A 144,179-nucleotide genomic window follows, 5' to 3' on the forward strand; every position below is an offset into this window, starting at 1 on the left:
ATGAGTCAATAGGAAACATACTAAAGTACATTTTACCCGACAAATCACATCAACGAAAATACTTTTTCTGAAACTCAATACTCACACTAACATGAGTAATGATATTCCATAAATCAACACACACACGTTATGTGTCTACATTTAAACGATTATCGCGTCTTGTCCCTTTTAATGACAGCAGGCATTTTTCCCCGCTTGCAAATGTGGCAATTTGTAAGAGTAACAAGCACTTATTGATGGTGGCAGACACATGTTGCACAAGCTTGTTCTTTTGAAGCTACGCCACCCCTTATTCAGGATTATTCACATGATCCAATGCAGTAACATTAAAAACATGATTATTCTTCATAAAACTGACCTGATGCAACATGCTTGGACTGTTGCCAAGCCTGTTTGGCAGAGTAAAAGAGTGGGCAGTTCAAATAACCACCTTAATAAAAAAGGTGCATTGGATGTGTGTTTCATAGAGTAGAGTGATTTATATGTGCAAGCGAAGCCAGCCTGATCTAATGTTAGCTAGCTGGCTTCACTCCATTCACAGTGTCTACACCAAGCAGGGTTCTTATCAGGGCCGTGACCTGATAAATAATATAGGACACCTGACCAAATGCCCTTGTTTTAATACAACTCTTGCCAACTGGCAAGTAGTCTCTACTGGCAGGAAAGCATATGTGGATATCATTCAGAGAAAGGTAGAGGCTTAATGCAAATATCAAGGGTAAGCTCAAGTGATTCCTTTTTGGCCCCTTTGCTGGAAAAAAAATCAAAAATCCATGTGCCACCTCTTATGTTTATTCATCCCTTCCTTGCACAAACACGAGCTGTCAAAGACCCTTAACTCCAATTACTCTGTGGTGTGTGCTTACTCTAACCACTGCAATCACTTCTCAGTGAGAGACAAGTTGATATGTTACAGTGCAACACTATCCAGTTGCTTGACTCTGTTGGAGACGCTGTGGTAGAGCTGGAACGCTCATTAGGTGCTGAATGCACTCATTTCACTGTCCTGCTCAACTCTCAAACTGTTGAGAGTTGTGTTCGTTTTTCGCTATTGTATGTGATACTGTCCTGTGCTAATAGTCACTGTACTGTTGGAAAGTGAAAACAAAACAAAGGAGTTGGGTTTCAAGGAAAACATTGGCCAAATCTGCAGAAGCACAAAGCTTTCTAGTCTTCTATCTACATCTCGTGTTTTCAAGAGCATTGCTGTGACCTAGTCTAAACATAGAAAATGTCAACAGTTGTTTATGGAAAGTTTTACTGCAGTGCAGGAAAACAAAGTATTCTCTATTCGTTAAACAAAGCACCAGGATGTGTCGTGCGAGAGATGACCAAAAGATGACCAGCGCATACCATCGCTCTCTGGAGACATTATCAAGCCCCCCCACCTATTCCCTACACAATTCAGGCAAGGGCAGATGCCAAATCACTCACTGTGCGTCTGTAAAAGTAGTGTTAGCTCTTGATTTTTATAGGAAGGAAAAAAAGAGGACACAATAACAGGACTTCCAGTGTAACAAGAGGAAAGGGAAGTACAAGTGAACTTGAGGCCCCAGCTGTTTCTCTCTTCTTTTGCTTCTTCTTCTCCTCTCTCATGTCCCTTGGAGGTCATTTTTCCTGTCTAACGTAACATCACACACAGATGCTGCTGCAGAGGCACAGATCCTCGTCATCTGTTTCGTCAGTGTGTGCTTATGTTGGTGTACATGACATCAATTAAAGGCTATATCTGCCCCACAGCTGACCATGACACTGTGTGTAAGATGTTGTGTTGTGGTTCCCTTGATACCAGCCAGCTGTGCTGAAGGTCACTGTTTATTGGACTCTACTACAGAGAGAGAGGGCAACAGAGAGGACGAATGGGGGTCACATTTATCTTCTTATATCTCATGCTGTTTTGAACAGATCTGTGTATGTCATGAAGTGTCATGGGATGGTCTCAAAACATGTCTGTGGTGCTGCCTTTTAAGGACATGCAATGGGACAGACTCCATATCAGGTTCAAAAGTCACACACCTTGGATTTAATATCAAACAGGACATTCGTCACAGGATTCATGACAATATAGCCAAACATCTGGAGGCAGGGAACATCTTTTACCAAAGCAACAAACCATTCTTGATTACCAAAACCTGTTTCCTGCCACTTGAAAGTTAGAAACAGATGTAAAAGTAATTGATGAAAGTACCTTTGAAAGCATCTCTTTAAAAGGACTGGACTTTTACAATCAATCAACCAGTCCAGTAAATGTTACTGAAGCTTGATAGACCAGCAAAGTCCCAGAATGGTCTTTAAAAGCCTTGAGTGTACAGATACTTTCCTGCTCATTGTTATGGGAACAGATTTTCTAATAAAAGAGATTCTTAAATGCTTTTGGCATTGCTTGCATATATGTGTTTGTGTGTGCATGTCTGTGTGTATGTATGCATATTGCAGAGCCTCCGCAGAGCTTTGGAGGGCTTTGTGCATAGTCTCCCTCGCCAGAAAAACAAACAGTGCCTTTTATTACAGTAATGAATATGCTTTGGGAAGCAAATAATATAATTTTCCATTAACTCTAACTTTAAAATGCCAAGAAGGGCTCAGGGAAACCTGTGACATTTGACTTTGTTGGCACCGAACACTGCAGCTTCCCACTCTTGCTCAACCCCTGACCCTTCACCTCTGGAAACTCATAAAAGCTACATCACTCACTGCATCACTCAAAGATGCTCCCACTAACAGCCATCTGAATACAACAGTCTGATAAACACTTCGGTCTACATTGCAACTTTAAAGGGGAGCTATAGGGCGCCCCAGGAATGAGTTCTTTAACCTTGAAGTGACTTAGCATTTTAGCACCCTGGGGTCTCTCCTCTCAAACTCAATGAGGATTTTGAATGTTTTTTTGTTTAGAAGCCTGAAATAAGGTCTGTGGTTTACACAAGCTGAAGAGATGTTTGTGTTTTGTTGTATACCATTAGCTTTTTAATTTTGTCGGCTGCATTAACACTAAATATCATGAAAGTGTAGTTCATTTGTGAACACAGTTGCCCTCTTTTATCAAACGAGCGTAGAAACCAGCGCAGATATGATGGTATATTTCGTCTTACGACAGGGTTCACGTGTGATTTATCAAACGATCGTATCTCTCCAATCACAGCGTAAAAATGATCGGCTTTTGATAAATGTGGCGGCTTGAAACAAGTGTCATTTAAATGTCACGTCCTAATATATACCCGATTCAGATGGCTCGCCTCGAGAGTTTACGACACCGAAGGACGCAATACGGCCAAAAAGAGGACTTTCCCCCCCCTAAAGTCAGCTTTATTTGCAACATGCACCGTTACAAATAACAACAGTAGCTGTTAGTAGAACAGTAGATATAGACATATTACAGAAAAATGCAGCAACAGAGGTTTATGAATTAAAAGTACTTATAGTTATAAAGTCAAACAAGTTCGGTGAATATTTTCCATTTGGAGCACAGACTTAAAGGTTTTCACAGCTTTTTGGTTGAAGGAGGTAAACAATGTTTTAAAGTAAGTTTTAATACAAAAAGAAGAGGAATTTCTCAGAGGCAGAAAGTGAAACACTGACGTCCAACAGCTGCAACACAACAAACTGGTTTTGTTTGGCAGCATAAAAAGTGAAAAGAAAGGAAATCAGTCAGCAGAGTAGCGGACCATTCAACTCCCGGTGTATAAATTTCATTTATACATTGTGATATATAAAGGCTTATTCATTCATTCATTCATTCATTCATTCATTACAATTAACCGCTTATCCGCAATTGGGTCGCGGGGGGCTGGAGCCTATCCCAGCTGCACTTGGGCGAGAGGCGGGGTAAACCCTGGACAGGACGCCAGACTATCGCAGGGCTAACACATAGAGACAGACAATCACACTCTCATTCACACCTACGGGCAATTTAGAGTCACCAATTAAACCTAAGTGCATATAAAGGCTTATATATATATATATATATATATATATATATATATATATATATATAATATCCAAATATTGTTATTATTATGATGGAGAGATATTTTTCACTTCTTTACATTTACTAAGAGATATGTGCAGTCAGAGGAGCGTGTGGCAGCGCTGATTGGAAATATTTCTATTCGGGCACCACCGCTGGTGAAGAAGACGCTGGCGCTCCGTTGTCCAGCAGGATAACAGTAAACAGCAGAAGACAACAACATTTAATAGCCTCGGGTAGTATTCTGATTAAAGAATTTCATGGTCGCAGGGTGTATTTATTTTAAATCATGTTTTAATGATAAATGATCGTCTAAACATGTTTTGCTTTGTCACAATTAAAAATCAAAACACCACAGAGTTTTTATCAGCTCCAGGCATCGATACAATAGTCTAAGATCAATTCTCCCACTCAGACTTGTGGACTTCACGCTGACTTAAATTTGCGTACACGAGCTGAGAGCAGAGGTGAGATCTGATCGTACCCTCTGCTCATGTCCAAATTTATAAATGCCGAGCCTTGCATAGATTTGATCTTACGCCCACTTTACGCTCACTTTCTGACGTACACTCGTTTGATAAATGAGAGCAAGTGTGTTTGCCACAGAGCTTATTTTCGGCCATCATCCAAAATCCAACGCAAAAATCTCAATAGGCCTCTGGTGATGCTTCTTCTGGGTTGACCTACAAAAATACGTCCTTTCTTTTGCATTACATTATGCTTAATTTTTATTTTTATTTTAAATTTAACGTTTACATACCTTAATGTCAAAAAACATTGCCCTCTATTCACCCTCTGAGACCCGCCGTTGGTGCTACTGTCTCTTTAGGACCCCCTCCTGAAAAAGCCCAGTCAGTACTGATTGGTCAGTGTTTCCAGAACTTCCACTTTTGCCATCTCTGTACTGTCCATCATAGCAGCACTTTTGACCTTGAAAAATCACCAAAGTAACAACACTGGCAACCAAGATTACAGGTGAACGTGATGTTAACACTGCAGTAACATGCCTTAAGCAATGACCATATATAGTAGCGTAACACACACTGACATCAGTTTGAGCTGAGAGTAGAAAAACTGAGTTTTCAGAATATTCGGAAACTTGAGGTCTTTGCTCACACGGATTGCTTTTACATATATTTATCACCTTTTTTTAAAAACTTTTTCAATGTTTTATATGAACATTGTAACATTATATGTATGACACAAAAAAGGCAAAGCATTATAGGTCCCCTTTAAATTCAGGTCTTATAGATCATCATCAGTGAAGCCAGTGGAGGATTTATGCATATACAGTACAGACACACACAGCTGCAGAGATCCTTCTTCCCAAGACTGATACTAAGACATCAGGAGCAGCGCAGGTGCTTTTTGTCCCTATACAGTACACATCGAGCTAAGCCCATTACTCTGTGCTCCCATTCACTCACAATGGCAAGCCGCAACACTCATTCAGAAAAGAGACCTATAGGGCAACATAATGAGGATACAAACAGAGGTTAAAAACTCATGATGACTGCTGTGCAGTTTTAAATCAGTCATTGTCGAGTCAGCGCAGCCATACATTATTCAGCCTGGTCTGACAAGGTCCGATCTCTGCACAGTAAATGCCTCATCACAGAACTAGAACAGAGGATGAGAGCGCAGACACTCCTGTCATGTAGGTCAGAGTCTTGGCCTGTGACTACAGTCTCTATCTCAGGTGAAGCACAGGTGAAACAATGGCCTCAGTGTTTTGCTCTCATCCCATGGACTCATCCACATGGAGACGGAGTGCAGCACTGGCTGGCAGTCTGACAGTATATATTTGCATAGTAGAGGTCAGGTACAACACAAGGCTCCCTGTGTTCTACTCTGCAATAAAGGAGCTCTGAGACAAGCAGGCTGACAGACAGGTAGATATTAGAAAAACAGCAGGCTAAGCCCCCTACTTTGAAGCAACAAAAGGTAGGAGACAGCAGCTTGTTTGGATACAGTTTTTGTAGCTGATGTCACATGCACAACTTTTAATTTTTTTTTGATGGCTTCACACAAACAAAATATACAGCAGATTGAAGAACTATCATGGCAAGCTGCTTTTTCATGAAACAAACTTTATGACAATGCCATTACTGGCTCCACCGAGGAGGCGGGCTGGGATATGAAATATAAACAGATCCATATGTTTGTGAGCTGGTCAGCTGGCTGAACATTAAATCCTCCTGGGTCTAATTTACGTGTAATGATATGATGTAACTTATAAACTCACTCTTCCTGTGTTCATACAAGTGAGTACACATCATATCAGGACAATGCTCCACTCCTTTTAAGGACTGAAACATTTGCAAAGTCGTGCATGCTATAGCGAGCTGCTTTGACTCGTGATTGATAAGTATTTCTATGGAAATCAAGGGAGTTGTTCTTTGACTGAGCTGCAGAGGTGATAACCCCTTAAAGGGAACCGTTGAGTATTGCTCTAACACATGTGGTAGCTTAACAAGGATAACTCTGACACGTGCTCACACTTCTCACCCAAACACACACTCACTGCCAGACTCATGCTATCATCGTCCGTCAACGTCTGTTGTCTGTCCCTGTTTTGCCTTTCCCTTACTCTATTAGGTTATACTCTGTGTTTACGCTGGAGTCAAATTATATTTTTTTTGTAGATGCTGATGGGATCAAAGTGCTCCCGACTCGAATACAAACAATGACTGTGTCATTTCTTGTTTCCTCTGAATTTATGTGTGACTGCAGCACAATTTGGAGCAGGCCTATTTATAGCCGACTACCGCCACCACTACCCTGCAGCCTGAAAGTCACACCAGGAGATTTTGGGAGGGGAGTCCTTGAGCTCTTCTGTCAATGCGAAGCATTGCAGTGACAAGTTTGCAGATGAGGTTGGTCACCGTGAAGTCGCACTGCACCGTCACCTACCCTAGGCACAAGGCTACATCCTTCAAAGACACACAGTGTAAGTACATACTCTCAGTAAGCTCATGCATGTATACATCTAAGTGCATGTATGCCCATGCTTGTGTACATAAACACAAACACTATTGCACATGTGGACACAGTTGCACACGCACGCACACAACTTCTAATTTCAGAAAAGTAGGTAAGAGTTTATGGTTGTCTTTGTGTGTATTTAATATCATTGTGTAAAATGTGTGATGTATTCTTTTTGTGATGTGTTACTTTCGCTCCAATAGTAAGCCCATAACAAGAAGAGCTGCGGTTACATTTATTGCCATAGAGGAGTAACAGGGAGGAAAAGAGAGTAATATAAAAACTTACTTGATTTGTTTTTGAGAAAGTTCCAGAAAGAGGTTATTTATCCACTCCTGGCTACCGCACAGTGTCTTCTGTTTGCTCTCTGAGAGTTCCAATCAGATAAACCAAAACAAACAAAAGTATCTGGTGTGCATCTCTAACACAGCAAGTCCCACTCTGCTGCTCTCTGATGCTCTCTGGAATAAGGAGGGAACTCTGCTCACGGCTCCCAGACTCACAACCAATCATGTCAGAGAGGTTCCTGCCTATCGGCCAATCCCGTGCCTCTCATGCTCCGGCCTCCCACCCCTCCTCCTCCTGCTGGAAGTTCCCATGGTTGTGGACAATTTGGAAAAGAGAGGAGAGGAGAGGGAAGAGGTTTATGAAAGGGTGTGGAGGGGAAAGAAGTCAAACAGAGTGGGAAGAACTGATGTATTGTAGTGGATTTAGAAGTGGGCAGTTGTGAAAACATTTCCTTTAGGAAAAAGTCATGTCAGATAGAGAGACAAAACTCTGGAATTTTTTGTGTAATCTACCAGTGGTTTTGCAAAAGATTCATTAACCTGCTAAGACATCTTTACACAATATTTATTGTACCCTGAGTTTTTCTTTGCTTTAACTACCTTTTTTTATTTGTTTTGCTTTGGTTTGAAATGGTAAAACTGTGCTTTTTACTCCTTTCTTTCAGTTGGCAGAGGGGGGCTGATATGTCGAGATTTACCCTGTTTCACTACTGCCTACTGTAGTCACAGTGGAGAACTCAGGCTGTCGGAAAAAAAAGGTCAGCCTATATGGCATCGCATCACATCTCCTTAATTTTAAGGAAAACTTCAATTTTTTTCCAATTTCTGGATTTCGTAACTTTTGTACAGAGCTAGAATTGTTGATTTCACTCTTTATGCTAAGCTAACTGTCTCTTGGATCCATCTTGCACTGAGCATGGATATGAGAGTGGTATTAATCTACTCAACTTACTCTCAACAAGAAAGCAAATAAGCATATTTCCTCCATTCCTTTTGGAGATGCCCAAAAAACAGAGACAAATGACAAGTCAATGAAATCTCAATTAAATCCTAGTCCGACTTTTTAGGATATTTTTGCAAGACAAAAACTATGAAACAAAAACTGTGACACTGAAAAATAAAGCTTGAATCTGTTTTGACATATTAAACTACGTAACACACTCACAGAGACTTGCTATTCCCAGAGGTGATGTGACTCTCTTATGCTTCATCGACCGTGGGGAATACAGCGTACTCTGACAGAGACATGAATTGCAAATGTTCTTTGTATGTAACAACACATTGACAAGACAGATATGGCTTGTGTTGCAGAGCCAATGAACGTCTGCTCTGTCATATTTATTTAGGCTCCAAAGCTATCAGTGACACACACTGACGCACACATTCACACACACTCAGACACCTTTGTCTTTGCCCTGGAGGGACTAGAGCCATGGTGTTTGGTCAAGAGACATTCTCACCTCAGTTAAGAGGTGATTCCGTCAGGCAGGACTTTGAGCTGTTGCCTGGTTATCTACAACATTTGGATAAGGATCTGAGATAAAAACGATTGTGCGTAAAGCTTTGTGTGCTTTTTTTTGTTTGGACAGTAATGGTGATGCCATGATGATGCGAGTACACGGATACAAAGTAGGTCTAATTGTGTTGTAATAGTGAGCCCTAGAGGTGCAGGTGGATGGAGTTCGTCACCATTTATCTGGGCCAGGCTAGCTGTTACCCTCTGTTTATGCTGAACAGACATTTGTGATAATGGTATCAATATTCTCAGCTAGAAAAGAAAGCGAATATGAACCGTATATTTTCCAAAATGCCAAATGTATGCTTTAACTTTAGACCCACTTCTCTGGTGAATGTTTTCCCTTGGGAATCTCCCTCAGAGGATGGAGAATGCAAGATGCAATTGAACACTCTGGAAAAAAGCAGTTGAGTGGACCTTGAGTAAAGATGTTTAAACAGTTATTAGGGCCCGAGCAGGCAACGACCTGCGAGGTCCCTATTGTATTTCGAATGATTTTTTTTTCTTCTTCTTCCCAAATGATCGCATTTTTCACTGCCTGAACATACCCCAAAACTCATGAAACATTAAATATAAGTCACACCTGGCGAAAAATTTTATAATCTGTTGTCATCCTGAATTTCCACCACTAGGTGGCGCTATAATAAAGGAAAGTGCGTTTTGGCTAATAACTCCCACATACTTTATCACACATTCAAAAACCTTATATCCACGCGTTCGCTGAGTTACTGAATCTCGTGATATAGGCCACGCCCATTTTCGCCCAGAGTTTTTTTTTTTCCGCAAATTCGCGAAATGTCGTAAACCTACTTTTTCGAACTCCTCCTAGGAAATTTCATCGTTTTTCACCAAACTTTGCACACAGCATCTATGGACCCTCATAACAAAAAGTTATTAAAATAATTTTGATAACCCAAAGAATACTCAAGTTATTAAATAACTTCCTGCAGGTGGCGCTATTTTCAACACAAAACACGAAGTGTTGCATATGTCCACATTGGTGTGTCTGAATGACATGAAACTCAAGATCCTACTTCCCCATGAGCCCCTGAGGCTCTGTGCAAAATTTTGGCCGATGACCACTAGGTGGCGATCTTTAAATTGAAGTATTTTATATCTCCAAATCTGTTGGTCGTATTAACACCAAACTTGGTATACTTATTGTCAATGCCCTCCTGAATTGAACCAGTAATGCGCTGTAATTGTTTTGTGTACAAGGTCTCCACGTTGAGCTGTGGCTCACCAATCAGTCTGCTAGACCACTTTACTATTTGGTTGACTGAGTTTTTATTTTTCAATGAGAGGTTGCCTTCGGGGTGTGTGCGTTACAGGGGCCAGTCTATACCACCTCTATGAATTTCATTGCCTTAAGTGTTATAGTGTGGCCACGGTACCAAATATGAAATTAGACTGCCACCACAGTGCCACCTAGGGGCCGATCAATAAAACCTTAAAGGGTTATCCTCAGGAGGACATTGACAATAATTGTACCAAGTTTTGTATAATAATGCACAAACTATCCCTTTAATCCTCATACAGTGTCTGAAGGAGGACTCTTAACTGATATGTATACGTTAGAAGAGGCAGGTAGCAATGGTGGAAAGTAACTAGGTGGCACTGTGGTGGCAGTCTAATTTCATATTTGGTACCGTGGCCACACCCCGACACGAGTGTACTGCGAGGGCCCGTTCAGTACTGCTTGCAGTCCTAGTTTAATAACTGAGTCTGAAGCAGCCAATCTTGAAATGACTCTGGTGATGTCATGGTGTCAACAGGTTTATCTCAGCTTGACTTTTAATTTAAACCAGAAAGTCTCCTGTTTTGCAAACTCAGGGCGTTAGTGGAAAATCTTGCTAAGTTTAGGCAACAGAACTACTCGATTAGGTTTTGGAAAAGACCACAGTTTCTCTTAAAATAGACTTTTTCTGGCAGAAAACCCTGAACGATAATGTTTCCCATGTGCTATTGCAGCTTGACCCATTCATGGTGCTACAAATTGGAATATCGAGCATCTGCAGCTTTGCTTTTGACAATGCTTTTTTTATGTTTCTTTGATGTCTCAGAGTAATAAATTGTTGGAGCACTGCTTTATTAAATAGGACCAATAAGACCTTTTCATCCACAGGAGCATTTAAAATAGTGCCCTTACTGGTGGCAGGAGATCAACACGTCCTGGGTAACGTTGTGAATAAGTTGAAGTTTGGTTAGGCTTAGGCAACAAAACTACTTGGGTTTAGGAAACATTTTTAGTTTTGGTTGAGTCATCTTACCACACCAACCTCCTCCCTTGTCACTTTTCTGTTACACACCTGACTTCCTTCTTTGCTTTACTACAGATGTCACCGCCTAACAAAACCAAAAAATATGGGTTATAATAAACTGCTTCTACAAACACCCTGTGGTTTTGATTTTTCAGAAGAGAATAGTCTCTGCAGGTCCAAGTTAAATTCAGTCAGAGCACATGTGATCTCTTCAGATAATGAGCACTCTCACCCATGAACAGCTTGAAGGGTAGCACAGAGTACAAAGCAGCACCTATGTAACATCACTATGTATGGCAAACATCAAGACTAATCAAATCAAATTAAAGTGTGTACCTTATGAGAGGCCCCTCTGGACAACTGTTGCCTAATCTTCCTCCCGTCCATTCTTACATGTCTGGAACATGTTCAGCTTACGGCTCTCATCCAGACAAACAGCTCAAAACATCATATTACTCACACAGCATTTGTATTGCTGATTCCTGTGGTTGTACATTTTCCAGCATTCTGTCAATGTTAAGACTGTGAAACTAAAAATTATGGCAACTACAATAACAAGAGTGAACAAAGCTCAGAGAGTCCATAAAGCCACAAAAACATGTCGAGGGATGAGATAATAGGAAATAGCACCCAGCAAATATGACTGCACTGTTGTTACTTTTGAGCATTTCTGAGAACACATTTTGAGGTAATGTTCCCAATGTTCCCCGAGTGAAGAGACTCGCTCGTACAAATACATGCTGAAGGTAATGTACCTCTTCTCTCATCCAAATATTGACTGGGAGCATGAACAGCTGTAACAGCTAGACATTTTTCACACAGTGGATAATGGTGATGATATTTGAATCAGACTAGCTTTTCAGTCTGTCTCATCCATCTCCGGTGTAAAACAGAATGCAGGATCTTCATTTGAAGTCACAGGTTTTAGGTTCAAGCAGTTAAAGGAAGGGTTTAAAATTTCCGGAAACATGCCTATTTGCTTTCATGTCAAGAGTTAGATTAGAATATCGATATCACTCTCAAAAGAAGATCATTATCTCCTGTTTTAACTGGTTTGGAGCAAACAAAGTAGGCTGCAGACTTATCAATCACATGGTAGCCACACCCTAAACTATACCCTACTTTATTGTCTATTTTGCTGTAAATGGGACCATAATTAAAATGCTGCAATGAAGAACAATTGAAACTAGCAATTGAGACCATAAACTCATTATTAAAAAGTTCACAGAGGTAATATATCAAGTGAGAAGTAGAATCATTTTCTCATAGACTTCTGTGCATCTGACTTCCTTTTGCAGCCCGTGGAGTCGCCCCATGCTGGCCATTAGAAAGAATGCAATAACTATTTTGACCTAGAGGCTATATGGGCTTCTTTTATACAGCATATGCTTGCAATTAATATCTAAATGGTAAATTCACTTTTATGACAAGAGGATAAGCTTGTACGAAGCAAGACAGGCAGACAGAAATACAAAGAATAGAGTAGGCAGGCCCTCAGGGAACAGCCAGACAAACAGGCATGCAGCCTGGGATTCAGCACAGCAAGCAAAGCAGAGTGTTACAGTACAGCGCTGCCTGGCCCCAAGGCTCTTCATACTCACAGGAGTGGAAGGGTTATGCTAATACTATGCAAAGGGTGTACGCTTTGTTCCTCTTTCGTACTGTTGCATCAAAACATCATACACTGAGTAAACAACAGGAAGATGAGTGCAAATTTACATCTGTAATTTGTCAGAGCAAAGGGGAATAGTTTAGTCTTTAATCTGTACACCCTGAAGGATGTAAGGCTGAAAGTTCCTTGAACACATAAAAAATCTGAAAGCAGGCTACATAAATAGCCTTTCTCTGCTGCCCGTCCTTAAGCAGATATGACAGCTCACAGCCATGGAGGCAGCAGCTGACACACACAGCCGACCAGACTCACTCTGCTGAGGCCTTATTGGAAGCCAAAGCAGTGATCGATAAGTCAGCTTTGGGACAAATTATATACTGCAGCGGGGTAGATAAGTACCTGGAAAACATCCTGTCTTTTGTTCCACTGCCGAGCACCCAAAGTTACTGCAAAAGCTGTTGACAGTAACCATCACAGTGGGGGGAAGAGATGCTCTAATGGTGTGAGGTGTGGGGACTCAGTGCTCTGCAAAAAGGCCCGGAGGGACAAACACACAGATGAAAACATGTGTCTGGAAGTGTAAAGGTGCAGGTGCACAGGAAAATCTGCAGTTTAAGGCAAACCAAATGTGATTGTTCATTAAAAAATGGTTTAAAATTCTTAAATGTGAGGATTTTCATAAATCAAAATGGGCCTGTATGAGCCCTAATTATTGCCAAAGTGTTCCCTCTCACATGGTCCTGACACTGAGATCTGGATCTGTTCAGCCTCAAGACCAGTATGACATCAGAACTACCAGCTTATGCAGTACTGTCGGACTCTGAAGAGACAACACAACATGACAGATTATCACAGAAAACAAACACAGAAATATAATGACAACATACAGACCTGTCCTTCTGTAGAGCATCAGTTCTCTCAGCTGCACCAGTGATAAAAACATGGAGAGCAAGCTTCACTTAAAATGATCTAAAAACAACTTACTTTTAAAATGAACATATTACTGAATACATGCCCTAAAATGTCATTTGTAATGTATACATTCATTATAATTGAACGTTTATCCAAATTGGGGTCGCAGGACTGGAGATGATCCCAGCTGACATTGAGCGAGAGGCGGGGTACACCCTGGACAGGTTGCAACCATTCATGCTCTTATTTACACATACGGGCAATTTAGAGTCACCAGTGAAACCTAAGCTGCATGTTTTTGGACTGTGGGAGGAAGCCAGAGTACAGGGAGAACATGCAAACTCCACACAGAAGAGCTGTAAGCCGGATTCGAACCCATGACCCTCTTGCTGTGAGATGAAAGTGCTAACAACGATACCACCATATAGCCCATTTGTAATATATTCCAATAGATTATTCAATTAAAGAAACATAATTCAAAAACATTGGATTTCTTTTGGAATACTTCAAAATCCTGTTTAGCTCATTTGTCTGGGTCGTATATGTCCAATGCAAAAACACATTCCAGGCAGTGTCCTGGCTGGTACAGTTCATGAGAAGTGCGAGCCTAATATGTACTTTACAGCAAATAAACCAAACTAGAATGGCACTTGGAGTGCAGACCTCCACCAAGGCCATGCCCTGTCTCGCAACGTTGACAAAAGCGATAAATAATTTGCGTATCCACCCCATGATTTGAATCTGCTCCAAAATGTAATGGCTTCTTCCTTCACTCTCCCACCAAGTTTCAGGAAAATCAGGCCATTATTATTTTTTCTGTTATCATGCTGACTAACACCAAACAAACTAACAAAGAAACCAAACCAAAAACATGACCTACATGGTGGAGGTAATGAAGTAATAACTTCAAGTAATACTTAGTTGTATTCCATTGTTCCCCAACTCTAATCAGCTTCACACACACACAGACACATCTTCAATTTGATGACATTACAAATGAAAGCAGAGTCTGGTGAGAGTAGAGCATGGCCTCTTACTTAGATTTTAATAGGCCAAATCATACTTATCCTTTTTTCTTTGCTTTTTTTTTGCTAGAGAAAATATCTTAAACAGAGGAGAAAAACAGACAGAGAAAGGGACAGGGGAAGATTAGGTTATCATTAGGGCAATCAAATACCCACAATTAGCTAAAATAAGCAATCGCAGGGAGCCATCTGCTCTCTGCTGACAGACAAACACGCACGCACGCACACACACACACACACACACACACACACACACACAACACACACACACAAACACACCGTACCCTGCTCTGCTTTGCTCTTGTAAATATCAAGGCCTTTATACACTACATAGACAACACTTTTCTCACTGAAAGCTTAGGCAAAATTTACCCTGCATAATCACCATTGCCATCACCATCTGCTGCATATATCCACAAATGGACACTTGTCAGGTCACAGAGTTTTATAACATCTCAAGAGTGAAGAAGAAAGCATCCTCTCTTTTTCTCTGTACTTTTTCAGGTCACTCTTCCCTCCAGCACCCTCTGTTCTTTCCCATACAGTGAGCACTTGTCTTTCTTCATTACAGTCCTTCATGAGAAACAAGGTGCTGCCACCCATCTGCATGATGGACAGCAGGAGAAACAACAAGAATGTCCTTTTTAACTGTTGTCGCAAGTCACGACTAGTATTGTTTAGAAAAGCAGGCATGCTCAGTTGATGGTGCCACTGCCTGGAAGGGGCGTGATCTGACAAATTACAGTGTCCACAAAGAAAAGAAAATTACCACCCAGCTTTGTACTTTCTCTTATCTGCAAAGGGCTCCTCCTGTGTGTCATGATGCTGCCATTTCAAAAAGACTCACGAGTCCTCCTGACAGTCACCGCTGAGTTAGACGGCAACACATTTCATTTCATATTTATGTCACCTTTGATTGTGGCATAATGTGACAAGCATGGAGAGTCACCATGAAGCCCCTGAAGACTTGCTTTAAGTATATGTCCCTATAACATTAAAGCAGGTGTAATCATTATTTTCATATTAACAATTGATCACACGACTACTTTAGTGTGAAATATGCAAATATATGAACTCACACATTACTATGACTAGACTGTAGAGTCCCTCTTAGCTGTACGGATGGTTTGAGCCTCTGTTAGTTCATTGTTTTGGTTTTGCAGCACACAGCTTCATTGTTTGGTTCAGTTCCACTGCTCTTAGTTTCATTTCCAACTTCACTGTTTTCAGCAAGAAGCAGTACAACTGCACACTACCTGCCCAGTACCAAACAAAAGACAGATAAAATTAACAGCCTGCTAGGGAACATAGTGGAACATTCAGCGTCTAAAGAGCCACATATTTCCCTTATGAGTCAGTGGAGACCAAAAACAGAGCTTAAAGGAAGAGTGTGAAACGTAGACACAGGTATGACAGGGTGCTGTAAACTTGACTCCACATGGATGGTAACATGTTCCATATCTACTGGATGCCTCATCAAACCACTGAGAAAAGCAATTGCAAAAACAAACACATAAATAAAAATGTTTTACTCTGAAAAAAAAACAAAAAACTTTCATTTTAGAGAATGAGACTTTTGATAAAATTCAAAAATATCTTCATTTAAGTTATTTATTTCGTTTAACCCTTGTGCATCCCTTTGAAAAATTCCTATACTGCTATATATAATAATAATATTTAACACTATCACTGAGTTTAATCTTTTCACCAACTTTTGTCCAAATCAAAAGCACCGTAACTACAAGATATTTGTTGTTGCCGTGTCAGTAAATCATCAGAGGAACATTGTTTGGCATGTCTATCAAAACAGTTAAGTAGACTGCAAGCTACAACCTGATTTTCATCAATGTCATAAAATGGGCAATAACCACAATATTTAAGGGTTATGAGGTAGTAGCTACCACAACTTTTGTTTTGGGAAAATCTGCTTTCATGTATTTTATGGGAATTAGACTTCTGGAGGAAAATTAAGTTGTAGCTTGCAGTTTACTTTACTGAACTCAAAAACTTTATTCTCCGCATTTCAACTTTTTTTTCCCTCAACATTGTATTTCAACTTTATTGTTAGTTGTTACCTTAGAATAAATGTTAATGTCCTTCTTAAAACAGCGAAAAATATGATATAACATTTTCCACTTTCATGGAGATACCATTAAAACCAACATCAGTCCTGATGATAATTAACAAATATTCATTAATTTTCAGAGTTTTAAGCCTTTAAATGCTCATTCATTTACACAATTCCACTGTTATGAAGCACATTTTTAAAGTATTTTCTGCATACAAATTCCAGGAGGAAATTATATTTCTTTTTTCACAGTTTTGAATATGTCTGAGATTAGAAACACCATGATTTTGATGTAGTTCATCTAACACAGAAGTGCTCCATAATAAAGCAGCAACAGCCCAAGTGGAAACTTGGAAAATAACATGTATTTTACCCATAGGGCAAACATGAGAAAATGACTCAATCTGGCGGAAAACAGTAATAACAGCAATTTGAAGTCAGGGCTCTATGAAGCCTGATATAATAGAATGCATGATTTACTGTATGTGTATGGCTGCTTCATCAAAATGTTTTCTTTTGATTGGTTCAATGGCAGCATTTTGTCCTTAAGGGTCTGAGTGTCTGTATCCATAAAAATAAGAAAAATATTTAAATTTAAAACATGTCCTTTAGTCTGCACAAGGGCTATTTTTATGGCCAGGGTATTTGTTACAAAGGGTTTCAGGGTGACTGATATGGATGAAATGCTGTAAATCAAATTAAAGTTTCTCTTTAACACCACTGTAAGTGGTACATTTACATTTTAAACAGATGAGAATGCAGAAAAAAGGCCACTGTAAAGATACAATGAAATAATAAATAAAGTTTTCCACCATCAGACCAACATATCTACGTAATTGATTAAGACTGATGCGAGGAAATAGTTGCACAACCCAGATGTTTTTGGACATATTGGAGATCATTTATTCTTACATACACAAGTCCCTAAAATGGGGCTGGTAGATGTTGACAGTAAGTCTGATCACTTTGCCACTTCTGCTGCACTTCATTAAGCAATTTTGAGTAAAATGTTGTGTGAAAGGCAAATATGAAAACACTGAACCTTTTAAAGGTTTCAAACAACAAAACATTTGAAATTCTTCAAGTCATTGAATATGTTGTGGTGAAAGGCAGGAATAAATCCTGCTCAGTGACTCACCTCATTTGTGTTACACATATTTGTAGTGATGAGCCGTCTCACACATTGAGCCCTATAATGACCTAGTTATCCTCTCCCACAGTGAGACCAGGGAAGGACCTGCGAGGGTGGCTCGGAGACAAACAGGGGTTGTTGAAACTCATCATGGAGGAGAGCGATCATCCATAGGCTCCGAGGGCTGGGCTGTCCTCTCATCTCTCCATTCAACCGCTTACTCACAGCGCTCATATACCACCGTATAGTATTCTCATATGGAAATCAAAACACACTTTAAATGACTTGTGTAATTTGTGGCTGTATCTGACATCAGCTTCCCTTTGATGTACAAAAAGCTCTCATATTTGCCATTACACGGCTGAATGTCGTTCAATAAAAAGCTCAGGGGCTGTTGTTTGGTGGCTCTATCATTATGTGCCACTTAAGCGCAGAAGGACACACTGATATCAAACAGACAGGTCAGTGTGCTCTCCTGCTGGCTGGGTGTGATGTGATGGAGAGGGGGACAGAAAGAAATGCATGTTTTCCTACTTATATAAATATCAGACATCTAACACATGTTTACATAGAAAAATGACTATAAGTACTGTACTTATGTACAATTTTCATGTGCTTGTGTTTTACTCGAGTATTTCCATTTTGTGCTACTTTATACTTCTACTCCATTACATCTCAGAGGGAAATATTATATATATATTATGTTTGAGTTTCTTTACAAATTACAAATATTGCATGAAAAATATGCAAGTCAAATTGTCAATTTGTCATGCAAGAACTTTGTAGCATACAAGCTTCTCAAATGTGAAGATTTGCTGCTTTTTCATCATTTTAATTGGTTTATTTTCCAGTTTTATTTGATTAAATATAATATATATATATATACAATAATACATATATACAATAAATAACACATCAACTGATACAAAAACAATACAAATAAACTATTTTGTTATAGAATAAGCTACCCAGCAGTATATATAGTATAAAATTAGACTTCACCTTCCATAATTATGTTATATTTTGTACAATATCCTTAAATAGGAGCAAACTCCTTAAAATACATACTTTTATTTTTGGTGCCATTTTGAATGCATGACACTTACTTGTTAAGTTGAGTATTTCTACACTATTGCTACTTTTGCTCTAGTAAAAGCTCTACATACTCACCTCCCCCCTCTTGGGCACCTCCAGCAGCAGTCTGTGTGGAAAGGTCACTATTTGGTCTTAACATCTGGACACTATGATTGTCCCAATTCTTTTGTAAAGAAAAGCTAAAGCTTTCTGGAGCAAAAGGTCTATTTCAAGTCCAGTCACTATTTAAAAAAAAAAAATTCAATTTAGAATCATGAGTTGTTCCAGAGACATTCTTTTGTGGTGTAGTGCTGAAAATACTTTTCATGTGATAAATGGTTACTAGGATAAAAACATGCGTCTTCTGAAATAGAGAATGACGTTAAACAGCAATATACCATTGATATTTCATTATCCTGCAGATACACAGAACCTCATGGAGGTGCAGTCAATGCTTATTAAAAATGGAGCGTTGCGCAATAACACATTCAACCAGATGACTTGTATACCACGGACACCATGCTTTTTCATGAATGTGAAAGTTTTTTTTTTTTTTTTTTTTTAAAAACATGTGGTGATCCATCTTACTAAAATGCACTAAAAACTCTGCAATGCAAATGTACTAGTCTGTTTAACAGCACCTCCTACTGCTGAAAATGGCTTATTACAGCCAAGTTAAAGCATCATGTCAATGGATGTATGGATTTCAGAAAACCAGTTTAGCATCTGAAACTGCATGAGCTCATTTCACTTTCCACCTGGTCATTTCTTAAGCTTGTTTATAGGGGTTCAGTTTAAATCTAGTTTCTTCAATAATCTGCCAGCTCAGCTGTTTTTTGCAATTTGTCCAAGTGAAATCAGCTTTCAAATTATTAAAAAAAAAAAAAAAAAAAAAAATTCACAGCTGAAATAATTTGTTGATGGATTTTCATAGGTTTAAATGCACACTTTAAAGCTATAGTACTGTTAAACTGTTATGGGCGTGATAATTTAAGAGTTTAGACCAATCAGCATTTTCCTTACACAAGATAGTCTTTAAGCACAAATGTTTTAAAATAAAGAAATAAAGCAGAGACAATATTCAAAGTACAATGATCATTTATTTTTGTATAAATACATATAAAATACAATATAAACATAATTTCACATCATTTCTTACAGGTTTAACTATTTGTATAATAAGGGATCAGACAAGGAACTGGGAAAAATAAAGTTTAACCCCCATTTATATATGCAATGTGTATCTGCATGTCTGTAGTGTTAACATGGGCTTGCACCTGAATAAAACAGTGTAACTCTTTCCACGTCAAGCTCGATCCTGTGTTCTCCGTCACCAAAAGGAGCAGAGTGTTACATTCACTTTAGTTTTAAGATCATCATAACTTGATATAAAACTACTCCAGAGCTCAGTCTAAAAAGGCACTACCTGAAGACCTCATTAGTCACAGAACTTCAACACATGAAGCAAAATACTTAAAAGAAAGCAGGCAAGCAAGACTGCTCGTGTTTTTCTGACTGGTCGGCTGAATTAATGTAACTGTGCAGTCCTGAAATACAGTTCTTTTGTAGTAATGAAGTAGTCAAACTCTAGCTCATGCTCTGGATCCTACAAGAACCACAGAGGTCCATCTGCCTGTCTCCCTGGCATCTTTGTCACACCATTGCTTCATAAGATAATAACTGATTCTAATGTATAAAAGACAGCTCTTTTCAATGAAAATCTGTACCATCAGCAGCAGTTGTGACTCAAACCATAGAGAAGTGGCCATGTATGTGATCAAACTAAAAACACCCTGTTGCATTTAACCATTTAACAATGACCTGAACAGGACATGTGTAGCCTGAACACCATTTATAAAAATAAAAAAAATTGACCTCGAAACAGCCAGGTGAAATAAACAACTTTTCAGTGCACAACTTTAAAAACCCAAAGCTGGATTTCCTAAAAAAAGAGTCTTCAGAGAAGTAACGTTAAGTCACACAATCTCTGCATCAGAACCTCTTTAAGGGAACCCAGTTTGACTGTATAGCAGAGGGTCCCACAGTCCTACAATAGGTGAAGCCCTATAGTCGTGTGAATAGTGTAGTTGATTTTAGACGCTTGAAATTCTTTTTTTTTAAACCATACTGTAGTAGAAGGAGGGGTATTTGGAAACTTCCATAGCAGAACTTGGGCGCTACCTTCATTGTAAACAAAAAAAAACAAACAAGATAAAACCCTTCAACTTGAGTAAATAAACTTCTTAAATAAAGCTTTGGTCAAAGTTTAAAGATTGTCTTTTGCAGTTTCAAGTAGAAAACCAATCAGAAAATGCAGTCCAAACTAATTTGGGGTAGAATCTCAGACTGCAGTGGTTTGTTTACATAAATGACGTCAACCCCCAAACCCCCCCGACAAGCCGAGTCCTGCCTCACTCGTCTTTGTCATGATTGGCGTTTCCGTTCATAACTCCGTTGCTGTGGTGTGCCCACGACTGATTCTGCAGTACTTTAGGCAGCCTCTTGCCCTTGGTGTAGGCGTGGTACCAGAAGTTGAGGAACAGGAACAGGAAAATCAGGCCGTACGAGCCGATGATGTAGATAAAGATGGGGAACTGGTAGGGGCAGTCCTTTATGAAGAAATACTGGGAGATGTGGCTTGTCACCATTACAAACTGGATCTGGGGAGCGACAAAGAAAAGAAGGGTCGAGTCTATTGGCACTATTCCCCATAGGGCTTAAAGTACAATAAAAGAGCTTTTTTTAAAAAAAAAAAAAAAAAAAGCAGTGTTGTGCAAGATTGCCCTACTTACCAGCTGAATGGAAGTGAGGTATTTCTTCCACCACAGGTACTTCTGATAGTTGGGTCCCAGAGCAGTCAGGCCGTAGTACGAGTACATGATAACATGGACGATACAGTTGAGCAAGGCGTGAAATGTCCCCATCCCACCTGAAAATAAGAATGTAAAAAGGAATGTTACAAAATGTCAAACAAATTGAACATAATGTCATGAAAAAATTTAAGAAAAGAAACCCTACCTGCAGAAAACTTGACTCCAAACCACCAGGTGAAGGGCATGATTGAGTGATGGTAGACATGAAGAAATGTCACCTGGCTATTCTTCTTCCTCAGCACAAAGAAGACCTGAAAAAATAAAAAGACAAGTATAGTTGTCAAAAAAAACAAATTATAAATTTACTGTGCGACTCAAATGCCTGACAGTGATCTTGTAACTTACCGTGTCCAACATCTCAATGAACTTTGAGAAGTAGTAAAGCCAGCATGTTGCCGCCATCTAAAGGACAGTAAAGAATATTTCAGTTTGGGGTCTTTAGGAATCCAGCTGTTATACTACACGTTCTGTGCCAAATGCAATCAGATGCTCAATCAGCAAAAGAGCAGCTTACCCGGACGCCCTGTGGTGATTCGTAGTCGACCAGGTCGCAGCGAAAAGAGTATCCGGTTCCCCATCCTGACATCACAAACTGAAGAGAACAGTGCAACATGCGGTTAATCACAAGCAACTGGCTGTGAAAGAAAACTACCTCAGAAACTCTTTAGATTTTATGCTCAATCTTTAGTCTAGCTTTACTGAATTGCAGTCAACGTTAAATTAACTGCTACATTTATATAGTGTGTCGGGATGGTTTTTCATAAGTAGGAGTACAGACCTCTGCCAACGCCATGCCCCATTATGGAATGTTTACAAAAGCAAAAAAAAAAAATCATATACGCCCTGTGATATGGATCTGCTCCAAAATTGTAATTGGTTCTCCCTTGGCCCGTGCTACACCTTTACACAGATACCGCTTTCCCAACCACATGGGACAGGTTCTGTTCTGATTTGCGCACCTTAGTTTCTAACTGTTTGGAGCAATTAACCAAAATTAGTTTGGAACCTGATAAGTTGGTTCCTATCTGGAACTTTTTTTAATGCAGGTTTTCCTTGACGGAAAAGTTGGGAGGGGGAAGGACATAATGAAGTTTTATTAAAAAAAAAAAAAAAAAAAAAAAAAAAAAAAAAAAGGGGGGGGGGGGGGGGGGGGTGTAGTGGTCTCAATAGATAGTGCATACATGTTTTTGGTTCTCTTTTAAGTAAAAACAAAAAACATCCATAATAAGGGAACAAAAGCTCCCAGATAATCAATGTGTCCACCATCTTGCCGATACGCTTTACTTAAGTTTTGTGAAACACCCTCTATTGATGAAAAATCCTTGTTTACAATGATTTTGGATTTTGTTCAAGAATCATGAACAGATGCAGAAGAACCAGAGATAGTTTGTTGAAAATGGGTACAGGTTTATACGCAGTGTACTGATAAAAATCAAGCTTTCCTCAAGAAAGACGCAGGACAAAGTCAAATCATGCTGAAGTCATCTTAGGCAACATTTGTAGAATACAGTGCATGGAAAGAATACACCTGCAGATCTGGTTCAACTTCACATAGTCAAGTAAAAAGAAAGAAAAAAAAAAAAACACGGCATGAGTCATGGCTCAGTACTTTGTGTTGTCAAATTCAAGAACAAACGCCACTGTGACCCTGCAGTATGCATGCCTGTGTTAAAAAGGTTTTTGGCTACCAAGTCAGGTCAACTAAATAACATGACTCACCTCATAGCACATGTAGAGCGAGAGAGCCACCACGCTGAAGTTGTAGACTATGAGAACTCCTTTGAGGTCGAAGGCTTTGCGATTCTCCATTATCCGTGGCCCCAGCGATGTGACAAAGTAAACGTAGGCTACGATGATGAGCCCCTGGGGGAAAGGGGACGACATAAACAACCAGGTACCCGTCCGTTTGTCTGTAACAGAAAAATGTTGACAGGTTTATTTACAAGGTTCAGATACAGATGTAAGTGCACACTCACAAAAAAGTGATAATTTAAGATTTTAAATCAAATGTAACAGTCATCTTGATTGCTTTGAGACTCACCTGCATTTTGGAGGAACTCATCATAAATTTGTGCAGCTGAGGACTTTATATAATTCAGTTCCATTTTCAGACAAGATCCTTGCAGTTCACCTGGAAGAGCAATGGCAAAGGTTAGTAAGTCCAGATATGAGGTCACTGATAAAAATGCCCAGTACATAATCAGTCGGTGATATTTTTGTCCAGAAACAGAAAGGAAAAAGAAAAATTCTTGTTCAGTGAAACGTTTGGATATATTCAAAAGCCAAATACACAGAAAACAGTGCATTCAATTCAATGCACAATAAAGGCTGACATCGGGGAATTACCCAGGTTAATAATGGTTCCTAGTTCCACCACCATTATAAACTATGAGGTCCTAACAGGAAGTAAGCCTCTCCCAACAAACTGCTGCCAGACTCACTGAAACCAAAACACGGTATCAATTCCTCCCCATGCAACTTTTTTCCCCCATTTGGGAGGATGAAATGTTTACATATGACCCACGTTCAATCCAATATGTTGCAGTAACCATTGATAGTTATTCTTAATTGTACACTGCCATGGCTGAAAGACTGGACTGTACAGGAAAAAGGGCCACTCAGCCATTCTTTGCTGCCCCTCTGAGACGGACAAAGCCAACAGTGTACGGGGAGTACAATGAGGGGCAGTCAGCGACAGTGTAACTAGAATTGATTAAAGACCAAAAAAAAAAAAAAAATGCATGGCTGATGAATATAAAAAATGTTTCCAGTTACAATACAGTTCATGTTTTAGGACTTGTGTATGTTGGAATCACCATGAAAGATGCCCTGCAAGAGTCAAGGCAGCATTGTTTTGTTGACATACAAGTGAAACTTGGCCTTGAGGTTTTCTCAATGGGAAACTCTTAACAAGAGTTAGCAGGGAGCAATGCAAGTAGAGCTGCCAAGGTTAGTCAACTTACAGAAAAATTGTTGCCAACCATTTTGATAATCAATTCAACGTTGGGCATCATTTCATGCGAAAATCATGCAGTTTTCAGCCTCTCAAACATGGATATGCCCTGCTTTTCCTTCTTTAAGGTTGTATTAAACTGAAGGTCTTTTGGCTTTGGAGTGACAAAAGACATTTAAAATGGCCTTCCCAGTTTGACATTTTTTACCAAATGATTAAATCAAGAAAATTGGCAGATTAAACAAATAATGAAATGGTTGCATTTCTCTAGTCAGTGGTAGATCTTAAAAAGGAAACTACACACAATGTGACAATAACAGGGTTAAATTAAAAAAAAAAAAAAAAAAAAAAAAAAAAAAAAAATCATAATTCCAAGCTACACAATATTGTTGGAAAGAAGCAGAGCTTAAACTGGCCAATTTTCCAAACTGAAGGTAAATTGGATGACGTTTTCCAAATGACCATGGCTGCAGCCACTGATCATGACCCAACATTAGTAGAGTCAAATCAACAGTTGTCTAAAACTGTAACGGTTTGTGGACATGGGGTGGCGTCAGGCAGAGTTTCAGGGTCATCTGGTCTATGAAACATATCTGCAGTAGGGAACTATGACAGGGGTAACTTCCCCTCATATCACTTCATGACAAACTAGAATAAAACACTTTTCAGGTCAATATACACCTGTTAGATTATTTGTTTCCAGAAAAATCGTTGTGCCATTTGTGAATAATATCCCTAGTCTGCAAAGTATAGATAGGACAATACCCTACATGACAGGTTTTCAAGGTGTGTCTACCTGACTGCAACAGGAACGTCAACTGAGCATGAGTAAGTTATTAGGTGAATGGTGAAAAAAGGCATGGCTGTCTGCAGTTTCTACACTAATGAAGGCATGGCAAGCCATGACATGCCAGTTTTACATTATAGTCAGGGTTCATGATGTAAAGGCTGCTACTCCCATTGTACACATCCTCATTTTGTGTACTTAAAATGTCTGCAATGACAACTCCCTCTTACATAAAAGATGCAATTCATGTTTGTGTGAAATACAGCATCTTTATCTGGTCACGTTCAGAGATTTAATAACAGGCAGAATTCTTGATGTGATAAATACAGCTTAGTCGTTAAGTTTTCGCAAGACTAAGTACACCCATTTGGTGGGGATTTTAGGTGTCCTCCCAAGAACATTTAAAGTTGTTTGACAATCTTGACATCATTTTAGACTATGAGCCTATCATATCTATCTGGAAAAGCTAGAACAGATAACCCCCAAAAGGTTGAAGTTGCTACAGAAATCCACTGAGGACCCATGCATGCATTTCAAAAGGTTAAAAACACATCTTAACATTAAAACAGCAATATTAACTAAATGTTTAACTCTGTGTTTAAAAGACATTCAAGTTAAGGGTCGTGTTAAGAAACAATTATTTCAGTTCAGTCAAGTTAAAGCATCAAAATGAAGAATGTATAATATTCTTAACCCATGTTAGATCCATTTCCACGCCAGTATGGCTGTAATCCTCAACAGGTAGCAGAGTTGATGAGGACCAGGTGACACAATTGAAGAAAAACAGGTCCAACAGCTACCGTCCAACTCAGTGACAGGAAGTGTTTCAGTAATCACGGGCACGTTTTCACGTCGACGCGCCGGTGTTGTCAGATTTAAATTTATCTCACCTTGAGTAGTATTTTTCAGTTCTATAATTTTTCTCAGACTTAGGTGAGAAAAAGTTAAATTACTAACCTTTAGCTACCGCTCCTGCTCGGTGAAAATCCGTTTGGTCTGCCAAATTGTGTGTATCCAAACTCCCCGCTCACCTGCAACAGCTCACCAGGTGTGCCCTCCTGCTCTACTCACGAGCTGACACAGCGCGCTCTCTTCCTTCTTATGGGAGACCCCGGGGGGCGGGGCCTGCTCTCCAGCAACGCTTACGCTTTCGCTGATTGGCCGATTCGTGGTCCAACATTGTCAGTTCATTCTTGAGCGATGCCTCACTGAAAGCTATGTCAAGATTTCACCATTACAGCAGCTTCTCTTCTGACGTATTTAATAATTGGTTTCAGTACAAAAAAAAGATTAGCTACTTTACAGTAAGTAGGTTTCAGATAGAATATCAAGAGAATTCAAGCACTTTCATGGCACCTGAACAAAAATGTCTTTATTATCACAGATAAATAAGCTCCCCAAAAAGCCATGGTATATTTCATACTGTGACGATGAGATCATCGAGGTTATGAGTTTACATAGGTTTACACAGGTGATTGTGTAGATGAACACCAGATTATATTAAAAAAATTAAGCACTTTTCAAGTATATATTCAAATGTTAGCATATTCCTAACCTTGAAAACACAAGTTCATATTAAGCATTTTCCAAACTTTAAAGACTTAGTAGGCTACTTAGCCAGTGGTAGTGCTGTTTCTCCCCATAACCTCCCTAAAACCACAGTAAAATGACGGATGCAGGTGAACAAAACAGTAGCATTTTCAGTGCGTTTATTAAAAGACTTGTTAAAGGCTGTACAATTCAAGACACTTCAGGTAACTCTGAAAAAAAGAGCTGAGCAGCACAATGTATAGCAGAGACAGAAACAGTATGCTGGGCATAAATAGTGTTTACATTTTTAAAATCATTGGATTGATATGCAATGGCCTTTTTTGGTTCCCAGGTGTCCACATGGTAACCAAGCAATGTGTAAATGGAGGAGGGTGGGACAGAGAGAAAGGTTTCACTATCACTCCTCGTTGTGGGTTTCAGCAGGAGCTGAAAGCAGAGTTTACAAACAAATGCAAATTTTATGCCGATGACAATAAGACAAAGGTTGTTTTTGTATTTCTGGTAACTCCCATGTGAGGATTATGGGTAGTCTCTGCTCATGCTCACACACACGCTCACACACAAACACGCACGCGCACACGCACACGCACGCGCACACACACACACACAGAGTAATGTCCACTTTGAAACAATCTTAACATAGGTACATAAAAAATGTCTCAACCTCATATAGTGTCAGCATCATAATTCAAATAACAGCAAATATGCATTATGCTTATTTCAAAACTTCTAAACCTTTAAACAATAAATGGATAAGTTCAACAAACAATGGAAGATATCCTCAATTAATGCAATGCATTACTGAAAACATAAAATGGCTTTATATTCAAATAATTAAAAAAAATAGCAAAATATACAAAATGTAAAAAAACAAGAATTATTCATAACAGTATGCATATTCATAAAACCATACAATTATTTACAGCTTTCATTTTAATTTCAAGGCCTTCATCTTTGCAATGACGAAACAGGAGAAATTTCCCTAAACCCATAATCCACAGGTGCCCGTGGATCTGTCAGTTTTTCACAAGTTAATTGTGACAAATGTGTGCTCATTTCCATGGTGGCACACTGTGTATGTCCTCTTTGTCGACACATGCAAAACACCAGCATTAATCTTCGTCGCTGCTCCATGCGTCCTGAAAGGCAGGGTTCACTGCTGACTGACCAGCAGCAGCCTGCAAGGAATCAATCGACATTAAGCTCAATATCACATATTTATTAAGTCTCTAAATAGATCCACAATTAAAAAAAAAACATAATACACTTAGTTATGTAATGGCTTAACACTGTGGAAAAAAACAGGTAACAACATCCCTGTCAACTAATGACTGATGACAACTATTGTTTATCTGATAAATGTGCCAACTAGTTGAAATGCAAAAAGGCTGGTTTGTAATTCAAGAAGCATCACTAGAATGTAGAAATGGCTCGACAGAGCGGAGTGTTTTTGTTTTGGATGTGTCTCAGTATGTGCAGGGTAACACTGAGATGTCACAACCTAAATTCTTTCAGCTTATTTGTGATCTAATTTCTGCCGTGAAGCCATTAATCAGAAGATGTTTAGCAATCATGTTTACATAGAAGTTGTCATTAACAACATTGAATGAAATGAAACACTTGAAATTATAATATATTTTGGAGTATAAATTGTTCTATATTATTTATTTCCCATATCGTGTTTCCTGTTACTGGGACTTGTACCTGATTTGCACTTTTTGACTCTTCTTCCACATCAGAGGTACGAAGGACAGGAACCCACGCGAGGATGTTACAGTCTTTACCTCCACTATACAGCTCCTACATGTAAAGAAGAACAAGAACACCTCAGTTCTGACGCACTGGTTCACACACCTCCAAACATTGACATCAGCACCAGGGGAACACCAGTGTTAACAAGCAGGATTGGGACCAGGAGTGAAACAATTAATAAGCTCAAATCTGTCCACGCAACACAAGTTAACACGAGGGACTGGTTCTCTGTGCCAGGGGACTGATCGAAGTCATTTTATCAGACAAGAGGCATCTAGGGGCGGTAGCACATTTTCAGGACTACTTCCTCTCCAGGAACTCAGAGGTACAAGCTGCCGAGCTGCATTCCTACGTTACACATACAAAACAAGCATGTTACTCTGGAGATTGCTCAATGAGGGCGCTGGCTGGACATCCCACTATATTTAAGATGATAGTTGACATAACTAAATGTACCTTTGAATCACGAAACACTGCCTTGTTTTTTATTAAAGGACACTTGAATAGGACTACAGAACTGCACAAGCATACTGATGAATTTTAAACAGTGTTTGCTTTACACTGTAAGAAGAATGATATGATAAATAAATGCATACACCAGGGATTTACAGTATTGTTTGGAGACTCATGAATGAAAGCAAATATTGGTTTTAGTCAGATATTACTGTTATATCAATATGTGGGCATTTGTGGAATTAGCATATTTTTGTGTCCATTGTAAAAATCAGCATACACTAACATGTTTTTTTAAATAAAAAGTTGGTTTTTCCACTGTTTAGTTATTATCTGATGAAAGTCTGTGTATTGATATTGGAATCTTTAAATATTATCAATTAAGCCTAAAAAGAAGGGTTTATATAGGGATGCAAATGTGTCATCGTTTTGTGAAAATCATCTCTTTAAACGTGAAATAGATTATTTGTGTGGATACGTGTTTTTTAAATTTGGGTGTGTTAATGGGGGGAGTATTGGGTGTTAACATTATTTAAATGGAGTCTTACATTAGCTAGCATAGTTGTTATTCCAAATTCCACCTGTATAATTTACTAAAGGTTAGCTGTTGATGGCTCCATTGTCTTAATGCAAAGATAATATTAGGGAGGCAAATACTGTCACAACCACAACCTAATAAAAAACAGTCTGCATTTGGACTTGTTTTGGAACATGAGACTAATTCATTTATGGGACATCAGATCCTTAATAATAACAACCTTAAATCTGTTGTGTAGCAAGAAAAAGACTATTGAAGAGTTTGAAAGACTGAAAAAGACTAAAAAGTCTATTCATAGAACACACATTGATTAAATAGTTGTAACACTGCCACTTAATATCTCCACCTTCATTCCTTAAATGGCAGTAAGCACAAGCAGAGTGCAGTCACAGCAACATTTAGGCTGAGAGCACGAACGTGGGTAACATGCAGTATTTGCATTTATAGCAGCTTAGTATAGCTCAGGAAATGTTGACCTAACCATGTTATCTGTGCAAGTGGAAGTGGCTCCTTTGAGGCTGCCATGGTGATTGAAAATTTATAATAGCTCTTACTGCAGTGACAACACCACAGCAGTTCAAGAGATAAAATAAAACGGACAGAGAAAGTGACCTGAATTCTCTAAATGCACAAGATACCAGCTAGACATGACTGGCAGAACAAACAGAAATAGATAGATGGAAATACAAATATATGCACCACTACAGATAAAAGACTATAATGGCCAGATGCAGGGAATATTCACCACCTGGGACTCTGTCTCACCTGGTAGTCTGGGTGGAACTCGACGCAGTCAACGTTGTTGTAGTGACCCCTGAGCATAGTGACCAGCTCTCCTGTGTGGAGGGCATACACAGCTACGGAGCTGCCGCATGGCACAAACACAAACTCTGGGCTGCAGCCGCGTGACACTGTGAACTGTAGCCTTTTACGACTCTCGTTGCAGACCTTCCCGTAATTTACCTGAGGGACAAACAGTGAAGGCACACAAGGTTCAGGTCATGTGTGTGTGTGCATGCTGAAATATAAACTACTTTGAACAATAAACAATGTCAGAGGGTTTCCTGGATGAATATGAAGTTTTTTTTCTTTTTGAAACAAACAATATAGTGAGTCTTTTTGTTATGACAATATGTTGAGTTATTTGATACACAACACCAAAAAACATCTTTCAATGCTTCTTATAACTGAAAATAAGACATATTTCAAATGTAGGAAAAACATAATAAAATAACCTGTAGAACAACAATTACATTTTTAATAAAGGTTTAAATGTGCCTTTTGGAGGTTACAGGTTTGCAAACAAAAGTTATGTTTACATTCAGTGTCATCCACCAAAACTCATATGCATCCTTGAGGTCTAACATATATGTTGAATTCAATTATTTTCTCATAAACCATTTGCAAAGACAATCATCTACACTGCCATTCTGGCACACTGCTGCATTTATCAGCTTGTCACTGTCATCTGTAGATCAGAGGAATACTGTGTATCACGGCATGTGCGTCCTCAGGTGAGATAAACAAAACGGTGACACACTCCATGGCACTACTAAGAAACTATACAGGACACCTTTATTTTTTTAAAATCAGAAGTACAGCAAGAGACAAACATTTGAAAGCTTCTGAAATTAAAACATTTCATGGTATTCAAAAATCACAATCCAAAACTGTCAACTAGGATAACATAATTTCAGAACTTTTCCTACTTCCAGGACTTGCAAAGACCCTGAAAACAAGACCAACAGGAACAACCAAGCAAAGTACTTCACCTTGATGGTGTAGAATTACTAGGCTTCATTCATGCCTGTGAAACAGGTTTGAATTGTGTAATGCATTCCTTTTACACCCCCTGAAGTGCACCAGACATTCCCCTTGCCTCATCTATAATCCAACTCTGATCTTAGCCTGGGAGAGGTCATCTACCCTCTGAGTTACTAGGTGTCTAGTGCTGCCTGAAGACGGAAAAATGCCCACCATGGCAACTGCAGCATGAAGCAGCAGAGCAGAAAATTGGAACAGGAGACTGTGTGAGAGCCCAGGGCAAATAGCACAGCTTCTCTTAGCTTTAGGTTATGGTTACGTCTCCGTGGGGTGGGGCTGGATATAACAATTTTCCATTATTTTATGTAGACTCAAGGCTCTAAAGCGAAGTTTCTTGAGGACTGGCATTGTGTCATGCTATGTGTCAACCTTTCTATGCTTTAGTTTCCTGTCACCTCTTCTCTATTATCATGGCCAAAACTAAAATACAATTAGAGAGCTGTGATGTAAACAATACCGTCCAATTAAGTGGCAGATTGTTGCTTAGCGGTTGACGATTGCTAACCGAACATTCATTCCTGTTTATATGTTAACACCAAGTGACCATGCTCTCTCGGAACTTAACAATTTAAAGTTTGCCATTGTTTTTGTCAAATAATTAAAAACACCCCAGTTTGCAGCAAATTTTGACAGTAATCGACAGAACTTTCAATCTGGCTTTCATGTTCACCACTGCATTAAAATGACTTTTCAAGAGTTATGGACGACAAGAAACAGTATAAATCATGTCCAAAAGTCCCTGAAGGGCTGTGTCAAATATTCAAGTACATGTGTTTTGTGTTTTCCTGTCCTAGTTGCAGCAGCAATCTGTATTAGCTGCAGAAACTTCATTCTCTGGGTAGCCTCAGTAGGTAATTTGAAGCAACTTGTTGTTAAATTTTGGGTAGGGGTGGGGGTTGTGTCGTGCCTGTATTGGAATTGAGCAAGAAATAAAGAAGAGAAAAAGGAGAGACTGAACATGAGCACGTCAGGCAAAGGTTTCCCAAAATAAAAGGCTGCAAGAGAGACATGGAGCTGCCCTTATGACTTTTGAACTAGTAATTAATAATAGCTAGCTTGTGATGTCTTGTGTTGCTAAACTTGCTTGTTTGGCTTCCCTCATATGGAGCTCTGTGCCTCATATTGCTCATTGTTCCGGTTTTTTTTTGCCCCACAGGATGACGGTAAGGTTAGATCTAAACTAAACAAACTATTCTCAACTTACTATCTGTACATCATGGCCCACATATCAGCTTTAAACCATTGATATGGAGATAGCTCTGTGACATTTGCCTTCTACCTGGAGGTAAAAATTCTCCAGAATCCATGTCATCACAAGACACAGACATATGGAGTGACATGCCCTCTGCTTTATTATTGTAATTTATCTTGTGTGTCTACAGAACATCAACCAAGTGAAAACATGTATACACTTCAGCAAAACAGGACCAAACATTGTGCCTTCTGAAACTACAAATATAATACTGTCTTTGTCAGGAAAAAAGTTTTAAACTGAGACAAGACTGATATGCAGACACACCCTGAACCAGTGATAAGTAGCGCTATCAACTTAAAAACAGGTGTGAAAGGAAGTACTGAGTGACAGGGTAGATACCTGGACTGAACCTGTATGTCAGAAACTGCAGATGATAACATTGAGAAGAGTTTCTGCAGCTTCTAAAACCAGACTGGAGGGATCAAGCAGGACATTTGGAGGATTTATTAACACTTTCAATAATTTGTAGTTTGGCAAAGAAAATCAAATGGGTCTGCATCTTCATAATCTAAAGTGTTAACACAGGTAGCATTTTTTCTCTCACACACACACGCACGCACGCACACAACTCACCAGTGTGTTTTCCCCAGTGGCACTATTCCATAGTCGCATACGATCATCAGTTCCAGTGGTGAGGAGGTAGAGGCCATCGCCAGTAAAGCACAGGCCATTTACTCTGCCATTATGAGCTGTGTTCACTGTGAACACAGGTGAAACACGGTAACATGCATTTGTCACCTTCTTTATCAAGAACAAACTGTGCATATTTATTCTCAATGTTTACTCATCAACTAATGCTACACTTTCAGTATAATTGTTGTATGAATCTCTTGTCTATAATTACACAGAATAGCATAGAGAAACTGATTAAATCACAGACTGTTTTTCTCGAGACATCGATCTCTTTGATGCCAACACAAACAGGGCCTCAGGCAGGAAAAACGGCTTGTGTAAGAACGACTGTTTGTCAGGGAGACACAGTCAGTTGTGTTAATCTGAAGAATCTGAAAGTCAGAAGCCATCACAGCTAAGCGGAAAACGTTGCTGTTAAACTGCCCTAATTTTCTAATTCCAGCTTTTAAATGTCAGCATTAGTTTTCAGGAAGGTGTATTCTGTGGCTCTTGATGAATGTGTGTCCCCACGGTTTTTACTCCAACACACTTTTCTGGGGTTATATGCACTTCAGCTCCTGATGTATAAATCTAGTAAATTTGTGCAACAACACCACTATAATATATATATATGCCTTATCATGGGGCTGCTTAAAGGGCACATTGGACAGTGACTGGCAGAATGATATGGTTGAGGGAGAGGAAATGTATGACAGGATGATGCACTGCATCAGCATACAAGCAAAACCCAAAATGTTTGCACCAAACATGACACCCCAGGAGGCCGTTTGACAGTAATTTCTGTTGTGTCCTTCAATGCCTGTTATTTTCCTTCTGAAAATAAGGCTGAAACATTTGCCATGCCCACTCGATAAATGAAGAAAAACACATTGGAAAAGAAAAAAAAAAGTAGAGTTAACAGTACCTGCCTCAGAGGCGGCTTTTGATTTGTCTCCATTGTGCTGATCCAAAGTGAAGAGACTAGAAGAAGCCCGGCGCACATCCCATACTTTCACTTTGCTGTCTGCACTTAGAAGGAAAATGAAAGAATTATTTTTGTTTTATATTTTCCTGCTTAATTCATAAAAACATAGCCCTTTGAACTTTTTTTCCTATACTGCGTAATTGGACACAGTGGGTTCCTGGAGTCACATTTAGTTAATTTGCCTACCGAAGGTCAAACCCAGGTTGGCCACCAAGGGCGAGGTTTAGCTCTCTAACTCCAGATAACAAACTCTTTCTCATCTCCACTGACGGAGCAGACGGATGTTCCATATATTACACACTGATAGAGAGACACACTCACTGAAGATGAGATCATCTAAGAATGCATTCTGACACAGAGAGGAGCAAAAATTTACTAGCATGTGACCTGAGACCCCTACAATGTGATTTAGGTAAGCCTGAGGTTCTGGTCATTTCCAATAGTATTCTTACAAACACTTAACAAGATAAAGAATGCCCATACATGGTTATTTTTAATCATAAACAGCCAGCTACAGTACAGTGCAAAAGTTTTAGGCAAGTGTGAAAAAATGCTGTAAAATAAGAATGCTTTCAAAAATTGAAATATTAATAGTTTATGTTGATCAATTAACAACAAGAAGAAACATCTAAATCAAATCAATATTTGGTGTTCAAACCAGCATTACTTCTTCCACACCGGCCTAAGACTTTTGCACAGTGCTGTATATTTAAATATAATATGTTTTCCCCAGAAAACAGAATCTCCATATTTGGGTGGCATTACACAGTGACATGTACTGACTTGTACATCACTGTATTATCTCAATTCTCCTCAATTGAGCTTCATTCAATACTTCGGCTAAGACATAAAGTCCCCTGAATCTCTTTTTTCTCATCTCACTCAGTTTTTCAAGAATTTCTCCTCAGCCTCAGCCCACTAGGTCCAATACAGTGATTCTATGTACAATAAATGCGAAAGCTTCATATATAAGAGTTTTTTTTCCTTAAGTGAGTTTTCTGTTGGGAATTAACATGCTGCTCAATAACAGAATATCACACACTTGTCTGTGCCAGTTGTTTTCAAAATCACTTGCAGTCCACAGGGACAAGCAGCACTTGGATCCCCCTAGGTTAATTATAAGGTCTAATGTAGCATAAACAGGTGGGGACCGTATCTACCATATGCTATACTGACAGGCTCGGCTACTAGAGTTCCACAGTGCCTATCTGCTGCCGGTATGGTGGCATTATACTTGACTCGGGGCTGCAATGAGGCCAGATGGGCAGGAAGCTGAGATGACAAGAACTGCTGGGAAGCAGCATGGTGGGGATTGTCCTGGACCTGACATTGTTCTTTGATGTGTCTCTGAGGGTAAAGCAGGTAATGGTTTCAGAGGCTGGATGTCCACAGAAACACTGGCAGCTAACAGTGCCTACCTGGCAGTGGCTAAGATGTGCTCATATCTGGGGGACCAGCGCACAGACAGGACCTCTGCTCTGTGACCTGGAGGGGGAAAGTTATTGTTTATGTGTGTGAGGAAATACAGCAGGAACGTGTGTATATGTGTGTGTACTTGCAGTCTAGTTTACTAACCCTGAAGAACATGAATGTGTGAGCCAGACTTCAGGTCACACAGTTGGATTTTAGGATTTTTGGTGCCAACTGAAAACACAGAGAGACAAAAAGACAGTTGAAGAAGAGGACTCAAAGATTGCCATCATTTCTTTCTTGTTTGAATAAAAAAAAGGTTCTTACAAAGATGAGGGATGTCATGACATCTGATACTTTAGCTTAAATTCTAAAAAGGTTCTATGAATCGAAAAAAAATGAACAAAAGTTACAGTTGTAACTAATTAATATACAATAATAATAAACTGTTTGAGGTGTTGGAGATTAGAATCAGAAAAAAGTTGGGATGTTTCCTCAAACGTAAATAAAACAGAATGCAATAATTTTCTAATCGATTGTGACATACAGTACCAATCATTTTTTAAATTTTTAATTAAATCTTCTACATAGTAGATTCATATTAAAGACATCTAAATTATGATGGAACACATAAGGAATTATGTAGTAAACAAAAAAGTGTTAAACAAACCACCAGAATATGTTTTATATTTCAGATTCTTCAAAGTAGCCATGTTGAAAACATTAAAAATAAAAAAAACAACTGACCGAGAATGTGTGTCCAAACTCCTGACTCGTACTGTATATATTTAATAAAAAACTGTATAAAGACAGTATATTTTATGTTCAAACTGATGTTTGTTTGGGTAAATATACAGATTTTTTTTGCATTGTTTTTATTTATTGATTTATCGTTTTGCTTTTGTTTCACTGGTTTCGGTATCAACTACTGCATTTCTGGTAAAATGACATCCCTAACAGGGATAACTTAAAAGCATACAATCCCATTTAATCACATGGTTCTAATATTATATTCCTACTTATCAATATTGTCTCAGTTTACAGATTGTGATAAATGTGTGAGTATAATCAGTTACAACATGTGTAACAGGGAGAGATCCTTAAGAATGGTGAAAGCTGAAGTCCCCAATTCCAAAAGACAAGGTGTGGTAAATATGAAAACTCACTGATACACTCCTGATAAACATGAGCTAACACACCCATCCATACATGGGAGGAGGGCAAGATGGTTGGTGAAATGTAACAGAACAAAGAAGATGTTTGGGATGTCATTACAATCTAAAAACAGAGACGTAATCTTGTCATCTCCTGTTGCTTCTCAGTAACAGATTCTTTTAAAGACTTGACAGAGATGTTTGCAACTTGTTCGACAAGCATCTCTAACAGAGGGAAAGGACACATTGAGCAAAAAAAGAAACAGGCAGTGATTGTCTGTGGGTAAAAAACAGGCGTGTCAAAGAAACTGTACGTGTATGCACATTTATGAGCACATACTCAGGAGAAACCTGTTGGTCCTGTTGGGCGATGTGGTGAGGTGCCACCTAAATTCTTACATTTTTTCTCCCCCGGAAATCACTCTCTAAACCTGGAACCATGTGTAGCCAGTATCTGACCCACTTCTGTCTCCTCCGTGTACATGTAAATTTGTTACCTGGGGTGAAAATTGGGGTACGGGGCGGGGGGGGGTTAGGGTTAGGGGCAGTGGCTGTGGTGTGCTGTGTGGAGGCACATAGTACACTGCTTGAAGAAACAAGCTGATGACAGATTGGGAACTAATGAGACTGTTGTTTTAATGTCAATGCTTTTTAGCACGCAACTAGAGAAATGTCAACACATACTTCAGCTGGTTTGTTCTTTGCTACTGAGGACAGAAAAATCTGTGGCTGCATTGTCACACACACCTGCGATGAGACTGTGCTTCCTGGCAATGGGGGAAAGATGGTGGCTGTAGACATTGCCCTCAAACTCAAAGACTTCTGCAGGCTGAAGAATAAGAAAGAGAGAAAGAGTCAGACAGACGGAGAAGGTCAGTAAGCTCTGGTTTAGCAATTAGTGCTATGTACGGTAAATAAAAGTCTTATATTAATGATAAAAAAATATACAACCATCAAAAATTAGCTCAACACAACATGAAATGGGGAAAAAACTGGCTACACACAGCCTATCTGTCATAAATATAGTTCAGATTCAACATGTATCTAAATTGTTATGCCTATTTTAAAATAATTATTTTAATTTGTCTCGTTATTTTATTTATCTATTCCTCCTTTTTTTTCTTTTTTTTTTAAATTGTATTTATTTTTATCAGTGACAATGTACATTGATAAACATTACTGTAAATGCATCAGAATTAGCAATAGGCTTATTTTCATCCGTAATCTCTGGACAGATATCAAAAGCAACCTAAAAGCAGTATCTACCAAATTGTCTGTTTTTCATCCCTGTTGTAAAGTTATAATGTACTATATTGCCTTTATTAAAATAAAATAAAAATAAAAAATACATACAAGACTTGAAATAAAGCCATTTCCTTAAAATTTCACTGTAGAATAAGTTCACTTCAGTGCAGTGAAGTTCAGAGAATGAATTAGGTAAAAATGAAAGACTAAAGAGAGAGGACACCACAGCTCAGAGCTCAGCAGGCAGCTCACATAGCAGCAGTGGAGGTTACAATGCAAATTCTGCAGCAAATATATAAAGCCTCTCTGTGCCCCATCTGTCAGTGTGTACCAGCACCGGCCAATGGACACACACACACACACACACACACACACACACACACACACACACACAGAGGAGTCTCTGTTTGCATAAAAATACCACACATACACATGGACTATGTGCACAACAATGCAAAGCACACATTAATGTGTGTACACAAGCACAATAAATAATTTAATAGGCATGTGTGTTTGTGAGGTACACAGAGACAAAAACACAGAGAAACGCAAATGAAAGGTCGGTGGTTCTTTTCTGTCCCCTCCCTGACCTTTTGAGGTAACCGTGGTGCCAGTGTAACTCTAGCACAGCTCAGGGCCTGCCATATGGGACCATGGAAAGGTAGCAAGCATGAAGCAGAAAATAAGAAAGAGAGGAGATGGGATAGTGAAAAGAGCAAAAAGAGAGACAGGGTGCTTGAGCTGTAAGAAAACAAATGCCAGCTCGAGACCTAAGTGCAGTGTGTAAGTAGTTCTGCTGTTAGAGATCTCACAATGGAAAAACAAAAACAAAAGATGAACTTTGATGACTCTGTGAAGTAACGTGGGATCATGGTTGATGATCATGGTCATCTTGTTGTTTTCATTGTTAAACAACCACCACTACCAATAAAAAAATCTATTTGATGTGACTCAGCACATATAGTGTTAACAGTGTCAAAACAATCGTACTTAAAATAGCTTTATGAGCAGGTGGCTAACATAAACTACTTGTCATAGCAGCACCCTAGATCAAAGCTAGATCAAAAAATGACACTGTGTGGCTGAAAAAAATCTGTATTGCTGTTACTGAGTGTAATTCTGTAAATCTACATAGTATGATTTATGATTAATCCGACATTTCATCTGGTGCTTCCCCAAAAGTTACAGAACACAGAGAAAGCAAAGGTTATGTAACACCATTGACAGCTGATTAAATTAAAAAAGTTTGAACACTGTTGGAAACATATAGGATGATGCAAGTACACAACTCAACAAAATATATAGAACATAAGTCTAATTATCATAAGCATTTTAATGGGGAAATGTTACATAATTTACCTTGCTGTTCAATGTGGACATCCATGTAAGTTTGTTTGTTAATTCAGCTATATTGAAAGTTTATTGTTTTTTCTATCCCAATTTATACATGGCACAAGGGGAATCTTACTTTTCAGGTGTACCTAATAAACTGTTAACTCGATGTGCATCACATTTAACATGGAGTAGCCTAGACTGTGGGTGATATTTCTTACCTTCAGTGTCTCAGTGTCCCAGACTTTCATAGTCTTATCAAAGGAACTGGAGACAAACATGCCCGTGTCATAAGGATACCACTGGACTGTCTCTACACTGAATTTGTGGACATATCGACTGGACCTAAAAAACAAACAAACAAAAAAAAAACATAAAATGTGACCCGATTAATACTCTGGTGTTTTGTACCACTTGTGTTCTAAACACAAAAATACATTGTATACCAGCACATACAGTAGTGTAAATTAATCAGTCCTGTGCAGCCAATAAAGCTACACGCACATTGTACACATTATGCTACATTCTCCTGTAGCCTTGTTCAGTCATGTAGGTGCAGGCTGTCATTACTACAACAAAAAAAGATATGCATTGGAATTAGAGCCAAGTGTTGAAGTGTACAAAATAAGATTTAGTGACACTTTTCTGTTCACATTACCATTAAAAACAAACACATGCAACAAATAAGGGAGGGAACAATTAAGCTAATGCTGTGCTACCCTCTAGTGGATGGAATGAGTAAATGGTGTCACACTCACCTGCCTACTGTGCATACAGCCTTGCAGGTGTACTGAAGTTTCCCAGTGAAGTTTTCCAAGTCATAGATAACAATCACTCCATCTGCTCCGCCAGACAACATGCTGAACAACAAAGAGGGTTGACTTTAAAGATAATTCCTCTGAAAGTAGTTCTTAATGGAAATGTATCACAGAAAGGTCTGTGAAAGGTCTTGAGTTTTTCAAATGTTATTTCCCCATGCTTGGTGTAGCTAAAACGAATTCAGCACTATTACAGTAGGCTCTTTTTACAAAATGTTTTATAGGATAAACCTATGGCTGCCATTACACAAATTTTGCTGTTAAACGTATAACAGTTTCAGATCAGATCAGATAATTGTAATGCAGTAATTAAAAACATCTGTAAAAATAATGTAAGAATAAGTGGACTTACTATCTGCCCTCTACTGCATCAATGTCAATCGCATTGATGCCATTTCCGTGGATTCTATCCACGTCTCTGTCAGGATTCAACGTCAGACTCAGGACCCTTTGGACATATAGAAAGCAGAAGCTTTTACACACCATTAATTACCAGTGAGACCTGAACAAACAGATCATTAAATAAAATTAAAAGTGGAAAAGATACATCAAGGGAAATAAACAACAAACAGATGTGCTGCAAATTGACAAAAAATGGCACTGATGAAACCATTATTAGACTTATCACTGGGCCAATCCATTGAAAATTTACTGTTGACAAACTGACATTTGGATTATCGCAAGTTAGTGTTTACAAACATAAGATAGCAAACGCTTTCCAAATCTTAACACATGCCAACCGTTCTCTTTTCATATTTTAACAAAACCTCCAATAGAACAACTAAGTATGTGCTTAAATAAGAGTTTATATATTGAGACTTCAGGGTTTAAAAGCTCTCTGAGTAGATACCTATGAGTATATTTATGCTCCCTAGATGACAGTGTTTAGCCTATTTTCCTTCCTTGTTGAATTACTTTATTCTCTCTCACCTTCTCGTTGACTCTGCACGTCTCAGTCGCAGAGGGTCGTCCAGGCCAGCCTGTCTTGCTGCCAGAAACCCCAACATTTCTTTAATTTGAAGAGAAGCCGAGCAGCACTGGTATTCAATCTTTGCTAGCGTTGGCTAACCTAGCTAAAAGGCTAGCATGCTAACTAAAGTGAAGTAGTTTTTTTCTCCAAACAGAACGTTTGCGCGCCCAGCAAGGCATTGTATTAAATACAAACATCCGTTTTAGCTCAATACGCGGTGTAAATCGTATTAGGGTATTATGTTTAGATCATTTATTGCCTATTTTACATTGATTTCAACTAGCTTCGCAGCAGCTCAAAACAATGAACCGCCATATTGAAACGTAACGTCCTTTCTATGACGAATGATATGATTGGCTGTTCAAGTATAGCCGACCAATCACAAAGCAGCTTATTCATTCTCTTGCCAACCCACGAACTCTTGCATAAACAACCCAGAGAGAGGACAGACAGCTTACAAGGGACACAAAATAAGCCTCCAAACCTTCGGTTTTTCCTGTAAAGATGAGCAGGATTGCTGGAGTTTTACGGCGTACGTTTGGACTAGTACGCGAGCATGTCGGGACAGATACTTTGGGGAATAAATATTACTCTGTTCCAGAACAGAAGACATGGACAGGTAAGTTAACACCTTGTCTTGTCAACATAAACCAGCCGTAACTTAATTTACAATATTGATCCCTAAATAAGATAGCTTTAAAAACCATTGATTCAATTTCATTGAGTCTGTTCTTAAAATGTGTTGCTGTGGATATGACTTTACCTTTACCCTTTCACCCTTGTAGTGTAAAAAGCTTGCCACTAGATGGAGCAATCGCCTCAATGAGAGGACTCCCATTTTCAGTGTTTTTAATAAGGGTATTTTAGTCTGTATTTAAAGCAGTTGACTGCAGTTAAAATATTACTTATTTTGGAGGCCAAACGTATGGCAGCTCTAGTGTCACTGGCCTGCGAAGCAGGAGGAGTCTTCCACTGTCGCAGATGAAATGATTACTTGTCTGTGATGAGGATTTAGAAGGAGGTCATATATCCCTACTGAGACATGGCAGTGCTACAGTATGTAATGCTCAAGCCAACCAGTAGAACTGTGTCATCAGGCTAATCCATGGTGGGATGCCAATGGTGTCCTTCACGCTGTCTCTGACTGTGAGAAAGTCAAGGACACGCTCGTTGGCCTTGCAGACTCAATGCCAGGGATTACTGTACGTCCTTATCCAATTGTCCCGTCTTTCTCATAAAGGGTCTTTAAGAAGTGTGCCTAGGATAGGAAGATTAGAGAGGTGTAGGTCACCTTAGGAAAGGAGCAGCTGCTGACATAACTGACCGTCACTACAACATAACATCATTTTTGTTGTTTATGGCCTAATTAATGTGATGAAGAAGTGACATTATTAGTTTACTGGATTTTCTGTATGTAATATACATGTGAAATTTACCACAGCTGTAAGGTGCTGGAAAAGCTTGAAAATGCATGGTGAAAATGTGTGATATGTACACCTGCACATTAACTTGTTTAGGTGGTAACATAGTGATGCACTGCTAAGTGTATGCAAATCCTGTCATCCTAGTTTAATTCATTTGCAGAATCTGGGCTAATCCCACTTTCCTTTCCCTTTACCAATTTAAATTATCCTCAGATGGGGTCTTATCCAGACTATAGGCCACAGGTCAGGGGGTCACAGGTCAAAGGGCACACCCTTTGTCTGCTCCAGACATGATATTGCTGGTTAACCAGCCACGGTTCTGGATCTTTGGCTTATTAGGAGGGCTATGTCTCACGGTATTTGCCATTATTACAATGCCTGAGCAGAGACAGACACTGTTTTTCTCTAATATGGAAACTAAAATGCACAACAGTAATCGGGGAATAATCACATCCCACTGACACATGCTTGTGTTTGTCTCCCTCTCTTGGTGCAACATTACAACTTAGATAAAGCCTTTCTTTGACTAGCATGCAGTAAATAGACACAGTGCATGCATTCAGTGTTACTTTTCTCGGAGGGTAAAGCCAAGCTGTTTTGTTTTTCGTTTTGCTGGAGAGGGCAGGTTGCGAGCCTGATTTCTTTTTGACTGAACTTGACTTTGTGCTTCACCTTTTCTCAGCAGTTTGCGGGGGAAACTTGCGCCCACCTCGTATTTATAATTCATTACAAGGCTGCTCCTCCACCCCTGGCTGTCAGACTATTCAAATGAGACATCACAGAAGCCCATTTTCTAGCACGCTACAGGCTACCGTACTCGCTGCCCAATCACAATGACTGACACTGCAGAGGCTAGTTGGCCTGTAGAAAAACTGGTTTACAAACAAACAAACAAACAAACTCATAAGCGACAGACCTGCACATACACACTCATATATACGTTAATAATAAACAAATAGAAATATATGGCACACATATTTTCCTCTTTTTTTCTACCACTCACCCCGTCCAGCCTTGTGGAAATAAAGCAGATGCATTATTCAGTCCATATGTCTTGCTAAAGCGGGCTCTTTTTGATCTTAAACTGATAGGCCAAGCGTGGGCTCAGGGCCTTAAGGCATGGACCGCAGGGCTTTCCACTGCAGCACATGAGTACTGGTTGAAGTAGGTGAGGAGACTCTCTCCTCTTCCTCTCTCTCCTCTTCCTCTCTCTCTCTCTCTCTCTCTCTCAACCCTGCCTACTTCCTCTATTCATTTGTCCATCCCTAGTGTTCAGTCAATCCCTCTCTACCTTTATCCATGCTTTGCTGCTCCCATTTTCTACCTCTCTCAATCTGTTAACTTTAGAAAACTGGGGCGTAAGCAATTCCGTGTGTGGTAGGCTATGTACGATGACGTTAATGGCCGCTAAGACAGAAAAATAAAAGGAAGCAAGCTTGTTTTGTGGGACTCTGTCCTATCTGATCTCAACAACTGCCCAGATTTCTCCTTAGCTTGACCTCTTTATTTGCCTCCAGTCCTTCCCTCGCCCCTCCCCTTCATTGCTGCCCCTTGATTTTTTCTCCTTTGAAGCCAGCCCAGTGAAGATTTCTATTCACAACATTAGAGTAGTTCAGCAGTGTGGAGGGGCTGGACCCAGCAGAGAGCTTTCTATCCCCCTCTCCTCAGATGCTGCTGCACATCAAAATGAAAAGGCCTGAGTCTGAAGTACACGCCTAGAGAGGGAGAATGTCTGTCTCTGTCTCTGCCTTTAGAAAAGGTCCAGCTAAAGAGGCCTACTGTGTGCTTCTGCCCCATAGAGAGAACTATGCTATAGGCTGTGAAGCCCCAGTGATTGTTGTCTATGGCAGGGCTACAAGAGAAAGCCACTGGCAATCTGGCCACTGGTCTTTAGAAGGTCTTTGCCTTGGTGTTGGCTCCATAGAGCTGAATAGAGAATCTATATTCTTCTCTGTTTCTGTGTGCGTCTGTCCCACAGGCCCAGCTCTGCCTCACACTGCATGGGGCGCCATGTCATGCTGCCCAGATGAAAGCAAAGCATTCTGCGGATGGGCTCATTCGTCTTGAGCAGTGGGCCCGCAGCTTTGACGCCTGCCTTCCCTCCCTTTATTTAGGAAGAGAGGCGCACTGACATTATCGGCCGCTGCAGGCACATTTGAAAATAATTGCCTGTATGATTGCTATTTTTCTTACCTCTTTGAGGAGGTGTAGCCTTTGTCTTGGAATCAATGGCTGCTCAATACTGGACAGGGGAAAGGCAGTTTCCTTTCATGTCTTGGTGAAAAGGATGTATTTTTAGCGCTATTCATTTTAGCAGTGTGTGCCATGCAGTTTTAATCTATTGGTCCTCTCCACTGCGTGGAGAATGGAAGGGATTCAGAGGTTCTTCAGAGGTGCGCCACGCTGTTGCAGAGAAAAGATGCATTGACTTATCGTCCTATCACTATCCCTCTCTCTTTGTCTATTATTTATTTGATTCCCCAGCCCTGTTCTATGAAGTGAAAAACTGAAAAGGCCTCAGTTCTGCTATTTCAGGATGGGTGACTCTGGGGACCGAGGGAGGAGGTGTGTGTGTGTGTGTGCGTGTGTGTGTGTGTGTGTGTGTGTGTGTGTGTGTGTGTGTGTGTGTGTGTGTGTGTGTTGTTGTATTAATGTGTGCATCTGTGATTGTGTACATGTGTTTGTGTGGCATAATAACTACACACTGTGTGTGCGCGTTTGTATCCTCTTTGTATTTAAAAAAAAAAAAAAGGGAAAAAAATTCTGCGATTGTGTGTTTTCTCTCCACTTCATGCCCAAACACACTTAACACAACAACAGATGGCTGTGTGTCATCAGAGCGTTGATTCAAGCCGCATATTTCCATGGAAAGAGTCACAGCGGAGAGAGACGAGGGTCCAAATGGCTGTTTATTCTACCACAAGTCATCCCCAGGGTGTGATGAAGGAAGGTCTATCCTACAGTAGGACACCAAGTCGGTGTTTACTATGGAGCGGCTCTGTCCAGAGCTGCTACAGTAAATCATGTTAATTGATCAGCAGCTTTGCAATGCATGGGGTTTAAATGAAGGTTGTTTAATCATTATAGGGAAACCAAGTGGGTTTAGCTCATCTTGCTTTATACTGTTTGCCAAGTGTGTATTTGTATGTGTATGTGGTGGAACATCATGGAGTGGCTTAACTACTTCATTAAAAAGGCATTTGAAGAGATAGAGGCTGAAAATGAGAAACAGGCACATTTATTTCTTATGGTAGAGCATTACAAACAGGCCTGGCTCCAATATCAGTACTTTAAGCATCTTGCAGGTCTAGGTAACATTGAATATCAACAGTTGACCTATGTCTGTATACATTTCACACCCCAACTGTCTCACTACCATAAACCAGACATGTGAACTTGAGTCATTGTGACAATGACTTACAACTTGACTTTACAGAAAATAAATTACTTGAAACTTGACTTGGAAGTTAAAGATTTGCCTTGTCTTAGCTAAGGGCTCGACTTGACTTGACATAACCTATGACTTGACTTGACTTGCATAAGACAAAATAACTTGAGAGTACACCAAATGACTTGAGTTGAATGTCTGCCATAGACTGTACACAGTCACCATGACATAACCCATTGCTTTGAGCCTTGAGATTGGCATTTTGGCTGTTGCATCTTGAGTTTTTGCAAACATTTTTGTACAGAATGCATCTGGACCCAACATTATCAGCTAACACTAGCTAGCTAGCTAGCTTGGTTAGCATCGGGCATCTGAAATGAACAGCTGACTCATTAGAGTGTATTTTAGTCCAACCAAACCCTGAACAAGACATTTTTAATCTTAACTTTCTTGAACTGAAAACACCTGTGAGAGGGTCAAAGACAAAATTAAACAGGACACCATGGTTGTGACCTATCAATCACAAGATAGACAAACACTAAAGCATACCCTGATTTACTGTATATTTGACCTTAAATGGGACCATCATTTACTAAATGAACATCATGCTGTTTTGAAGGAAACTAGTGATTGAGACCATAAACTCAAGTGATAAATAAGGTCATCGTCCTTTTGACTTTCACACAATCTGACTTCTTTTTGCAACCAGTGCAGTCTCCTCCTGCTGGCCATTAGACAGAATGCAGGTCTGAGGCACTTAGACCTCCCTTTTCAGCCTGGGCAATGCCGTTGTTTACAACCTGAAAAGTTTAAATGAATGTGATGCGGTGAGCCATTGTAAGTGGTTGATGATGCCAACAGAGGAGGACAACAAATTAATTAGATTAATTTTTCCATTTGGCATGGATGTGATTCACTGTCCAGTACATTCGTGTCTCTCTCTGGTCAGATGGCCAGCGAGGTGTTTTGACACCTCAGGGCTCCTTGTCTGTCAGAAACTCAGCGAGAAAGACTGACAGACAGACCGACACAAAGCAGACATCTCCAGGAGCCTGCCGCTGCTTATTCAATTCAGAATATTTTAATAAAGCAGACAGGCAGAGAGAAATAAGGCTAGGAGTAAGGGAGGAAAGATAAGGCCGAGGGAGATTCACAGAGGGTGGAAAAGAAGGTGGGGTATAGAAAGTGAGTGACAAAGAACAAGGGGGATGCTGACATATGGGGTGAAATTATAGAGTGGGGGAAGAATGGAGAGAGTGAAAGTGAAAGGAGGGTTTCTGACAGAAAGAGGGTGAAATGAGTGGGTGGAACAGGCAGACAGATAGAGGGGGAGAGAGGGAAGGTGGAGGTAGGTTAATGGAGGAAGAGAGTGGGGGGACTGAAGGTGCAGTGGAAGGAAAAGGAAGGGGGTTGGATTGGAGTGATGGAGGTGAATAGAAAGGGGTGGACAGCTTGGTGTATGGACATCACACGTATGGGCCTCAGAGGAGCCGGGGAGGAAGGAGGGGGGGTGCACACCGCTTCACAGCCTCACAAAGGACGCTGACTTCCTGGCTCGCCATGGTCCTTTTCTATAACCCATCGGGCAGGGAAGAGACTTCAAGAGGATGGGTGGTCTTAAGTGGAAGGGGGTAAAGTATCCCTTCCACCCTCAAGTACGCCTACGTTTAGTTAAAAGTAACACACAGGGGAAATCAGAGTATTCTTTTCAGCATGTTATTACTTTTTATATGAATTATTCTCCTCTGTTCTGCCGTGAGTCGATCAGGCCTCAGCGGGATCGACAGCAACAGGGACAAACAGAATGAGGACTGAATAAAAAAGCAGCAGCAGCAGGCCTACTTTACGCCTATAAGCTCCTCCTTTCACCAGAACTGATGCAAAACAACGGCTGGCCTTTTCCCTCTAAACCTCATCCCGCGTCACTAGGCTCAGGGCTAATGGGTAACCATGGTTACAGGCCTCACACATCCCCTCCATTTTTTTCCAGGGACACAGATTGGAGAGAGGGAGAGAGAGAGTGTGAGAAGGAGAGGGGGTGTCGGTATTGGTACCTGGTTGCCCTTGTATCGCTGATGCTTATCGGATCACTCCATCTTCATAAAGCTGTCCATTACCATGCAGGTATTGGTCCCCCATCCCTCTCCACCGCACAGCTCAGCTGGAGGGGAATAAACTAGGCTCAAGCCGGACTAATGGGCTCGCTGCTTCAAGACTGCTTTTTGTTCCACCACAGTGTCAGGCCTAAAACTCGCTGCTGTACCTCGCACTCTCGTGAAGACTGAGAAAGCTGCTCTTGCTGCTGTCTCCTGAGAGGGAGAGCCAGAGTTGCAAGTGGGAGCTTTTGTCTGCATTGCAATCTGCTCAGAGACAAGTGAACGTGGTGTTTTACAGGAGAGAGGTCAGTGTTGATGATGATGATGATGAGGAGCATGAGATGCAGGTCTATCAGTTGTTGCTTTGTTTAAGTTTTTGGTGTTCTCTATACCCGAATGTTGCCAGTCAAAGTGTGTTCCCCAGACATCTCCTTCTGTAATCAAAGACAGGAATGCAGGAGAGAGACACACAGTGAGAGCGACAGCACAAGACGCCCAGGAATGACATTGTGGAGGTGAAAAACCTCTCAGGTCGCCCCCAGCAGCACTCACCTGGGAGCTGATGTGTGAAGTTGGGGGTTGTGTGTGTGTGTGTGTGTGTGTTGAAGCAGGTGATGGAGTTTAGCGGGGTGTGTTCAGGGTTCAAAGAGCAGCCCTCGGAGAGCATCACGTCTTATTCTAACGAACAGGAAGGATAGGTGTGCCCACAGTTTGATTGGCTCTCCATCTGGCTGCCAAGGCAACCCCCTCACCTACCCACCCTGCCTCCCTGTCTCCACCCTTCCTTCCTCTCCCCTCCCCTTCCTCCCTCCCCCCCGGTTCCACAGCAAGGCTCACAGATGAGTCGCGCTCAGACAGGTGAGATGGCTCATGAATATTTATGCAGTGGGATTTCATTCCTTCTGCCGCTGGCCCCTCCCCCTCTCCAACGCAGCACTGCGTTTGTCCTTCACGGTAAGAGGCAGCGTCCTCGCTCCTGTCCCTCAGGTTAATCTGCCTGCTCTCTAGCCATTGAGTGTGTGTGTGTGTGTGTATGTGTGTATGTGTGTGTGTGTGTGTGTGTGTGCCTGTGTGTGTGTCTGTGTGTGTGTGAGTGACTGGTAAGTAGGTTTCCCCTAGTGAGTGATGAGAAGGCAGACCCGTCACAAGGGGGCCTGCTGAGATCGAGAGCTCCTAACACCTTTCATACCTTTGTCAGGGATCCTAAAGTACAGACTATATGGAGCTAACGTTAAGGAATATATCATGCAGTTAGTCGATTGAGATTTTAAAAATGAATTGATATAAAGACATTTCTGAGGTTGTTTTCTTATGATAAACACTCCCCGAGGCGCCCACCGCACCCTATATATCCGTGGCTAAATAGATAATACTAACAATATTGATCACCAGTACAGTACAAAAAGGTTTATCAACATATCTAAGAAATAATAGTAAAGTTGAATAAATAAATAAAAAGAGGAAATAATTATTTTTTTCTCTGAATTCTTGGACATTGTCTGTTGTGAATGTGGTCCTTGTATGAGCTCCATATTTTCAGGATCAAGTCTTGGCATCTTTAGAGTCTTAATATGACTCATTTGTACCCTGCTATATTTGACATTAGTTCAATCCAGGGCACAAATTATGTGAAGATGTGACAGTTTTCCATTGTCTTACAATAATTCTGCATCCTTTTAACATAGATAGTAGACGTAACCGACCGTACATAGAGTTTGGCTCTTGGTCAGAGAGGCACTGGTGGACTAAGTAATTCTGTTAGTCAATCATGAGAAAAGTTAACTATTTTGACTGTAATGATCAACTGATCTTGACTGTTAAATTACATAACATTTACTGGTTAAATCATCTAAATATGGAGATTTCATTGCATTCCTCAATGTCATACAATTACAAATAGAATACTTGTGGATTTTTAAGACGGACAAAGAAGGCAAATTTGTTTTTTGCTGACACAGATTTGTGAGGTCAAACTGTTATAAACGGACTTTGGTAACTTGTCATGGGAATTTTTCATTATTTTGGTCACATCAGAGACTAAATGGTTAGTCAGTTAAAAAACGGCTTCTTCTTCATGCCATTTTGTTGTTTGATCAAATGTAACATTTAATAGAACTACAACTTTTATACCAATGTTTTATTGCTTTTCTCCATTTTCATAATAGTAAAAAGAAAATGCTATTGTTTTTTCTGTTGGTCAGACAAAGTAAGCTAAGTTCAGACATCACTATGGACTTTGTTTTTGCTTTTGAAAAAAAGTTTAAAAAATGTATGGATTAATTAATAATGACAGTAATCGTTAGTTGCAGGCAGCCCCCTGAGCTGAGAAATCACTATGCAAGCAATGTGCCAGGCCAATTCTGTTATGCTACATTACGTGAAGAGTGAGCCTAAACACAGTAATTGCATTCTTTAATAAACCCCACCCACAAGAATGGTTGTTGCTGTTGTATTTTGAATCTTTTACATTTGTTTTTAATAATTCTTGTGTCGGCTCCTGTGAGGTAATAACATTTAAAAGAAGTGACATGTTTATTTTGAATTGTTGCACTATATTATTAGAATGATACAGTATACAGCCTTGGCCTGTGTTTTTTTTTTTTTTGCAGTTGTCCCAGCTCAGAGATTACCAAGAGAGCAGGATGCACCCCAATCAGGCTGACAAGCCTCCTCCCAATGTGTATGTGGTGGGAGGATCAGCCGTGTTTCATAAATGTACATACTGTATTTGTTATTCAAATCCAAGGATAAAAGCCATGGTGGAAGGGGTTTAGTCATGCTGCAAAAGCAACAAGACAAGAGGAGAGCCATGTTGGAGTGTGACAGAGAGGAGAGGGGGAGATGCAACCTAGTGGAGAGAGATAGAGACGGAGAAAAAGTGGGTGCCTCTCTTTATGCTTATTAGTTAGGCATTAGCTGTAGTTAAGCACATTGCTGGTGGGGACTGTATCATAATTTTACCATTTCAGTCTGCTGCCACCCACACCAATGCAAATATGGATAGGATCTGTTTATAATTAGCATACCTGTTAAATGTATTTGTTAGTATTGCCTAGAGAACACAGCCTTTTGTTTGCTGGCAGTTGTTTTTGTTCTGCTATCATGGGGGTTTTCTAGGAAACGCTTTCTCAGAAGACGTTTTAAGGCATACATGTAAACAATTGTGAGGATCATAGGATGTGTTTTACACATTGCTGGGCCGGCTTTACAGATAAGGTGAGAGAATGCAGTGTTTTTGTCAGACCTGGATATCAGAAAGCTGCAGAGCTGGAGCCTGTTAGGCCCTATAGTGACAATCTAGTGGGAACCAAAGCAGAACCAAAGCAATACTAGCCTAATTAGCTGACCTGATTACTATATAGGCTGGATAAAGTATGGAAAGAAATCATCCTCATAAGGCATAATTGCGGAACAGCACATGCATGAAAAATGTTTTTGTCTTCACTGGAAAAAAAAAACTTTTAATAAGAAGGCACAAGCAAGCAGCCTCCCGCATACACACTTAGCCACTTTCAAGTGCCATCATTCATCCATCCCTGTGCCATAGCTATCTGTTATGGCTGAAGTAAACATTAAGGCCATCAGTCTGCCGTGTGCATGGAGGTGGGTGCCTCCATTTGTCCATGTCCAGTCAGCTGCGGAGAAACGGTGATGGAATCCTGACAGATTGTCTGTGTTTTGGAGCGTGTTGTTTTCCTAGCCCATCCATTTCTCTTCTCCTAGCCATGTTTGCCATGCATCATCACTCCCTCTCTCTCTCTCCCTCTCTCTCTCTCTCTCTCTCTCTCTCTCTCTCTGTCTCTCTGTCTCTCTCTCTCTCTCTCCCTCCTCCCTCCTCCTTCCTTGCCTCATCATTTATCAGAGGGATGGGAGCGATGGATGGACATCCGGCTACCTGCTAGGAGAAACTATGGAAACAATTGTTATTAGTGAACACTGTATAAAGCTCTGTAGCATCACACAAAGACACAACCGACTCATTTTAATTCTCTCACTCCCTTGTATTCTGTCTCTATCTCCCTGTATTGCCCCCCCTCCATCTACCTCCGTCTCCATGTCATTGTGTGCCAGCCAAACTTGTCTAATCAGCAGATTCGACCAAAATAATTGGCGGTGGCCTTGCTGCTAGCGAGCGCCGTGCTGTATACAGATAGGGAAAGGAGCACTTAATATTCCACGCAGCTCGTGCCTCTCCTGTTCTCTGTGATATCTGACCTCTTTTGTCTCCTGCTCGGCTTGATGTTGATTTTGGAGGGCATTGTTAGCCAGAGCGCTGTGATTGGAAGAGGTTGTGAGTGAGGGGGGCTGTGGTTGGTTGGGTTAAAGGGAGGCTGATTTGCATAAAGGCTTAGCCCAGATTTGGAGCCACTCAGCGAGATCTGAGGAGAAGGGCCCGAGGGCCACGAGGTAATCATCCATGGCCTGTCACAGTGCTGTCATCCCTCTGTGTATTTGTGTGTCTGTGCGTCTGTCTGTATCTGTGTGTCTGCGTGAGCAGGAGAGCATTGTGTCTGCGCCTCTTTGTGTATGTTTGTATTCCTTTGCGTTTTGTATGCATCATTGTCGAGTATCTCTATCTCACTCTTGCTCCTTCTCACTGTCTTTTCCTCTACTTTTTTTTGTGGTTTCTCAGGCAGGCTGGTCCGTGCCAAGCGGATGGTAGTGGCAGCCAATCCTACAGAATTTGAATATATAGAAGGCAGCATACCGATGGAGTGGGACGGTAAGTCTGGACCACAGCATCTCTGCGACATGCTTTAACTATCACTAACATGGATAAATGACAATGTTAACAAGAGAGCAACCCAGCAGAGTACACAAAGTGCTGCACAAATAAAATGGAATAACAAATTCATGGCTGCATCTATTGGGGCCTAGGCTAATCCATTGATTTTCTCCTCTTTTTTTTCTTCATACTGCGAGATGGGGGTTGGGAAAAGCGTATTCATGAGTTTATCAAAGACGCCTTCTGCTGGTGTTATACAACCGTATCATAAAATAGTGTTTCAAATTTCTTACAACTGGATACAAACTGTTCCCTCTGTCTCAGACTGGCTTTATCCACCTTAAACCCCTCATCCTGCTTCGCCCCATCCCTCATGCATTTTCATCAGGATGCAAATAAGAAAGGGATAAAAGAGGCCCAGAATCCCTGCGCTAGCTGGAGGAAGAGTTAGAAAATCTCTCTCTCTCTCTCTCTCTTTCTGGCTCCCTTTAACCTGCTCTGCTGTGCAGCCAGCTCAGCCAAAATAGAGCTCCTTAAAAAGAAAAAAAAAAGATGACAGACAGACACAGTTCTACTCAGGAGGAGAAAGAAGGACAGAGCTACTGATGGAGAATGACAGAGTGTGTACTTTCAAATTCAAAGATCAGAGAAGATTCACACTGTCTCTTCTGAGACACAGCACTCAATGGCCCTGCTCTGCCTCGACTAAAGCAGTTTTAGTGTTTTGAGTTTATCATGTGTATAACTTCTACTATTCTGCATGTTTCCCTATAGTTTGCCGAGTGAAATGAAACAAAACAAAGTGAAAACCCTGGATACATTCTCCCAACTAGCTTGGTAGTTGAACTGAGCTACTGTAGTGCCCTGAAACTCAGTGATGCTATAGCTGCAGCCTTTAAATATGACTGCAGGTTTTGTTTGTGCAGCGTATGTTTGTGTGGGTGTTCTCACTCTTCTTCTCTTTTTTTTCCTCCTCCTCCTCCAGCTTGGATCCGAGGCAGACGGAAAGAGCCCCCCTCCGTTGAGGTACGTCTCCCCCCCGCAGCCTCCCCGCTGTGCTGATGGTTGGACTCTGGGGGGCTGGTTACAAGGGAGGGAAAGAAGAAGCGAAGATGGAGAGGAAAGGCTTTGATTTGTTTTATCTTACAGTTTCGAACCGAATTCAGGAACTTTGGGGGACAGGTGTTAAAATAAACAGCAGCTGAAGTGCATTGATGGCGAGGCGGAGAGCAAAGACAGCCTCTGAACAAGGGGCTCACTGACACCATGTCCTAGTTTACTTTCTTTTTTCCCAGCAAAAGCCTGCATCTCGGCTTTTTGTGTTTTATTTCTGGCAGTCTCCAAGATGGGAATGGTGAAGGAGTGCAGTTTTTCCCCTCGTGTACCTCTCACTGGGTTTATTGCTCTTTAAATGTGAGAATGCTGGAAATTATTTGGCTGGCGAAATGTGGGTCTATAGGAAATCCCTTGGAAGGCCAATACCCAGGCACTCTTTCTATCTCTCTGTCCTCTCTCCCTGCCAGTGGCCAATGCCATCCCCTGCCTCTATTGCCAGAACATTCTCTTCCAATTTTCTGCCTTGCGTCTGCCCAATAGCTGCCATCGACAGCTGGACAGTGTTGATGTGGCCAAGGCTTCACTCCCAGCACATTACCCTACCCCTTGTCACGCTCCCTCTCTTCCCGGTCCAAGCCGACATAAATTGATTGGATTAAATCCTGTCATTAACAGGCTGGAAAAGCAGCTCAGTATGTTTGTCTCCCTCCCCAAAGCGAGGCTTTTTGGCCACAGCTCTCCCCCTCTCTTTTCCAGTCCTTCAGTTCTGCCAACACACAACAGCATTATGCCCAGTCCTCCCTTCCTTTTTGGCTTTTCATGCTAGGGAGAGGCTAACATCACTGGACACTAGCTGAGGCTCAAGTGGGTAACTATTCCACTGGTGGATTATGTTCAGGTTATAATTGTTTCCATGAGCTGGAATGCTTGTTTATACTGCAAATACCTCCTGTCACGTTAGTTTACTAGTCTGTTCCAAGCCCTACATTTTTAACCAGGGTTTATTGGACCAATATTAGGTTAACTGAACATGCTTGTTCTTTTTCTAGTAAATGCCCTACTTCTAACTCCACAGATACACACATTTGTTCCTGGAAGCCGTCCAGTGTAACTTCATGTCTCTTTACTTTTTTTTGCCTTTCTCTAAGAGAAACAGAGGTAGCTGATTAAAGATGGAAATTATTACTGGTTCAGTTTTGCAGGACAGTTTGAAGGTTCCAATTAGTAATCTTGTTGTCACACTCAATCTTCTGTAATCTTCAGGGAACTGCCACCTCAACATTTCCAACACCACAGACCTTGGTAGATGATGTCTGGTAGGGATGGACAATCTTGATGATAAAATGTCAGAGATTTTGCTATGCCATTTGTAGTTGTTCCTTTAACTAATCTTGGTAGCGTAATTCTGTGAAAAAGGCAAATTATATAAACCATAATGGAGGATTTTTTTCAATATCACTCATACCTAGGTCCCAGCATTTTTATATTGTGTTGCAGGCTATAACATATAGTGTCCGGATATCTGCAGGAATTCACATCCCTCAAAAAAAGGGCCTTACAAAGTCTTAAAGTCTTGAATTTCATTCATAGGGGTCTTTAATATTATTTTTTTCTTGCCTGCCATAGACAGTAACACTAGATATAACTTTTATTGCATGTGGTTTAGGGCTGTTGGTAGACTACACCTAGAAACTACAAGTGGGTTTGTTGTGACAGTGGATTACATGTGCAGGAGGAGGAGGAGGAGGAGGAGGAGGAGATTCAGTCAGTGCCATTAAACCTGTAGCAAACACTACAGGAGAAGGTAGAGAGATCATTGATTTATGGGGAAGTGCTGATTTTAGGAAAAAACTTAATTTAATACATATTTAATTGGTTAATCCATCCATCAATCTTCTGCTGCTTATCTGGCTCCAGGCCTCGTTAATTGATTATATTAGGAGGAATTATTGTTATAAATAGCTGGGAAGTACTGACAAAAATGTGTTCTAAATGTCAATAAATTCATATACTTAATAAATAACTCCAGGCCACATCATCCCTACAGGCTTTCCACCGTTCTTTGGCTGGCACTGTGTCACTATTTTTGTAGCTCTGTGCCCAAGGGTGACGCCCAGAAACGTCCCAAACAAAGCAAAATGAAAGGAAAACAAAAACAGGGCAGGGTCCCTTGCAGATACAGAGATAGCCACACTTCTAGTGGATAAGTCTATACATTCTTTTTAGGGAAATCCATCTTAGTATGTCTTTAAAAAGTTTAAGTTGATAAACGCTGCAGAAACACTGAATATGCGTGCATGTCCATCTGTGTGTTTTGCAGGAGCTGCTAAAGAATGAGTCTTATAGGGAGCAGATCAAACTAAAGGCCAAAGAGGTGGAGGAGAAAGATCTGGTCCTACTGGCCAAGGAGTATGAGGAAGGTCTGGTGGCGACTCCTACGAAGACTCTGGCTAAGGGGCATGCAGCCTCCACCAGCTTTGGCAAGGAGGAGATCAGTGAAGAACCCACCAGCACTGCAAACACCTTCCAGCCTGGATCCTGGATGCCCAATCCCAAGAAATAGACTGACACTTCCACATACACTGAAACTGCTACACAATGTAATACAATCCAAAAGAAAAGCCCTGCAATAAACACAAACTATGTGAACCTGATATTCCCTTTTAGTTGAGATTTTGAAATGTAATGTTAGAAGCACCTTTTTACTGTAATGTAATGTAATGTAATGCAATTAAAGTCAACACCACAAACTATGACCTCAGAATTTACCAAAGTTTAATCAATTCCTCTATGTTTCACAGAGGAGATATTTATTTCAAGGCTTTTTTATTGGACTGTATTACATTATGAGTTCTTATTTTTCTAGTCCCTCTGTGTATATTGTATACACACAAGACAATAGGTATCGCTCATCTTGAAGCTGACTATAAGGGAGAGGTCTGTTCACAAAGCAAAGAAAATCAAATAGTTCTTCTTCAGTTGTCAATGAGTATACCAATTACTAATACACTGTATTATGCTAGATATTGTGAGAAATTATTTCAAATATTAAATGTTTTATATTCAAGCTGATCAGAACAGACCTCAAGTATGACCAAAGATATAGTGCAGTCATTTTAAATATCTCTGAGAGCATTCTTTGACATCTAAAGATGAAAAGTATTACTTATTGAGGGAACATGTGAAAGAGCATATGTTTGATCTTGTCGGAAAATGGAGATAACATCACTGTTAACTGAACTTTGGCCTCAGCTAAGGCCTGAAGATGGTGCCATGAAGCTGTGCTTGTGGTGAATACTGTTAGTGTTTGTTTGTCATGGAGGTGGTGTCTGCTTCTTGTAAATCATGCGTGAAAAGAATGAATAATGTTACAGTTTGTTGATCCTCAGTTTGAATTTCTTCACTTAAGGTCAGAGTTCATGTTGGTCACAAGAGTTGCTGAAGAAAGTTCAGCAGGGCACAAAAAAGGCAACATGAACTTGGATCCTGCAATTTAAAACATGGTCTCCCAATTCAATAAATGTTAAATGTTCTCACTGAACCTAGGGAGGAATATCTTTTTAAGAGAAAGAAGAGGGGATATGAAGAAATGTGTTCCTCTGTATCTTAAATAATGTTTTAACTGCTTCAATACATGAATTACAGCACCTATCCATTCAACTGACCTTTTGAATGTTTTAATATTTTAAACTGAGTCACAGTGGATGTAATTAGTTTGTAATACTAATAAATAAAAATCAGTCTAAATTAAGAACATACAGTAAGCTATATAAAATGCAACATAATTGACTGCAGATCAATAAACTCTGGCCGAAACAATCCTGGTTCACGCTGTTCATTTCAGTATTTAAAAGCATTAATAAATGCATTTTTCAACTGCAGCAATTCTGTCTTTTACAGCTGTTATATGTATTTGTTATGTTAGCCCATCCTGTCCTGAGAAGGATATCCAGTGTCTTGGTATTAGTATTATTATTAGGAGTATTATTCACTCCTCACAGGTATTTTCATGCAACTGGCTGTTCCACATTTGTGATTAATTTGTAGAGATCCATCTTTGGTCAGTGCAATACAAAACATGAGTGGATAGATACTTTATCTGCACTGAACTATGTGATATTGTTCCCAGTCCAATATTAAATCTACAAGGAGGAAAGTACATTTTCTTATCAACCATGAAAACTTTATTGATTAGAAAGTAGTATTTGGGATATTTTGGAAAAAGTTCCAGTATGCTCATTACATCATCAATTCAGCAGAACATGGATGCTAACAATGGAATGCAAGGTGTTGCAACAGCTGCACAATATTATCAGCAGATTTCTGTATAACAACATCATACAGATGACCACTGTGCTCTTGCTGACCAAAGTCCCACTGGGACGAGCCTCCTTCGGGCAGTACTGTCCGTCTCAACACTGTTGACAGGCCTGCGGGGCCAGTCTCCTACCCCGGATATGAGGCGTAGTGGCCCTGTGCTGACAGTAGGGCTGGGACAACGAAGGGCACCGTGTCATTATTTGGAATAAGGAGGGCTGTGAGCGTGGTGGTTGCTCCTCCTTTTTTATGCCCTAATTCTACCCACAGACTCAGTCTTTCTTGGTCCTCTTGGCCTTGGCTATGTTTTCCTGACGTTTCTGCTTTTTCTTCTGTTCCCGGTCACGTGCTTCAATCATCTTGGCTAGTTTCCAGGACAGCAGTGCACTGGCAATGAAGAGAGGTGTGAGAGCCAGTATGACAGTGGTGAGGAAACCGTAGGGGTCTTTGGCAGCCCACTCCACCACGTACTCTGCCCATGCCCGAACGTCAATCATCCTGGTCAGCAACGATGAGGCTTAATCAAACCTGAGAGAGGGCACCAGGAGAGAAAGCAGTGAATATCCAGAGCAGCGTGATATAAAGTAAAAAATAATAATAGTATCTAAAAGTCCTTCAACTAAAAACAATATTAAGAGTGAGCAAGTGAGTGTTATGGATACAATCTACTTTCACATATGCTGAGAGACTGTTTACAGCCCCCCAAAAAAACAGATTAGTGATGCAACAGTTCATCAACAGAATTTTATCATTAACAATTTTGATAATGAACTTATTGTTTAAGTCATTATTTAAGAAACAATATATTATTTTTTGTTGGTTTTAGCTTCTCAAACATAATGCTTGGCTTCTGTTCTCTCATTTGTATCGTTGTAAAGTAAAAACATTTGGGTTTTTGCAATGCTGGTTGCACAAGAAGCAAAATTACAAAGTCACGTTGGCTGCAAAATTGTCGTTAATCATAGCCTTCATAAAGATACACGCAATCTGTCTGGCTAGTCAGTGAATCAATGACATACATATAAAAAGGTACTTTCTGAAATAGATGCAGGAAACGAAACCCAAGGGGGCTGGTGACCTCATGTTTGAGGCGCATAGCACATCACCACAATGTTTTCTCTCTCTCTCTCTCTCTCTCTCTTCTGTCTTAACTAATAGAGACAAACGGAAGTCCTCCAGAAAGAAAAATGACAGCTGACTGGCCTTGTAAATAGTTAGCTGTTGTGACGTTAGGTAGTTAACCCTCTGAAGTCCATTTATTTATTGAAAATAACATGTGTTATTTACAGTAATAACTTTATTTATATATGATATGTAGACATGCTGAGAAAGCCAGTTGAAAGTGCAATCATAGGAGCTTTCAGTGTGCAATTTATGTTTCTAGACCATTTTAAAAATGTGAATTTGCTTTCTACAATGAAAATATTACTGTTTTTAACTTACATGCAAATAGACTGTTTTGTAGTTATATTATTTATTTATTTTTCTGCTGTTTTTGTGTGTATAAATGGTAAAAAAAAAAAAAAAAAACTGTGTTTGTGACATCTTGTGTTTGTATTTTGGGTTCCTGGCATACTTTGTTAATTGATCAATGAAATGAAAAATCTGACTGACCAAATTTGTGATGAGAAAAAGGAGCCATGCATGTGATGTAAGGACAGACTGAAAGATGCTAAACAGAGACAGAAAAGAATGCATAGGAAGTTGACAAATTTGAACCAAAATCTCCTGGACTTCAGAGGTTTAAATCAAAATGAACTCACTAAGGTTTACACAGAAAGCTTACATTGCATTATCCAACATGTTTTCACGCTTTACGCCACCTTTCTCATAATATTATCCACGGGTATATTGCCTTTATAATTTGAGTCAATAATATGGGTTTTATCAAGCGTTTATTTATCGTATGGTATTGCTACTTGTTGAGCGCCCGGACAGTTCCTCATGAAACTGCTAATGACCAGCGGCTAACTAGCATTAAGCCGAGTCTTAGCTAGCATCCGTTAGCTGCGTCCCGAAACCCGTTACAAAGCATTTACTCCGTCTACAGCTTCATACAAACAGGCTAATGTGACAGATTCACATTGTTTGCCACTAGCATTAGATCCGAATATCTGAGATGTGGATGAAAGATTTCCATTCTTACTAACGCTAGCAACGCAAGCTAGCCCGCCTATCCATAACGGCCTTACTTTAAGCAGCACTGACTCTCGGCTTAACGGCTCAACAACAATGCATGTGAACGTGGCGAAACTACGGATCTATATTTACGTTATTTTAGTGGTAGTTGTACATAAAATGAAATAAATACGAAATAAACTTACCAATATGCAGAGATTGTGTTTATATCCACGATAATAATTATGAGCTCCTCCCTCCCTGTTCCGGGAAGTGTCACTGATGTGATGGTCCCTACTTAGTGCTCGCTTGTGATTGGATATGTCGCCTTCATTGAAATATGGGATTTGTAGTCTTTTAAAACTGATTTATAAACTATGAAAATACAGGGCAAATGAAGCAGTAGTTAATGCGGTACTTTGGCTATACTATATTATAATATTGCCTACAAATGTGTAATTATACAGTGGTAAAAAATGAGTGTATGAAAGCAGCATTAATAAATATATAGCATACAGAATGTAATAGTCTATACACAGAGCAGTAACAACACCATTTATATTGGTGTTCTTCTGCTTTCATTCTACAACTATTTTGGGAACATAATGTGACTTAACGGAATTTTGAAATGGTGAGCTATACTCTGAATTACTCTGAAATCAAAGTCTTTGAGACGATTTTGTGGATGTATAGGGAAGAATTTAAAATGGTATACAGTCAAATAAAAAAGGTTATTAGGAGAGCAGTTCTGTGACCAGAGAGCTGCTGGCTGATACCCCTCAGATTATCTGTAAGAGTGTGGGTAAAGCACTCAATTGTCTTCCAGGGTTTCCCCACAGAATTCATAGCCAATAGTATGTGTACTATGATTATGCTAAATAATGTCTGCTGGACAGTGATGATACTAAAATATAGGATGCAGATTAACCCAAAACCCAATTTGGTCCGTAGAATCAGATGACATCAAGCTGTTAAAACTTCTTGTCATCAAACTTTTCTGTCTGTAGAATAAAGCAAACGATAAGGCAATGACTGTGTCAGAAAAAAGCACAAGGCTCCACTGGCCCTCTGGGAAAGATGACTAACATAACAAAGAAGGACCTGCTGGCTTTGTGAACTTCCTGTGGGGAAGTATTGAAACCAAATCAGGTTAGGCCACATCTGCTCTGTCCATACGGCATGGATCACTTTCAGAGCAGTTCAAAGGCCAGCCTTTTAGACCTACTCACAGAGGAAGGAGAGGGGCAGCTGGGAACGCATGCGGAGGACAAACACATTGCAAACACACTTTCTGGTTTGCCAGAATAGTTTAGGCCAAGTTTTATAGACAATTTAAAAACACATCCCCAATCTGGTGGCTTTTTTGTTATATGCTTATAATTATTAGCTTCTGTCTCTCCAGGCAGGGAGAACCCAGGGGGTGGGCAATGCAGCCGCACCCTAAACCCCTGATGACTATTTTACTCCTACAGAAGTGGGCCCCCTTTTCATGACGCAGCTATAGAACTGGCATTATCAACAGACAGGAAGGAGGACCATAAACTGACTGCACCACAATTTATAGTTAACCAGCTCCACTAGTGTGTGTCATATAATGATTACAAGAAAACCCACTAGTCTGGCCAGACCTTGAGGAATTTCCAACATCCTTTGAATTTTCCCTTTTCTGTTGGGAGTTGACTCAACTCCTGGAGTGAATAAAGAGAAGAGAGTTTATACTTTTTTTGTTTCAAATTTCCCAATCCAAGATAACCTTGATGACATCATCTAGGTTATTTTCTCAGACTTATTACCTCAAGCAGAAGATCCCTACAAGTGTTTGCGAAGGCTGAATACTCCCCCTATGACAATTATACCTCATTATTCTTCATGTGTAAAATCTGTGAAGCGCTCATTTAAAATTAAGATAAATGATCAGTGTGAGTGTGCGAGAGAGAGAGAGACAGAGAGAGACAGAGAGAGAGAGAGAGAGAGACAGAGAGAGAGAGAGAGAGAGAGAGAGAGCTTGTCTTTCAGAGTGTGTTTGTGATTAATTGTCAATAAGCTTCAGCACAGCAAACCAATGCCAAACAGCTGACTAAAATGACTGATTAGTGGCTACAGAGGACAAGCATGTCCAGCTCCATATCTTTATGTTCCTCCTCCCACGCCCTTTCTGTCTCTGACAGCTGAGAGTCCTTTGGACTTAAGCCTTGAAAACAACCATCACGTTGTTTTTGAAGAAGCTAGAGCCTGGGGTGGTAGCACAGGCTCCAAAGGAAAAAAGTCAGTTTTCTTGCCCCCTTTTACCCCTGTGGGAAACTGCGAGACCGCCCCTGGATTAAGTCCCCGCCTTTAAACTCAAATAAGAAGGAAACTTCAAAGGCCGTCGGCCGCCGGGGCTCCGCCCTCGCGCTCCCGAACGGCTTCACAAAGGATTTGTCGACGTTCGGGAATTCCGCCTCCAGTTCCTTTTATAGCGCCACTCGTGCGCTGGCAGCGCTCCAGAATCCCGCCCATCCCGGTTACTTTGACAACACAAAGGACTTCACGGAACTCGCAGGCGCCGCCTCCCTTTCCAAATAAGGGCAGTCTCTCCATGTACGGCAAACAATCGGTGCGAGATTGCCCTTTTCTCTTCCTTATCCCGTTTATATGATCGGAGAGGAACTGCGCTTCAGGTTGGAAGCGGTGCGATCATGGCCGAGCGAGTCCAGCAGCCCCCAGCCAAGCGGCTCTGCTGCAGGCCCGGCTACAACCCGGCATGCAGGCAGGGGCAGCGGGCTGGAGGAGTCCTGTGTGGCGGCGCAGGGTCCGCTCCGGGAGGGTCGGGGAATGGAAAAACGCACAACCCCGAGTCGTTGCTCGACATCGCGGCACGCAGAGTCGCGGAGAAGTGGCCGTTCCAGAGGGTGGAGGAGCGGTTCGAGAGGATCCCGGAACCCGTCCAGCGGAGGATCGTATACTGGTCATTCCCGAGAAGCGAGAAGGAGATCTGTATGTATTCCTCTTTCAACGCCGGAGGAGAAGAAAGTGGAACTAGCGGGGACAATAATGACGAGACCCAGCTGCCTTTCCTACGGGGTGTCACTCTGCTAGAGGGTGGCTGGGTGGACAACGTATTGCAAGTCGGTGAGTGGACTATAACGTTACAAAAATGCAGGAAAACAACCTACAATAAACAAAACACCTAACTCGCACCGTTTGCCTTTTTCTATGGAACCATGCCAGACTTTTAAAGGGCTTGTGTTTGCCTTCCATAGCCTTGTGTATTATAAACAATGCAGGGTATTTCCACACCAGTCTACCCTATAGCTGTGTGAGAATAGCCTATTTTCAGATCAGCCTGTAATAGTAGCCCACTTCTCCTTGTTTTTGCCCACTGAGCTGCGCGCATTGAATTGCCCAGAGCCATCCCAATTGGAAGCTTAGCACTTTGTTCCTATTTTTATGTCTTTCCAGCTCTCCATGCCCCCACCAATGGGTACGCAGACAAAAGCCCCCTATATCTTTTCACCGCTGGCTAAATAGACGATATTTAGAAAGGGTGGGAGGGACGGTGATTTAAAGCCACAGTGCTTCTATTTTGTTTGCCAAACACCTTTGTGAGACAGGCTGAAGCTTTTCTGCTGTCTTCACAATATTCAGTTAAAGCCCAGGCTATATGCAGCTGGTAGAGGCAAAGATGCATTTTTTCCCTGTCTGCTGTATTATTTGTGGTAAAGCTCGGAGTAAACAGAGGTGCTGTAGGCTCAGCAACCCCCTGCCTGCCTGCCTGCTTGCCTGCCTCCTTGCCTGGCTGGCTGCCTTTGCCAGAGCCACAATATTTCACTGCAATCGTCAGTGCAATAGACTCAGCTGTCAATCCGACTCCCCACCCTTGGAAACGGTTCAGGATTCTAATCCCATTACCCTCCCCAGTTCATCTGAATCTTAATGCATTCTGCAAACAAGATTTTATGCATGATCTTCTTCCTCCTCCCTCCCTCACCCTCTCTATCTCTCTCCCCTGCTCCCTCTCTCACTTCTTGGCTTACTATCCCTCCAAAGAATCTGTGTGGAGATGGCTTCAGCTCTTGTGGGCTCAGAGAATGTGCAGTGCACAATAGTAGCCATGGAGCAGGCAGACAGGCAGGCAGCTCTCCCTCCCTCTCTGGCCTGTTTACCAGATTCCCCAGCATTAGACTCATTTATGTGCTCACTCTTTTGGGGCTATAGGAAGCTAAACACCCAGCACGGGGTAAAATAGTGTAAGGCGTCAGTGAGGAGATTCATGTGTGCTTTGGAAAACAGTCCAAAATAGTGACAAAGAGGGGAATGGGGTCATTTTCTTTGGCCATGCGTGTGTTTTTGTGTGTGTGAAAGAGAACGAGAGAGAAAAGATTAAGTGTGGGGGTTTGATAAACACAGAGGGGGATTGTGCATGCATCTGTGTGTGCATGTGTGTGTCTTCGTCTGCACGGGCTGTCAGTCTCATCCTGCATGCTCACAGAGAGTGGAGGATGACAGGCGAGTACACAGCAGGAGGAGGGCATGTTATGCTGATTGCAATTTTCGCCCCAGAATTTTTTTTGGGGCTGGGGAAAATAAAGCCAAGGAAGAGAAAATGATAAATAAAAGATGCAATCTACTCCAGGGGACAGGCAGCCACTGGAGGATGAGGGCTTAAAAGCAGGGCAGCATGGGAGGGGGCTGTCAGCCACATCACACACCACATGTATTGGCCCATCAAACACATACAGTGGGTCTGGCCTGGAAAAGAAAGTGCAGGGTTGTTTTGAGGCTGCGTGTGTGCGTGTGTGTGTGTGTGTGTGTGTGTGTGTGTGTGTGTGTGTGTGTGTGTGTGTGTGTGTGTGTGTGTGTGTGTGTGTGTGTGTGTGTGTGTGTGTGTGTGTGTGTGTACACGTACAAGTGAGCATGGCTTTGTGTGGCTTCTAGTGTGTGTGTGCTGTCAGTGGGATGGGATTCAGTGTTGATGATGAAAGACAGTAGAGCAATAGAATAGATGTGGAGGTTATTGTGTATGGGGGGGAAAGCTAATATACTTGAATGGATCTGCTGTCGCTGTATTCCTTTCCTCCCCCTCTCATCTCCTCCACCTCCCTCTCTCCCAAGTGAGCAGCTATAAAACTCTCCATATTTACTCCCCTAAGGCCAACTACCAGCCCCCAGTCTCCTGTGATTATTTATCTTTTTCTCAAAGACATTAATCACACGCTTTTTCCTTTTTTCCTCCATCTCTTTCCATACATCAGTACTGCAGAGGGAACGGATAGGGGGATGGCGTTTAAGGGGAAGAGCAATAGATCGGGTGATATCAAGAAAAAGAGGGGAAGCCTAGAGGGAAAAAGTGGGTGGAAAATGCAAAAGAGGAAAGAGGCATTGAAATGGTGATTGCAAGAGAAGGGGATGTCTGAAAGTAAAGAATGAAGCGCAGAGAATGGGAAAGAGCGAGATAGATGGGTTGTTCTTCCTCCCATGCGAGCTCATCTGTTCCAATGCCAGCCTTCCAGATAAATATTCATATATGAATGCAAGTGTTATCTAGCAGTCCGCTGCTCCTCCTGTTATAGCAGTGTTATAACAACCCAGCTTCAGCCCTCTTGCACTCTTTCCTCCTGTCGAATCAGTGATGAATTTGTCAGCCGCTGAACAGGTAGTGGAGCACATACCTAACCTCAACCTGTATGAAAAGGCTCTGTGTGTAATAATACATTAAAAAACTGCAGACGAATACAATGAAATATGCATGTTGCTTTGGAGAACAGTCCCATAACAACCGCTGTCTGTCATGAAAATTACATTGTCACAAGCTGATCACAGAAATATCAGCAACCCTGTGCCAAGTTAAAATTTTCTTTAGCTTGTCAATCAGACCGTGTAACTAAGCATCCTTTACTGGTAGAGAAAACTTCCAGAGCTGCCTGTTCTGATCACAGCATCTGTTCTCCGGCCCCCTTGTGTAATTTAGACTCGGCAGCTCATCATGCTGAAAGGAAGGCTAGTATTATGGTGCCCCGTCCTCTAATTATAGAATTCTAATCCTATGGCTCTAACATGGCATGACAAAGCATGTTTGCACTTCATTACCCTCCTTCCTGTTTTAGTCCTCCAGTCTGGGTCAAGTTCACCCCCTCGTCTCTCATTCATATATGACACGTCCTGTCCCGCTCCTCCCCCCTTTGACCCCTCATCCCTCATCCCACCCCCTCTGTGTGCCTTCAGGGCTTTGTGCCAGGAGGTAAATAAACCATAACCCCCCCTTACCCCACCACCACCTCACTCTTACTATCCTCTTACCGTAAGCCCCATGTCCCTATGGAGTGACATACTGATGCCTGGCATATGTCGCTCTCTGCAATGTCATTAGGGCTACATGCTACAGCCTATTTATCCAGCTCTCCTTGTTAGGCTAATTTTTCACATGAAGCTACATGTCATTTTATCATGCTGCTGCCCCAAATCTGAGTGATGAGCTTGTTGAGGCTGTTTTAAATTCAACTAGAATGAAAGCAGATATGCATATCCTGTAGCCTATTTTGGTGTATTTTCCATGGTGGTGTTGTCGGACTAGATAGCCTATAATATTTTGCCTTTCCCCTGCTTAAAATATCACTGAATGTCCATGGCAGTCATGCCTGTTTGAGTGTGAATGTCATCCTCCTCTGCTCCACCTATTTCCGAGATGAATTTGTGTGTGTGTGCATATGTGTGTGTCTGCCTTGTGCTTCTGCATGCTCATAACTCAGGTTAATTTGTTCACGCTCTGGAGAATCTTAATTAGGTTTCTGCGTCATCTACTCTCTCTCTCACCCTCTTTTTATCATGATGTCAATGAAACAGTGAAATAACAACCCAGGCTGGTGGTTCCCTGTTTTTTAACCTGTTCCTTTTTTTTTGGAACACAGATGGTGAAAATCATAACACAGACTCTGCTAAACCGTATGTTTAGCTCGTAAAAAGCATGCTTTAAGTGTGCGGATGGAGCCATATGTCATTTCCTATTGACTTTAAATCACATGTGTGCTTAGCATTCAGGCACAGCAGTGGCGATATCGGACATAATTTACAACAATACAACACATAGGCACGAACAACACCCACAAAACAAAGGGGCTGATAAAACAACAAAGAATATTTGCACACACTAGTAGGTTATTGTTTGTCTGACAAAGCGGTAAGCCAAATGCCAAGGAGAAATCTGTACCACTTACAAAAGGTGGAGTAATACTGAGCATGTTTGTGCAAGAACACACTTGTGCGCGCACACACACACACACACACACATTTTTGTACTCTGGGTTTTTTCAAAGAGCTTCTTGAGGACCCACGTCAACATTTCAAGCATTTTGTCCATGAAGGTGCAGAATTTAAGATGCCAAACGTGAATCTTGCATGAGCATGTTGTCTGCGAGACGCTATCAGGCTGAGCTAGATTTTCGGTGGGTGAGGGCTTATTCTTTTTGTTTGTGTGTGGGCTGTTTCTTTTCATGTGGGTGGATCTGGTTTTATTTTCCTGTTAGGTTAGAGAGTCCCTTTATCTTTTTACAATGCCCGTCGAGAATGAGCCCACATGCCTACCACCAGAGACGGAGAGAGACAGAAAGCTTCCGAATATGCTGTTAAACTGTGTGAAACCAATATGTTAAGAGGCTCAACTTGTGACTCAGGACTTAAAGAGACGCTGACACAATGTGACTCAGGACTTTTGAGGATCATAACCCCAAGAAAATGTTTGATGCTATTCTAAAGGATAAACCAAGGAGCAGTTCTTTTTTCAAGGAATCTGGGAAAGCTTAGAATTAGTGAACCAGGTCTCTTTTTAGTGGACCGAGCTTCAAGGTGAGGGTGTTGAAGGAGCAGTGATCCTGGATCCGTTGCCTCAGGTCTACCCCTAGCCATGTGACTATCCCTGGGCTTGTATCGTCATGGAAACATGGCTGAGTCTAGAGCTAGTGTAAACAAATGGCTGTCCAAGAGGGAGAGAGAGGGGCAGCAACCGCATCCATGTGAAGAGACATTGAGTCTTTAGGGAAAGTGCTCCCTCTGACTGACTGTGTATCTGAGAGACGAGGAGAGAAGCAGATTCCAGGCCTTTGTCCCATTATGTTGGCTGAATGGAAAAAAGATAGGATACATTTCAGCTGTCGCTTAATGGAAACACGTTAGCTTAGTCTCTCTTTGTGTGAGTGTCTGTGTGCATGTTTAATATAGAGAAAATATTGTGCATTGTATATATTCTTTAATGTTTCAGTTTAATATCATTATTCTTATCTCTGCAGAGGAGGTTATGTTTTCTTCTCGATTTGTCTGTCCGTCAGCAGGATTACGGAATAACTGCTGGCCCAATTTTCATGAAACTTGGTGGAAGGGTGTAGTATGGCCAAGGAAGAACCCACTAAATTTTGGAGTGGATCTGAATACACAAATTATTTTTTGTTGACATTGTGAGATAGGGCATTTGTGCTGCATTCATGTGTTGGAATAACTGGAAAATTAAATCCTGATAATATTTGATGGCTCACCTGATCCTTTTTCTTTGCTCTTCGTTGTCACACAAACACGATAAACAGAAATAAATGTGTTGTTTTACTGCTTTGAGCAATAAAAAAGAACACATCTTCTTGGTGACATCCATTTGGTTTCCACATGACAACTTAAAGCTCATGAACACACTGAAGTCGGAACTTCCCAATTCGAGATATGGGAACATGTGAGGAGCACATGAATGCATCTTTGACCTTGACGAAGGTCTGTGTGCCATTCTAGTTTGCTATGTAATTTTGCACGGTTTTGGATAATATCTGGATTTACAAATCATACAGGTAATGAGATTCTTGTTTACCTCTAGTTGCGTAGAATGTCTTCCAAGTAAACTGAAGTTCCGGTAATCATTGTTGTAAATCTGAAATGTGTTTACGGGATAATTACTTTCATTCTACTCGTAATGAGTTTCAGCACAAGCTCAGTTTCCGCCTTCGATTACTTACAGACAGTCAGCCCAATCTGGGTGGCCTCCTCAAGGATTGAAGTCATAAAGCACACCCTGACATTGCTGTGCTGTACCCATTGAGTGATAGATGACCACTGGTTCCTCTGCCTGCTCTGTCATGTTCCCAGAAATTTCCAGAAGGTCCCAATCCTTGTCATAGCCCCAAATCCAAACCCTTAACCAACCCCATTCCCAGACCCAGATGTGCCTCTAGATAGATTATTCCCACCACAAACCATAACTTCCTCGAGCCAGCCATGTTCCATCTCCTACACTCAGCCATAACGGTCTCCTGCTCTTCACATTTCCAAATACTGTACCCAAGATGTACCATTAGACAGTCCTCTGTCTGACTTATTTCCAGTCCTCCCACCTGACTGGAGCCAGCCTCCCTCCCAGTCCCATTCCTGGTCCCAGACATAGCCGTTTCCTCCCCGCCCCTCTTAAATCACCATTCCCAGTTCCAGCTCTAGCCACCTTGCTTCTGCCACACTCCCGGCTTTATTACCAAGTTGCCCAAAGACCAGGCTTCAGAATTACCCACTGTGCTAATACTGGCTCATTTTCAGAGACTCTCAATGTACAAGATCAGCATGCATCGCCTCTGTTAAAATAAACCAGCTAAAGTAATAAAGTTCCAGCATGAGCTCTCTAACGTCTGCCCCAGTCCCCGTTCCAGCTTGACTTGTCTCCTGTCCCAGACTGTGGCTGCCGGGTGTGCGTCAGCACAGCTCCTCGGCTGGCTGACTCTGTCTAGGAATCCAGTGCTCCTTCCACAGAGGTCCTGCCCCTCTCTTCACTGTGAGCACAGGGAACGCAGCAGAGGGAGCAGGCGATAGAAAGGCTACTAAATCCACAATGACAAGGCCCTATTAAAAGCTGTTTTTTCTATTTCATTTAATGACTTTTATTACCAGCCGCCCTTCTCTCTTCGATTTGGCAATAATAACAACAGGGGAATGCAGCACTCAGCGTTCTCCTATCTGATGCTCCCTTTCGCTTTTTTTCCTTTTTAATGAATTCCTCTTTGCACCAATGAGCTGCTGAAATAAGCACAAAGCAGGCCAAGACTCTGCTTACTGCAGTGGAGGGTTCAATGTATGTATACTCTGTGTGTGTGTGTGTGTGTGTGTATGTGTGTGTGCATTTACTACATGAGTATGAGAATGTGTGTTACGGACTACACATGCTTTCACTGTTGCCACAGAACAGAGTCTTTCTGTGCAGTTTGGTCAACAGCTGTTTCTCCCCAGAAGCCAAACAGCTTTGGATCAGCCCAAAGGCTACAAATGATATTTTGTGTGGGTTTGTGTATGTGTGTGCGTGTGTGCACATAATCACTGTATACTTTGCTGAGAGACTAGAAAGTTACCTGCTGTTGTTCCAGATTAAGGGCAATCTTTTTGATCTATCCTAGAAAAAAAATGAAGGGCAGAGCAAAGAATATCTCGACTTTGGTTAGTAGTGTTTGGTCTTTGTTAAAGGGACAGTTCACCCCAAAAAACATATTTTCCCTCTTACCTGCATAAGGAAGAACTATACTAGAAAGAAAATGTTTCTCTTACGAAAGTGCTCACAACAAGGTCTGTGGATTATCACGATTAACCAGTTCAAATGAATTTTTTTGCGCTTGACGGCTGCAGGAGAAGTGGCATCGAGTTCCATTATATTCAAGAGAAGGCATCTCTTCGGCCGATATCTCCCAACCCATGGCAACTTTCACCAAAACAATCTAGATTCATAAATGGCACTACAGAAAATATGTATTTTTGATTCTGAAGTTGGGCTGCCTCTCCAAACTAACTTTTACCGTAAACACTGCTTGCAGAAAATAGGTTACAAAGACGTTTCTGTCTTGTGCCAAACTAGCTCTGACCCTTGAGGTTATTATAAATGATTGGTAGGTTGAAAGTGCAGTGTGGATTCACTCCTTCAAGCTGCTGGCTGGACAAAAATATTTTCCACCAGATACTTCCACAAGGCCTTGTGTAAAGGTAGATTCTCTCAGCCCGTTTTTATCAGTGACTGAATCTGAGCATGTGCGTGTACAACTTTAATGGCTCAGCGAGCGTGTTTATGGCTGTGTGTGTGTCAGGCTCAATAAAGGTGAGGCATGTTAATGATAAGAGGGCGGATGACATTCCCGTCTGTCATCATTCCCACACTATCCCATTTCCACTCTTGCACACACACACACACACACACACATACCTGCCTGCACACATGCTTTAAGACGCACATGGTGCCGGGGTGCCGGTGACTAGGCGCCTTAGAGTAAACAACAGCAGAGGATGAGGGTTTACCTGCCGCTGACCCCTATCGCACACACACATACACACACACTCCAACAGAGGTGTTCACTCATCGACTGGTCCCTCCCCCAGCATTGAGCTGGCCCAATGTTGACCTCTTCACTTGACCCCAAGGGATTTACTAAAGCCAAAGGTCAATCTGGTCAGACTGTCCTTCCAGTGGTTGATCGCTCTGCTTGAAAGAAGGGCCCATGCTCGCATTATTGTTTTCCAATAAACATCACCAAACCAAAGGGAAAGATTGCCTGCCTGATTAAATGTGTGGATGTGTCTTTTTGCATGTTCCAATAAGCAATTTCTCACCTGAGAGATCAGCCAAACAGGGGACAAAGTACATGCCCAGTTTTTTCTGCCTTTTGTGGAACAATCAGGAATAGGAGCCGGATTGCGAGGGGGAGTTTACCCTCTCCTCTCTTCTTGCCCGACAGGCTCAAGTGCCGTGTGAGCTATGCAGAGGAGGAGGTCCTGAGAGTGTGAGGTGCCTCTGGCTCTGCCTGGTCCAACGATGTCGTGGCTGTGTGGCATGTGAGACATGCATTTACTTCTCTGTGGCAGAGCGGAGCTGAATAGAGCTAGAAAGGCTCTCCAGGCATGAGAGACAGAGAGACAGACAAAGAAAGAATGAGAGAGATTCAAAGGGAAGGAGAGGACGGCTTTCATCTGACTATGGAATCTAGTTTGCCCTTCTAAAGACTTTTGTCTTGAAGGAGCCCTTTCTTTTTCTTTCTTGCTCATTTTCTTGCTTAGTTTTCATTCCTGGCCTTCATTTTTCTCTTGCTCTTCTTTTTCTAATCACGCCATACCTATGTCTATATCCTCCTTCTGTTTCATGCATTCCTTCCTTGTGTTTATAAGCTGTCATGGTCTCTTTTTTTCCTCCCCTTCTCAATTTTCCAGTTTCATTTCCCAAGCCAGGCAATAGAAACTCATATCTTATTTACGCTGCCCCTATCTAGATACAGCATGTTTCCATAGTGTTTCCTGTGTCAGAGCTCCCAAAGGAAGGCTAGCCGGCTAGCTAGCTCCTGCTCTCTGTGCTGTGCTCGATGCTAGCAGTCTGCGTGCAGACCTCGGGGGCTATCACTTCTTCTACATTTAGCAGCTCTCTGTTTACCGCTGTCTGGAATTAGGAAAGAAACAGGACTTGGCTTGTTTGCAGTTGTGTCTTTCTCTAAAGTTTTTAAATGATCCTTACCCTGATGTGTCCAAAGTATTGAGGACCATGCTGTGGCCTTTTTTGCATTGTCTGCTTGATGTAATGTTGAATGCTTTATTGCAGTCCCAGGATTTGTACTCAGACTGAGTATTCAACCTTACTACTTTTTTTGTTGTAGCTCTAACAGGGGTCATACAACACCTTGAGAGTTTGGAAAATGCTTTATTGTAGCCATTATGTTGTCAAGGTTAGGAAATAAACTCTTTGATCTGCACAATTACTCTTGTTTACCAAAATATTTTAATATTTTAAATGAAATGATCCCGTCGTCACATTTGTTTGTTGTCTCCCGTAGTCAGCTTGCTAATAGCTAGATAAGTCCTGTTGATCCTTTACCCTTGAAATTCGCAGGCATTAAATAATCATGATCAAAACATACAATCAAACTTAATATGGACAGCTGGTAAAATTTAAAAGAAAGGTGTCGATGGATTTCTGTGGCTATTAATGACTTCTGTAAACACAATGGCCTTGAAAGTGCGTGAAAAATGCTTAAATTTTCTCATAAAAAGCAAACAAACCCTGAGAGAGTATTTTTAGACGGTACCGAAAGATAGCATCATGTCTGGTCCAATTCATAATCTTGTTTACTTTGATCACATAGTTCCTGATTTAAATCTTAGTCTTTAAAAAAAGAGGCAAAGTCCCTGTACGGCTGCTTGTGTTAGACATTATTTAATATCCTAGAACTTTGGCTTCTTTTATTTGAAAAAGAGGGGGTTGTAGAAAATCATTTCTTGAAGTAGGGTATGGAAAAAAAGTTTTACTCTTATTTCAGAACCAAAAATTGGGGCATTACTAACAAAACAATCAAAACCATACTCAACCGTAGTGTTGTAGTTGTAGGGTTTGATTCAGGACTATTTTGGGATCCATCCTTCGCTGGGGAGAAAGAAGCTGTGACTCCTTTGTATCATTAGCGGCTAGTTGGAAATTAGCACCATAAATCAGGGTGTCTCCGCCATGCTCACACAGGACTTGTGGATGAAGTACAAATCTACCATTGTTGTTAACTGGCATTGTTGAGGATGTCTGCCACCATGTGTTAATGCCACCCTGTCTGTCTGCATTCTTGCCCAAAACCTACTTCCTGGCTTCCTGTCTGTCTGTCTGGCTGTCTGTCTGGCTAGCTGTTAGCCAGCTAGCTGTCCCTCTTGGGTGGCTACATCGCCTCACCTCCTACCCCCCTCACAGCCAGTGACAGCCCAGCCCAGGGAGACATGGGTAATGGTCCTCTCTGATGTACAGCCTGACTCAATTGGAGTGGATGGCAGACACACGCCTAAAATAACAAAAGGAAGGGAGAGAAAGAGAGGGGGTGTATAGGGAGGAGGGGAGGGAAGGAGCGAAGCGATCGATAAAGCAGGGACACATCGCCTAATAAAGATTTATTCCTTTTTTTCCCCCTCGCCATCCGCCTTGGCAGGGCAGAGAGGGGGAGAAGAGAATGTGATTAGTGGACTTCTTCTCCCAGGGTGCCTCTGATAGCATGTGCGTACGCGTGCACAGCAGTACCCCAACACGTTGTGTGTATTTTTGCATCTCTTGTGTGTTTATTGCATGCGTCTCCCCTTCTCCCGAGAGCAAAGGGGGTTAAAAACAGTCTCTGTCGTTTGTTCTGCCGGCAGTGGCACTAGCAGCTGCAGCTGTGTCCCTGCCTCTCTCTCTTCCTGTCAGCTAATATTTAGTTAATCTTTGGTCTGGGACCTACGGGACTGGCCGGAGCTCCTGGTGCCCCATCCATCTCGCACTGATCTATATTCCACGCTGGATCCCTGTGCCATTAACCACCACCAAGGGGAGGAGAGAAGGGGATAGAGAGGCGCAGAGGTAGAACGAAAAGGAAAGGGCAGATGGGTGGAGGGAGAGCTTTAGAGAGACAAGAGAGTGATGGAGAGGAAGCCATAGAGGGAGGGGGCTGCTGTCTACCGTCTCAACACTAAATGAGATGGAAAGGGAGGAGAAGAGGTGGGCTGGCTATTTTAGCCGTGCACAAAAACGCCTCCCCCTGATTTTGAGGAAAAGTCGAACAAAAAAGCAACGCGAAAGGGATGCAATTTGCAAGGGGATGCATTTCTCAGGCTTTTTGTTTATTTTTGGAGCTCTCATTCATTCTCTCCCACCTCCTCTTATTTCTTGCCTTATTGGATACCGCCCTGATCAAGTATTTTATAAAGAATAGGAGACAGAATAAACAACAGATAGGGACACAAGAAAGTGTGAAAGGTTGAGGAGGAAAAAGGTGGCGTAGGTGGAGGAGGAGGAAAAAAAGAGGCAGAGGTGTAGGAGTGAGTGATCCATATGCATAGAGCAGGCCACTTCATTGATATGCATTGTGTAGTTATGAAGGGGTCCACCTGTGAAGGCTCCAAGTGCTGAGTCACTCACTAACGCACAGACTAAATGCTTTTATCCCAGACGCCTGGTCCATCTGAATGGAATATAATAGGCCATAAAGTGCTTTGCTAGCAGCGGCTGCTTGCCCCATGGCGAACCCTCGCCCCTCGCTCCCCTACTCCAAATCTCATTTCACCACTTTTAGGGAAACAAAGCATGTACGCGCTCTGCTTTAATTACATCGTTTTTTCTCTCCTCCTTTCAGTGTTTTCTCTTCTTTCCATCCCCCTCTCTCTCCTCCCGCAGTGCTTCTCAGGGAGCCACAGAGAGCTCCCTCTTCTTACTTCAGCCCTTCTGTCTACACTCCCTGCGAACCTTCCCCCCCCCTTCAGTCATGTGTGATCCCTTTGCTGTTGCTGTTGCTGGTGTGTGTGTGTGTGTGTGTGTGTGTGTGTGTGTGGCACCTGTTTGGGATCTCGGTGTGTGTTTAGGGTCATGCCTGCAGGTCGTGCGTAATGAATAGCAGGGCTGTTGCTGAAGCACAACTGGTTGAGAAAGGAGGTAGCCAGAGAATAGCGCACCAGTGACGGAAGGAGGAGGAGGATGGAGGGATGGATGGGAGGGAGGGAAGAGAGGAATGAGGGAGCAGGAGGACCAGTGAGGGAGGAAGGGAAGAGTGGTTGCAAAGCCAGTGAGCCTTAACCACCTTCTGTCAGTCTGTCTGCTCTCAGCGCTGTTTTCTCTCTCATAGGAATCTAATGGCTTTTCCACTGTCCTCTTTCCAAACCTCCACCACCACCTCCCTCTCCCCCTTCTCTCTTCTTTCTCTCCCTGTGCTATTTTTCCTTCCTTACTCCTCTCCATCTCCTCTCACTTTCCGTTTCTCCATTAGAATTCTCTCCTGCGCTGTCCTCCCCTGCTGCCTCCCCTCCTTTTCTCTCCCTACGTCCTTCCAGCTGCTGGCCAGGGGAACAGCTGACTAAATCCAAAGCTGGGGCCCCTGGCTCTGGCCCCGGCCCCAGCCCCAGCTCTGCCACAGCCTCCTCCTATTCTCAGCCCCCTTCCTACCTCCCTCCCTCCTCCTCTGGCCTCCAGCCCTGGCTCCTCTCTCAGCAGCCCCAGCTCAGCCCTGGCCCTGCCTCTGAGCCTCGGCTCCAGCTCTGCCTGACTCTCAGCAGTTCCCTCCAACCATCCCCCTCCATCCCACTTCTGCGCTGAAAAGCCTCAAAACCCCTCTCTTTCTCTCTCTCCCTGTTTTGCCTTTAAGCCTGCCCTCTCTCTTTCTCTCCTTTTTCTGTTTTTTCGCTCTGTATTTTCTTGCTAATTCACTTGCTTCCCCCTCCTCCCTCCTCTCCGCTCTGACGGGCTGTAGCTGGGCCCCTGGTACTGTCCCAACGTATCTGGACTGAGGCCTCATCCAGGTTGGCTGCAGTTCAGTTCTCTGGCTCCTATACCCAGCCTCACTAGCCAGGCATCTTTCCCTTTCTGGCTAGTATTGTTAGTCACTGTAACTCATTGTGGCTCGCTTTACTCCAAGCCACGTTCAGCTTGTACATTTGGTCGTTTCTGGCTCAACACTTTCCTGTGAAGCTCTTTGTGTCTTCTCTTTGTCTCCTCTACTCCCGCTTCCGTGCGTCCCTTTAACTTGTATAGACAGGCTCAGCCCCAGCGCAAACACATACGCTGCGCACACAAATGCGTGCATCATGCGAGAGTGTGAAGCATATGACACATGATTGGCAGCAGGGGGAGGATGGGGAAAAGCAGCGAAAGGGGAAGTGGGCCTTGTCACATCTCCAGGCAAGCCGGGGGCTCGAGTTTGATCGCTGCCCAGGGAAGGGAGCCTTTGTCCCACCCCCCTCTCCTCTCCGCCCCTCCCCAACCTCTGTGGCTGTCAGAGTAAGGCTGCAGGCTCGTGTGATTAGGTGCAGACCCAGGTTCCGCCATCACTCTTCTAAACAGACGTTGCCCACAGAAGACACCTGTCAATGCTCTTCCTCCTCTCTGACACCCAACTGCTCTGAGATGAGCGACACAGGGCTGACAGAATAAAGTTCAGAGAGCACCCCACAGCTACAGTGGGATGCACACACACACACACACACACACACACACACACACACACATTCCCTTTGTGTGGAAGTGGGCCAAGGAAGCCCAGGCAGGAAGAAGGAGAGTTGGTCTGCGCCAGTTGAAGCAACATCAGAATATTCTGGAACACCTCGCAACTCCTCACAGATTATTATTCAGCCCACTCCCTGTCTGTCTAATGCCCAATACAGCCTTTGTCGTTCTTGCTGTCTTTGTTGTCATTTTGTGTTGTTTTGTTTTGGTTTTTGTGTGTACGTGTGGAGAGGAAATTTGGGGAGGGAGAAAAGCAGCAAAAGTTTCCTTTGGAGTCACGTTTTCTCTTGTTGACTGACAGATATGCGGCGATGAAAGCAAATCACAACGTGCCACCGACTTCAAAGGTTCCTGTGTTCCTCCGTTTATTGGCAACAACGCACAACAACCCTCTCTCCCAATGTGGATTCTTCAAAATAGGGAGGGGAAAAAGCTAGACGAAACAGACGCTGATGACAAAAGAAGCTACCATCCAAACAGCTAGAGGGGAAGGAGGGAAGGAGGAGGGGTGTTAAATAATCAAACCTAAGCAATGTAACCAAATCGGACTTCTTTTCAAAAGCGTTTTCAATCAAAACAGGCTTTTGATGTGCACTGATTCTGATACCAGGGATGTTTGAGAAGAGAAAAAGTGACGGATTGAAGTTGTAAAGAACTCTCTGCTTTGGGGGAGCTTTGGTACCTCACTGAGGCAGTTTTTGGTGTGTTTAGAGTGTGTGTGTGTGTGTGTGTGTGTTTTGTACGGACCAGCGCAACAGTAATTAACTAAGTGTAAAAGCTAAGATGAAGTAAGCGGCTTGGTTCTGCTCTCCTAACCTTATAGACTCTCTCCTGCTCTCTCTTCATTCCCCCTTTTATTCTTTCTCTTGTCCAGGATGGCACCCATTGACTGCCACTGACCTAATTTGGGCAAATTTCACTGACCTACTTCATGGGTGAATGCTGACTTGCCCACGGGAGGGGATTCTCTCACATACACACGCACGCATATTCTTTCCTATCCTTATGATTAATATGCAGACCCTCAACCTCCTTTACGGTTGCTATGGCGCAGAGCATGTACCCCCTCAGCTGTGCCCAGCACCCTCCTCGACCTCCCCCCCATTAAACCCCCTGCCGTAGCCTCCTCCGGCACTCAAATGAACGTAATGAGGATCTCAAAGTACTGACACGTGGTGAAATATAAACAAAGCAGTTGGCCTTTGTTTCATGTGGTCTCAGAGGTGACATAGTCCGTCACTTCGCAAGTCTCTGAAGAGACATAATCAACGTAATTGCATACAGATATGATTATTCTTCTGTCATCTATGAAAATGGTAACTTGAGCAAATTTGATTAAACAATGTGGATATGCTTTGCGTGCACAGGCAATCACAGTAATTTCTTCCACAAAGTTAGATGGATAGAGACTACTGTCTATGGAGCATTGGTGATCCCATAGGAGGATTGGCATCTTTAACCCACTTGCATTAAAATGAATTCATGCATCATTGTGTTCCTCTAGCAGATTAATTCCCAGTCGACCGGACACATACAGTCCTCTTGAGGGTTTTGGAAAAGGCTTTGTCATAGTTGGATTAGTTTTGCCCTTTTTAACGTGAAGATGATTAGTAATAAACTTCTCTGCCTGCAGCCTCCCACGAGGACATAGTAGTTGGAAGCAAGTCTAACCTGATTCAGTGTTTTGGTCACGCTCATGTGTTATTCTTTGCGAGCTTTTGTGCAGCTGTGCTTGTGTGTGTTTGAGGAAAGAATGAGAGGTATTTGTATTTTTGTTTCTATGTGTGTGGACCTGCCCGCTTTCCTGTTCGCTCCTCTGTCTTTGCCCACGTATGCACGCTGCATGCCCCCCACAAATACAACACATGAATGCAGACACACATGTACATGCACGCATGCACCGAGGGACATGTGTTGTCATGGCAACACATACAGATGTCAACAAAAGAGGCTCCAGGGTGAACATTGTCTCCCTCTTGTCCAGCAGGGTGCAATTTATCTCAATGTAGCCATGAAAGGCAGCTATTTACATGAAACGAGAGCTGATTCTGGGAAATAGGGGTCTCTCTGAAGGTTTTGATGTCAGCTGCCTGCTTTTAGCTTGAGAGTGGAAACCTAAACCATCTAGAGAGGGAGAGAGAGGGAGAGGAGCAAGCGGTAAACCTACTGAGAGAGCTCAGTTCCCCCATGTGGTTGCAGCTCTTCACCCTGAAAGTCTCTCACAACACGCTTCGAGAAGGCCAAGCGTAGCGTGTGATTTCAGATGCTTACAGTTTGCACAGAGTAAATCTAACCCCCTTGCTTTATAGCTTATCCTTAAGAGAGTGGTCCTAACATCAACGTCAATATTTACAGGAATAGCCCGCAGGCAAGAGAATCGACCACCACGATTCAGCAGAGACGTATTCAACCTTTCTCTCTCTCCTCCTTCCCTCACTTGTCTTCATCCCGGTAATTCCTGTTCTCTGCAGCAGCCCGTCGATCACGGCGCCAGGTGGCAGAGATATTTGTCTTCGGGTCGCCTTTGTTTTGTATTTGTGTGTGCGTGTGCAAGGTGCACCCTGCAACACGCGTGCGCAGTATCTTCGACAGGGCCGTGGCTTTGACACAGGCTCAGCGGCTGTTTGAGAGATGCTGGATGACGCGTGTCAAGTGATATTAAATGTGAGAGAACCTTCCCTCCTCCCTCATTCACTCCCCCCCTCTGCTCTGCCCATCCCTCCGCCGTGGACTGTGTCTGCTGTGGTTAGTGTGAGCTATGACACTTTTCAGTGGGGTTTTAAGGGGGAAAGGTGCCACGTCTCATGTACGACGCCTCGCATCTCTGTGGGTAGAGTGGACACTTTGGCCTACATAAGCATTTGGAAGGTCAATGGATATACAGCTGAATAGGTACAGCGTGTATACACATGCAATATAACATGCGCTTTGCTCTTTGTAATGTCAAAATCTAAAGAAATCAGGTGGTTAGAGTGTGAGCTACATATTTGTCTGTAGCGATGATAATTGCTTGGTAATTGATATTGAATTGGTGTGTATTTTAGTGGTTGCAGTGCTTTTGTGTTCAAAGAGAGATACCGCTGCAAATCCAGGTCACTCTAAGGCAGGCTACCTGGGTATTTAGATGATTAAACAAGCTGCTTATATTCATTGTGTTTTAGAAGAAAGACATAGTTAGATCTGTAGGAAAGTGGCACGGAAAAGGTTAACCTACTTCCTGTGGTGTTTGTGTGTGTTTGCACACGTGTGCGTATCTGCTTCCATCTGTGTCAGGTAATAATGTGGAAGTATGAGTAGTGGGCCAGTGTGCTCGGTGCTATAATGGGACAGCCAGAGCAGGGGGATGTCAGGGGATGTTTGGCAGTGGCAGGTTTTCGCCAGGATGTGGCATGCGCCGGCGAACAGAGAACAGCGGGTGTGACCTCAGTGACTCCAGGAAGGAAGGGGTTAAGCACGAGCCGGCAGGGATGCATGGGCTGCGTTACGCAAACTGGCGGCTGGCTGGAGCTGAAAGGGGAAGTGCTGAGCTCAGAGGAACACTGGCTCAGAGCCATCGCTCCCTCCTCCCTTCTCTGAAACTCCCCCCTTCGCCTCCCCTGGCCCTCTTCCCCACCTCCCCGCTACAGCTGAGCGCTCCCCATGCTTCCCACCGCCAGGCGTGGTGATGTGTGTTTGTGTGTCTGTGTGCCTGTGCTGGAATGCAGCTTCCCCCTCGGCTGGGGCCTGTGTGTGTGTGTGTGTGTGTGTGTGTGTGTGTGTGTGTGTGTGGTTATGTGTGTAGGGGTGTGCACGTGTGTGTGTGTGTGTGTGTGTGTGTGTGTGTGTGTGTGTGTGTCTGTCTGGAATGATGCCTCCCCTTGTCTAGTGTGTGACGTCAGTACACACAACGGGTCAGCTTAGGGCTAGGCAACGTTCCGTGTATGTGTGTGTGTGCGTGCGTGTGTGTGTGTGTGTGTGTGTGTGTGTGTGTGTCATGGGAGGGGGGAACAGGGGAGGAGTCAGTTATTGGAGAGAGAAAAAGGAAAGAGGAGGGGCTGTTTGTGAGCAGAAGGAGGTTGACTGCAGGGAGTCACTGAAGCCAGTATACGTGCACGCATGAAGGCATCATGAGTGTGTGTCAAAGGGTGGGGTAGTGTGTGTGTTTGTGTGTGTGTGTGTTTGTGTGTGCGTGTGCATACATGCGTGGGTGTGTGTGTGTGGTGGAGTGTGTCGGGTGACTTTCCAAACGAAATGGGAAGGGTAAAGAGTGTAAGGTTATTTCCTGGCGTGGACAAGTGAACCTAAAAACACACACATCCTCGCACATGTGCGCACACAGTCATGCGGTAGTTTTCAGTCCAGTGCAGTTGGTGCCCAGCTATTTTCATATGCAAATGAATTCTGTTCACTTTCAGCCATGTTAGCTTCCACAGTAGTGGCTTTTTGTCTGTGTGCTGTGCTAGCTTTACTCAATCTTTTTGCTACATTTTGTTCTGCCTTTGTTTTGTTTTCTTGTTTTTGAGCTTTGATGTCAGGACTAATATCTGAAGGATTTTTATCAAAAAGACTAATCTCAAAAGGATTTATAGGGCAAAGTTCAAATTAAGCAAGAGAAACACATCTGTAATAAATTCTGACAGGCTCAGCAAATGTCATTCTGGCAAATGCGTGCAAATTGTGCGCAAGATCTAACAAACACAGCTTCCACAACACAAACGCACTTTGCACAGACGGGCTCATCTTGACCCAGACTCTCCTCCCTCATCAGGAGAAGGACGTTAGCGCTATAATGTCTCGACTGCATAGCTTTGTCGTTAGAAAGATACTGAAGCCCTGAAGTAGCAGACAATGGCTTTTCAATGGATCCCATTACCTCCGTCTATAGCTTGTGTGGCTCTACTGGGACAGACCTCTGCTAATTACACACATTCATTTCCAGCCAGCTGTAATTTCATTCACACTAATGAACCTTGCACATGGATTGAGATAATGTATAGTTAATGTACAGCCAGGAGACGGAATTAGCAGGCTCCTGGCTTCTCCAGTGACAGAGATTTGTTGAATTGCAGCTAAAGGGACAGTTCACCCAACACCACACAGATGCCGTTCTGAAATTACACCTAAAAGTAATTTTAGACTAAAGTGTTTAATAGTCAACACAGCCTACCTTGTTTGAAATATGATTTGATACAATCAGACATATTAAAAATGCAGTTTCCATGCACTAGCTGTATTAATAATAATTAATTGGAAAGTTAATGTTATCAATTGCTGTGACATTTTGTTGAGTAGCTATGATTAAAATATATTGCTATGTGTATTTAAAAGAATGGTTTAGTTTTTAGAAAATGTGCTTATTTGCCTTCTTGCTGAGAGTCATCATGCATTTGTGAATGCATCTTGTGTTTATTGGAATAAATGTTTTCAGTAATTGCATGTTTTTGCTCAAGTCATTTGTAATACAATAGTAGGTTGTAGCCATTAGTTGCTGTCCACTTAGAGTGACCCAGATCAGTTAGAAAATGTATTTATTAGCATTAGCCCCAATAGCAAGGTAGGTAAGCATATATCTTAGTGGTTTTAAGGTATGAAGGTGCTGTTTAAACATCCTGAGAAATAAAATGGAACACACCTTTGTAGCGTCCATGTTGTTTCCGCCTTACGACTACGAGCACATGAATGCCCCATTATATAACAAGATTGATATTTGTACAGTAATGTGAAGTTTTTGCCCACAGTCAGTTAACTTAGCTTTACATAAATACTGTAAACAGGGGGAAACGGCTAGCTTGGCTCTGTTCAAAGGTAACAAAAGCAGGGAGAACAGGAAGTCACTGCTCCTGGGCAAGAAATAGTCTGAACATATTCCCCTTTAAAAACATACCTTCTTGTTTCTGCACTTTGGGTTTGTGTGCAGAATAAACTAAATAGATATAATGCATTAGTAGTTCTGAAAGAAGAGTTTCTCCACAAATAATCATGCCAAGGTGCCACTTTAAATCTGTTTTTAACAGATGTGCTCATAAGTTTCATGGACATAAGGCATGTAGCATTAGAAAAGAATAACAAAATGACCAATCAACTGAAGGAATCTTCGTCGACAAACAACAAAACAACCAATTAGTGGACTCATCGACTAAAAGAGGGCAGGCCTTTGTATCAGAGGTGCTAGTTGAAGGATTTTGTTGTGTTTGTTTTGTTATGGAGCCAGGTGACCTGTTTCCCCCTGTTCCCAGCCTTTGTGCTAAGCTAAGCTAACCAGCTGCTGCCTCCAGACAGTAGTAACAATCTTCTCATCTAACTCTCAGCAAGAAAGCCAATTTCCCAAAAAATGTCAAAAACTATTCCAGATTCTTTTCTAGCAGTAAAAAAGAAATCCCTGCTGAATTTCAGGTTTCATGCAACACGCCTTCATCTGTTAAAAACAGAACTCATTTTCTCATCACTTTCTCTTTTTTGTCTTGTGTCTATCACATCCCCGAACAGAGGCTTCACTGTCTTTCTGCACTGGTCAGCCCTCTGAACGCCAACCTTTGGGATCAGTCAACAGAGCAGTAACACCAGCTCTGCCTGACAGGCCCAATCCAGCAAAATTAGAATCCATTTTGAAAGTGATAGTTAGAAAATTGCAAGTCATTCCTGATGTACCGCATGGCAACTAAGTGGCAGCAGCCCAGTAGTCGACTGTCATTTCAACCGCCAGCTGATGACAACTCCAATCACCCACACAGCCGTCAATGCACACACACACACACACACACACACACACACACACACACACACACACACACACACACACACACACACACACACAGATATTCTTCCCTCCCATCCCTATGATTAGCATGCGTATTTTGCTGTCAGAATCTCAAGCGGAAGTAAGAGCATTGAAATTCATAGAATATCTCAAAACATTAATTCATGCTCGTTTGTGCCTGTCGGGATAAGCATTCAGACTGTGAGATAGTATGTGTTTTTGTGTGTGTATGCGCGGGTGATGAAAACACACCCGGGGAGAAAAATACTTTTTAGTCTTCCAGAGGGTTTAAGGCATAAATATGGCCGCCTCTGGAGCTCAGCTGTGTTATTCCAGCCCGTCCCACACCTAGGACACACGCACATGCACACACACGCCTGGAGCAAGGTCTCCTGCAGGATAGCATTGATCTCTGTTTATAGTCTCCGTATGGGTGCTTCCTTATAGGACCACACACACGCATGTATTCATTGTTACTCACACAGACTCTTAAGATGCTGAAAGGCCTTGTATTTGTCTTTACAGCCTTATTAATCTGGCCACTTCAAGGAGCTGCAATGAAGAAAATTTTGTCCGTTAGCTGTGGGTGGGATGGAGGTGGCGTTAGAGATGGGGGTTGCCTAACAAATCTCGACCCTTCCTCGACCTGCTGCAGAGTCCTCAGTTGTGGTTCAGATCTTCTTTCAGTAGGGCCTCTCAGTTCAGTCCGACCGAATGGATTGGATTCCAGTCCAGCGGCCTTTTCTCTCAGTGAGGTTTTAAGCAGGCTATCTTTGGTCAACACGGAGTAGGATTCCACGTTAAACCTCCAACTTCTGCATGTGGTCCACTGTGGATCAGAGAAGCTATAGCAGGGCAGAGTCGGATTTAGGTGTTGCTCTCCGTCTGTCTGCAGCTCATGAGGTAATTTGATTAATGTGCAGGGCTAAAGTGAATCGGTGCAGCCGAATGGGGCCTTAAATTTCTATTTGCTTTCTCTGTTTCTTCCTCTTTGCTTTTGTTGACTTGCTTTCACACCAGCCCATTTGTTTCATCTTCTTTCACGCACTGAAATCAATCATGTATTCAGAATATCTCTCTATCTCACACACACACACACACACACACACACACACACACACACGGACATACACACAAATACAACGGATGAGTGCTGTCTGAACTGCATGGTGCCATATTAGATTTAGGTGACAGTCACTCATGAACCAATTCAGCCAATAAACTTAATGACCTCCCCACTGCTGGGCCTGAATTTTCTCCATTGACTTGGAATCTTAATTTGATTGCGGAAATATATGTATGTTGCTCAATCTAATTTACTCCAGTGATTTTGGAACACTGAGCACTTTTGTGCTTAGGCAAGCAAACCTTTCAGACCCGGCCCCCGATACCCGCCGCTTGCCTTCATGTGGGAAGCTAAATCCTGTTTTATAGGGAGCGTATAAAGGGCGGCATTCTTCCATCACAGCAGATATATACGTTGAAGGAGTTGCAGGTCTTAGTCTGGGCATTTCCTCCCTGAAATAAGAGCAGGAGTCCGGTATTTCTGGGGCCCCTGGTTGTTGAATAGACAGAAGTGGTCCTAGCTGGTCAAGAGAGCGCATGCTGGCTTATCGGCACTTTCACAAGTTCAAAACCAGAGAGAAAGATAGAACGAAGAGCTGTATGAGGGAATGCTTTGATGTGGGTCCCCCAAAAAGTGTGGGTGGTCTGCAGGCCTTTGTGGGATCTCAACATATATATACATACACTAATTCTCGCTCACTCTTTCACACACTGTTCCCGCTGCCATGCACGGCTCCTCGGGCCAAGTGTGATTTCACCAGGGCGGTCACAAGGGGTTTCTAGGGCAACCTCACAGAGGCCTTGTTCTAAAAATGGCCGCCATGGTTACTTTGAAAGCCAACCCTGGCCTCTTGAACATGCACAGAAAAGAGCCCTGAGCACCACTCGGGGAGGGGAGCTTGGTGGACTGGGTGAGGGGGGAAACCAGGCTCTTTAATAGCTAGCACATGAGACATTGAAGGTTTCATACCCACCCAACCAGGAGTCATGGGAGGTGTGTGCGTGCGTGCGTGTGTGCGTGAATGTGTGTACCTAAACAGTAATAGCCCTGTACTCAGTGCTTGGCTAAATTAAAAGGGCATTTTTGGCGTGGGGGGGCAGTTTTTGGTGCCCAGACGATTGGACGGCGAAAGGCGAAACTCATTACCTACCCATCTGTCAGAGAGTGAGAGAGAAAGAGCTGTGGGAATGTGGATGGAGGGAGGGGAGGGCGGCATGAAAAGGGCTTGGAAGTGGAGAGTGAGAATGTCCATTAAAGCAAAAGGGGAACACGGCAGACTTTTCGAACAAGGATAACTCTTTTATCACTATGTATTTTTTTATACTCCATGTGTTTTGAATTTGAAAAAAGTATCCCCGTTAATTTTCCCTATGGGGAAAAAGAAAACATTTGAAAAATAAACTGCAGCTGCTTTTACGATAGTCGTGTGTGTGTGTGTGTGTGTGTGTGTGTGTGTGTGTGTGTGTGTGTGTGTTGTGTTGTGTTGTGTGTGTGTGTGTGTATGTGTGTGTGTGTGTGTGTCAGAGGTTGATTTTTCTTTGAGCTCTCTCAGCCCCACATGTTTTTGATGTTCTCTTTTTCTCTCCCCTCTCTGGACCAGGGGCCACTTTTGAAACATAAGCTTGTGTCACACACACACACACACACACACTCACACACACTAAATGCATCAGCAAGTATTAAAGGCCATTGCTCATTTGTATGTTGCTACACAGCTAAATAAGTTAGGTCTCCTTTCTACAACCAGCTGCACCATGTAAACCTTTTTGTCTCGTTTAAGAGTGACTCAGTAAGTCTCTCTCTCTCTCCATCTCTCTCTCTCTCTCACAGCTGTAGACATATACAGCTTTGATCACTGCAGATGCAAGTGGCTGCCATATTCGATCCACACCCCTCTTCTGTGGATATTGTTAACGAACATGTACTTCCTCTGCCAGCTGGCTTTCGGAATGGAAAAGCGTATCTCCATGGCAATGTTCTGCGGTTCTGCACTGTTGGATATTTGCAGCCAACACTTCTTAGTTCTACAATACGATAACAAAACATTGCTATTTCTGTTTTGATGCTCTTGCAAATTTTGCCCGATTGCAACATCCGCGCTAATGGAGCTTTTTGAATTGATAAAATTGTACGAGGCCGCGGTCTCACTCGTGTAGAGGCTGTTTAAAAGAGTTTCCTGACTGTGTCTTTTTTTTTTACAAACTGCTTTAGGGAGACTGCAGAGATGTATAAGGCCTCTGTAACCAGCTTGTTTTATTTTTATATCCACCCTGAGGGAATAGCCAACATTAGAGGCAAGGGTTGTGACCCCGTTTACTTCCTTATATTCTTCTTCACCTGCATTCGCAGTGCCAGCCCTTAACCATCAGAGCTTTGACCTGACCTCTGTGCATCTTCCTTGTGCCTGCACCCCATTTCCATCCTATGAAATATTCAACCCCCGCCCCTCCCTTCCTACTTAATATAGCGGCCCAGAAACCGCTTTGATATCTGCGTTAATACATGCTTGATATCACAGCCATGCGTGCGCTCAGCCCTTTGATAAACGTATTTAAGAGATGTATGTCTTTGCCTGGTCCACACATGCATTTCAGAGATCTCTCCTGTGCACATAAATGCATTCATAAGCTACTCTCCGTCTCTCCTAACCACTCCCATTATTAATAAATGCATGATCTCACGCGGCGGCTCAGTGTGTGCGTACATGTGTGTCTCTTTCATATGCTCATCAGTGTGTGTTTTAGGCCACTGCCGGGGACCCCGCCCTGCTCATTCATATTCATCCTCGCATAATGACTAGCCGCGCCTCCGGATAGCGCAGTCAGGATAAGATCAAACATTATATTCAAACAAGAGGCTGTATAATTCATACTGTAACAGCAGCGCTCACTGCTCACTTCCACATCTCTTTCTCAATTCCTCTCGCAGTGGATCCCCCGATCTGAGCTCCTGCATGTAGATTTCTGTCAGGCTCAGCGATTTGCAGCTGGTCCTGATCGTGCTCTCATGATAAGAGAACATGGGGCCTTTATAGTGTCCGACTCAGTCTGTGTCATTCTCTATTTATTTATTTATTTTTAATGTCATTTACTAGAAGGGCACATTCAGTGACTTGATCAAGTCACCCAATTCTCATTTAATAGATCTTCAATCTCCAGTGGTTGGCTCTGTATGGGGACGACAGATGAGTGATGTCCTGTGTAGTTGTTGTGATGACTGATTAAACCTCTGATCTTGTAGTAGCAATCGAAACTTGCAACCTAAAAAATGGCTGTATTATTTTATTACTACATTAGTCAAACAAAGGAATTAAGTCGTGGAGGGCTGCAACTAGTGATTATTTGCTTCATCAATTAGTCTGAGCTTGTTCTACAAAATGTCCCATGAGCCTTTTACAAGTACACAGATATTTATTTAAGACAAAAAAAGACATCTGAGAAGCTGGAACCGGTGACATTTTTGCATTATTGCTTTAGAAATGGTATCAATTATTAACCAATCATTAGAATTGTTTCAATCATTGTAGTTGTTTTCAGTTAAACTACTATTAATTTCAGCCCTAAAGTAATGACAAAAGGAGGAGATGACAGAAGGAAGGCTGCAGCTAATGAATATTTTCATTATCGAGCGATCTGGATATTATTTTATTCAATAAACTGATTCATCGTTTAGTCTATAACATGTCAGAAAATAGTGATGTCTTTAAATGTCTTGTTTTGAGAGTCATAAACCCAAAGATATCACATTTTATATGACATGAAACAGAGAAAAGCAGGAAAAACAGCATTTTCTGCCATTTGTGCCTGACAAATGACTATTAAAATTGATTGATAATCGATAAGTCGACAAATTGTTGTAGCTCTAACATAAATTGTAAACCTCTTTTAAAAAGAGATTTATTGAAAAATAACTTTCTCTTTCCTTTATCCCTTTTCCAGGTTTCCATCTCAGCGGCACAGTGACGGACCCCGCCACACCCTCCACCCCAGAGCTCGTTTGCAGCGTCAGCGTCAGCTTCGACCGTTGCAAGATCACGGCGGTAACATGCACCTGCGGCAACAAAGACATCTTCTACTGCGCCCATGTAGTGGCGCTGTCACTTTACAGAGTACGGAAGCCTGAGCAGGTCAAACTGCACCTGCCCATCTCAGAAACTCTGTTCCAGATGAGCAGGGACCAGCTGCAGAAGTTCGTCCAGTATCTGATATCAGTCCACCACACCGAAGTGTTGCCAACGGCTCAGAAACTGGCCGACGAAATTCTGTCGCAGAACTCTGAGATCAACCAGGTCCACGGTAAGGGAAAGTGTCAGAGAAGGTCGTGGGCATGTTTAGGATCATGCAGGAGTGTTTGTGTGTTCCTGCCTCTACATGCATGCGTGTATTGACTGCGAGATGAGGGTAAAGTGTGGCAGGATCAATGTTACTCATTAGTGAGATCCAGACAGTAAAGGAGAGACTGTGCTTCTAATCAACACTATAGAACCGTTGTTTACCTCTGAGAGCAAGAGAACGATACCGAAACAGAGACGAAGAGGTTAGCAGAGAGGTAAAGAAAGGTGCATATCTCTTGTTATCGATACTGTACTTGCAGCTCGCCTTAATAAAAGAGGGAGAAACTGAAAGGGTAAACATCACAAAAGGGAACAGTGGAAGGGATGAAAAAAGCGTTTCGTTATCGTCAAACTGGTTTGTAAATCCGATGTGGTGATAGAAGAAGAAGGTAAAAGAGGGAAAGAAAGGAAGTTTAAAATTGAAGCATACAGGGAGAAAATTCGGAGGAATTTTGAAGAGACTGAGAAACAGGGACGAAAAGGAGAGAGGTGTGAGAGCTGGAAAAACAATATACAGATAAGACAATTCTGGGAACGAAGAGAGAAATAAATAGGCTCAGAAAGAGGTCTTCATCACAAAAGTGGCGTGATGAAGATGTTTTTTATTTGACAGCCTATTGATTTGTTGCTCTTCAATCAATAATCCTGTAGTTCTAAAATCCGTCATTTGGATTAAAATATCTAACTTGACTAATTATTTATTTGTCTGCTTTTTTAGAATTGAAGTCCTTATTTCATTTACATTCTGAGAAATTAATAAAAAGGCATAGTGTAATGTCTTCTTGATTTGGTATTACCAAATCAATGTGTTGCTGAATTATTGAAACAACAGTATGTGTGAGTTTCACTTAAGTGTTTGAAGGGATGTTACAATATTACTATATTCTGTGACGAATAGGATTATTTATTTAGGTTTGCTGTAGGGTGCTTCCACAAAACAAGCTTACATACAGCACAAATAACAAAAAAATATTGAAAGAAGGTAAAACGAATGCAAGTATGTCACATTAATGATATTGATTTTAAAATGCAATTGAAGCCCATTTTTTAAGAGTCGTGACAAAAATGACCAAGCAGTTTTGCTGTTTCTAAAACTGCTCCCATTTGCCATGTAATGGTGTGCTTAAAATTGTGTATTAACGCCTGAAAAACACAAATGTTCTTGTTACAAGAAAGAAAATTAGCAATGACTATAAAAATTACTAAAAATAGTCGCTAATTAATTTTCTGTTCTGCCAGTTGTTTCAGTTGTACTTTGAACCCCACTTTTCCTTGAACAGTGGAAGAGTATTTGCTTGTGTTCTTGTATTTATAAGGACACTTAATTAGTTCGCATAAATTAAGAAATTGTCTAAAATTTAGACCAATTCTTCTTCAACTTGTTGAGGGTGAATGATTGGTCTTTGTGTTAAAGTTCAGGGTCCATACAGGGGCTGTAAATCCTTACAAATGCTTGAATTTTAAGTGTTTTTTTAGGGCTTGAAAGGTGCTTAGATTTCGAATAAAGTGCTTGAAACTGCATGCAATTTTAATTGCAATTCCTAATATAATAAATCACCTTGTGACGAAATAGTTTGCCTGTCACACAAAATGAAAACAACTGTGCTTGGGCACGCTTGCCACTCACACCTTTGAGCATAATGCATTCGGAACAACATCACTAACTATGACCTCAATCCTGAATTATATTAGAATTAACACTTACTATGAGAGTGCCGAAAAACTCAACACAGGTATCATAAAAGTAGACTTTATGTCAGAAAAGTTGTATTGGATTGTATAGGTGTACCTAATAAAGTGGCCACTGAGTGTATGAACTGTATATAAATATGTAATTTAATTTCAAGGTTGGAGCTGGATTTCATTGTGTAGCGAATTGAAAAATGTTTTATGCATTTGTATAATATTCTGCATATGAGCCTGTATTATTATAAATCTATTCTATACCGGGAATACAGCGGCCTAACATATTTCTATGTGTGTGTGCGTGTAGGGGCCCCGGACCCCACAGCAGGAGCCAGTGTGGACGACGAGAATTGCTGGCATCTAGACGAGGAGCAGGTTCAGGAGCAAGTCAAGCTCTTCCTGTCACAGGGAGGATACCACGGCTCGGGCAAGCAACTCAACCTGCTTTTCAGCAAGGTGAGGAGCCAGCGACATTCACTCGTCCACATACAGAACATAACAACACACATACAACACATAGCGACCCTGACCGCCACAGGCACAGGCATCCCGTCTCTGCAGCTTCACCTCCACACACAACCATTCCCCCCTCTGCATCCTGTTAATAAATATTTTCTCCTTCTCTTTAGTGCACTTCTCTTCTATTCCCTCATGAAAAGAGGCCTTCTCTGTTCAAAGCGTTCCCAGACAAAACAACTTACATATATTGGCACATACATTAAAAGGGAGGCTGCCTCTTAGCTCCAGCTAATTGCAGAAAGGAAGTGTAACATAAAGAGGTATAGAAAGAGGCGAAGCTTGCACTATGTTCTACTTTGTGCCCGCGATTAAACGACTACATGAGAGATGTGTGGTTCTCTCTGTTGCCTCTGCACAGTATTACAGTGGCAGAGCTAGGCCAGCATTAATATTGTGCGTTGTGTAAAGACTGCAAGCCAAGCCCATTATCATCCACCCAGCCCGGCTTTTAGAAAGTCTCTTGGCTTCGTGCTCTTTGATGCACACACACCCACTGACAGCATATATATATATATATAAATATATAATATGCTTGTCCACTCACACACCCACTTTGAGAGTCATGTACACAAACTTGTATGTAACAAGTTGCCCTTAAAATGATAAACACACACCTACTGTGTTTGCATTTATTTCTGTGGCTTTTTCTTGGTGTGCGTTTGTAAAAAAAAATGTTGTCAATCATAATTTGTGTGCATAAAATCATAATTTTTTTGTGCATATTTCCATGAAGTACAGTAAAGAATTGATGTTTTAATTTTTTACTGCTTTTCACCAAAAAGTACCCAGAACTTTTTTAGAGCAGATCAGTTTAAAAACAACGTTTTCCCTGGATTTTATATCCCCACGCACCCAGGAGTGGTTGAGTTTCCTGCTGCCAGAAGATGCTGACCACCGTACTTTACAATAAACAAGTCCCTGTTGCAATTAGGACGGCTCAGAAAATCTTCCAGTGAAGAGAAAATGAGAAAATTCAACCGCTGGTTATGCACCAGAGAGAAAGAAAAGAAATTATTAAACGACTAAGTGGATGCATTGCAGACTCTTTTTAAAATCTGTTTTTAAATTGGATTTAACCTCTTTTTTTATTTAGAAAAAGGACATATTTCTGGATTTGTGTTTCAAAGAGTCCCAAAATACAAAAAAAAAAAAGTCTTATAGTACAATGTGGCTCTGTTTGTGTTATATAAAAGTAAATTGATTTTCTTTGTGACCTCTAATTTTGAAGAATATTTTTGAAGAGAAACTCTTAGAAAACCAGAATGTTAATCGATTTCCCTAGTCAAGATATGCAGTGAGTGCTTGAAACGTTTGAGAGAAACAAGGACCATACAAGAGGAATTTTGTCTCTTGGTTTGAGCGAACATTAGTAGCCCCAGTTGCATGCTCTCAATTTTGTACCACTTACAGGCAAACTTGATTTGACCATGGAAGTTAAATGTCAGACACCGCCCTCTAAGTACCAACAGACCACTGCCCAGTCTGGAGCACTGACTGTGACTCTGTGATTCGTCTACAGACATTCAGTGACTGTGAAATAGTTATAACCCTAAATAAATATGGGTCCTTTTAAAGCCAGACACGATCGGCATCTTCTTTTTATGCACTTGTCAATATGAGTTTTCCAGGAATTTTGATTCCATAACATGTCTTTTTTCAGACTAGTAAAAAAGGGAAACATCCAACATACACATTGAGGTGTTTATTTTGCTACTTTTGTCTGTTTGCATGTGTAGATTTCTCCTAAATTCAACTAAAGTAAGCATTAAATAAGGCCTATATTTAAACACAACACAACTTGTACTACAAAAATAATTGTCTAAATGTCAGTAATTAACTGGCAAAGTTTCATGGTGATATCAATTAGTTACAATATTTTACCGTATTCACCTGCAGTGTCTCCCTTTTTAAAGCATTTATTAGTTTATTTATTCATCAAAAATGATTAGAAAGTGTCATCTGAGGTGTGTATGGAACAGTTTATGCAAACGTTTCAATTAAAATCAATTTAATTAAATATACCTTTATTTATCCCTGTAAGAACAATTATATGCAGCAGCTTTCCATGCAGATCAAAATAACACACAAAAGAAAGAAATAGATACACCTACTGTGGAATTGATGATAAATATAATAAGCAACTGTTAATATCTAAAAAGATACACAAGATAATTAGGCCATACACAAGCATAAAAGCACAGCTTGGACTTGTTTGGCATTTGATTTTGTCATTGATAAACTTCACGTTATTTATTTTGTGTGTGTAGTCCCACGTAGTTGTGTATGTCTTGTCCCTGAGTTGTGAGAGCTGTTTGGTGTCATCGTGCATTCATAGCTCTCTGTTTGTATAAACTTTGTGTGTGTGCGGGCGTGTGCGTAACCTGTCCTCCCTGTCTCCTCCTCTCAACTCCTGCAGGTGAGGGAGATGCTGAAGATGCGTGACTCCAACGGAGCGAGGATGTTAACACTGATCACAGAACAGTTCATGGCCGACCCTCGGCTGGCGCTGTGGAGACAGCAGGGCACCACCATGACCGACAAGTACAGACAGCTCTGGGACGAGCTAGGTGAGGGGGAAAAACACACCACACACACAATGACTGTCCTACACACACACACACACACACACACACACACACACACACACTAACACCTCGTTCCCAGTATGCACAGGCACGGACAGATTTAGCAAGGTGGGCGATCGAACCCAGACATTGAGACAAAGGCACACACGCGCATTTTTCTTCCCCCTGTTTGTTTATTTGTCCTTTGTCTCCGAGACAGCCCACATAGACACACACTCCTCGACGCACACACTCATCACTGACAGCCCAGTCTCTCCCTCTCACTGTGAACGCAGGTTTGGCAGCTCAGCAAGAGTGTCTTTGTGAATTACAAGCCGTTTAATGCAGCACATCGCGCCTCATCAAAACCCCAAATATTATGACCTCCGTAATGTTTTGAAACACTTCACATTATATATTTAGTTGATGTGACAGAGTGCTGCTCGCCATGCAGTCATTTGGTTTGATATAGTGTGTAGTTCTTTTGACAGATACACTGTACCTACAGCAAAACACTTCCTCGCAAGCCACAAAACCAACAAGCCCGTCACCAGGACAGCAGTCGTGTTGTCTCCCGCCTTTGTTGTTTTCCTCTAATGTCTCCGTTGATGTTGCTGCTTCTGCTGCCGCTGCTGTTGATGATGATGTTCGTTTTCTCCCTTTGGTCTTGTTCTGCACTTTGTGAGGACAGCGCAGTGATCTCATCTGTTTCAATCCCACGTATTTTTGGAAGTGTGTGTACGGTCTCTTTGAAGTCCACACTTCAAACCCTTCTTCCCAAGTCCTTATCACTCCCCCTGATGTGTGGTGAATGCTGCCTCTCGGCGCAGCTCTTCCTCTCCCTCTCCCTCTCTCCCCCTCTTTTGTCTTTCTCGTCTTTGAGCCGCAGCTACTGCTCTCCTCCAGACACAAAGCCAAGCCTCATTCACTTGTCCTCACCCATGTCTCCTCGTCCAAATCATGTCCGCTCCCATTTCATTTTCTATTTCCCTTTTTTCTGCTCTCCCTCTGTTCTGCACCTTTCTTTTTCTCTCTTCATGTTCCATCTCTGTCCTTGTCTTCGTCCTTCCTCCCAAACTCAGCCTTTTACACACACACACAAACACACACACACACACACACACACACACACACACACACACACACACACACACCCAGAGTGTACATATCTCCAGCAGTCTTGAGAGTAAAATCCCTGAATGTGCTTGCCTCCCCAGAGACATAACCACTTTTCATATTCTGTTTGTTCCAATTTACTCCAAAATGATGTGTGTGCAGTCAGCGTTGCCTCGGGACTAGTTAAGTTCTCTGTTTTCACAGACTTTTGTATTCCAGTGCAAGATGGCGGCAGAATACAAAATGTGCACTAAAAGAAAAAGAAACAATGTTTTGAATGCTGCACATCTTTGAAAACTGCCTCAAGCTTCCAGTCTTGCATGATAACTGTATTTAGGTTTTTTTAAACCTCAAAAGACACACCTACCTGCATTGTATGAGTCACTGCTGACGTCATCGTCACACACTGGGAAGTAGGGCAGCTAACCAAAGTGTGTGTGTGTTTTTCCTTTTGTGTGGGTGTCCAGGTGCCCTGTGGATGTGCATCGTACTGAACCCCCACTGCAAAGCAGAGCAGAAGTCATCATGGCTGCGCCAGCTGCGCAGATGGAACAGCGTGGACGTCTGCCCCTGGGAGGACGGTAACCACGGCAACGAGCTGCCCAACCTCACCCACTCACTGCCTCAGGGTGCCCATGGCAACCAAGGTTAGAGATTGACAAGTTGTGGATGTCAGTCAATAACATGTTTACTTTGTAATAATGTATTTCAAGGTGAGAGGTGCTACAGTGCATGCAGCATCTGTAAAGATCAGTAGTGAAACCTCTATCACACACATGCAGTGGTGGAAGAAGTATTCAGAGCTTTTACTTTATTAAAAGTACAAATACCACACTGCCGAATTACTCCACTACAAGCAAAAGTCCTGCATGCAAACCTTACTGAAGTAAAACTAAAAAATAATCGGCATCAAAATGTACTTAAAGCATGAAAAGTAAAAGTACTCATTATGCAGAGTGGCCCCACTCAGATTGGTATATACAGTATATGACAAATATATTGTTCGATTATTATTATTACATTTATGTAAGCAGCATTTTTTTAGGTAGGGGTATTTTTAACTACTTAATATACTCTTATGTGGTTAAAGTTATAAATATGCGTATTCATTTTAAATGCTTCATGTTAAATCTAAAGCTAAAGCTGTCAGATAAATGTAGTGGAGTAAGTAAGTATAAAGTTACATAAAATGGAAATACTCAAGTACCTCAAATATTTTACTTTCGTACAGTACATGAGTAAAGTTAAGTTAAGTACTTAGGTACATTCCACCACTGCACACATGTGCATGATTCTGCATGTTTTTGTTTTACTTTTGCTTCACTAAACCTGATTAAAAAAACAATCAACCTGTTGAAGCATTTTCCATGTAGCCCTATCACTTGCAAAGTTCTCCCTCTTTAAGTAATTATGTACCAAAAATGAACATATGTGAACATATAATATGTGTTAAAATTCTCTGGCAAAAAGCAATCAAATGGCCATGCATGTGGGCCTTGCGTGCCTTTTTCTCACCACAAGCTTTAAAATCTTCTCACTCCTTCGTCTCCTCTACAGAGATGCGCCCCCACAGGACTGTGTTCACACGGGCCATTGAGGCCTGTGACCTGCACTGGCAGGACCGACATCTCCAGCACATTATCGCCAGTGACCTCTATGCCAACTACTGTTACCATGACAACCAGGAGGGCTCCCTCTTTGACACCCGCGGCTGGCCCCTGTGGCACGGTGAGTCTGTGTGTATGTAGGTGTGTGTGAGCGCATGTGTCAGATGAGTTATTTATACACAAAAGGTTGGCTTGAGAATGTATAGCAGCCAGTGGAAGAATATTGGAGTTAAAACTTCGTCTTTTCCTCAGAACATGTACCAACGGCGTGTGCCAGGGTGGACGCTCTGCGTTCGCACGGTTACCCAAGAGAAGCCCTCCGACTGGCCATCGCCGTGGTGAACACATTACGACGGCAACAGCAGAGGCAACTGGAGCACTTCCGCCGACACAAGAAAGGTGAAATTCGTTTGTTTTTTTAATCCATTTTCAACCATTCTCACAAATTCAGCTATTATACATAAAAACAGCACAAGATACCCTGTAAAATCAAGGAGAAATAATAAAAGGGTGCACAACTTCTTCAAGTCCTCCAGCTGTTAAGCTTGTTTTTACGTTTATGGAAGCTGTAGTAATTAATTTTCAGTAGAACTGTTCACTTTTTTAGTTTTTTTTCTTTTCAGCTGTTCTGTTTAGTGAAGGCCATTGATTAATACAATAAAGTGTTCTAAAGTACACCGTTTTGACATTGTGATAACAGCATCCCTTTGCTAACTACGTCTTTATCTGCTTTGTCTTGTCTCAGAGTTGCTCCATAAAGGCCATACCTCCATAACCAACATGGAGGGCTGGGTGGGACACCCCCTGGACCCCATCGGTACCCTGTTCAGCACCCTGACAGAGTCGGGACGAGGGGGAGAGGAGGGTTCCAACATCTGCTTAGACCTCTCAGGTACTGCTGACTTTCAGTAACTGGCAGTGTCAATAAAACAAATGTATACATGAATACAGCGCTGGTTTTATAGAAGCATATGAAACAATAGATTTTGAGCCACCACAAATCCAAAAGGATCATACTGTAAGGTTTGTCTATTCTCTCTTAGTACCTTTATACTTGAACTTGAAGGGCACGCACCTTTCCGATTTGAGGGGGCGTCCATGTGAATTTTCCCAGTCCGGAGCTAATTTTTCAATTTATTCCAACACCACATGGATGCACAACAAATGCCCTATCTAGTAATTTCAATGAAAGTGAAAAATAATTCCTGCATCCTCCCCGTAATTCGGATCCTCTTTAAAGTTTAATGGGTTTTTCTTTGGCCCTTGCTTCACCCTTCCACCAAGTTTCATAAAATCAGGCCACTAGTTTTCCTGAAACAAACCGCACCAAAAACATAACCTCCTTGTCAGAGGTAACTATATGATTTCTATATGATATATATGCTGTATAATAACAAACTATACACATGGTAACATAATTATCACATACCAAACAGTGCTACAAAAAAACATTTTATAAAATGAACAGGGCTATAATCATGGAAGACAAATTTCACAAACATCTGTATTTAGACACAGATGTTTTTAAAATTTAAATTTTCAAAGTGCTGTATATTGTTGACAGGGGTTGATTGATACGGGAGGTCAAAAAACTTGATTTATCCTCCCATCCCAGCCTTGTTCGCTACAGTTTAAGTCTATGTAGTTGCATAATAAGACATATTTTTCGGGTGTTCAATATTTCTCCACTTACATTAGCATACATATGTTAAAAAGCGTAGTTTAGATTCACCTTCAGTGTCTTTGTCTTATCTTATCATGCCTCCTCTTGTGTTTTTTCAATTCTCCTCTCCTACGCTCCGCGATCGCTCTGTCCCTCATTGCCTCCTCTGCTCACAGAAATAGCCCTCTCCTCTGAGGTAGAGAAGAGAACAGAAGAATGCTCCTGAGGCGTTGATCTTTATTTTGGATGGTCGCTGGGTTCAGACCTTTCCTGTGTGACTGACACAGTGGTTTTCCATAGGAGACAGGCTCATCTAGTGTCCAAAACCTCAGAGAATAACACAGACATTGACTACCACTTTATTCCCACTCACTTTCCTTTGTTTCAGCTTGCTTTCTCCTCATCTAACTCTCAGTTTTCTCTTTTTTTTTGTCACAGACTGCTCTAGTGTTGTAAGCCGAGCAGAGCTCCAGCGAATGCCCGTGCAGCGATTACTAGGAGACGGTGAATCGTACGTGGCGCTGGCGGTGGAGACGGCTCTGATCGGCTTAGGGCAGCAGCGGGTGATGCCTGATGGGCTGTATGCTCAAGAGAAGGTGTGTCGCAATGAAGAGCAGCTATTGGCTAAGCTGCAGGAAGTGGAACTGGACGACTCCCTGGTCAAAATCTTCCGTAAACAGGCCGTCTTTCTGCTAGAAGGTGAGGGAGCTGACAGATATTTCACCCTTATTGTCCCTCTATGTCTCCCAGCAGCGTCTACACACACACAGACACACATAGACACGCCTCCTCTCTTTCTTTTCTCTCCCTCCCACGCACCAAGATCCTACACATTCTTGCTAAAACAGGAAAAAACACATTGGACTCTGTCTCACTATTTATTATCCTTTCATTTTGTGGTGCAAATAGAGGCCGGGCTGCCCTGAGCCAGACCAAAATGAGCTCTTTACACAGTAACACCAGGGGTATTGTGTCAGCACACACATGCGTGCACACACAACAGTGTGTACATTTACAGGACTGGGGCTGGAGCAGAATGAGGTTTGGTTATGGGAAAGGGAGGAGGAGGAGGAGGAGGAGGGGGAAGGTGGCACATCCTGAAGGGCTCGGTCCAGTCAAACTCCACCCAAACCCCAGCCATGCCTCGGCCCCGGCGCGACCACCCACCTTTGGCTCCGTTACTAATAGAGCACCAGGCTCCGAGGCCTCTGCGGGCCCCTGGAGGCTGCAGCCGCGCCACTGTGTGATGTGGTCTGTGGCTTAGGAGCCTGTTGGGGTTTAAAATAACCCACCAGAGACGAGGGGAAGTGCAGGAAGAGATGAGGGGGAGGGAAGGGAGAGAGTGCAAGTCTACACACACACACACACACACACACACACACACACGACCATATGGTTTTTGACGTCACAGTTTGTTTTAATGCTGCGTGGCTTTGCCTCTTCCTGCCTGGGAGGGAGAAGTCACCCCTCAGTGAGCTATAGAAAAAGCACAACTCAATATACAACAAAATAAAAATTCACTTTCACTATCTTTTTATACAGCATATATCATAGAGACCCGTACTATATCATAACATTTATTGGCCTGATGGGACTGATAATTGTTTTACTGGTGACTTTCCTCCACCTCTTTGTTCCATAATTAAAAACAGCCGCCCCTTTTTTTGTGTTTCCTCTCTTTTTCCGAGCAGCTGGTCCGTACTCTGGCCTGGGAGAGATCGTCCACAGAGAGAGTGTTCCCATGCACACCTTCGCCCGCTATCTCTTTACCTCTCTCCTACCTCACGACGCTGAACTGGCGTACAAAATTGCACTGAGAGCCATGCGGTAGGTCTTAAGCGTGTGCATGTGTGCTTGTGTGTGCATTGCTGTAATCATGTTGAAACCTTGTAAATCACTTTTTATTGATTTTCATTTGAAGATTTAAATGCTGATCTCCGGATTAAGAAAATCCTCCCAAGTTTGGGCTAATGGAGCCTTTTAAAAAATTACAACGGAAAACTCTTAAACATAGAGTGGTTACTCACAAAATATGTCTGTTTCTCTAAAGCGGGGACTAAAACCTCAAACTTGCTGTAATCATCTGACCTGTTTCATAACTTTTGATGATTGTGTTCAGAGATCAGGTTTTGACATTGAAACAGGAGGATCAGATTCAGATTTGTCCAGATTCCAACTCTGAAACTTGTAAAAATATAAAAGCGTGATCTCTTTTTTTTTTTTATGCAGACTAGTACATGCTCTCCCAGACAGTAAACCAGCCTCCATTGCTGAATCATGCTTATTATAAGAGGATTTTAGGGATGCAAGGAGGGTCAAAAGAGAGAAAGATAGAGCACTTTGTCTGTTTTTGGGGCTCTGTCCTGTTTGTGGATCTGACTGTGCGTTTTCCATGTGATCTCTCTATATTAAGCCCCTGTGTGTATTCATCTGTGGACAATGTGTACATGTGTATGTGTGTTAATCAGTCTGCGCTGCTGTGTTTTGATGTTGTGACTAGTGGGAGCTGGATCAGTGAATATTAATTACATTAATGAGAGTGTAATTAGTGTGGCTGTAATGAGGAGGAAGCACACACACCACACACACACACATGCAGGGCCAACAGGGAGAGGGCAGTGTGGGGAAGATGTTTGTTGTGTTTCTACAAAGCTTCTCAGAGTCCATCGCTGAGAAACTGGCAAATGATTAGTGAATGAATGAGAGTTTTTTTCTGGCTCGTACCATTGTGTGTCACAGTCGGAAAAACGGAGAACAAAAGGACAACAAACGCTTCATTCACACTTTCCTCCAGTTAACCAGTTAGGAGGCGTCTGGAATTAAAATAACGTGCGTAAAAAACCAAAACAACACAGTTGGCTTTCTCATTGAGGGACCGTGTGGTTTCAAGGTTGCACATCCAACCGCTGAGTGTCCCCTCCTTGCCTCTAAACCCAAGTCCCAAACCTGTTTTCCCTGAGTCAGCCACTCCCCTCCCTCCTTCGCTACTTCCCTTCACCTTCCCCGTTTCCTCCCCTCACCTCCTCCATCCTCACTCCTGTGGTGTGAAACCGGCGATTTAGAATAATATGGCCACTTATGGGTGCTCCTGGGAGCCAGGGGTGTCTACTCAGCACATAATGAATGTGTGTAATGTAGCGTAGTGTAATATGATAGCATATACCTTCCCGCTCCCACGGGACGGCGGACAGTTAAATATAGAGGAGGAGGTAAAGGAACCAGGGCTATTTTAATGGACCCATTATAACACTATCATTGATACAAGGAGAGGGAGAAAGTCTAGCTGTCTCGCTCATTTACACACACACACACACACACACACACACACACTTTCTCCTTCCACTTGCTCTTTCTCTATTCGTCTTCTTCTTCTTCACAGTTGCTTTTTTTTTCAGACTGCCTCCTTACACAAATGCATATCCAGTATTTTAAAGTGTGTATGTGTGTGTGTGTTTATCCGCTGCGCATGAAGTTAATTAAAGCGTGTGAGAGCAGCATATGCTGTGAGATGGCTTGGTGTGAGCGGCCAACACAAAAACAGAGGAGCTGCCTACTGGTTCACGGGCTGCCCAGAATTTAGCTGCAGCCACAGAAGAAGAAGAAGAAGAAGAAGCTTGCTGCCTCTCCGGAGACTGTCCTTATTGCAACTCTTTGGAAGCCAAAGACACAAATCCCTGCCGCCTGTTATCATATGAGATTTCCATATGAGATACGAGTATTCCAATGCTAATGAATGTAGATCCGCACTGTAATCCACAACCTTTGATCCTCTGCATAATCCATAAACTTTGAATATACAGCGCTGTATATCATAAATGCACACTGAGGATAGCATAATGCAATGACAAACCAATGACCCTCACAGGCATCTGACATCCTTTTTCTTTATGTTATGTCAACCTGTGTAACCTTATGCAGTCTGGAAGGACCCCTAAAACAATTCAGTAATTAAAAAAAAGATATATCTTCATCATTTTAACATGCAAATGTTTACATGAAAAAGCCAGCCTTCAAATTAAAGGCACAGTTCACCCACAAATGAGAAATCCATTTTTTCTCTCTTACCTGTAGTGCTGTTTATCAATCCAGATTGTTTTGGTGTGATGGCAGAAATTTGGAAATATTAATTGTTGGGATGGCTGCCTTCTTTCAATTATACTGGAACAATTTGGCACTCAGCTTGTGGTGCTCAAAGTGTCAAAAAAAGACTTAAAAACTCAACACCATTCTCTAAAACTACTGCACTTTCACTATAGATACCCCAGTGGTAAAAAATCAAACCATTTGATATAATAATACTAATAATAAATTACTGTGTAATAAAATAAAATAAGTAAAAAACTTTTTTATTTTTTATTTTAAAGATATTTTAAAGGCATTTTCAGTAGTGACAGAGACAGAGCAGAAAGGGGAGAGAGAGGCATGCAGCAAAGGGCTGCAGGCCAGACCTGAACCTGAGTCTCGAGGGACAGGGACTCTACCAATGATCCACCGGGACGCCCCAAAATATATTTTTATATTTTTTTACAAAAGTAAAATAAAATGAAACATTTTACAACAAAAGAGCAATTAAACAGTAAAACAGTGCGTAGTTGTGAGTACAAATTATCATTGTTTAAGTGTGTATAACTTAATATCTTTATGCATGTTTATGTTTTAGTTTAAGTGAACAATTACTGTACATGCACCTCAGTCTTAGAAAATCTTATTACTCTCTGTGCTCATAAAACTTGTGCAGAACCTCTTGAAAAGAAAAAGAAAAAGCTTAATATTTGAACTATTTTCCTAGATTACTGAGAAGTGAGATTTTTGAGATAGTTACCTGACAGTGAGGACACTGTGATGAAGTACACTACTGTGTCGAAAACAATGCTTCACCCAAAGCAGATGCAATTTCAAGCATCCAAGACACTTAAGAGGAGTGGGGTAAAATGAGGGGTTCCGTCTCAGGGTCATGTATGACTTGATCCCTCCTGTCAGACATTGTGAAGGTTTCCAACTTTGAGTTTGTGTATAGAGTGGAGGTCTTCCAGCGGATGTGACACTTGGCTGATAGATGTGTGCTTGATAGATTATAAAAGTGAAGGGTGTTTACAGTCGGAGGGGGAAAGGAGCATGAGGTAGAGAGGTCAGTCGTCCTGGTGATGCTGACCAGAACTCCCAGAGGGCCTCAGGATTTAGGTAAAGCCTGGCAGGGCTGCTTTTTATCAACGTCTCGTTATTCTTTTTCTCGCTTTCACTTGTTTTACATCTTCCCATATGTGAATTTGAAAGTGTTAGATTCAGTGTGTATGTGCTACTTCAGGGTACTGAATTGGAAAAAGCTTCATTTTTGCTATTATGTTTTCAAGGTTAGATTATGCTGCTGGAGTTTGAATATACTGGTGTTTCATCTGCACAATCACTCACGTGATCCAAAAATCTCTCAAGATTGGAAGTGAAACAATCCTGCCATCAGATTTGCCTGTCTCTATTTTCTTTTGGGATAATGTCATTATGTTCAATTGATCCTTTCTGTTGACTGAACAGCAAATCCGTTGAAACCTACCTTCAGCTAAATACAGTACAAAGAGAAGATATCTAATGCTCAAACTAAGAATCTATTGGGGTTTTTTTCCCAAATATATACACTCATTCTGAATTCAATGCATTGTGTTTTTATTTAAGTCTCACACAGCATCCCAACTTTTCTGGAATAAGGGTTGTAGCAAGCTTTAAATAATCACAATCATAACAAACAATCAAAGTTAAAATTAACAGCTGCTAAAATAAACAAAGGGACAATATATATTGATTGTTGTGAGTATAAAGAAATCCGTATACTTTTTTCATATAATTGTGTTTATAGTGACAATTTTGAAGAGATGTATAGAAGGCTTCGAGAGACTAGAAATTTGTGGTTAAAGTACCTCAAAAGGGCTTGAATGATATATAATCCACCGAATCTACCTAAACTAAAACCACAAGTTCTTCCTAAACATCTGATTACCCGACTGTCTCCACTGATTATATGGCATATGTCCTCTGTGCTCCCTCCTCATCGTCACCCTTGAATATTTCTGATTTGATAAGTATTGCTGTGTCGCTTTCAGACGTGACAGGGTGCTACAGTGCTACAGGACCCGTTTGACACCACAGCTGCCCCCCTCCCCCTCCCCCGCCCTCTGCTTCACACAGGGATTGATTGCCTCTTCCAGCTCACTGTTACTGTTTTATATATCACTGATAGTACACATTTATACCCACACATGGCAGCGCTGTAAAGATATATGAGTTTAATTTGATGTTTTAGGCACACTTGACATTGAGTGGATAGTTTCTATAGTGTTATTGCATAGAGAGGATGATCATGTTTATAACCGGCGTGCACGGTGTTACAGAACGCACCCATAGCAGGGAAACACGGTTCCTCTTGTGTTTGGATTGGATGCTTCAGAGCAGTCCATTAGGATTTTTTAGGATCGTTTATTTTGCTTCTCATGGAACAATAGCCCAGTATGGATTTTCCTCCCAACATTTTGAGGAGGTTATTTTTCAGCAACCCAGGCCTCTCAAGCTCCAATCCAATGGAGGCCTCTGGCTCTCTGGTGAAAACCAAACAAAGACAGGAATGTTGATGAGGCCTCCATCTTTACCCAGGGAACTTTTTTTTTCTTGCTTTGCTACACCCCAGGAATCTTCCAGAAGGCCCCAGTGTGGTGGAAGCTTTTAGCAGCTCTTTAGATGTGTGGAGCGAACCCGGCTGTTGCTAAGGCGTCCAAACATCTCCATTTTACACCAAGTGTCAGCATTCACATTCGCACGCATCTCCACTGCGTTTCTGTCACCTTCTCTCTCTCCCAGAGACGAGCCCTGCTTGTGCCCTCTTGGGCAAAAAAACCTTGTGAAGAAGAGGCTGTTTTTGTGCATGCCTTCACTCAGGTGGCAACAGTATCACATGCACTTTGCTCTGAAATTGAAACTGGCATTTAGCATCACATTGCTTTTACCGGGCCGCTTTGATGTGTTTTCAAAAGGGCAGGTGTGTGTGTGTGTCTATCTGAGCGTGTGTGTGCATGCATGCGTGTGTGTGGCTCTTTTCATTCATGTGTGTCGGTATTTGTTTGATGTGTGTCCAGCCTTACGGGGCTGGAAGGTGAATTCCTTAATTTCCCCATGGACTCAATTAGCTTTGTGATTGGCTGAGACAAGGCCAGGTTGTGCTGTCTTCTGAAGGAAAGAAGACCTTTGAAACTGAGGTGGTAGCGGAGGGAAGAGGAGTGAAGCAGAATAGGAGATGAGCCGGCCACAGTGGTAATGGTGGTGCTGCTCGTGGTGCCGCTTGTGAAGACTTGGCCCTGTCAGTGTTATTATAATGAGAGAGACAGAAACTAGTGAAGCCCCTACATCCACTAGCAGGTGTTGCGCGGCTCTGACTTCATTATGACCAATTAGAGTGAAGAAAATACTAATTATACCTTGGTTTCTAGGTGATTAAATACTAGGTTGGAAGTAAATTGCAGGGATAGGCTAACTCTAATCCCCCTGTGATCACTAAAGTCATTTTCATTTTGAAGTCACTTTCAGACCATCATAATGAAGACTTTTTCTGTCTGTACAGTAGTTCTGTCTGTCTGATTTCTCTGTGATTCTTATGATTTGTGGACCTTTGGTCTCTCTGATTATCATTCTCTCTCTTTCTGTGCCACTCTGTGTTTCTCATCCCCACCTCTTTCTTTTTCGTACTCTGGCAAATGCTCATTAAATATGATTATTTGAAGTATTCTAAAAACTTTTATATCACGTATCTTACACGCAACTACAAGGAACTTTCATCTGGGCCCCTGTGGACAAAGACCCAGTGCCTGAAATGGGCCAGTACTCAAGAGTACTTCAGATTTTTGTCCACATTAGCCCCCTTACTTTTAATTGTTATTACTAGTATTATTTATAGCCAGATATTCATACCAAATTAGCCTATACATTATGATTTACTGGGAGAAACCAAGCAATATTATGTAAAATCAGAAATTCAGCACCCCCATATAGCCTTTGTTTCATAGCCACAGTGTGACAATTCAACTGCGTTATTGTGAGTGACAGGCATTAACAATAATAACTACATAGAAATAGCCATTCCTCTCACTGATGGTCTTTCTTGCTTATGTAGGTCATACAGAGGCGTCAGTATTAAACCGAGACTGTTTCATAACCAGTTAAAAGTTTCTTGATGTTTTTATTGAAGTTAATTGTTTTCTGCAGAAAATAGGTACTTTGTTCTGATTTTCTGATGTTCTGTTTCTCCGTCAGGTTGCCAGTGTTGGAGTCGACGGCCTCGTCTGGTGACCTGTCACGACCCCACCACATCGTGTCCGTGGTGCCCAACCGCTACCCGCGCTGGTTCACCCTGAGCCACATAGAGTCTCAGCAGTGTGAGCTGGCCTCCACCATGCTCACTGCTGCCAAAGGTGCATACATATATTTGCAAATACACCCAGGAACAGACACAGATATATATATATAATTTACTGTATGTTAGTTTAGACACATATAATCTTAGTCTAAAGCATCCTCTGCATGTACCCCTTTAGGTGACAGTCGCAGGCTAGAGACAGTCCTGGAGTCCATCCAGAAAAACATCCACTCCTCGTCTCACATCTTCAAACTGGCACAAGATGCATTCAAGATCGCCACTCTGATGGACAGTCTGCCTGACATCACACTTCTCAAAGTCTCTCTGGAGCTGGGACTGCAGGTACGTAAACATGCGCAACATGCTTACGACTTACTTTTTCTTTCTTTTTTTTTTTACAAAGATACGTAAATTATCTTTAAACCATATGGATACAGCTTATAAACTAGAAAAAAACTGTCTGAAAAAAATGTGAATATGATTGTACAAGTTGCTGAAACTGGGAAAAAAAACTGGAATAAAAAGTAATAAATGGGTGCCACTTTATATTTATGCGTACCTTTTTAGAAGGTTTTCAGGTTAGGTTGTAAATTTTTATGCATGTGTACATCAGTTTGCTCATTTTTACGTTTCAGCAGAATCATTGCAACAAGCTCCAACACAAGGCCTCCATCTTTCCTTTTGCAGCTATGGAGAAATGATTGAAGCTGCCTTCAAGTGCAGTTCGAAATGTCAAGGTCATAAAAATGCTCTGGAAAACAGTAGTTGTTAATTATAAAGTCTGCTTTTGTTCCATTGAGGTATTAAAGTTCACAACATGATTTCACACAAATGGGTCTTTTAAGTGACACTCCCACACCACCGCACGACCCTGCGGCTGACCGCAGTATTGCCTGATTTGGTGTGAATGCAGCCTTTTACAGAGAAATCTTACAGCTTTAGAGGATGAAATCGACTCCACTATTCATACAATAATGGTTCACTAATGTTGAGATCTGTTTGGTCCATGGAAGGACTTTTTTTCTGGTGTTGGCATTATCATCTGGGAATATGGGAACATCATTAGGGAACAGTATTTGCACTATAAAGTGCACTCGTTCCTGTTGAATGGCTCTATATTCCATTATACGACCATGTAGCGTGATCATCAGGCCTCATGACTCCCATGAGATATCTATTGAAACCATTACTGATCCAACTATGTATCATTTAGCTTTGTGAAAATGTAAACATGTCTGTATTTTTGAGAAAGGGTTGGATACAAGTGATCATGAAACCGGTTTAAAGCTGCCACTTCATTGTTTTTGCACAACATTTTAATATAAATGTCTCCTTGCAGTTGTTTTGATTGTGTAATTGGATTTTGTACAAATTATAAAACAACAAAAGGTGCTAGAATGCGTTGTTGAATAGCTCCTTAACATTTACAAAAAAAACCCTGTACTGCTGTAATTAATCAAGCTGATCTTGAACAGACCACATTCTTTTTAACGTCCCCATACCTCCCATTGTATAAGTACGCACTTGAGGCTTTGTCATCGTCTTAGAATAAAATGTGTAGTGAAAAAGGAAAGATGGAGTATCTTTGATGACGAATCAACCACAGAAAAATAAGCCCTTTAATGAATTTTTAAAAACTTTTTTCCTTTACAGATCTTCAACAATACTGTTTTATAAAATGTTCCCAACAGTCCTCAGTCCTCATATTTCAGTGACCTTGTGCATTTTTGTTCCAAGTTAAAGATTTTGACGTTCTTTAAAGCATTTCCTCTACAGCTCACCTGTCATTCCTCATTTCTTTTCTGTCCTCCTTAGGTAATGAGAATAACTCTGTCAACATTAAACTGGAGGAGGAGAGAGATGGTTCGTTGGTTAGTCACATGTGCCACTGAAGTGGGTAAGTTCACCTGGCAACTTAAGTCTTTCTGTTTGATTGTTTGAAGACGAACTTGATCTAATCACTTAATCTTCCAACTTTCTTGTCATTCTGTCCCTTCTGTGTCTGCTAGGTGTTTACGCACTGGACAGCATCATGCAGAGCTGGTTCACCCTCTTCACCCCCACAGAAGCCACCAGTATCGTGGCCACCACTGTCATGTCCAACAGCACCATCGTCCGCCTCCACCTAGACTGCCACCAGCAGGAGAACCTGGCTTCATCCGCCCGCACCCTCGCCCTGCAGTGCGCCATGAAGGACCCCCAGAACTGCGCCCTCTCTGCTCTTACACTCTGTGAAAAGGACCACATTGCCTTCGAGACAGCCTACCAGATTGTACTGGATGCGGCGGCGACAGGGATGAGCTACACACAGCTGTTCACTATAGCACGCTACATGGAACACCGCGGTTACCCGATGAGGGCGTATAAACTGGCGACGTTAGCCATGGCTCACCTGAACCTCAGTTACAACCAGGACACACACCCGGCCATCAACGACGTGCTCTGGGCCTGCGCGCTCAGCCACTCGCTGGGGAAGAACGAGCTAGCCGCCGTTATCCCCCTGGTGGTCAAGAGCGTAAAGTGCGCCACCGTGCTCTCTGACATTTTGCGGCGGTGCACGCTGACCACGCCGGGCATGGTGTCGGCGCTGCACAGCCGCAGGAACTCTGTGAAGCTCATGTCCCTGGACAAGGCGCCGCTCAGGCAGCTGCTGGACGCAACCATCGGGGCCTACATCAACACCACGCACTCGCGGCTCACACACATCAGCCCGCGCCACTACAGCGAGTTCATCGAGTTCTTGGGCAAGGCCCGGGAGACTTTCATGATGGCTCACGACGGACACATTCAGTTCACCCAGTTCATAGACAACCTGAAACAGATCTACAAGGGCAAAAAGAAACTAATGATGCTGGTGAGGGAGAGGTTCGGCTGAGGGCGAGGCCGGGGGTCGCCAGAAGCTCCCACTCTAGTACTTTTCTATTAACTTGAGTCTGCCTTTTGAACTTCTTTTGGACTTATAAAATAGAGAAGTAAAAAGAGGGATGTGACTTGTAGAATGAAGCAAAAAGAGAAAGGAAAAGATGACAAAAAAATCAACAGAGCCACACGCGGTATTATTGTTCTTGCTGTTGTTATTGTTATAAACATTATTACTATTATTATTATTAATAATATTATTACTACTATGTGTACAGAAGTGTTTTTATTTTTCAGAAGAGAGGAAATTTGTCACGTTGTGAATGTTGTGTGTATTTCTCTACATGTGTGCGAGAGGAAAATGAAAAGTGAAATGGCTTTTTTTTTTATTTTCGTTCTTTTATTTTTTTATGATTTAGGACATCTTTTCCCCCCTTTTTCAGTGTATATTGAGTTATATGTTGTCAAGTGGCTGAAGCCCTTCTTCAATAGCGCTCATGTAAAAACATAAAAGAAGAAGAAGAAGAAGAAGAAAAAAAACTACGTCTCGGCATCCTCAAAGAGAAACTAAGGCTTTAAACCACACAGAGCACCTCCCTCTGCCCAGGTCCTCACCGGCGGGCGCTGGGCAGCACTGCACAGTTTAGCTCGGCTCGGCACAGCTTGGGTTAGCACTGACAGAAAGCCGCCATCAGCATTTCTTTAGACACAGCAGCGGTAGCAGCAGCAGCAGCAGCAGCAGCACTTGAGCAGCCATTAGTTTTCTCTGGGCCCCAGGCATTAGCTTCATTACACACAACAATGCTCTTAGCTAACTCGTGTTGTTGTTATTGTTGTAATCGTCCCCACCTCCATAATGAGTACCTGTTTAAGACGGTATTCAGGCGCTACAGTGATGGCACATTACACAAAGATAATGAGTATTATTGTTACATTAATGTAATGCAGTGCAGCTGTGATTTTTAACAGCCCAAGTTTCACTTAGTAACCGTTGTAGTTGAGTTTTTACGACTTCGATTGCAAAGAAATTGGGACACTGGGTAAAATGTAAATAAAAACACAATGTTTTCTTATTCAGAGTGTATATCAGCAAACTTTAACCTCTTAAAACTCACCTGCCCAGGTAGGTTTAGGGGTAGGGGAAGGGTTAGGATTAGACCAAAATAAATTATGAGCCAAAGCTTAAAACAGAAGGCCAACATGCATGTGTGAGGCTTCATTTGAAAGATACATCTTCTAGTTTCTGCAACTGTGCTTGTTTAGTATGTAGCTAAAACACAACAGAAACAGCTCAAACAAACAAGGTCTAACCTAAGTCTACCCCTATCCCTAACCTCACCTGCTGGCAGGCAGGTGGGTTTTGAGAGGTTCAATTGAATATATGTCACAAAGGATTAGCAAATTATCACATTCTGTTTTATTTGCATCTTAGAAAATGTCCCAACTTTTTTGGTATCAGGGTTGAAGTAGATACCCAGAGGGAGACGACTACCTCATGATACGGTATTGAACCTGCTCCCCTTTTCTTTTCTTTATTTTTTGTTGCTATCATGATTTGTATCCTCTATGATAGCTGGCAGATTTAATTCAACAGGAGAGTCACTAGTGAGACCAAGGTTATGAGGAGATGTGGAGTCAGATTCCTGCTGAGTGTTTCTGCGCTCGGCTCTGCTGTACGTCACCGCCCCGGCATCGGTACTTACACCCCGAAAAAATTGGCCTCAAAGATGTGTCAGTATGTCAGTCCCCTCTCATCTCCAACAGCCACCATTGTACGGTATTTTCAGACTAGGCCAGTGTCATTTCCCTCTGTGCATGTGAATCATAGAAATTAGACTTTCTACTGTTAAAGTTCATTGTGTGGAACCTTCAGTAATTGTCAACCAGAACGTTCTCAGGGATTTCTCTACACAGGAAAAAGGTGGAACAAATGAACGACTGACTACAGGAAAAAAGACAAAAACATGACACAACATGAGCGAGCATTTATTGTACTCTGTATATATGCCATAGTATATGTCTGAATATGGAGGATCTGAAAGTATATGTTAACTAATTTATACAGAGTATTCTATGTAATGTGAAATACTTGAAGCCGCTGTAGTTTGCTCTCTCTCTCTCTCTTTCTCTTTCTCTCGCTCTCTCTTTATGTCTTCTCTTTTTTTCTCTTTCTTTTGTTGAAAACAGAACATATCAGAAGGACTAGGCTGACCTTGTTGACGGCTTTTTGGACTCACAATGCCTCATGTGTTCATACTTGAGACGCTGGATCCTGTCATGAAATGCAGGTTGAGTCAAATTGGTGATGATGAAAAAAACATTGTTGTTCATTCCTGCTGATGAAAGCATAGAAAGGGTGTGGAGGCAGACTACTTCAGGCCATTGGTCGATAAATGTTCGAAAACACAATACAGGACTTGATTATGCATGTAAGCTGTTGCACTAGCCTAGTTTTTCATCCGTGGGAGAAAAAACTGTAACGTGCTTTATACAGGAGCTAATTGGAGATGAATCTGGTTAAAAATCATGTATTATGTGTCCGGCCTTACATGCATTTAAGGACATCTCTTTGCTGATGTTGCATTAATATAACCCTTGACGGAATAACTTAATAGTCGTGCAACTCAACACATTGATAATTATGCACAGGTTCAATCTAGCTAAGATTAAAAATCAAGTCTCCTCCCTTTCATTCACCGCAGAATTTCCAGTGTCTCCTCTGCAATGTTCAGCTGTCCTATCATCACTTGCCTTTTTTATTACCTTCTTTATACGTCTGATTCTTCTTTTTCTGTGCATCTTTTTTCTATCCTGTGTTCATTAAAGATAAAAGCAGCCTTTTCTCTTGCCTTGTCTTAACGCTTTAAAGTAACCAAACAGGAGATCTATCTAACAACCAAACGCGTTCTAAGAGGTGAGAGACAACCCACCTTGGTCCCAGCTTTAGTGTCCTTAATTAGTAAGTGAATGGCTGTGTAACTCATGCTTTAACAAAGCAATTCCTCACGTGTGTTTGGTGAAAAAATACGTTGTCCAGTGTCTCTTGTTCTCTTCAGAAACAATTTCCTCTGAGTCTTTCTAGCTGTTTTTTTTCTTTTTTTTTTTGTTTGTGTAGGAATCTTCTGCTCTCCCATTTTATTTATTACAATGACCCATGTATACATGCTTATGAAATTAAGATTTGATACACCGATATCAATTTATTTATGTAACTAAATCACTGTTTTATAATCTTGTTAATGAGTCAATAATTGATTTTTTTTGTTTTTTGTTTTTTGTTTTAATAAAAGTTAGTTTTTTGAAATGTATATTCACGTCCTCTGCTTTTTGTTTTGCACCCTGACACAGGGAATTTGTTTGTTTGTTTGTTCAGCATTTTTTTTATTGATTTTCCATCAAACCCAACCCCATTTCTTTGCAGCATATATTGGAAAATGGACGTATGTACAAGCACAGGACAGCTGCATTATTCAGATGAAAAAAGGTACCCTTCACTCCGCTCGCACCCCTACAACCATCACAACTCACCTCCTTAAATCAAAATCTTCACAAGAATTTTTATGATTGTCCATTCAAGTGTTAGGATAAAAAAAAGTACAAGGGAAAAATAAAATATAAGGTAGGCAAAAAATAAATTAAATAATCAAAACTCAATAAGTACAATCACAAACTGTTTCTTTTTGTCTGACAAAAGTGTGTCATGGATTGTTATGGGACGCGGCCTGTGAGCTTGACGGCGTATGTTGGTCTGCGTATCAGCGAGCGCCGATCAGTCAGGATCGCTCTCCATCTCCGATCTCCATCAAACAGCGGTGTCAGGAAAAGCCAGAGAGGGATCACTCTTGCTGGCAGCAGCTTTCATGCTGTCATCTGAGGCGAGCTGACGAGGAATATGAAATGTATCAATTGATATTCCCATGGTCTTTGTAGCTTCTGTCAGACAGCCAGGCTCAGCCAACCACAATAACCTGTTTACATGCATCCAACACTGACAGTGGTGCCACAGGATGACTAAATCAGTGTATGTAGTTTGTCAGGTGTGTGTGTTTGTATAGACATGTTTTTGTGCGTGCTCCTTCTTGTTTGCATGCCTGTGTGTGTCTGTCTTCTTGTGAGTGTATGTGTGTGTGTGTGTGTGTGTGTTAAGGCCTTTAGGGAGTGAATAGGAACAGGTGGTAGCTCCAGACTACAGGAGCTCCTGACAGCAGTAAGGTCCCCAGACTCCCAGCCCCTCATTAAACATTGACACAAAAACACTGCAACTGTCTGTGTGTGAACAGTAATGAAGCGCAGACGGCTACACCGGTATACACACTGCAACTTAGCACAGCACGAGCTCTCAGTCCGCGTCTGTGTGTGTGTGTGTGTGTGTGTGTGTGTCCATCTGTGTGCGCTCATTAATGAGCCACATTTGTCCATAGAGGTGTCCGCTTAGATATTGAGGAATTCGTCAGGTTTCGCAACAAAAGCACCCGTCTGCTGTCAGAGGCCAGACAGAACTGTCCATTTGTTATGTGATGGATGCCTGCCTGTGAGAAAAAGTGTGTGTGTCTGAGCATAAAAGCACTCATGCATGTGTGTATCCATGCAAGAAAGCGCACTTGTTCATGTGTGTGTGTGTGTGTGTGTGTGTGTGTGTGTGTGTGTGTGTGTGTGTGTGTGTGTGTGTGTGTGAGACCACTTCCTGTGTGTCTGACCTGTACTCAGGTCCCCGCTCAGTTCCAGTTGGTAATGACGTCCCTTGGGTGTAGCGCGGTACAGCAGCCTCCTCCGGTCTGTCTCACTGTATACTCCTAATGACATCATGATCACACACCGGCCCCTTTCATGCCAAAAGCCCTCTTCCTCACCATCACCATCAAAACTCTTATCTAGAGCATCCACTCCCTCTCTTTCACGCACATACACACACTCACGCCGCCACGTCTTCACAGCACATCAAGGCCTTGACATTTTGCTGTAGAACTGTATATCTATTATTCTCTATAGATTCACCTATGGAAAGCTTATTTTCAAGTCAAACCAAAAGCTAAGTGTTGAGTCTGAATTTCAAATGTACTGCATAGGGAATAATGCTGCGAAAGCAAAATTTTTCTTACATTTTATCTTTATGTTGAAAGTCATAATCTGCAGACAGGAGTGCTACTACACAGTGCCCTGTTAGAGTGCCCTGACAACAGTAAAATCTATACAATCGCACTGTTTCTGGGAGTATTTATCTCTCCTGTCATCTAATAATATCCTCAATGTCCCTTAACATAAAAACACAGGAGCCTCCTGGATAACACTGTGCCTTTATGTTATGGCCATCACATTTTATTGTTTCAACTTTGTTTCTGAGAAATTCTGTTTTCTTTTAGCCCCATTGTGACTTCAGCACTCCATAAGTTACTTGATGATTTCACACAGCGCTCCTCATGCAAATACTTGGAAAAATGAAAAACATTTTCTTTTACGTGCTATCCAGCAGCCGTTTGCATCTTCAAAGGCAGTTTCGTAATCTCACAAATGTCTATACTTTTAACTTGGAATTTCCACAGAATCTGTTGCTTTGTTCTCTTCTTCTTTGCTGGAACACGTTACATCGCTGTGCGGGCCGCAGCTTTGGACAGCAGTTTGTGATAATATTGGATTTACCACAAGCATTCTATTTTCTGTGCATACAGTAGACATCTGTAGGTCACAAAAACCCTTTTGGTATTGTGGATGGCTCTAAATACTGCAGTGCCCGGGAGCCTGAGCCTCCACTGTTAAACTAATCAGAGTTGCAAATCAGAGCTGTATTTGGAACAAAACTGCACCATAGTTTCAAATTCATAAAAAAATTGACCCACAATCTGAAAGTGACCTGATTTAATTTGCTGAATTTTTTTTTAGTGTCTACATATCTTAAGATTTAACTTCTGCTCTTCATTGGCACTCAAACTTAAACTTTTGAGTTAAGTGATTAGATGTTTCTTACAGAAATGTGCTTTGTGAACTACAACTTGACTTTTCCTACATTTTCATAGCCCTGTCCCTTTTATGTTTTATTAGACTTTTTTTTATTTTTTATCTTTGATGATGTTGTGAAGTAGCATCTGGTCACGGAACAGCCACCACTGCTGATGAAAATCTATCTGACACGACTTTCAAAACACAAGTTAATTATCCCTGGTCAAAACAGTAATTAAAAAAAAAACCTTTATGTCCATGTTGTAAGTTTGTGTGACATTATATATAATTTAATGTGGTTTCCATTGGATTACTGCATTGAAAAAAGGCAGCAATTAATTAAAAACGATGATGCGGGGTGGCACAAAATTGATTGAAAACATTGTATGATTTATAATTAATCCTTGACATATAATATATAATATATGGTGCTTCCTGTGTTTCCCTGGAAGATAAAGCATCTAAAGAGGTCAAAGGTTAAATGGAGCCATTGACAAGTGAGCAAATGAAACACTCTGTTATTTTGAATAAAATTATAGATTTCTCTAGGTTTGAATATTGTATGAAATATTTGAAATAAGATAAGTAGACAACTCGATAAACAACAACAAAATAAGTCTCTTCACTTTTAGACATTTTATAGGGGAAATGAAAATCTTTAACTGGAAGAGTTTCATGCCCATCCAACCCCCCAGACTGTAAGTCACCTGACATTGTCTGTGCAGAAAATGAGCACAAAAACTAGGGTCTTCAAATCAATTCATGCGATTTCACAACTCTGTAATGCGTGGTATATCTGGGATCCACGATTCACCCCTCGCTGATATTTTATAAGATTTGCAATGATCTCTTCTGTACTTATAGAGTGGAACTATGGAGGGAAATCCCACATGAACATTTACAGTATCTGAGAATTCAGTCCATGTTCTTCTAGCACTACCTCTGTCTGCAAATGGTTCAGGGCCTTTGTGGTGCGCCGTGCTTGCTATCATTACACGAGTACAAAAAAAAGGATCATAGCATGTGTTCTTCAACACAGCCTACAGCATCAGCCCGGCTACCATGGGGACTGTCTTCCTTTCCTCCTCTTCTTACAGAAGGCCGTTGGAGTTTGATCTCCTCTCTCCCCCTCCATCGGCCCCGAGGCGTCTGATTAAATGCTAATTAAAGCCGTTAGCGCTGCTATCACCGCTGCTAACTCCTCTCTCTCTGTCACAGAGATTAATGCCCCTCGTTCATCATCCCACCTCGCCCAGCCTGAGTACCTGCCCAGCTCGCAAAACCTGATCAAGTCATCAGCCCCAAAACCCCTCTCCGCCGCTCCCTCCCACCGCATGAAGATGGACGAGGGGTTTAAATTTTAATTTGAAAATTGCCCTCAATTACTTCTGCGGCGACCACTTGCCGGAGCTTCTCCTGTGGTTGAGTGGAAAGGGGTTACAGCAGCGGGTCAGTGGCCGTGATGAGCGATAAGGGGACATTAATAAGAAAGGCAGAGGTTCATTTAAAAGCAGAAAGGACAGTGGGAGCAGCTTTCTCATTATTTAACTCCCCCAGCTTTATTTAAAGGACTTTATTTAAGGATACCAAGTTAATGTGTCCTCCAGGACAGACGGTTAAAGCGCCTGACAGAGTGAGAAAGTTACGGCCATAACTTACACCCTGAGCACACACTGTGGTGCCATCTTTTTTACCTCTTTTGACATTCTCGCCGTTTTCAGGCAGAGCCTTGGAGGGACATAAAACGTTAGAACAAAGTTACACACATCATTTAATTTTATTCTTTCACAATTTCTGGGCCACAAATGTTTTATTGGTTCCAATATCGGTAATCATTATAAGCTATTGGAAGATATTGAGCTATGTATAACAAGTCAGCCAAATGTCATTTGAACTACCACCAGATCGGGGAAGCTCTGCCCTGAAATATGCAGATACTCTGCAGGGCCTCATCTGCTGTTTGTTTTATGCATATCATTTTTACTGAATTGCTCTCATCACTCTTGCTCGATAAAGTTTTTTCTTTTTTACAAACGTACCTTACAGCAAACAGGTTGCTGTCACAAGCTCAGTATTAGTAGGGGGAAAACCAGACACTTTCCAGATAAACATCACTTTAAACATAATTTCATACCCTTTTCAACTGAATTAGATCTGGTTAAACTGGATCTGTTAAGGATTACTGGAACCTTGGTGCTATCTGAACTTGCCCACATTTCCCAGTTTGGAGTTGGATCATTGTAATCAAGGATGTGTCATCAACGGCAGGCGTTGCACAATGTTCAACAACAGTAGCAGCAAGATCGCATTGATTACCTGCAGGCTTTTGTCCTCTTGTTACAGATGTTTGTGTTTATCCAAAAAACAAGCATGGAACAACCAATAATTATTATCATTTTTGGTATTAATCAAATTTTCATCTCACGAACCAAGTTATTTTTGGTCGAAATGCTCCCAATAGTTCACAATTAGGCATGCAAACTGGAACACTGGAACTCATTTTCGTTGTGATCAACAGCTGACACATGTGTGTTCTATGAATACCAGGTGCTAGTTTGTACATGTGGAATTTATTTTTTTAGATTGGTATTTGGCTTTTAATGCCTTTGTTAGATGGTCAGAGCGGAAAGATAAGAGTCAGACACTTTTTGGCTTGGTTGGTCATGATAAAAGTAACAGGTTTGTCAAAAGTAACACATCGGACTCTAAACTTGAATTGTTCATGTGATTTTTGTTTTTATTAAACATGTGTGACGATGTCTTTTTTAATATGTAATTGCAAACCTGTTATTCATCTTAGTAATAATGCATATGTGCTCGAAGTTACTTTCGTACCGCTCTCTTCTAGCTTGTGTTTGGCTTTTTAATGTCATCTGCTGTGAATGTCAGCATTTTGATAGGTAAGTTAGGATGTATTTCATGGTTTTGTTACAAGCGCTGACACAAAAAAAAGCTGACTTTCTCTACATTTATCCCCACACTGCGCCCACTTCCCAGCCTGAGCTACAAACCTGAGCCAACAGTGCTGTCATCCAATGATTTCCAAGGACAATTAACAAATATACAGAGATTTATGCACCTGCGACCCGAGTGCTCCCACCCAAAAATACTTTCACTTCATCTCTCACTGTTATTGCCAACACTCTGCCGGATGCCTGTCCAATGACTCTAAATCTGTCTGCCAGTGTTTATAATGTCACAATGAATGCTGAGAGATGGAGGAAAAACCCACTTGACTTCTCTTTTCTTCTCCTAATATGTTTTATAGACACAAAACACACATGTAACAGGAAACCCTGATGGATTTTCTAAAGCATGTCAATAGAAAAAATGTCGCAGACTTAGATAAGGACACCACATAGGTGGAATTTGAGCTGAAAATGACTTCATGCCAGCTTCCACATTCTTTTAGGCTTGAAGAATAACCCTCAGAGCAAAAACAAAGGCTTCAGATTCCAGGTAGTGTGACATTTAATAGTGAGTGCAGCGTGGACTGGATTGTGGGATTGCACTGCAGGAATAAACAACACCATAGTCAAGGTTAGCAGGCTTCACAGGTAGAGACAGATTTAACATTCCATCGCTGGTTGATTAAAAGCCTAAATGAGTAACAGCGTGATGTCCCCCTCTCGCTCCATCATCCAGTCCGCTTTTTTTCCCCTTTCCGGCAGCAGCAGGCACCGAGCGTCCGGCGAACGGGGAACAAAGAGGGGGGAAGAGAGACAGAGAGAAAGAGGGATGGAGCGACAGGAAGAGGAGAGAATGAGAGCATATATCAAGGCCGTTTTCAGTGACATTTGTGCTCTCGGTGTGGAGAGCCACTATGAATATCAATATGAACCCATGGAGAGGAAACATAGCCTTTTTTTCTTCTCACTGGGCTATTCATGCACACAAGAAATCCATTCAAGTCAATGTAATGGGCAATCTCTGAGCCTGTGCATGGTTGTGTGAACAGTGCAGCCTCGGCTCTACATCTTCTCTCTCCCTCTCATGAGTGTGGCTGGGCTTGTGTTAGTGAAAAACACTTTATGTCAAGTGCAACTGTGGCGAACACTACAATATGTAAATCAGATTGGATTAAACGCTTGCATGAGTAGAGCTCGACGGCACCAATCAGCAACAGCTACCAACCAACAGCTTTCTAAGTATCATTTTTGGTGTTTTCACACAGCCTCTCCTCTCCTCTCCTCTCCTCTCCTCTCCTCTCCTCTCCTCTCCTCTCCTCTCCTCTCCTCATCCTCTCCCTCTTCCTCTTCCTCTTCCTCTTCCTCTGGTGCTTAGAGATATAGAGTCAAAGGGATGCAAATCTACCCACTTCCTTCCTCCCCTCCCCCATCTGCAAACACAGATAGCCCCAGGCCAGTCCCAGGCCTTTCTATATGCAGAACCAGTGACAGGAGTTACGCACCATTCTCCCCCTGTAACAAACTGTTCCCTCCCTAACAAGCTGCGAGCCTCGCTCTCACTGGGCTGCATGTATGAAGCTGTGTGATTGGTTTGGTACGGTAATAACAATACGGGAATGGTGTGCTGGCTGCCTCCTCCCTTTTGCATGTGGATCTTTACCGCCTCCTCTCTCCTTCCCTTCCCCGCTCACCTTTTGTGGGTGTATGAGTGTGTATCTGTGTGATTGTGGACTGTTGGCTCCAGGCTTATTACTTTAAGTTGTCTCCAGCCCCAGCGCTAATCCCTGTCTTCTTCAGGGAGGGATAACAATAATACAACAAGATCCAGAGGTACTAATGAAATCCTATCAGGTTTCTGAGTCTGAATGTCAGAGAGAGAGGTAGAGAGAGGAGACTGAGAGTGTATGAGGTATTGATTGAATAGAGACCAAAGCGCAAAAGAGAGAGAGAGATAGAGAGGGGGAGTGAGGAGGAAGAAAGAAAGGCAAGGAAGTGCAGTCATGAAGAGGGAAAATAGTTACGGAAAAGCGAATGAATAAACAGAGCGAGAGCGAGAGGTTTGAAAGGGAACATGGTGAAAATAATCAGAGAGAGAGAGTGAAAGGAGGAAGAGAGCGGAGAGGACTTATGCCAAAAGAAGAGATTAAGAGTGGATGTAAAAGTTGGGTATGAGTGGAGACAGAATGTTTTCTCTTCGGTGACTGAGCATGCGGCAGCTAAAACACATCAGCTCTGACTTGAATAGGTTTCAGACCCAGACCAATTCTCCCTCAGCGTCTCCGCCAGACCCACCATTCGCCCCTGGGATTGAATTAGGCCTGCCCCATTATACAGTTGCCATGGGGACCCTGACACCTCCACTGACGAAGTGAGAGCCACGCAAGGCTGAGTTGCTGATCAGAATGTGTGTGTGTTGTGTGAGAGCACACATGCGGTTGAGTCTGTTACTGATATGTGTGCCTATTCACTCCCACGTGGTGTGTGTGTGTGTGTGTGTGTGTTTGTGTGTGTGTGTGTGTGTGTGTGTGTGTGCAGAGCTATCACTCACAATTTATGCACAGGTTGAAATAATTGGTGCCTTTTACTAATCTCCGGCTAATAGAAGTGCTTGAGTTTTATTCATTAGCCCTTCCCTTTTTGAAATTATTTTTACTCAGAAGTTTTCCAATACACGGTCGTCCATAAAGTTGGAATAATTTTGTTTTCAGACACAATGTTAAGTGTTAATTGTGGTTTAATTTTCATTGTGATATGTTTAGAAGGGATTGATTAATGACTTTATGAGAAGATATACACTTAATCTGTCAAGAATAAATCCCATTGTCACAATCATTTCATGGAATGAGGTAAAAAAATATTTTATTCCAACTTTGAGAGCAACCATGCATATGAAGTCAAACAAAGACAAACACATACACATTATGCTGTATCTCCAAATGTCAACTTTCCATAAGAAGAATGATAATACCTAATAATAACAATAGTAATTTTGAAATAATTACATGTTTTTTAATTGCTTATTAGCTTAAAAGTAGGATAATTTCATCAACTTTAGTTTATCTACAATTACAACATGAACCAAACTTGTTTTTCGGTACACAGTGACAGAAAAAGAATCAATAATGCAATCAAAAAGAAAGAAAGAAAGAAAGAAAGAAAGAAAGAAAGAAAGAAAGAAAGAAAAAAGAAAGAAAGAAAGAAAGAAAGAAAAAAGAAAGAAAGAAAGAAAGAAAGGAAGAAAAAAGAAAGAAAGAAAGAAAGAGGACAGCTGGATGAACAGTAAAATCTTTATCTGATCTTGATGACAGTCTGTGTTCCAGTTCCATGTGCAATAAGTAAAACTTAAATGAAATCACACAGTCACCTCGTCTCACAAGGTCCCCAGACATTTTTCCCTTAGGGACTTTGCCCAAGTGTACAGCAGAAATCAATTTTCATTTTTGAAGAACAACATGGACTTGTTGCTCTCCAATCTCTAAAGCTGTGTTAACAGTTTTGGGGTTGTTTTGCCAACTGTGGGCAGAACTCTGCAACAAGCAAAAACAAAATTGAGATGGCCAACGATTTCATAGAAATAAAGCGGCCACTTCCAAGGCTGAGTCAACGTTGAAGTGTCAAAACATGCAGTTCCTCAAATGGCCACTCGAGGCTGGCTTCAAAAGCGAGTCGATCTCAATAGAACCCCATGTTAAAATGTCCAACTTTATAGCAGAAATAAACATGTTTACAGCCTGGTGCAAAAACAGTTTTGGTCTTTATAGGGGTGGCGTACATCTACATATTAAGTCTTTAAGTTGTGCATAATTAAGGACGTAGCTGCTTTGACTGACGGGTGGTCACAGGTGGAGTGTTTTATTTCATCAACCAGGCCTACCTCAGCACACCCTCCACTGAGCTACACAACAGCTCATCACAGAGACCACGGCATGTTTTTAATACCATCTTTACTGTTAATACATCAACCAGACACGAGGCTGCATCACCATTAATTTGAAGTCATGTTTCAGGCCAATATTCACTCTCCTTATCCTTCTTTTAGCTCTCCACTACCTCCCGAGGGAAATATCTGTCTCTTTAGATGCTAAATGCTTCACTATATTCACCAGCTTGCGTCTAGCTCTGGCTGTCTGCTGTTTGGTGCTGGGCAGGTAACGTTCAGTGGGTTTATAAGAGTATTTATGCTAAAGATATGAATTGCCATCTGGAAAGCAGGTCAGAAAGTTACATTGCATAAACTGTAACAATGCACTGGAAGATGCATATCACCTCTATATGAGGGGAACTGCCGAGTTACAAACAATCTTTTATAGCTACTCATTTGGTCCATTGTTTATATGGACAAAAATCTAATTCTAAATGTGCAAATACCATACACTTCATCAATGTTGTTTGTAAAAATGGTTAAAATGTCCTCTAAACAACCAAAAATAACCAAGTCTCTGTGAGGTTGTATAGATCTTCTCCAAGCAAAATGAATATACCAAAAAACGATCCTAAAATAAGCTCAATTTATTTCACGAGTTTGCATCCAAAAGGTGGGACACAAGAAGAAGAATTTCATTGGCTATATTAATCTGGAATGAATTGGTATTCCCAACCCTTTCCCAGTCCCGATGACCTGCAAACACAGTTTTCCTTCCATTTTATAGATTAGCTTAGACCCTGCACATTTATTTCTAAACATTTTACTGCACCTGAATTCATCCTTGTGTATATTTATTTCTCAAGTTTTACTTGTCACACACACGCACACACACACACACACACACACACACATAAACAATTGGTTAGATACGGAAATCAGATACCTTGTCCATCTCCTCACATTGGAATTTTGTCACCAACGCAGTTCTAATGGATGGCCAGAGAAAGGATACCACCCACAGCACCATCTGGCTAATGCCCCGTCCTCTGCTTATGAATTACGCTAAATTGTGCCCAAGAGAGAGAAGCCACATGTTCATTATGAAAGCTGCAGGGGTATTAGAGATCCCCTGAGTCGCACCAAACGAGCTGCATGTCACAGGACGGCGTGACACACAACACGGTGCCATGAAGGGGGGAAAAAAAGATACAACCTTCTCCAGATTTAATAGGATGTATTCATCAGGCAACCTTGACTGAGTTCTGACAGGGCTGGTTGTCTTTTGTTTTAACTGCGATGAACTGTTCTGTCAAAGTTTCACAATCCTTATCTTGGAGCCTTTGTTGGTTGGGTGAAATCAAGAGAAACTGCACTGACGGATGTCACCCCCAACACCAAGTGACACCTGGACCTGAATTGAAACACGGTAGCCATTTTGTGGCAAAATGCTTACAACTGCATCCAGTGTACGTGAACCACCATTAAGCATCTTTATCTGTGTCTAGACCATCATGAGACCAGCCTAACAGCGTCTGTCAGTCCCTGCATAACCCCCTCTGGTACCATAAAAGCCCGGGCCCCCTCAGTAAAGGAACCGAGGAAAGAGAACCCAGTGGGGACCCATAGGAAGGTATGGAGAGAAATAAAATGCTCTGCTGTTTTCTTTTTTCATTCCACCACGGTGTGTGCCATGCATCGCCATGCAGGCAGATGGGGGAGGTGGAGGTGGAAATAAAACATGCATGAGTCGCCTGCAGCCCAGGAAAATAATTACTGTCATTTAGCAGACATGTAGAGGAGAGCAGCGCAGCCCAGTCTGCCCACAGTATACCGCCACACCGCCTGCATACCGATGAACTAGAGAGAAAACAGAAGGAGAGAGAGAGAGAGAGAGAGAGAGAGAGAGAGAGAGAGAGAGAGACGCACTGAGTGGGAGAGAATTGTGCGAGAGATGGCACAATGTTTCCTTTTTTTGATGGTAATAGATGCCGTAGTTTATTTTGGGGATGTTTTCATCTGTCACTCACAGCTGACAGCACCCTTAAACGTTGCAATCACAAGAAATTAAACAAAGAGGCTCTTCCTGTCATCTGTCTGAGTTCCAACACGGCTCGATACATTATGGAGCACTTTCTGTAGGTACAGAAGTCTCAAAGGACACAGGAAGTACAGTATATTTCCCCAAAGATCAAGAACAAGATTTGACCTGTGTCTTGGCTGAGGCTAAATCATGCGCACCTTCTCCCTCTTTTAGTCTGTCACTCATCTCCTCCTCCTTTTCCTCTACTTCTGTCTATCTCCTTCCTTCAGTCTCCCTCCTTCCCTTCCCTTCCCTTCCCTCTACGCCTGGAGTCAGACTACAGCACAAATTTATAGAAGGTGGAGGGATGCCAGTGGAGGTCAAACGCGTGAGCGGCTTCCCGTCTGCCTCCCCCATCATTCTTTATGGCTGATCTAGTGGCGGAGCCTTCATTACCCTGAATTATACGCTGCGATTATTACCTCTCCCCCCGGCCCATGCAGGACGGCCCTGGCCTTATCATCTTATCATCTTACCCAGGAGGAACGTAATGCGGGAACTCTTGATATACAGCGCAACATCTGCCTCCAACATGACTCCACTGCGGATCTTTGAACTTTACATGCTCACATCCAGAGTATGTGATGTATGTGGTGTATGACTGGGATCACAGGCGTATTTGTGGAAAGCTATAATGGGCTGCAGAGGCATATTGTCTGAAAAGGGTGTGGGCATTCCACGTATATATTCTGTACATTTAATTAGACTTACTGATCCCTGCTTGATGGAAAATTGTGAACTTCTTCTCTCTGGCGCTAAAGCAGAAACCCACCGTGGTTTGTTCCATGCCCATAACTCTGTAAGTCTGTCTGCTTCCAAGTTGTTCCACCACACCTCAAATATAAAAGTGTCTCCAATGTGATTAAAGTGTAAAGCCCACATTCTGCAAAATATTTTCCTGTTGGCCCCTAAGATGCAGCTGCTTCTACATGCTTATTTGTAGTCTTTTTTCTTCCCATCTGTTTTTGATGTTTGAGGGAAACCCAGCGATGACCCAACGGCAAAAAAATCTGGTTACTAAACCAAACACTCACCCTCACTGGTCCCGATTTTTGATCTAATTGGTGCAAATTATATCCCGAAGAAGTAAATATTGGACTCACTTTGTTGTTACTCCTTTTCTCACCAACACACCTCCATTACACATGTTTATTACCACAACTGAGGTGCCAGTGTGAAGCCTGATAATCTGGGAAATCAGCGGGGCGTTCAGATAGCAGCAAGCTTTGGCAGTCTTGATAAATTGTACTTTTTCACAACTCATTTTTCGAGTGGGCACCCTGAGAGAACCTGCGCTTTATCATTGTGGTGTAAATATCAATGCAGGAACAGAGGGGGGGCAGCAGACAAAGACTGGATGACACACACAGTACACGACGCTTCATCATCTCAGCTACAAGTCGGAAATTTCTCAGGGAGTTTGCAAAAGTTTTCCCTTATGGATTTCTTCCTGTGATATCAGAAACACAGAATCAGAGTTCTTTGTTCTTCGTCAAGTCTCTGTAGTACCAAATGCACACCAGGTGGAGCTGAGGGTGCAGTTATATTGCTTTTTTCCACCTGAAAATGTGTCATCAGCCAGTGATGTAAGTAGTATTAAAGCCTTTTAGCTGAGTAAAGATAGCAGCATAATATAGATAAGATATATATAAAAGTGATGACAACAGCTCAAGAAACAAACATTACAACCCTCATGAAGGTAGGATTTAGTTCAGCTTTTTCTAACTACTTTTATACTGATATAGTATGTATTTCTGTATTTATACATTTAATATATAAAAACATGAATTCACCCGCCCACTTGAAGCCAGTACAGAACCCACAGACCCCTATATAGCAAGAAGTTAAATATAACAAAGACAAGTTCAAATGATCCAAATGGTTGCAGCAGAGGCTGAGATATTCTGGCTGTTAATCATTTGTACAACCCTCTGTAAACACTGGATCCTACACAACCCATAATGCAACTATATACCGTCTTTCATTAGACTGTTCCTGGCTGGTAAACAAACTCCACGCCTCCAGTTTGTAAAGAGACCATCATCAGGGGCTTCTTCTCCGACTTCAGACGATGAGGCCCCTCCAGACCCACAGCAGACATTACATACTACATCTGTTTCCAGAGACTGAGCAGCAGTGCTGGAAGAACTATTCAGATCCTTTACTGAAGTAAAAGTGCCAATACTACACTGTGAATGTATTCCAATGCAGGTAAAACTTCTGCATTGAAAACCATGTATAAATGAAAGTATGTAAGTATTATCAGCAGAATGTACTTAAAGTAGTTATTGTGCAGTAAAATGTTCAGTTTTACTAAACGTGTATGATGTTTGTGGATTCATTTGAATGATTATGGTTGTGTTAATGTGATTTCCTTATTATGTTTTTGGGTAGTTTAATCTCCAGCAATGCATTTTATTCCAAAAGATCATCAAATGTTAGTAGCAGCACTGTCCTGTGAGAAACATGTATCTCTCTTTGACTTTCATGGTGTCAGAAAAACAACCCTGTTTTCAGCTGATCCGAGACGGCTTTTAAATAGTTTATTTAGCTTAAGAAGTCGGAGAATTTTCTCAGCACATAAAGTAATATTTCATCTTTCAGTTTATTACAAACATTCAAAATCAACACATCTGGAGATTGACAATTTGTAAATAAAGCTTTCAGACAAATGCAGTGGAGTGAAAAAAACCCATTTCCCTCTAACATATAGTGAAATAGAGGTATAAAGTTATATGAAATAGGAATACTCAAGAAAGTACCTGAGTTGGTACCTTAAATAATCTGTGCTTAACCCATAATAACCTAGACCCGTTTCTCCTTAAGTACAGTACTTCAGTAAATGTACTTAGTTATATTTCACCACTAATCAGTGTCAGTGACTTACGTCTAATCAACCATTTAAAAATTCTCACTGTCTACAATATCTGTCCATGGTAACTATGGTGCAGTGAGGGAAAGACTGTGGTCACTGTTACTTAAAAGGCAAAGTTTGGTCTCCTATAAAAAAAAAAGTCAGACATACTGCACAGCCATCCACCGCCCTGACAACTACACCCTTACTTTGTACATGTAGGGCAGTGTTCATTGAACATGCTCATGTTCTGAATTGAAAGATATTCATTTGCAACTACAATGTAATCAATGTGGGCTTCATTAACTCTTGCAAAACTTAACGATGTTCATGTGTTACTGTGTATTATAACACCTGGCATGGCTAGAGCAACAGACAATTCAGACAATGCAGCTACTGGTACTGAAGCCAGGTCATATGAATATTTGAAGGATGTGATACAGTGGGGAAAAAAGTCCGAGATTTTTAATCAAATTGTGCCTGTTAGTTCTGAAGAAAACAAGTCAGAACATCAGCCACATTGGCAATGAATTTAAAACAACACATGCAGTTGAAACAACCGACCTTTCCTTGGAAATATCTGCGAGTGAATGATGACCGCAAGAAATCATCAAGAAAGGATTAAAAGAAATGAACATGAACTATTGCTTTTTTTGGACTGTGACCTTTGAACGTGAACTATTTCATTTTAATCTGTTTGAACTGAATTTGAGCGAGCTGAAATTGTAAACTTGTGCACTGAAACACTGATATAAAAGGACACAACTCAGGACACTGAGCTGTTAAAATTCATGTATCTGAAAGTAAAGTAGAAGTACCTCAAAACTGTACTCAAGTACACTAAAAATGTATGTTCCATCACTTGTGAGTCGACACTTGTGAGACTACTACCAGGGAACGCGACATGCGGACTGAAAGTGAACACAGCAGAAGGCCACGCGGCACATACAGATCATCCTCAGCCATCAGCTCCATCGATGGGCACAATTACAGAACTTGTTGTGCTGTATCATGACCTAAGTGTAAGTACAGACTCAGCGGGGGGTTGTAGACAGGATTTGGATGACACACACACAAATACAGACGCACACACGCGCGGTGCTCACCCCCCTGTGTGCTGCTATATCAGGCAGCCAGGCAGGGAGTCAGGGAGCAGTAACAGGGCTATTAGGACTCCCAGGGACCCTATCGATCTCCTCATTGATCCCCTCCTGCCTAGGCTAGTCCAGACAACTGTGAGGGTTTATACAGCTACCACAGGGAAGAGCAGTGAAACACTACAGGCAAGAGCACATAAAAACACCAGAGGATGGACATGGAAAGAGAGGTAAGAGAGCCACTTAGAATAAGAGACAGAGAATCAGAGTTTGATAAGTAAAAAAAATTCCCTCCTTCTTGCTACCTTTTGCTTCCCTTCCTCTCTCACTTTCCATCCTTTCTTCTCTTTATAAAGCTTTACAAAACACCACTTTTTCTTTCAACATACACAGCTCACATTTGAGATATCTCTTTTATCTTTAATACCATCTCCAACACGATAAAATGACACCATGGCTTGAATGGTTTTTACAGAGTAAAGATGTTATCATGAGCTTGGAGCTGAGGAGATTTATAATCGGTGACAAAATGGGGAAAAATCTAAACCACAATCCCCAATAAAACGGAGCATCACATTTATCGAAACCAGGCAGGCTGGAACCTTCACCCTGCCTACAAATGGATCATATTAAAGTTACACATGTGACTGGAGCACTGAGAGATACTTTTACTCCACATGATGCAGCCACTTGACCCGCTGTGGTAAGAGAATGTGTTAGTTATATATCTTCATGATTCCCTAATTAAATAGTTTTTATTGAGCAGTGCTGCAGGGCTTTTGCTCACTAGCCACTGGCACTGCTAATAGAAAATGATGCAACATCGCCCCCACTGGACCTCTCATGGTACTACTACTGCAAATCACTGAAAATGCATAAACTGACCATGTGTATCAGTAAAATCAGAGAAACTCAACTTGCTTTGCCCAGGGGCCTTTTTTTGTAAAATGACAGGATGCCAGGGGCCAGCTGATAAACAAACAAATATAATAATTGAACTAAATTAACTTGGTACAATTATTGACTCCAGGCCTATATGACAGATAAATCAGATATTTTAGTGCATTTACTAGCTGCAGCTGCATCGTAGTTGTAAATTCTTTGGTTGGATTTGAAAGAAACATAGCTGGAACATGTTCCATCCTGCACACACACACATGCTAGAATTATCCATAAAAATAAATCACAAACTTCTCCAATTTTCCTACCAGTCAGAATTAATAGCATATTCAACGAAGAGCTCTGTCATGTAATATTTTTCATAAACAAGCTTTATGTTGATACTTTTTGTAATGCACACTGACACTTTATTTACATACAAAGTGCAAAAAAAATTCTCAGAGTGAATTAATTTCTATTCATCGTGAATTGGAAAATGGTTGGTGGGCCAGGTTTGTCCCATGGGCCGTAAGTTGTAAGTTTTCTCATTCTAAATAATTTGATAATATATCCACCTGTTCTGTGAGTGTTCTCTGTCCAGATTATAGCAACCGTATAATGAGTGATCTTGTGTACTGCTGAGTGTGCAGTCTGACCCTGATGTGTATTAATGACAGAGGGGACGGCAGGTCCTCATCAGAGTCCGGCTGATTAATAACTGGACCTTCACTCACAACTAATGGCTCTCTGTCTCACTCTGTCTATAATTATCACTCAATAATGAGGTCTAAAAGAAGGTGTGTGTGTGTGTGTGTGTGTGTGTGAGAGAGAGAGAGAGAGAGAGAGAGAGAGAGAGAGGGCTAAAGAGAGCATGATATGGAGATTTACACATGCATGTAACTGCCCGTTGTATGTATTAGTTGCTAAATGTGCAAAAAAAATGGTCCTGTAATGGTGGAATAAAACTAAATAAATTTCCTAAAATACTTAATTTAAAGTCCCCCTCCACTCAAAAATATGTCTTTCTGATATTTCCTAAGATGACCTTGTCTATACTGACTTGTATCTGTGCAAAGTTTGTTCCCCGAAAGGTGTTTTCACATTCCTCTATTGAAGGGGAAGATGTCTGTGCACTTTACTACAATCTGAGATTCAAGCCTGATAGATTACGCATGTCACTACTTTGAAAAGTTATTCAAAAACCATAAATCCAGCACAGAGCTGACTTACATACAGTGATGGCAATAAATATTTGATCCCCAGCAGATTTCGTGATTTTTGCTAAATTTTCCCACTGAAAAATAAATGAAAAGTCTATAATTTTAATGGTAGATTTATTTCAACAAAGAGAGACAGAATATGAAAAAAATCCAGAAAATCACATTATATAAAAGTTATAAATTAATTTGCATTTGAGTGAGTCAAACATGTATTTGATACCCTAACAAAACATGGTGAAGAAACCCTTGTTGGCAAGCACAGAGGTCAGAAGAGTCTTGTAGTTGGTCACCAGGTTTGCGCACATCCCAGGAGGGATTTTGGTCCACTCCTCTTTGCCTCAAAACCTTAAGGATTTTGGGAGGACCTGTATTCGATTGGCAACTTGAAGCTTCAGCTCCCTCCACTGATTTTCTATGGGATTAAGGTCGGGAGACTGACTTGACCACTCCGTGACCTTGACATGCTCTTTCTTGAGCCACTACTTTGTTGCCTTGGTTGATGTTTTGGGTCATTGTCGTGCTGAAAGACAACCCATTGTCAGTGTCCTGGCTGAGGGCAGGAGGTTGTCACTGAAAAGTTCACGTTACATAGCCCTGTCCATCTTTCCATCATTGTGGTGAATTCGTCCTGTCCCCATAGCAGAGAAACAGCCCAAAAGCACAATTCCATCTCCATGCTTGACGGTGGGGTTGGTGTTCTTTTGGTCATAGTCATAATTTCTCATCATTTCTCATCATTTCTCTTCCCCAAAACACAGCGAGTTGAGTTGATGCCAGGAAGCTCAGCATTGGTCTCATCTGACCACATCACATTCTCCCAGGCCTTCTCTGAATCTTCTTGAGCAGGGGGACCTTGAGGGAACTGCAGGATTTCAGTCCATTAAGGCATAGTGTGTTACCAATGGTTTTCTTCATGACTTTGTTCTCAGCTGCCTTGAGATCATTAACAAGCTCCTCCTGTGCAGTCCTGGGCTCATCCCTCCCCTTTCTCATGATCATCGATACCCCATGAGGCGAGATCTTGAGTGGCACCCCAGGCCAAGGGCGACTGCTGGTTATTTTGTGTTTCTTCCATTTCGAATAATTGCATCAACAGTCATCTTCTTCTTACCAAGCTGCTTGCTGATGGTATTTTTGCCCATTCCAGACTTGTTCAGGTTGACAATCTTGTCCCTGACATCCTCAGACAGCTCTTTGGTCTTGGCCGTGGTGGAGAGGTTGGAATTGGATTAAATGATTTTGCGGACAAGTGTCTTTTTATACAGGTAACATTTTCTTTATATTCTGTCTCTTTTTGTTGAAATAAACCTACCATTAAAATTATAGACTGTTCATTTATTTGTCAGTGGGGAAATTTAGCAAAACTCACAAAATGTGCAGGGGATCAAATACTGACTTCCCTCACTGCACATGCCTGGAGGGGTGAAAAGGATAAAAAAAAAAAAAACGAATAAAAAACAAACAAACAACTAACTAATAGATATCACCTTGAAATTTATTCAGTTGATTACCTACATTAAATCAATTTGTCATTTAAAATATGCAAATGATAAGTCAATAGTAGAGAGTCAGGGAACAATATACAACTGTATATATGTAATACTGTATGTTTTTGTTTGTGTGTTTTATAAAAGTGACAGGGACATTTGAACATGTGAAAGCAGTCACTGTAATCTTACAGCTACTGTGTGGAGAAGCTGTAAAAGCTCTAAGAATAATAGAGATAACACCAACTAATCTGTTAATGACAGAGACACTCGCAATGAGACGGTAGTGCATTTTGTGAGGGTCCCTATCAGTTTTCTTCTCTTTTTTTTCACCTCTCTTCAGCGGTGTGCAAACAGATGCACATCAGACTACCAACAGCTCCCTCCCGTGTGGCCACAAAGGTCCAAAAACACACATACATACAGTAATTTTACACAAATAAAACAAACCTCCAGAGGAATGGAGTGGAAACACTTTGAAATGGGATTCTCACCTACAGTGGATCTGTTATAATGACACAGACACTAAATTCCCCATGAGCAATGATGCATTCCCAGATGAAAATTACAGCATCGCACAGGTGAAAACTAGTCTCTGATTATTTGCTGGCTCTGCTATGCTGTGTACATGCAGCATATTGCGTCTTCTGTTTTATTTGTTCTTACAGGTCAGTTGCTATCAGTCCAGGTGACGTGCCGCTATTGTGAAAGTGCCACAATTTGCCATCTCACAGGGCATCAGACTGCTGAATGTGCAGCCACAAAGATTTATAATCTATTTAACATCTATAAGTGCCACTATTAACACTCATTACTTGGTAATTCCCACCAATTAAGAAGCCAATACTCTTTCTCACGTGGGCATCAGACACAGGGGTGTGTTAACCTGTCAAAATGCATCGCTGTGGTGCAATATCTAGATACAACCCAAGCTGAGCTCAGAGGATTAACTGCACACTGATAAGGCCGATAAGGTTCATAAAACCATTACACTCTCAGAGTGCCAATAAGAGCTCTGATGACTGTGCTGCATTCACAACAAGCGTTAAGGGTGTGTGGATAGGGTTTCATTCATAATACCGTCCAAGAATAGCCTACTCATAACGAAGCGCCATTAAATGATGACTTGTGACGATGCTGACCTATTTACAAAGAACGCGGTGTACAGTACATAGAAGCTATTGGTCAAGGGCAAACTGAAAGGGGAAAGAAAGTCACACGTGGCACGAAGCAGAATAAAATGCAATCAATGTTATTCCTTTACATTTTTACATCTTTTACATGGTTCCAATATTGTTTAAATAGTATCCATCTCAGCAAAGCCTAACATTTTTATATTTTAAGGGCAATCAACACAATATTGTAAAAGTTGTAAAAGTTCCAGTTGTCTGATTTGTTCCTCAATATAACCAAATGAATAAGCCTTAACAGCACAGAAAGATGTTTTGTCATATTAAAACCAAAGATCCTTGCGCATATATCCATTTTAAAAAAACCTTTGTCGTGGCAGTTTTGACAACTGCACTAAGTTAATGGGTGAGCAGGCCAAACACAAAGCACTCAATACTCTTGTTCAGCAAGTTTTATTAGCACATTCGTATTCCATACATCGCACAATTCCGAATGGCTATTTTACAATACAACAAAGTCCCGTACACCGCTCGACTTATGACTGTTGCACTTTTCAGCATTAGCTTTTCAGCAAGACTCAATGCGGCCCTATCTTCCTGCCCTAAACATCACATCAGGACAGAGCCCACTGGTCCACACGTTCCCCTCAGTCATGGTGTTAGAATTGTTAAGTTCACAGAGTCAGTTCCCACAATGCCTTGTGTCTTGAATACCAAGTAGGTTGACGCCTACTTCCCACCATGTAGGAACTGTCCCACCATGCAGGAAACACCAAATTTCCTTCACACCTTCCCTGAAGAAGATGATGGTAAATAACCTGACCCTGTTCCAGGTGTGGCCCACTTATGACATTGTTTATTATTTAGCTTTATGTAACATGGAAGTCATATTTTTACTGTAAAGAAGTTTGAACATTACAGAGAGAGCATTTACATTGTCTGAAAAAGAACATTCTTAAGAGAAAACAAAAAAAATCTATATAGAATTAAATAAATATATCATTATTATGCTAACCAACTAAGATAATCTCTCTCTCTCTCTGTCTCTCTCTCTCTCCTCTATAACAGTTTCCAACTACTTTTATATTTATCTTTCAAAATACATATATATTGTAATGCAGTTGATAAAAATGCTCTTAATTGTGAACTGTGCTTTTTTTGTGCATGGTCATGCTGAACACATAAGATCCAGTTTCCAGGTTCATAAAAAGAGATTTATGGAAAAACAACCTCATGACTTTTCCGCTGTGCTGTCTCAAAGAAAGATGTTGTGCAATACTGTAACATTTTATCAGGTCAGACTGTTTCACTCTGTAGGCTCTCTGCCAGGTGTTTTGCTGGTAGTGATGACAAAGTACAGCCATCACATTAAAAATGAACTTCCTTTTATGGAAGTGGACAAACCTCTTGCTAGAAATCCAATAAAATCTTCATTAGAATGTGCAGTGGATTAATAATCAATAAAACAATGTGAAATAAAAAAGGATGTTCCGCTTTTAAATGTTTGTAATATTGGTTGTTAGAGTGCACTCCAGTGTAGTTACAATAGTTATTGTGTCATCTGAACTAACCCTTTAAAAAGTCACACAACAACACAAACAAACTAAACGGTCAAGGAATTAGTAGACCAGGAACTCTGTGTGTAAAATTCTTGTTTTTGTCAAAGGAGTCTGGTTCATAAGAGCATAGATAATGGCTTCAATTACCCCAGCGTAAACTTGAACAGGGCTTTGTGACAGCAAGGTAAAGTGCTGTAAATATGATATTTACACTAGCGGTCAACAGTTTGAGGTCATCCAGAAAATGTCTGTGTATTTTAGTAAAAGTATTTTATTAAATAAATGAGTAAATGAATAAAAATATATAGTATAGTATAATAGTAAGACATAAACAAAGATAGAGATATTAATTTTAATGTGTAAAAATCTCCATTTTTACCTCTGGATACTCAACTAGCCTAAGGAAGGATTTTATTGCTCCTGAAATCAGCACAAAACTGACCATACAAAAATGTTTTAAAACTTGGAGCCCACATCTCTACATTCTGACGTTCAGCCTGTGTTCTTCTTGTTGCCTAATCTGATATCAGCCTGTGTTAGTATAGGAGGCAGGAACATCCCAGCCGCCTCCCCTTCTGTGTAAAGAGGCAGAGAAATGTTATCAGACTCACACACCTTCAACTGCAGCCCAACTGGTTGGTACACAAAATTGGTAGGAGGATTATCTTACATTAAGGCAAGTCTAAAAAGGACACCAAACCTAAAAAGTCTAACAAAGAAGCATCAAGTGAGTTAAAATGATGATGGACATGAAGAAGCAGCTGTGGTCTCTGGCCCGCTTGTTCCTACCTGCTGTGGGATTAGCAATGACGTGCATCGGAGCCTACCTGGTGTCCTGGCAGAACAAGTACACTTTGAGCGTCATCCCTACCTATGTCATGATTATATTTGGCATCCTGGCTGTGCTCATCGGATTCTTCTGGACCATGTGCCACAGCATGAAGACCAAAGTGTACCACAGAAGAAGAGGAGAACGGCACATCCAGGTCTACACTATTGATAGGTAAGACCACCTGTAACCACTGATACACTTTAAAAGAGAGCTCATAATAGCAGGAAAAACTTACTATTGGTTTGTTCTGAAACACACTGACAGGAGAAGAGTCAATGAAAAAACATAAAAAATCTTTAGGAAATTAGCTGGTTTTGTAATTTAAAAAAAAACTTACTTTACAAAATCGTTATTAGAACAGATATTATAAAGGCATCAGGAAATTATTCTTCCTCTCCAGATGGATGGATGCTCTACAGGAAAATGTATGCTTTTTTAGCAATAAAACTCAATACAAATACAATTGCTTACATATTTTGAACTATTTCTGCGGTGCATTTTTCACTTCTGGCCAGTGACAACCAATATAACCTCTCCTGGCCATCTCATTTACAGTAATTTTATCTGTTGTTAATCAAGCTTTACTCCTGTAAAATAATCTATTTAAACCAAATCTGCCCCTGATGTATTGTATATATGTCTTTTCCTCTGCAGACCAAGCTCCTTCCCTCCATCGTACGAGGAGTCCCAGGGCAGCCAGGAGTGTCCTGACACAGCCTCTGAGTTTGTTGTCACTGTCGATGAGGTGGATGGTGCATTGAGTCTCGCTCCTCCTCTGTACAGCCAGGACAGCTCTGATGCTCCAGACTGCACGTACAGCTGGGAGCAGCCTCCTCGCTACAGCCAGGTAGAGCGTACTGAGCAGGGAGAGGTGCATGCAGAGGAGCGGAGGGAGGCCATGTCCACACATTGAAGGAAAGCCATGTTTCGGCCTAACTGGCTGATAGAAAGACAATTCTTCCTGACTGAGCTGAGAGAGAAAGTTCCCGAAGAGTGGGACATGCCTCAACATATGATTCTGTTCGGCAGCCAAATGATGGACCAGAAAGATGTGTTTGTGCCATCAGTCTACACCCACTCCTCGACCTCTGATCCCTGTCTCTGCTGCAGTATGGTAACAGGCCTGTGTCAGGCCAGAGGTCTTTAAAGAGGTTGAACTGTGGTCTTGTGTTGATGTGCCTGAAACGGTTTTGGCTCCGGTTTCCTAAAGTAAGAAAGAGCTGAACATATGAGATGCTGGTTGGTGCCGTGACAAATGACTGAAGACAGTATTTATCCAGACGGGTCCATGGATATCTGAACTGACAAACAGCATCTACTTTTTTACCTGCACTGTAGCTACAATTTTCACACTGTTTAGGTACTAAGTATAATACAATTGTTTGTATAAGAGTGGATATGGCTTCCCCTGTTCAAGGGTGATTTGTTTTATGGAATAAATTGTCAAATCGCTAAAACTGTACTGCGTCATTAGAGTGAAGTGCCTGTTTCGAAAATGTTTCTTTCTTAATATATAGGCAACATTTGGTACACTTGTTTTGGATTATACATTATGACAATGTCTTTTCAGACTTGTTCATAAATGAGTCTTTAAAATTAAATCTTCTTACCAGGCAGCCTGAAATAATTTCAAAGTAGTTCAAAACAGTAATTTTAAACAACTGACTTGTCTATATTTCAAGGCTGATTGTACTTGAAAATAAGTTCTCTTGATCATGCTGCAAAAATAATAAAACAGAATTATGAAACACAAAATAAGTTGTAGTTTAATGATGAAAGTGAGGGGGAGACAGCACGCAACTAAATCTTCCTAGATGGACATGCATCAGGGATATATAAGGATTATACAGACAGCATCTTAGAGCTGTATTGGCCACGATAACATCATATTACTACATATTTTGTTTATTTACCTTTATACAGTATTTCCCTTAATAGACAAGTGGCACTAAGGTTAAAAACCTCTTTTGTAAGGCAGAATTGGACAAGATGGCAGCATTAAAAGTTGGAGATTCAAGTGCAAAAAGATGCAGAATGAGACAACAAATAAAATAATATTAAAACACAAAACAAAACTACAATAGGCTAAAATTAGGACATGAGGGTTTTTTTTTAACCATCTCTATGTACACATCAGGGAAAGACAACGTGTATATGTCTTGTGATCTGAGCTAATGATTGCAAGATGGACTTGGTGAAATAAGTCTGCACACATATAATGGAAGTCCACCCAAAAGCTTGTAAGGCAAAGTCTTTTGAGGCTATGAATTTTCACATTAACTCTGTTTGACACCATGAGATGTCTTAACAAACTGTTTGATGTTGGTATCAAAAGAAACTAGATAACTTAAGGCACCTATTGGTACCATGTCATGCTAGCTTTTCAGGAGGGCCTAAATAATGCTCCAAAGTTAGACAAAATTTTGACGAGTTAATAAACTTACTTTTGAAGGGGTCCCTTGATCTCTGACCTGAAGTTATCTGAAATCTCTAAATGTTTAAAGCCATCCAAATCTTTTAATCAAATTACATCATGATTTTTTATATTATTCTATAATTTTGTGATTTTTTTCAATTCTTGAGTGGTCGAAAGTAGTTCAATTTAGCTCCAAATCTGTATATCAAATGGTAACATCCCAAAAATTGCTAAAACTGGCCATTCCCATGACATTACTGAGCATGGGAATTATGTTCCTACATTAAATACAACCTAATCTTTACAAATTTGAAGAGGCCCCTAACAAAAATACTATGTCTATTAGAGATTTAGTCGACTCAAATTAATCTTCAGGTTTCCACCTTTCAAATAGTGAACATCTTCCATGAAAATGATAAATGGGGTGCACTTATGTAGTGCTTTTATCCAAAGCGCTTTACACTACAGACTGCACTCATTCACCCGTTCACACACACATTCATACTGGTGGCCGAGGCTTTCCTAAACGAAACTCATTCAGACACAGATGAACGCAGCATCGAGAGCCATTTGGGGTTCAGTATCTTGCCCAAGGTTACTTCGAGTGTAGGCTGCCATGGTCAGGGAATCGAACCACCGATCGAACCATCCTCTGCTAATTTGCAATAAGCAGAGGATGGTTTCGATCCATCGACCTCTGGGGTATGGGCCCAGCACGCTTCTGCTGCGCGACTCTGCTCTTCTACTTTTGACCTGCTATCTTCCCCTAAAGATCCCCTCTTCGTCACTCAAAAAGACGAAAATGAGTCTATGGTGGGTTACTTTGGGTTAACAGATGATAGATACTGTCCCAGGGACACCTGACAGCTCAGTTGAATAGTTCACCACTATAAAGATACTGGTGGATGTTCTGTAACTTTGCAGTTTTTTCATGTTCCTGCATATTATAAATGAAAAGGGCTGTTTTTGCAGCCATTTAATCACCAAATACTTTAAAGGAATGTATCTAATCATGCCCCTACCTATTAGACACTTGTGTCTGACACATGAACATTTTCAGTTAAACCATCTCCCTCGCAACACATTCAAAGGTGACAAACTGTCATTGATCCTCAGCCAGCCTCAGAAATAACCCCTGACATTATAAAACTGTTGGATGGGGCAATAACCTGTAATGGCTGACAGATAATGCCTGGCTGACTGAGTGAACACATCCTTACGGATATCCACTGGCATATCCTCAACTCATAATGACGGCAATCAGCGTGTTTATGAGTTCCTGCTCTCTGCATCTCGTTCAGGACGTGTAAAGATCAACCCTCTTCATTTCTTATCTCAACACAACAGCTTCAAAACATTTCACACTCAGTTCAAAAGCAGGTGCTGTGCTCGACAAACAAAAGCCTCCTTTTCCTCAAGGATGTTCAATCACTGCATGATATACAGTATCAGCACAACATGGTGCTCTTAATTATGAAGAATATGCTTAATTAAATCCAAAAACAGGCCTTAGGGCGAAATATCTCACACTGATGTATTTTTCTTTGTGCTGTCCATTTCAGTTTAAAAAGGCGGGTACACACACAAAAAAATGTTTATTTGGATTTAAAAAAAGAAATAATATATTCAAATATGATTATAGGGCATTCCAAAAGGCCTAAATTGTCAAATTGAAGAGAAAGTCAGATTAGCAAACAAATCTAAAATGTATAATTCTTTTTCATTACCTTTGGGCTTATTTTCTGGTTATTTTACATTTTGAATACCCTGTCCTTAGGTAGTAAACATGACAACTTCCAACATCTTCATAAAGCAAGATAAGCATTAACATTCATCCCATAAACATAAACTTATTGTAATTCAATTCACTGATATTTTAGTTGTGATGCAACACCTGTTTTATTTTACACTTAGACAAAAGTTTGAATACTACTTTGCATGAAATGGTTTGGGGGGAAAAAGACGTAGATAAGAAGACAGGTACAAGCAATATGACAAGTGAATGCTGCACTGTTTTACAAAAACACCATGGTGAATGATAAAAAAATCATCTTTGGCTCCCTTAGTCAATAAATCTTAATAACTGCAAGTAACAAGCATTAACAGTCAGTCTGCACATTCATAACAGGATTGCTGTTTACATATTTTTCATTATTTATTTATGCCAATAATTAAATAGCTTCCCTGGTTTTAACACTGAATATTCTATGCTTTCGATAGCTGATAGATGGTAGTGGTCAATAAACAGCTGAGAGAACTTTGTTTTTTCTCTTACAGAGATAAGCACCCTCAGTTTAGTCAAGAAAAAAGAAAAATGAGAATGAAGAAAAGGGCTTTAAAAAAATGGCACATAAGTACATGAAAAGGTATTTTGAAGGTATTTTTGCATGTGTATGCGTGCATGTGAGTGTGTTTTCCTGGTTGCTCATGTGATGACGTTAGGGCCGCGGCGTCCTGTCCTCTCATGGATGTTGGAGATCTTCAGGGCGATGGCGATGAGAGGACCCAGCACCACCTGCATTGAGGAAAACACATTTTCAACAATGATAGCTAAAGTATTAACCCTCTGGAGTCTCCAAAAGCGCCAAAGCATGACTTCTTCACCACATCAAGACGTAAAAACAAAGCAGCGTGGAGCCCTACTGTAAATTTACCTCTAAAGTTCTGGCTTGAAACTCCATGAGGCCAGTTTCAGTTTGATGATGATATACCAAGTAAAACTGGAGACATAGTCAAATATATTTTGTATAAAATTATAGAACTGGATGTAACCCTCATTTGCAACCTTTGTTCACATTTGCAACATTTGCTTTGAGCATGATAGTGTTTTGAAAGTAAAAAAAGATTCAAAATCACATTTTATGTTGGACTACAGGACTAAAAAAGACACAAAATGATTAAAAAAAGACACAAAATGACTAAAAAAGACACAAAAAGACACAAAATAACCAAAAAAAAGAGACAAAATGACCACAAAAAAAAACCACAGAAGAAAACAAAAAATGACTAAAAAATACACAAAACGACCAAAATTGTTACGCTAAACACAAGACACAAATAAAGTACAGTCATACTAGAATAAAAACCAGAGTTGGATGACAGGATCACAAACAATGGCAAGATCACATTTGTTGGTTTTTCCTTTTGGTTCTAAATGTTGATCCAGTAAGTCAGAATAAAAAATAAATTATTTTCAGGTCATATAGGTGAGGTTTTGCTGGAAAAAAAAGATATACCTACATGGCATTTCAACATTTTTTAAGTGGTGTATACAGGCAGGATGAAAAGGATTCAAAAATGGACAAAATAGCCCAAGACTCCATAGAGTTAAATCAAGAACACAGCACCCTCTAATATCCCTGATAGTTGTATAAAATGCAGAATGGAGAAGGGAACCCTATTTCACTGTATTTGGAAATGCAAACACTTACAAGAATTTTATAAAAATGATTGAGACAATCTCCACCATAATACATACATGCGTTTAATACATGCGAAATGTCTTGCCAGACATTGGAAAAGCACCGATTGTCCTTCTTTGAATATGTGGATTAATGAACTTTCTTCTTGCCTAGTGATTGAAAGACTCACATATATAATCAAACAAAAAAGCCATATTTTTCATGAAATATGGAATTAATTTATCATATTTTTGGAATCAAGACCTAATCTCCTAACTCCTTAAATCTAACTACCAAGTAAGACTGCAACCTTTTATTTTAATTCAATTGCATTTAATTTATGTTGGTTATATATTAATATTTGTTTCTGTTTTGTTTTTTTACATACACAAATATTCTCTTTTTCTTATTTTTACATATATGCTGCATATGATTCTGTTACATACTGTATGTACATTCAATTCTTTCCTCTCTCACTCTCTCCTATTTATTTCAATCGATTATATATCCACTTTTACCAGATTATATATAGGTATACTGTACATATTGCTTTTTGTGTTTTTTAAGTATCATGTTCTTATAAACTGACAGCTCCATGTTCAAGGTTGGGGGAGGGAGGGAAGTTGTTTAAAGACTTGAAAGATGTAACAGAAATCAGTAAAGATATGTGATATATTTTATGAATTGTGTCTTTTGCGCGCGCGTGTGTGTGTGTGTGTGTGTGTGTGTGTGTTCAGGTTGCATAGTGTTACTGTTTGCAAAAACTACTTGAAAAACCTTGTTGGTGTCGTGCAGGCTAATTCTTTTGTACTTCCCAGACTCTACTTAGAAATCTGAAGTATACATTTATTAGTCTTCTGAACTCTAATATAATTCAAGTGCCAAATGAAAAGTGATAGAACTGTCTTTTATTTTATTTTTAAAGTGGAAGAGTGTTTTTCTGTTTATTTTAATGTATATATTGTACCTTGCTTGTATTGTATGTTTTCCTAATAGAGTTTGAGTCAAAGAAGAAAGATGAACTAAACTGAACTTTTCATTTACATTACATTTAGACTTTTGTCATAGCACAAATCACTCCATTTCAACTCACATTCCAAAACAATCATAAATAATATTATAAGCATCCCTGGCACAGCTTCATTGACTGTTACATGAGACGATGGCAATGAGAGCATTGATCTTAACATTTAGCTCTCACTCTAAATCACAGTAGTTAATAAGTACATCTCTGAGCAGACACTGACCTTGTCTTTGTTTTGTTGTGCAAGAAGGCATATTTATGGATAGATATCATGTGAGTTTGAGCCTAAAAACAAGGTGCAGCTAAAAAGATTCCATAACAGATAACATATTTTGAATTCAGACAAATCCTATAAAAACATGTATGGCAAGAGCATTTTTACAGAGGCATTATGCTATTTTGCTGGGGATGATTCATTCATAAAAAATCTGTAAACAAGAACACTGTGGTGTAATAAAGAAATCAGTGACAGGGACATGCTGAGTTGCCTCGTGTCAGGTACATAGCCTGGGCAGCAAAACATCTTGACGAATTAAAAACATATCTGAAAATGACTCTGTGCAATGCACTTTTCACTAACGTTGCTCAAGAATTATATGACATGACTCAAGAGTTTTGTGTTATGGTGTCAGGGTTGTGTGATAACAAAACACACACACACACACACACACCAAATTTTATCATAAGCATACAACGTAAAGCTGCATGAAACATTGAAAATGAGGCTTTAAATTGTCCTGTAGACTAAATACAAACACACTGAGCCTGTGACTCTGCTGCTCGAGAGAGACGTGTGTGTAAAAGTACATGCAGTACTTTAAACCGAGTCTAATCGTGTGTTTGATATCTAATGATTTATGTGCACGGGGTAAGGAGCAGAACGATTAGGAATTTAATTTATGATGTAATAATAATAGATAAATTGTCCAAGGGTAAAGTGTAGGTCAGACTATGGGGACGAGGAAAATTTAACAACAGGGTTAAACAAAAACATTTCATTGACTCCAATGTAGAAATTGAAACCATTCAGTTTTATTAGTTACTCATCAATAGTTAATTAACCCTCGGAGGTCTGGGGATCGCCAGCAATCCTGCTCAACATTTCTGTTTAAAGAGGTTATCCTATGGGTAACCACAAATCTTTCTGTGCATTTTTGGGCATAAAACAAGTTTTTTGCATGTATTATTGATGTATTATTTCCGCCTATTCTAAAAATGATGTATTTAAATATTTCTGCATAGTAGGGAACCTAAACTGTCTCGGAATTGCGTAAATTGTTTAAAGCGATTCAATGAGCCCAAAATTATTAAAATGTGATGATGTTAGTCCGCATCATAGCCATTTCCTCGTAATGGGAGCAGTTTTTGAAACTTGGCTTCAATGTATAAATAAATTATCAATTTTGGACTCCAAAATTTGATGCAACAACTTGTGAGACATACAGTAATTCAACATGGAAATGACCAGCATACTACCATTATAATGTTCTAACCTCTTATGTAGCAAACTTTTAA

The 144,179-nt window shown here is 41.3% G+C and overlaps 7 protein-coding genes across 9 annotated transcripts in view; 3 read left to right on the top strand and 4 right to left on the bottom strand.

The window, feature by feature from the left end:
* Nucleotides 1-19,919: 19,919 nt before the first annotated feature.
* On the bottom strand, nucleotides 19,920-26,525 carry elovl7a (ELOVL fatty acid elongase 7a). 2 transcript variants are annotated; one of them, XM_059337598.1, is made up of 8 exons: nucleotides 26,410-26,525; nucleotides 23,754-23,843; nucleotides 23,432-23,622; nucleotides 22,227-22,304; nucleotides 22,058-22,114; nucleotides 21,858-21,963; nucleotides 21,632-21,768; nucleotides 19,920-21,499 (listed from the first exon to the last, which is right to left on the bottom strand). In XM_059337598.1, the coding sequence occupies exons 2-8, from the start codon at nucleotides 23,815-23,817 to the stop codon at nucleotides 21,251-21,253; spliced, it is 882 nt and encodes a 293-aa protein (XP_059193581.1). In that variant the 5' UTR covers nucleotides 23,818-23,843; nucleotides 26,410-26,525; the 3' UTR covers nucleotides 19,920-21,250. The 2 variants fall into 2 exon arrangements, with proteins under 2 accessions (XP_059193581.1, XP_059193580.1); XM_059337597.1 differs by lacking the exon at nucleotides 26,410-26,525 and adding an exon at nucleotides 26,147-26,333.
* Nucleotides 26,526-27,144: 619 nt separating this feature from the next.
* On the bottom strand, nucleotides 27,145-41,668 carry ercc8 (excision repair cross-complementation group 8). 2 transcript variants are annotated; one of them, XM_059336930.1, is made up of 12 exons: nucleotides 41,312-41,662; nucleotides 40,734-40,829; nucleotides 40,322-40,423; nucleotides 39,785-39,908; nucleotides 37,734-37,815; nucleotides 35,998-36,066; nucleotides 35,841-35,907; nucleotides 34,363-34,466; nucleotides 33,399-33,523; nucleotides 30,512-30,709; nucleotides 28,708-28,803; nucleotides 27,145-28,181 (listed from the first exon to the last, which is right to left on the bottom strand). In XM_059336930.1, the coding sequence occupies exons 1-12, from the start codon at nucleotides 41,386-41,388 to the stop codon at nucleotides 28,116-28,118; spliced, it is 1,206 nt and encodes a 401-aa protein (XP_059192913.1). In that variant the 5' UTR covers nucleotides 41,389-41,662; the 3' UTR covers nucleotides 27,145-28,115. The 2 variants fall into 2 exon arrangements, with proteins under 2 accessions (XP_059192913.1, XP_059192914.1); XM_059336931.1 differs by lacking the exons at nucleotides 27,145-28,181; nucleotides 28,708-28,803; nucleotides 30,512-30,709 and adding an exon at nucleotides 32,819-33,237 and having other exon boundaries at nucleotides 41,312-41,668.
* Nucleotides 41,669-41,741: 73 nt separating this feature from the next.
* On the top strand, nucleotides 41,742-57,860 carry ndufaf2 (NADH:ubiquinone oxidoreductase complex assembly factor 2). Its single transcript, XM_059336932.1, has 4 exons — nucleotides 41,742-41,970; nucleotides 52,893-52,982; nucleotides 53,971-54,011; nucleotides 56,362-57,860. The coding sequence occupies exons 1-4, from the start codon at nucleotides 41,856-41,858 to the stop codon at nucleotides 56,602-56,604; spliced, it is 489 nt and encodes a 162-aa protein (XP_059192915.1). The 5' UTR covers nucleotides 41,742-41,855; the 3' UTR covers nucleotides 56,605-57,860.
* A 342-nt stretch (nucleotides 57,861-58,202) lies between these two features.
* On the bottom strand, nucleotides 58,203-60,811 carry smim15 (small integral membrane protein 15). Its single transcript, XM_059336933.1, has 2 exons — nucleotides 60,683-60,811; nucleotides 58,203-58,886 (listed from the first exon to the last, which is right to left on the bottom strand). Exon 2 carries the CDS (start codon nucleotides 58,853-58,855, stop codon nucleotides 58,631-58,633), a length of 225 nt encoding a protein of 74 aa, XP_059192916.1. The 5' UTR covers nucleotides 58,856-58,886; nucleotides 60,683-60,811; the 3' UTR covers nucleotides 58,203-58,630.
* A 2,215-nt stretch (nucleotides 60,812-63,026) lies between these two features.
* On the top strand, nucleotides 63,027-113,285 carry LOC131975012 (zinc finger SWIM domain-containing protein 6-like). The gene is made up of 14 exons (XM_059337535.1): nucleotides 63,027-63,587; nucleotides 89,177-89,533; nucleotides 91,565-91,713; nucleotides 94,193-94,343; nucleotides 95,924-96,103; nucleotides 97,014-97,184; nucleotides 97,316-97,462; nucleotides 97,809-97,955; nucleotides 99,165-99,425; nucleotides 100,418-100,553; nucleotides 107,016-107,173; nucleotides 107,297-107,460; nucleotides 108,934-109,015; nucleotides 109,128-113,285. The coding sequence occupies exons 1-14, from the start codon at nucleotides 63,155-63,157 to the stop codon at nucleotides 109,991-109,993; spliced, it is 3,402 nt and encodes a 1,133-aa protein (XP_059193518.1). The 5' UTR covers nucleotides 63,027-63,154; the 3' UTR covers nucleotides 109,994-113,285.
* A 22,443-nt stretch (nucleotides 113,286-135,728) lies between these two features.
* LOC131974426 (transmembrane protein 252-like) lies at nucleotides 135,729-136,736 on the top strand. Its single transcript, XM_059336731.1, has 2 exons — nucleotides 135,729-135,994; nucleotides 136,478-136,736. Exons 1-2 carry the CDS (start codon nucleotides 135,729-135,731, stop codon nucleotides 136,734-136,736), a joined length of 525 nt encoding a protein of 174 aa, XP_059192714.1.
* Nucleotides 136,737-139,815: 3,079 nt separating this feature from the next.
* The window catches only part of pgm5 (phosphoglucomutase 5), a 27,367-nt gene continuing 23,003 nt past the window's right edge, over nucleotides 139,816-144,179 (bottom strand). The window contains exon 11 of the mRNA XM_059337328.1: nucleotides 139,816-140,754. Coding sequence (XP_059193311.1) covers nucleotides 140,665-140,754 — 90 coding nt within the window. The 3' untranslated portion in view covers nucleotides 139,816-140,664. The remainder of the gene's footprint in view (nucleotides 140,755-144,179) is intronic.

Source organism: Centropristis striata, chromosome 7 (genome assembly GCF_030273125.1).
Source record: "Centropristis striata isolate RG_2023a ecotype Rhode Island chromosome 7, C.striata_1.0, whole genome shotgun sequence".
Taxonomy (NCBI): Eukaryota; Metazoa; Chordata; class Actinopteri; order Perciformes; family Serranidae; genus Centropristis; species Centropristis striata.

Excerpts from the sequence above, each read along its gene's own strand:
- elovl7a (XM_059337597.1), bottom strand. Across the intron at positions 23,623-23,753 it reads TGAGTTCCTCCAAAATGCAG|ACAAACGGACGGGTACCTGG; the intron begins GTGAGTCTCAAA and ends TTTCTGTTACAG. Across the intron at positions 21,769-21,857 it reads TGGAGTCAAGTTTTCTGCAG|GTGGGATGGGGACATTTCAC; the intron begins GTAGGGTTTCTT and ends TCTTATTTTCAG.
- ercc8 (XM_059336930.1), bottom strand. The coding sequence starts at position 41,388 with ATGTTGGGGTTTCTGGCAGCAAGACAGGCTGGCCTGGACGACCCTCTG. Across the intron at positions 36,067-37,733 it reads GAAGCACAGTCTCATCGCAG|TTGGCACCAAAAATCCTAAA; the intron begins GTGTGTGTGACA and ends CTGTGTTTTCAG. Across the intron at positions 30,710-33,398 it reads CCACTGGGGAAAACACACTG|GTAAATTACGGGAAGGTCTG; the intron begins GTGAGTTGTGTG and ends TTTGTCCCTCAG.
- ndufaf2 (XM_059336932.1), top strand. The coding sequence starts at position 41,856 with ATGAGCAGGATTGCTGGAGTTTTACGGCGTACGTTTGGACTAGTACGC. Across the intron at positions 52,983-53,970 it reads CATACCGATGGAGTGGGACG|CTTGGATCCGAGGCAGACGG; the intron begins GTAAGTCTGGAC and ends CTCCTCCTCCAG. Across the intron at positions 54,012-56,361 it reads AAGAGCCCCCCTCCGTTGAG|GAGCTGCTAAAGAATGAGTC; the intron begins GTACGTCTCCCC and ends TGTGTTTTGCAG.
- smim15 (XM_059336933.1), bottom strand. The coding sequence starts at position 58,855 with ATGATTGACGTTCGGGCATGGGCAGAGTACGTGGTGGAGTGGGCTGCC.
- LOC131975012 (XM_059337535.1), top strand. The coding sequence starts at position 63,155 with ATGGCCGAGCGAGTCCAGCAGCCCCCAGCCAAGCGGCTCTGCTGCAGG. Across the intron at positions 94,344-95,923 it reads ACAGCTCTGGGACGAGCTAG|GTGCCCTGTGGATGTGCATC; the intron begins GTGAGGGGGAAA and ends GTGGGTGTCCAG. Across the intron at positions 96,104-97,013 it reads GGGTGCCCATGGCAACCAAG|AGATGCGCCCCCACAGGACT; the intron begins GTTAGAGATTGA and ends TCTCCTCTACAG.
- LOC131974426 (XM_059336731.1), top strand. The coding sequence starts at position 135,729 with ATGATGATGGACATGAAGAAGCAGCTGTGGTCTCTGGCCCGCTTGTTC. Across the intron at positions 135,995-136,477 it reads CAGGTCTACACTATTGATAG|ACCAAGCTCCTTCCCTCCAT; the intron begins GTAAGACCACCT and ends TTTCCTCTGCAG.